The sequence below is a fragment of the Patagioenas fasciata genome, chromosome 4, assembly GCF_037038585.1.
Source record: "Patagioenas fasciata isolate bPatFas1 chromosome 4, bPatFas1.hap1, whole genome shotgun sequence".
Taxonomy (NCBI): domain Eukaryota; kingdom Metazoa; phylum Chordata; class Aves; order Columbiformes; family Columbidae; genus Patagioenas; species Patagioenas fasciata.
The window spans coordinates 3,088,052-3,200,557 of record NC_092523.1 but is presented as its reverse complement, the minus strand read 5'-3'; the positions used below and the strand labels follow the sequence as shown (position 1 = coordinate 3,200,557).

Here is a 112,506-nt window from a genome sequence, read left to right as displayed (position 1 = left end):
GAAAACCCAGCCTGCTCCGCATGGGAGAGGCTGGAGGGATATGGAGAGTGACATTTCTGGGCTACGTTAAGTGGCTCTCAGCAGGATCTGCTATTTGCCTTGCACAAACAGTCATTTCATGATTAAAAACAACAACAGCAAATAGAAGCTAAACCGAGATAAAACTAGTGAGCGCGGTGCAGACATTGAGGGCGTGCAAAAGTTGGGTCTACCCACCGCTTTGACCCTCAAAGCCTCATCAATCCTGGATTAGCACCTTTCCTTCCACTTTTTCATGTATTTTCTTCTGAGGTTCTCTCACTCAACAGACCTACATTGCAAGTGTAAAGCAAGGATAGAAAAAAAATGTCATTTTTTTTCAACAGAACCTGAGTGGTAGAAGTGAATTTGAGCAAAAAAACCCACACACTAGGTATAAGGTGGGAGTCCTCCTAAAGGAAATGTTTTCTGGCAGATGTACCTCTCTGGAGCAAAAAAACATTAAATATACTAAGACTGGATACTTTTAATATTCAGCTGGACAGGGTGCTGGGCCAAGAAAGGGTAGAAGAGATGATTCTTGTAGTTATTTCCAACATTCTATTCTATTCTATTCTATTCTATTCTATTCTATTCTATTCTATTCTATTCTATTCTATTCTATTCTATTCTATTCTATTCTCCTTGATACCTAGCTCTCAGGACGAGGAGAAATGCTAGGTGGTTAGCCCTAGTTTCATGCAGGGAAACTGAGGTGGCCACTCATTCCCTGTGCCCACTTGCAGACCCTTCCAACACACACAAATGTTTCTTTGCAAAAGGAATAAGCCTGAGTTTTCCATTCCCTTCCAGTGCAGAGATGGAACTGCTGATAACCCACCACTGAATCTCCAACACACCAGAAAAAGCCCACCAACCTGTATTTGCACTTGGAAACAGGCCAAAGGCTTCTCTCTGGCATTGGCATCCCTCCTTACTTCTGGAATTAGGATAAGAAACAGTACTTTTGGCTAAACACACCTGAACAAATCCTGATTTGCTGTAATTAACCATACAGATAAGAAGGCTCTGAAGTAATCAGTGCAGAGTACATTTTTCTTTTGAAAAAAAATAATCTATCTTTCCATCTGTGGTTTCTTCACCCCCTTGTCCACTGCACGAATGAAGACCACCTATGACAGAGACAAGTCCTCCAAATCTCAGACTATCAAAGCAAATGAGACAATTCCCTCCCATCGCCCCAAGAATGCCAACCACCATGAAAAACAAACCACTCAAAGCGTATCAAAAGCTCACCCCAGGAACCACAGAGAAAACGCAATGCAGTCCCGAGCAGAAAATGTCTTGCCTGGCTGCAGGGGAGCCCAGATGTCAGATGTTTGTAATGGCAACTTTCCCCTGGGACATGTTTCTGAAGAAACTGGCTACAAGACCTCAGAGAAACTCTCTCACCAGGTCATCAACGTGAACAGGAACAAGGAGGGGGGGCTAAAGAAAGTCCCAACTACACAAAAAGTCAGGGATGAGCCCAAGGATTCCCCCTCCAAGGCTGTTTTCACATTTTGGGCCAACAAAGTTAACAACAGCAGCAAAACGACTACCTTCCAAAAGCCAGTGCAGAAGTCATCCACGACAGCGAGAAGCTCATTTCCAACCCTCCTTCCCAATGAAGAGTTAAGCAGCTTGAAAGAAGAGAAGCAGGTTGAAAAATCCCAGAGAAAGACCAGGAGACATCTCTTCTCTGACTCGAAGGTTTTCAGCCACGTAGATGCCCACGTCCTACACGTGAGCCAGCAGGTAGGTCCTAGTGCCCTTCAGTAGGAACAGATGGTGCTGTCAGCAGATGGTACCAACAGCAGATCCACATCCCAACATTCAACTTCTCACCATATGCTCTGCTGACAGCAGTGACAAGGTATTGCCTTGCGGCAAAATCAGAGGATTTGCTTGTGAATTTGTCCTAACCATGGCCAAAGATCACTGTGCAACCTCTGAGGATCTGCTGCCCACCCAGGACCCACTGCTGCCCGCTTCCATCCATCACGGGTGTGTAGCTGCAATATCCAGCATTTGCTGCAGCTCACCGTGCAAAACTGGTAAGAAGGGTTGGTTTCATCATGGGACAGGATGTTTTCGGGGTCTCAAACAAGATCACAGTGGGGTAGAGGGATCCTGGAAACCCTTCTAGGAAGGGTGCAAGGGGGAGAAAAAGGGACTCAGATCACAGGATGCCCCAAGGCAGCACGGTCTGTGTTTAGTTATCCTGCGTACATGCTACCTGCATAAAAAACACACGGAGGCAAATAACCACACTGTCTGGCCATATTATACATTCAGTACTTAAAAGGGGGCGATAAGAAAGATGAGGACAGACTTTTCAGCAGGGCCTGTTGTGATAGGACAAGGGGTGATGGTTTTAAACCAAAGCAGGGAGATTCAGGCTGGACATGAGGAAGAAATTGTTGCCCTGAGGGTGGTGAGAGCCTGGCCCAGGTTGGGCAGAGAGGTGGTGGATGAACCATCCCTGGAGACATCCCAGGCCAGGCTGGACGGGGCTCTGAGCAACCTGAGCTGGTGAAGATGTCCCTGCTCATGGCAGGGGGGGCACTGGGGGAGCTGGGAAGGTCCCTTCCAACACAAAATATTAAATTATTCTATATCCATCAACATCTTTATATCCATGCCAGCCCAAGTCCTGCTTTTTCTCAAGCAGGAGGCATCGGTTTTATCCTCTTTTCAGGCTGTCTGACATTATACAATGCTCAGAAGCCCAGAAGAGAAGCACTGAATTTTGTAAATCCTTCCCGTTACCTGAACCACACGCTGTCGGTTCAGTTTCTCCCCCAGGCTCAGCACAATTTGCCTAAGCAGCGAACACTGGACCAATGCAGCGCTTCCAGCTTACACGTCAACTTGTTAGTGAGAGTGAAGAGGCAGAAGGAATAATTGTGCTCTCCATTATTGTGGAAACCTGTAATTTGTACCTAGCCTGAGGCTAGTCTCCCTTGGGAAGAAGGGTGCTTGAGGATGTCAGAGTCTACCTAGTCTATTAAAAAGAGATGAGAGAGGGAGAAAGCTGGAAGATAGGAAAAATAAGGTAATAAACAACCAAAAATACCTCCGAGGCAATGGAGGAACATGAAAACAACTTGTTTCCATGCTTATTCAAAGTGTTACCTGCACTAAAACCAGGTGCACTTCATCTTTTCCTCCTACCCATGAATTATTGGTGCCAAGAGCAGCAGTGGAGCAGTTTACTGACCCCCTGTGAGTAGGGTATTGCACCTCCGGTGATGGATTCTGCTTGGCCAGTGGTGCTGTGGGGACACAGACAGGATTGTCCCCTCTCCCCATGCACCAAGCCCTGGTGACAGTCCCCGGGACAAGGTGGTCGATGGGAGAGCCCCAGGTAGTGCAGGGACAAACCCAAACCTGTTTACTGGCCATTTAGGAGCAGCCTTGACAGGACAGTTTCCTGGGTGTTTTTGGAGAAAACAACTCCATCCATCACCCCCAAACACTCCAGCAGAACCAACAGCTGCCACAACACAAGATGGTCCAACCCATTTCTCCAGGGTCCTTAGGAGGACCAGGATTACTTCAGAACATCGCAACTATCAATCCAAGACCAACTTTTTACCATCCCTGACTTGAACAAAGAATAGCACCGACTTAGGCTGAATTTGCACCAAGATGTGCCAGCAGGGAAGCAGGCAGCTAGATATTTAATGGCTATTATCTTTTTTCCATGGGAGTAATTCACACTACTTTTTTGTCTCGTGGCTGCACGCTCGTAACAACTTCATGACAGAAAAGCAAGAGGCCAGCGGGAGCACCATCATTTTGAAATAGGTGCTTTCCTGGCTGCATTGTCATTTTTAAACCCGCATCCCAAGGAAAATCTTCAGCCGTTGCAAATGTAACATTTTCCACAAGCAAAAAGAAAGAAATCTCCATCTGTGTGAAAATATCTTACAGATGGTTGGGGCAGGAAAGTCATTGAAGAATGAAAGAGTAAGGATGGGAGTTTGGAGAAATGAGCTGGGCTGAATTTAACTCGGTGAAAGAAAAGCCTGCTCCTAAAAATGCTTGTGCTGTCACAAAGGAGGGAAGAGCCCAGAAATGTGACTGCGTGAATGGGAGGAAAGGGGCAGAAAGGCTTTCTTTGGGGTCAGGGACAGATTAAAAAGTTAGTGAAGCTTTAGTGGTGGGTCAAAAAACTTATTTCTACCTATTTTTGGGGCATGGGTTTTGAGTGTTCTGGAACCTCATGAAAAAAGTCTGAGCCACAAGTCTGGTCCTCTTCTGCATAAACACATGGAGATGTTAATCAACCCACTGTCTCTAGTGAAGTGTTGCAGAGTAACACCACTGGAGACACCCACCTCTAGGACAAGACCTTCTGGGCCAGAGGACACGTTGAACTGGACAGAGAGGACACCAGAGCAATGACACTGTGTGTCCCAACCAGCTGCTCCAAAGGAATGGGAAACGTCACCTTCATTTCCTCCAGCTTGCAACTCCAGCCCTCAGGCTTTTACAAAACCACGCCTAGGAAAATGGGGAAAACACCCTGTTCTACCACAAACAGCATTTTTGCATTTTAAATTCTGTGGGGGGGAAAACAAAAATGCAGCTTTGGGGTTTTTGTGGTGTACATTTCCTCTCCAGCAAGCCCGCCATGTGAAGCAGTCACACAGCGGTGACTCCCAGATTCCCTTTAACTCACCCATCCTCTCCATTGCAGCTGAAGCCTGGGCACGCCGGGTTGTCCATCCAGGCCATCGTCCCCCTGATCACGGCCAAATCCCAGAGCAAACTGGAGACAGTGAGGGCAATATGGTTCTGGCTCTGTCACAACATTGGTAAGTCTGGTCCCGCTGTTTTGCAGAGGCGTGAAAAGCCCTTTCTTTATATGCCATCTCCTGGGTGTTGACTCTCCATGCTCTGCAGATTAAAGACTCCATACTACTCGTATTGCAGTCATAAAATCATAGAATAGAATCATTCTGGTTGAAAAAGACCCTCAAGATCTTCAAGTCCAACCTTCAACCCACCCCTGGCACTGCCCTATGTCCTGAGAACCTCATGTCCGTCTGTCCAACCCTCCAGGGATGGTGACTCCAGCACTGCCCTGGGCAGCCTGTTCCAATGCCCCACAGCCCTTTGGGGAAGAAATTGTTCCTAATATCGGATCTAAACCTTGAAATGTATCCTTTGACTTCATGAAAGTGCCTGCAGTAGGAACTGGTTGCCAAAATGGGGCCCTCCATCCTGGAGATGACACCTGCTTCAGGCCAAACCTACACCAGCACCCAGGTGGCCAGACCCCAAGGGACACTGGTGCAGCCCACCCACCTCCAGTACATCAGTTTCAACACATCTGAGGCTATTTCCTTGATAATGCAAATTTGATGAGGCTGAGCCATGCCTGGCAGGAGTCATCTGGGGACACAGGAATCTCAGCACAATGCAGCTGCTTTACCCTACTGCATCCATGTGTGTGAGACAATATGATTGTCCCTGTACCTCGCTTGGATGGCACAAGGGCTGTTTACATGCACTGGGAACCCAACACCCCCAAGGCTTTGGCAATTCTTTGCCCATACGCAGAGCTGTCAGACTCTACAATAATGATGGGTAGAAGAGCTGTCATGGCTTCCAGGGTGGGTAGACAGAGAAAGAGGGTTGGGCAGGAGAAGGAATGGGATCAGTTTGGAAATAATAAGCCCTTACATTGGCCTGAAATTGTGTAGTATTCTCCCTTTCCTAGAATATGATGTGGATGGCTTCTTGGGGCTGTCTCAGAAGATCCACATGCCGGAGCAGGTCCTGCAAACGGGGAGGGCTGTGTGTTCCGGTTATGCCCATCTATGCCAGGAAATGTGCAGGTAAAACTCACCTTGGGCTTTCTCCTCCTGATCTGTCAAAGATCTGAGGTGGGGACATCCATCTGGCACGGGGCTTGCTACACAATCAGCATCATTTACCCACCATGTCCCCAGGCACAACAGCTGTATCCCTTCTCTTCTACTTGGATGGAGGAGTAGATATGGCTTTGACAGATCAACCAGAACCAGTGAGGGATGAGGGTTGGGAGTAGCTGTGGGGGGGAGCAGGGGTGCAGATAAAAGCCAAATTTGGCCAGCAGCTTGCATGAGAAGCTTTAAGGAGAAGGAAGTTCTACATACCACGCAGGTTGGGTTGCTCCCAAGCACAAAGGCTGGTCTGCGGTTATCTATCTCCTCTGTTGGCTGTCCCTGGACAGGGAGGCGGGTTTGAGCTGCGTGGAGGTCCCGGGGTTTGGCCGGAGCCCAGGCTCCCGGGGAGGCCGGTGGTGCCAGCAGCAGAAGAGCAGCCACATGTGGAATGCGGTGGAGCTGGAAGGGCAGTGGTGCCTCCTGGATGCTTGCTGGGGTGCAGGGACCGTGGATGCAGAGAGCAGGTTGTTCATGCCCAGGTGAGACACAACTTCCCCTGCCACCACTGGAAACATGGTTCCCAACACAAATGGACAATACACACTGGAACAGTCATCCCAACCATTCCCATATACTCCTTGAAGTCTGTTTTCACCAGACCTTGAGCCACTATTTTCAGGTGCACCCCCAGAAGCTGCTTGCAGAAGGTCCAGAGAACTCTTCTGCTCATCCTCAACTATGATGGGTGCTCGGGGACCTCATCCAAACGTGGGCCACCTACGTGCAAACATTTGCATTAAGTGCCTTATTCCCTGAGCTGGGGCAGTAACTTTTCAGATAACTTCCCCTTGCAGCTTATTTTTAATGTGCAATGAGTGTCACTTATGAAGTAACAACTCCTCATTTTCAGAGCAACTTTGCTCTTATGTGGTTCCATATGTAATCACTTGAGATTCCTCAGCCCATGCTAAGCAAAAAATGACTCTCATGAAAGTTATTTGTACAATTTAATTTCCATTAACTGCATTATGGGATGGCATTTTTATTTTTTTTTCTCTAATAATGCATAATGAAATAATTGTGGAATTTCTAATAGGTAATTATCTTGCTGAGAACAGTTTAAAACATCAGTGAGTGTGGGTTGTTTTTAGCTGAGCGTGGGGAAGAGAGGCGAACGAGACCGAAAGCAACAGGCAGAGATAATAGCTGCTCAGTGTCCTCAAAACCTTCAGGTCAACAGATGAAACAGGGCTTCACAGGGTGACCCCAACACAAGGTTGAGTGTGTACCTGTAGGTTGACTCACACAGTAAACACCTAACCAGGGGTGACGTTTAGAAAGTCAGGTTAGGCACATTCGGATCGGAACCAAGATACATTTTGTTTCTTAAACCATCCATAAATTCTTGGAAGAGCTTTAAACCAAGATCAGATGGCATACTGAAATAAATCCTCAAGTAATACAGGCCTCGGTAGAGGAACCACTCAGTAAAATTATCTTCTCTACAGCCTATAAGGTCATCTCAGGTGGTTGCTGGAAGAGGTCTGTAACAGGGCTGGGAGCTGCAGATACAGCTTTGGGCATCTCCACAGGAAAAAATAGAGAGAAAATGAGGCCAGCAGAAAATGAATTTCAAATGAGAGCTCAGTCCTCCCTTACTGAAGCTCGGATGGTGTGGAGGAAGGTCCCTTCTCTTACAGCGGTGCATCACGACCACTCGGGATGCTGAGGGGTCTCTTGCTCCTTCCATGGTGTCTTCTCCTCTTACCTTGCAGGCATGATGACTTTTTCTTCCTTACCGACCCTGAGCACTTCATCGAGACCCACTGGCCAGAGGACCCCCAATGGCAGCTCCTGCAGGCCCCCGTCTCACGGGAAGACTTCGAGCAGAGAGTTTTTAAAACGTCAGAGTTTTTCAGGCTTCAGCTCTCCCTCCTTTCTCCAAACACTTCCCTCCTCAAAACAGGTAAATGCGAAGTGAAGGCTAAATTCTAGTCATATAAAAGCTCACATTCTTTTGAGAAACAAGATTGGGTTGAGGAAAATATTTCTCCTCCACAAACGGTCCATCTGTCTAATTTTATGTACACGGTTAGCGTCTAATAGAGCAGAGTCACATATTTAAGCAATTTCTGAAATGACAGCCATTGTGTGATAATGTGATTGGTAAACTGGGAATTAGGATTCATAACTTATGGTTAATGGAGCCAAATCACTTAAGCTCTTTTGTGCCTGACTTCTCCCATCCAAATCCACCAACAGTAGCAAAATAGCTTTGACGTACCTGAGACACAATCCTCATTGTGTTCTTAAGCTTGGGAGGGAGACTCCCAGATAAAACATGGCTTGAAATGTTCATTTTCAAAAAATGGAACATGAAGGGAGGGGGGTGGAGTTGATTTTCCTTGATTGTAGTTTTATAATGATTTTTCGGGTTGGATACAATACGATCCTCTTTTTACCTGGATACACTTTGTACATCTGTTCCCCTGGGTGGTCCCAAGAGTATATAGATATATTATTATATATTATTTTATCAAGACAGCAAGCTAGGAAATAAAGCAATCTCAGATTGAGGGGTGTTGTCAGGCTTACAGAAAATGAATGTATGGCAGATGTCACCCAGTAAAGCTTTTGATCAAGAGCGGTTGTTACTTACTCAGAAATCAAACTCCTCCAGTATTCCAGGATGCTGGGGCTTTGCCGAGGTGGGTTCTCATGCACCTTTTGAGCAGCAAGTAGCCTGTGCAAATCAAATTAAATTGGGAACAGCTGAGAGGCTGGTGCTGCATTTTATTCTGCCTTTGTGCATCTCCATCACAGCACCTCAGAGCATTTGCCACCCAAGGTCACACAGCACCTACGTGGCAAATGAAGGAATGGAGACTTGGAGAAACCCCTTTCAGGTCCAGGCCACCAGGGAGGCTCCAAGTCATAAAGCCAAAAAGCGCAATGTTTGCGGTCTGAGCAGAAAAAGAGGAGATCAATGGTCCAACCAGTCCCTTCATCTGTGTGCCAAAGCGATAAATTGCAAAACATTGACTCCTACCCAATATCATTAGTGGTGGTACAAAAGCCCAAAGGGAAAAATGAGGAAAAAAATCAGTAGTTCATTATTCTCACCCCTCCTTCCCCCATTTTTTTGATAGCCAAGAGACACAGAGATAGAGCCCAGAAGCAGCTCATGCTATTAGATCCTCACTGGCCATTAGCTGCCGTGAGCCAAAACAGACCTGGGGAGATGTTGGGGAACCAATTGGTCCTTTGCACCCCCTGGGCTGGAGGAACACCCGTCCCTCAACCACAAAACTCACTGTGTGACCTGGGCTATAGGCACAGTTCTCTTTTTTCCTCCAAAGCTGAGATGGAAGGAGATTTTTTCATTAGAAAATGAAAGAAAAAAAAGCTAACTTCCCACCCTTGAGAATTTGTCATCTTGTGGAGGGAAAGAACTGTTTTCTTGGACCCAATCTGAAGAGTTGAACCACTTCAATTAGCCTCCACAGCCAGCCCCATATCAGAAGTGTGCTTAAAACACCAAATTGCAAACCCAGATTGTGAACCAAACCAGATGTCTGGTTTTGTTGATGCAAAATTATGGTTATGTTGATCTAGGTTGATGGAAGTAAGCCATTGTTTTACAGGGTACACTTAAGCATCTAAGGCAAACTCAGTGCAAAAATACTCAAGATATATGGTGCAAAATCTGCCTGTTTTCCTGCTTTGGTTACTGTGGATCTGTTCGTGCTCTATTATATTTAAGCAGCTCCCATCTGCTTAGAAGCTTTCAGCCAAGATTCCTCCTACAAATCACTCTCTGATGGGAGCTGAAGGTGGGATACCTTGAAAAGGGATCTGATTTTTAGGAAATACGTGGTGCTCACCCTCTAAAAACGCAGCCCTTTTAATTGCTAACTTGGCCCAGGCATTAGGGTTGGTAACCACAGTGATGAAGGGCATTCAGTCCTATGGAAATAGGACTTTATATGATTATTTTTTGTTGTTTTATAGAATAGCAGTCATTGGTGGCCTGTTGTAGACACAATAGCAAGGGTGGGAGAGGGAAAGGGAAGCATTTTAAACAAGGCTTTGGGAAATTGGAAACATACTTGAGCGGTGGGTTTTTTCCCCCAAACAATTAACACAACATACATTGACCTCCTGTAGCACTGAGCGTGCTGACATGGGAACACATCCCCAGCCTCACCTGGCATCCCCAAAAACCAGCAATCTCTAATGCATGGCTTGAATTATCGCAATAAAACTAACAAATGTTTGTTTTAAACGTAGCCGTTAATTATCTCCTTGGGTCTCCCTTCCCGAAGCCAAATGCATCGCTGGCTTCCCTATCTCATCATCGCTGGCTCCGCTGCATACAATGTTCTGTTCTTTTCTTTCTTCCTAAAGATCTTAATACGACGCAGCCAGCCAGGCCAGCAGCTTCGGAAACTAGCATAGAGCGAATTTAATAACAAGCAAACCTGCAGTTAATAAAGTCTGTCATCAGTAATGTCTCCACTGAACGCTTGCCAGGAGAGAATTGTTTGCACTTACTGTGTGAGCCAAGTCACAGCTTTAACAGGCAAGGCACAAATAAAACCCAGCCTTCCCATTCTTTTCACATCTCTGTTTCGACCTACCAACAAAAACTGTGGGGCAAACAATGAAAAAATCCTAATTCAAACAGGGGGGGAAGAAAAGAAACTAATTCCCCCCATTATTCATTAGATTATGAAATGGATTTCATAATCTAATAATTAGCAAGGGACAATTTTTTCAGCATGAATCTGGAGTCTTTTGTTGTTTCGCGTTAGCACCCGAAACAAATGGACATTGTGCACAGCGCGGGTGCCGATACCAGCCGTGGGCTCCCATGGTGCCATTGCCTCCCCTCTTTCCAGCAAAAACGTGGTGAGGATGGGACGATGCAGAGCAGCCGCGCTCTGGACGTGGGACGAGCCACCCTTGGATACTCGGGGACCCTGGGTAATGAAGAGCAGGCTTAATTTGCACAGACCTTGAGGGTGGTTGGTTTAAGCACACATCTCATGACATCTATCTGCCAGCGTCAGGCTCTGTGAAGCACCCTGAGATCCTTCAAGGGCACCCTGAGATCCTTCAAGATCCTCAAAGTCTTGCTCCCTGTGGCCATTTTTCTCATGCTTTCATCTTTGCCTGGAGAAAAACAGGTATATTACTAAAATACCATTGAACCAGGGTTTTCTGATCAGGCTGCCCCAGTACCTGTGGCCTCATGTGGGACGATGCAGCTCACCATGTGTTGAGAGCAGCCTGCTGTCTGCTGGTTAGATGGTCTTGTCTTCTTCAGGGCCAAGACGTGAGGGATTGCGAAACCTTGCCCTGTCTCCATTGCAAAATCAACCAACCATCCCCTTCTGCCCAGGAGCAGATGGAAACCCTTTGGGACGGCTTGCTGCGCCGAGACGTGCTCTGTCTTATCGCTACATGGGTTTGCAAGCAGCAAGATGTGGCACATGGAGGGTGGGGGTGAAAGCAAGGCCACCGTGACTCTTCTCCTCCATGGTGACCACCCCAGGAGGTGCTTTGTTCACCTAGAGGTGTGAAGGTGGGTTCAGCTTGGCTTTAAAGCCACCTGCTGCAGCCTGCTTGGGGGAACAAGTTGGTTTGCTGCTGGGGAGATGCTGAGTGGTGTATGGTAGCCCTGAGAAGGCCCACCAAGGAGTAAAAGTCATTGGGAAAGAGCCTCAGCACTTATCCACCAACCATGGTACCATCACGAGATACCCATATCAATGTACCTTTGGACCTCCTGCTCTCCCCAACTCCCCAGTCAGTGCACAGTCCAAGCCAGAAACTTGTGGATTTTTCACGATTTGGTGAAGCCAAAATTTAGAAAAGAGATTTTAATAAAAATAATGGGAAGAACTCAATTAGTTCCTAAAACGTGGCAGTGATGTGGGATCTCCTAACAGCCAGGCTGGGATATTTTGATCCTCCCAGCTGCTTTGCTGGTTTGACACACCTGCAGCTCAGAGAAACGACTCCAGCTCTAGGAGCCATGTAACAATTACCCCCATGTGTGACCATTAGCTTAGTCTTGTGTGTCTCATGGCCCAAAGGATAACTATTTGTACCTGTCCCCTTCAACTCTAGATCTAGTGGTATCCTTTCTCTTCCAGCAAGGGAAGAAGAATGGTAGAAGGTGAAGAAGGGTCTTGCTAAGCTCCTTCAGCAGGTAGAGGCAAAAAGAGAAGGAGAATCACGATGATCTGGGTCAACACTGCAAAAATGCATGTGTGACACTGATGATGAAAGGGTTCTAAAAGGTGTTTTGTTCACCCTTCTGCAGCCCATGGGGAGGTATCAGTGATGCTGGGGACCACCCATCCAACAGAGTTCACCTACCAGCTTTCCAGACTCCAGGGTACCACAACTGGAGAGGATGTAGGAGCACTTCATGGGATGATGATTGTGTCTGAGAACAACGTGACCATCAAGGTGACTCCACCAACCGAGGGCTTGTTCGACCTCATGATCTTCGCACGCCATGCCGACTCTCAGGACCCTTACAACTGGGTGTGCTCCTACCAGATCCAATGTCTGGAACCACACAATGGAGAGAAACTGCCTGAAAACCCATTTCATTTCTGGGGCCTTCACCAAAAGGTGAGAGATTTTGGTATCAAGGAGAGCAGCCACAAAGAGGAGATGCTTGTTGCTCCACAGGGAACTTTGCTCTTGACTTTCCAGACATCCCAACCCTTGCTTGCCACGTATGAGTTGGTTAATAAAGATTTAGATGCTGTTCTGAGCAAGAAATGCCTGGCTGCTCAAGCTGAGGAGGAGAAGCTGAGTTGCCACGTGCTCTGTCCTTTCCAAGGTTACTACCGGCTGTCTGTGTTTGTGAAGGATTTAGGAGCCAACACCTTCAGGAATGTGGCCAATTTCCTCATTCGTTGTTTGAAGCCCGTCAACCAGAACGAACTCTTCCCCTCGGGGCTGAGCATCCACTGCGGGAGCGGGATCAGCTCCAGCAGCCATGGCCTCTCCAACCCCAGCCACGCTTCCCCCATCATCACCACCAAGGTGGGAAAGTGCAACATCACCTTCCACACACCCACTGATGTTGAGGTGATGGCCAACCTGAGTAAGGACAAAGTCATCAACGCCAAGTTCCCCTTGGAGAGGTACATCCTGGTCACCCACCTGAGGACCAAAGTCAGCGTGTGCGTTGTGCTCCCTGAGTCAGGCGTCTACAAAGTGGCGCTTTTTGGGAGATGCAAAGACCAGCAGGACTTTGTCCATATTTGCGACTATGTTATACGCTGCTTCTCCAACCCCAGCTGGCCTCCCTTCCCCAGGGTGTACAGCCTGTGGGGAAGAGGCTGCGTGTTGCTAGAGCCACGCACAGGGGTGCTCCAAGAGCAGAGCTGGGTCCGGTTCAGGGTCAAGGTGCCCAAAGCCTGCCAGGTTGTTGTCCTCGGGCAGGAGAAGACAGTGCTGCAGCAAACCCCGAACACGGTCTGGGAAGGGGATGTGTTCACCGGGGCTGAAGGGATGCAAGTCAAGCTGGCGGCCAAGTTCAGCCAGCTCTGCTCCTCCTTGGAGGTCATCCTGGCGTTTGAGGTGGAGGGTGGTTCGCCTGCCACCATGGGGTGTTCAGGTTAAACCACAGAGAAGTGCAGGGAAGGACTAAAAAAAGCCAGGGAAGGAAGCAAATGCTCTAAAACTGAAGGATATTGAGGAGACACGGAGAAAACTCCCATAACTTTACGGTATGTCTGGGTGTTACCCACAGAGCTTTTCTTCCCGCAGGATATCCAGATACTTGCTGGGGCCTCCTATCCACTTGGAGATGTTGCCACCGTTTAAATCAGCACCAACATATGGAAGGCTCCTAATACTTTGCTTCTGTCGGAGGAAACCATTGTTCAGCTTCTCTACAGGAAGGATGTCTCCCTGCTTATTACCAGCTTGAATAATTGTTTGGAATGTTTTGTTTGACATTTATTCAAGAACTTGGAAACCCACATAGTTTCTTTCTCTTGAGAGGATAACAACAACAACAAAATCCACAACCAAACTGGAGCCAACAGCTTCAGATCGTAGCAAGATATTTAAAATGTAAATGTATAGTACAGCAAGACAGACCTCCTTATAGAGGCCATGCTTGGGCAGAGGAAAGAGGAAAGGAAATAAAGATATGCTGTATTTTATCATCTATGTCTTTAAAATATCTTCCGGGACTTCATTATCAAGGATGACATGCAGTTATATACTTATGAGTATTGAGATCTTGAAATGTAGAGAGGGAACTGCCAAGGAAGCATCTCTGTAGCCAAAGCATCTCACTGCTGAGCAAAAAGCACAGGCAGTTCTGCTCTTAAAACTCTGACACATGCTGCAAGGAACCACAAACATCAAATTACTGAAAGCAAAGTCGATGTTCGTACTTAGGTGGGCTCAAAGGCACACAGTGGAAACACTTCCCCATGCCTGCACGTGACCGGTGCTTGAAAGGGGGATTCTGTTCACAACAATGAAAAGAACAAGAACGGTGGATTATTTTTTGATGCTCTGCAAAAGATAGTAGGGAAATATGGCCTGCTTTCTTTCAAGCTGCCAATTTAAATTTGACTCGCAGCAAAAATTCAAGTAGATTTGAACTCTTTTTGGGATTGGAAATCAGTTAATGCAGCTAACATATAAAAGTCCACATTTCACACCAGACTTGCCGGAACCATGCTGATGTGCTGGAAGATTCCCCTGAAGAACAAAGTACCAGGGGTACCTTGCACTAAGGGAAGCACTTGCAGTGGCAAACGTCAGCTTGACTCTTGTGTGTGGTGCTAGAAACAATTTAAGAAGTACAGATCCCCAGATCTTTCTCTTCCAACCCATGTGCTGGCAACTCCATAGTGGGCCATACACTTGGATGGATGAAGGAAAGAGAAGTACAAGGTGACTCAGCTCCCTTGTGTGTCTTTCAGAAGAACCATAGACAAATAAATCTGTTCCCTGTGAGGTTGAGCAGATACTGAAGTCCAGCCTGAAAAGTCAGAGCCCATAACGGTGTTGTCCTCCAGACTGTCCCCATCATCCGAGCACCTTCCATGACCAAGGGTCTTCTGACCACACTGTGCTCCCTGAGCAATGAGGATGTTGCTGTGCAGCTCTCCAGACCTCCTCGGTGCTTCCCAACCCGTGCGTTGTCCACAGACAGCACCCGCAAAGAAATTTCATCTGCAGACCCAGCAGGCTCCCAGAGACTATTTTTGTAAGTTTTTTTCATGGAAGGATTTCAGCTTTCTGAACAAAAATGACTGACAAGTGAAACGACTCTCAGTTCCCACTGCCATATTCCTCTTCACATTTTTTTCCCTTCCAGTCAGTTTTGCTGTTAACTTTTCTCAGCTGTGCCCCTCTGACCCTCTTGAGCCACTCTACATACTTGTGTCTACACACACTTTGTTAGCTGAAACTGTTCCACCTTTACCCAAATTTAAGCAGGCATTCATGATCACATACCTCCAGGGAAAATCCAGCTTCCAGCTCAGTGATTAATTCTTCTTTATCCACCAGAATGAGGTCCAGATTAATGTTATCTTGAGTTGGGGTCCAAAGAACTTATGTCAGAGTATAATTACCTGGAGGTGCTGAGAACTTTCATGATACTCCCACGGGGGATTTTTTACTTCAAGGACCTGAAGTCAATCTGCTCATATTTCCTCTCTGTGCACACTCGGCTATAGCATGTACCTTATTTTAAATGTCATTCTTATTTACATTTACATATCTCAAAGCCTGTGCCCAGAGCTCTAGGAGCCTTCGCAATAAACACGAGCACCAGTGCTCCAAAAATAACAGCCCTGGGGCAAGCATCACTCATGGAAATACAACGATAAACAGAAGAGCAAACCTGTATGTCTCTCCTCCTCTCACCCCCTCTGCCCAGTAGGATTAAATTAAGCAAAGATATGTTACAACACATACCTGCAGCTATAAAACACACCTAGTTCTGAGTAAACTTAGTTCACAAAGTCATTAGGAGGGCTCCAGACATGCATTAAGCTGTGGATGGCCGAAAACCGAACAGGAGGCTGTACACAACTCTACAAGACATCTTGGTTGAAAGGCTCCTTTACAACCAAAGTCGAAACAGGTAAGACCAGGAAGGGCCGAACCAGAAACCCGCGCACTAAAAATGCGTGCCTTTCCTAAGGTAAGACAGCAGTCCTCAGCTGCACTGAGCTTGTACCTTCCTTCATGGACCCACACACAACATCCACCAAATGTGGTGTCCAGACTCCTTGGCATTATACATTTCCTGTGCTATGTCTGTATTTCTCCTGTAATTAGCGTAAATTATGTTAATATTTGTTTGGGCTGAGTTTATCCAATGAGTCTTTATCATTGAGATGTCCACATAATCTATGTTTTCTTTGGCTTCTTGTTGCACTTCAGTGCAATTAAAACCTGAGATGACCATCCAGTCCAACCTATGCTTGGACTTCATTGAGTTTGTTGGATGGGGAGCAAGGGTGTTGGAGTTTGCAGAAACAAATGAAGATGTGTAGTTAGCTGTCACACCACAGCAAATGAACAGTAAGACAGGAGTTAAAGTTCTCCTGTTTTCACATCACAGGATGAATACTCAGAGCACAGCCCTGCCCGTGTATGTCCATGAGTTTTCTACACAAGGAGATCATGCCAAGGCAGCATGGCAATATTGTTCTTGCACCCCGTGCTGTTCTTACTGCTCAGGATTCACCACCTTTAAATCATAGAATCATTTTGGTCGGAAAACACCTTTAAAAACATCGAGTCCAACCGCTGACCCGTCACTAAACCACGTCCCTAAGAACACCATCTACGCCTATGAAAGACCAGACCAGTCCAGCCCAAACCTTCCAATCCCGAACATGCTGTGATTCTGTGAAATGCCTGCACGTGGTCAAATAAGTCCCACAATGGGTATGAGAAGAGCACAAAAACTGGTATACTTTGGTCAATCAGATCAGAGAATACGCCAGGAAAAACAGTTCTTACATTACCCAACTGTTTTCAAAATGCAGAAAGACGAAAAAAAAAAAAAAATCCACTTAAAGTAGGAAATTAAGAAGATTTCAAACTTTTCTCCTTTGGTCTGACAACTGGGATTTCATGGCAAAGTTGTGAGAAAAAAATGAGTATAGACAAGAGGAATATCTTTAAGAAGTGTGTATCTGAAAGCAGAGCTAAGCTCTTTGGTGCAATCAGAAGTGATGTGTAAGTGAGAGCAACCTTGTGCAGTGAGTCCCTGGGGATCTGACAGGGAAGACGAGTGGGAGGGAGGAAGAGTTAAAAGTATTCTTCAGAGAAAGCTTGGCTGTGGGTCGTGTCTCCACAAGAGGGACTGGAGATAAACTGACACGTGCTGGAGGTCGTGTCATCCGCTCCAGACCAGAGATGTAATGTTGATAATGCAGAAAAGATGAATAAAAAACAGTCCTTGAAGAGGAATATTAATGAAATAGAACAAGGGCAAGTGTAGAGTCTTGAATCTGGGCAGGAACAACCCCAGGTTCCAGTGTAAGTTGGGAAATGACCTATTAGAGAGCAGTGTAGGGGAAAGGGACCTGGGGGTCCTGGGGACAGCAGGGTGACCATGAGCCAGCACTGGGCCCTTGTGGCCAGGAAGGCCAATGGTACCTGGGGTGGGTTAGAAGGGGGTGGTCAGTAGGTCAGAGAGGTTCTCCTGCCCCTCTGCTCTGCCCTGGGGAGACCACACCTGGAATATTGTGTCCAGTTGTGGCCCCTCAGTTCCAGAAGGACAGGGAACTGCTGGAGAGAGTCCAGCGCAGCCACCAAGATGCTGAAGGGAGTGGAGCATCTCCCGTGTGAGGAAAGGCTGAGGGAGCTGGGGCTCTGGAGCTGCAGAAGAGGAGACTGAGGGGGGACTCATTCATGTTTACAGATATAGAAAGGGGGAGTGTCAGGAGGATGGAGCCAGGCTCTTCTCGGTGACAACCAACGATAGGACAAGAGGTAATGGGTACAAACTGGAACACAGGAGGTTCCACTTAAATTTGAGAAGAAACTTGTTCCTGGTGAGGGTGTCAGAGCCTGGCCCAGGCTGCCCAGGGAGGTTGTGGAGTCTCCTTCTCTGCAGACATTCAAACCCGCCTGGACACCTTCCTGTGGAACCTCAGCTGGGTGTTCCTGCTCCATCGGGGGATTGCACTGGATGAGCTTTCCAGGGCCCTTCAACCCCTGACATTCTGGGATTCTGTGATTTTTCAGAGAAAGCTTGGCTGTGGCTCAGGTCTCCACAGGCTGGTGTACAAGAAGGACTGGAGATAAACAGACACATGCTGGAGGTAGCGTTATCCGCTCCAGAACAGACATGTAATATTGATAATTCAGAAAAGATGAATAAAAAAAATCCTTGATGAGGAATATGAGGATATAGCACAAGTTTGGTCGTGGAAGTCCTAATTTTCACAGAAAAAGGGAGAAAATGATGAGTAGGCATTTCTGCACATGACAGGAGAGAGACCTTCCAGAGCCAAAGGCTGGTGGGAAAGCCTCAAAGGGCATTTCTAATAACAACAGAACTCGGAGATTATCTCCTGGGTAGGCTAAGCACCGGGCAAACACATCTCCCAAATCCCACATTATTAAAGGTTTAAGCCACAAACCCATTTTACAAAGCTACCCGACCATGGACACCTCGTTAGCATTTTCGTGACTGGAGCCAAAGATGTTTCATCTCCAGGGGCTGCAAAAACAAATCTCCACAGGATGTAAGTTGGGCAAGAATAAAAGAGAGAAGGAAAAACTTCCTGTCATATTAAAGAACCAACCTTAGGAGAGACTTGCCAAGAGCAGTGGAGTGGGGAGAAGACCGTGACATCACATTTACAATATTTTCCTTGTTTTACCAAAGCCTTCGCTGTTTTCCATCCGTGGGTACACTGCGTCCTCAGTACCTACATATGAAAAGGACTCGTGCTATCAGCCCTTCTGTTTACCGCGAATAAAAGCGTGGTAACCAAGGTTACTTGGGTTTTGCTCCTGTGATTTTCTGTTCCCAGAGAAAGCGATGTTCCCCCTCCCTCTGTCGGTGGGTCACTGACAGCAGCTCCTCAGATGGAACAGGGCTCCATTGTACGAAACCCTGAGTGCAGAAAGACGGGACCTGCCCAGCAGACCTTGGGGTCCTTGGACAGCAGGGTGAGCGTGAGCCAGCACTGGGCCCTTGTGGCCAGGAAGGCCAATGGTACCTGGGGTGGGTTAGAAGGGGGTGGTCAGTAGGTCAGAGAGGTTCTCCTGCCCCTCTGCTCTGCCCTGGGGAGACCACACCTGGAATATTGTGTCCAGTTGTGGCCCCTCAGTTCCAGAAGGACAGGGAACTGCTGGAGAGAGTCCAGCGCAGCCACCAAGATGCTGAAGGGAGTGGAGCATCTCCCGTGGGAGGAAAGGCTGAGGGAGCTGGGGCTCTGGAGCTGGAGAAGAGGACACTGAGGGGTGACCTCATTCATGGGGATCAATATGGAAAGGGGCAGTGTCAGGAGGATGGAGCCAGGCTCTTCTCAGTGACAACCAATGGTAGGACAAGGGGTAATGGGTTCAAACTGGAACACAGGAGGTTCCACTTAAATTTGAGAACAAACTTGTTCCTGGTGAGGGTGTCAGAGCCTGGCCCAGGCTGCCCAGGGAGGTTGTGGAGTCTCCTTCTCTGCAGACATTCAAACCCGCCTGGACACCTTCCTGTGGAACCTCAGCTGGGTGTTCCTGCTCCATGGGGGGATTGCACTGGATGAGCTTTACAGGGCCCTTCCGACCCCTGACATTCTGGGATTCTGTGAAGAAACAAGCAGGTACCCTGGGGTGAGATGATCCAGGGACTGGCAGCTTTCACATGGTGGCTGTGGGCGCCAGTGTCTCCTGGGTAGAGTTACGTACAGGAGAAGCTAAGCTGTCCCAGCTGTCCCCAGACCCTGCTGTGACATCTCCAGGAATCATGTCACAGCTCTGGGAAAGTCCTCTCAATTCCTCCCAGGACCTGCATTTGCAGAAGGACACTTTGGCCGTTACGGCCGTATCACTAATTAGCTTTTTGTCTTAAGGGGTTTTTGATGCTGCCTTGGATCAGATCAAAGGTCCATCAAAGCCAAGGCAGGAGCCAGAACCAGTGCCAGGGGAAAGCGATGGTCACCTTGCCTTACCCTTCCAGTTTCCAGCAATTTGCAGTCACCATCCTGGCAGACACCAAATGGGAGGAAACAGCCTCACGTTGCACCAGGGAAGGTTCAGATTGGAAATTAGGAAAAATTTCTTCCAGGAAAGGGTTGTCGAGCATTGGAACAGGTTGCCCAGGGCAGTGACTGGAGAGGTTTAAAAGGCATATAGAAGAGGTTCTCATGGACATGGGTTAATGCCAGTGTTACATTGTGGTTGGACTCGATGACCTTGAGGGTCTCTTCCAACTGAAATAATTCTATTTTTCTCCAAAATTTGTCTCTACGCTGTTGTGCTTAATGGCTCTTGACGGAACGCGTTTTCTGCAAAACAGGCTTTCTGGACATAGTTACACTTTTGTAACGTAGTGAGTTGCTCCTGAGCTGAACTGCAGATTGCACAGAGGAGATCTCAAAGAGGATCCTGGTATCTAAACCCAGCCTTGCTTGGAAACATTGCAGTGCATGTACAGGCCAACCACAGCGAGGTCTTCTGCTCTCAAAGCACTCCTTGTGGCAAGGAACAGCAAGAGGTGGCTCAGTCCTTCCATATAATGATGGATTAATGGCAATGCTGACCATCTGGCTGGAGAAGGATATGTTGCATTCTCTTTGCTTGGCATAGCTTGGTTAGTGATGGCATTTGGCTCTGCCCAGCCAAGTGTGATCGAGCAGTAAGGACCAAGCAGCTGTGAACCTCATGGGAAGAAGCTGGTAGACCTCAAGCAGCAATGAGGGAGCCAGTGTTGAACAAACCTCCTCATTGGGTTCTTTGACCCTGATGGATCCTTTCTAAGCTCAGACTCCAAGGACATGCAAGCATACATCAGGTTTCCCCTTTCCAAGAGCTGAGAGAGGGCTTGAGGGAACATCCAGCCTCTGCACATCGACCTTTTCTCCACCTGTGCTTTACAGACACAGAAGAAAGGATGTTTACTTTTTTTTTAATCATAGTTCTTCAGGTTTTCCTTCTTCAGAAATAATTCTTTCCTTGGATAACTTGGTCCCCTATGGTTAAGGTGGCATCACAAGATGGGACAGCCAGGCTTGGGGGTCCATTTTCAGGTCATGTTATTGTCACAGTCCCAGCTCCGGTTCAGGTTTTATTTCACTATCTCTTTGCTAGAAATGTGCTTAATCTCTTCTTTTCTTCATTTTCCCCCTGAGCCTTCCCCAAGGACAATCTGAATTGAAAATTTCTGGTATCTCAAAATGGGAATAAAACATCACTCTGACCCCAAAAATAGCTGCAAAGAAGGAGCACAGAAGCAAGGAAACAGCTGTGTGCTTTGTTCTGTTTCTCCTATCGTTTTTTTATCATCACTCAGGAGGAGAACAGAAGTAACCTCTGCTCTTGGCCTTGCAGCACTCTGCTAATTCGGGGGAAGGGCTCCACGCAGGGGTCTGCAGCCCCACATGGACTTCAGGGTCTCCCAGGTGCTTTGACCTGGTTTTATTGCACTGGATCAAGGCCTCCCCCTCCTTACATCATCTGTAGAGCTCCCTAGAAAGCAGGAATGCAAAAGCGCTCCAAGTCTTCCAAGCCAGCAAAGAGATTGGCTCAACACCTTTTTGTCATTATTTTACTTTCTTTCCTGCATCCCTCCTACGAAGGCAGCTCTACAACAGCATTCGAGCTAAGGGGGTGTCATTTCTAACACAGGAGAAGCGATCAAAGCCACCCCTGTGATGTCAGAGCTGTCTGAACACGCCCATGGAAAGAAGGATGAATCTTCGCATGCACCACAGATAGAATCACAGAACCATTTTGGTTGGAGGAGACCCCCAAGAGCATCGAGTCCAACCATTAACCCAAACCACGTCCCTAAGAACCTCATCTACAAGTCTTTCAAACACCTCCCGGGATGGTGACTCCACCACTGCCCTCAGCAATGGGGACAGCAGAGGGAAGGATGAAGCCCGCAGGTATCGAAGCCAGGTGAGCTAAGGGCAGCCTCCAGCAACCCTGGTGCTACCAGGCCAGGTGTGTGAACCGGGCACGATACAGCAGCAAAAAGGTGGCGATGAGGCAAAGCTGCAAATAACTCAGCACCAGGGTTGTACTCTGAATCAGCAACCATCCCTTCACCCAAAGCCCAGCAGCTTTTCTTTCTGAACAGGGTTCAGCAGCTCCTTTTTCTTCCACTGGAAATGAAAGAGGAAATCTGGGTGCGTATGATATGTAATTAATTGAAAGGCTCTGACTTAGAGAGATAAAAGAAAAAAAAATAAGGAAAAAAAAGCTGATTCAATTGAGTTATAAAAATTAATCTGTGATGTCCTGGTTAACAGGTTGAGATCAGCTTTATGAGAGGTGAAGTATCAGTTAACTCTTTACAGGCTGACTCTAGACTTGCTGCAATGCATTAATAAATGCCTTCCCTGGGTAAACCTATAAGCATCCTTCACATTTACTGAGCTTCCCTTTCGCCCTGAAGCTCGGCCACCTCCAGCAACCCACGTTCTTCACGGCATGGGACTTTGGGAGCAGCAGTTAGGAAGGAGAACATGGTTAGAGACAGCATTGCACGGACAGCTGCACATCCAGAAGAGAAAAACAGGGAATTACACAACTAAGAAACCTCTCAAACATCCCGGTCACAAAGAAAATACAGATTTTCTCCTCACCACCCTGTAAGTACGATACAAGTGCAGATTGTGAGCCTGGACAGCAATAGGAAAGCTGAAGACAGTGAGCCCCACAAACAGAGGCTTCACAAGACCTTTAGAAGATGCATAGATGAGGTTCTTAGGGTTAATGGTTGGACTCAATGATCTTGAGGGTCTCTCCCAACCAAAATGATTCTATTTATGGCTGAGCCTTTGAAGGTTGCGTGCACCAGTGCACAAATTGTGCTTGAAATGCCAGATGGGCAGGACTACCAAAGGCAGAACAGAGATGAAAACACGTCCATGGCAAGCAAGGGATGCTCGGCCCCAGCAGACTTGATGCAGACAACCAGAAATGTTCACATAGAGCAAAGAGGTCAAAGAGGTTCTCAGGACATGGGGCAGTGCCAGGGGTGGGTTACGGTTGGATTCAATGATCTTGAGGTTCTTTTCCAACCAAATTGGTTCTATGGATCTACATGAGTTTCATTCCTAAGAGAGATGCATTGCGTATTCCTAGATAAATCCAAACATACCCCTTGAGTCAGGGGCTTTTATTCCTGTTCCTGATTCTCTATTATCTCTCGATGATCTTGAGGTTCTTTTCTAACCAAATGATTCTGTGGTTCTAAGGCCCCTGTCCTCCTCCTGGGGTCCTCATCCAGCTCTACCATTCAAGAGAGGAGAGTCAGACACCAAGAAAATCCTTTTACAGGAGGAATAAGCCAATACTCTGTTTAGGTGGAGAAAACTCCGCAGTTGAATGCCCCAAGGAGCAGCAGTGACCTTGTCTTGTGGCAATGGGAATAAACAAAATGACTTCTCATGCGTCTTCCCATCCTTCTCTTCATCCCTTCTCCTCTCCCTCTACACAGCTTTAAACATTTTAATCACAGAATCACAGAATCGACTGGGTTGGAAAAGCCCTCAGAGATCATCCAGTCCAACCCTTGGTCCAACTCCAGTCCATTGACCACATCATGACCCTAAGTGCCATGGCCAATCTCAGTTTACAAACCTCCAGGGCCGGTGAGTCCAGCACCTCCCTGGGCAGCCATTCCAATGCTGACCACTCTCTCTGCACAGAATTGCTTTCTCATCTCCAGCCTCAATTTCCCCTGGCAGAGTTGAAGCCCATGCCCCCTTGTCCTATTGCTGACTGCCTGGGAGAAGAGCCCAATCCCCCCTGGCTAGAACTGCCCTTCAGGTCGTTCTAGAGAGTGCTGAGCTCACCTCTAAGCCTCCTCTTCTCCAGGCTGAACAAGTCCAGCTCCCTCAGCCTCTCCCCATAGGGCTTGTGCCATAATGACCACTGAGCTTGGCAGAAGAGACCAAAAGGACTCAAAGCAATGCCCATCCCTGCCTGCACGCTGGGTAAGATGACAGACAAGGCACAGGGATGATGGGAAGGAGCACACCACGTTTCTTTCCGCATCCACCCTGTCCTCTCACATTCCTCCCAGTGTCTCATCCATTACTGCTGGCTTGTTCCTTCGCTCTGATCTCTCTGTGAGCCAGGAAATTTTATATTATTAGAGCGTGCACCCACCTCACCAAACAAACAGCCACCAGCGGAAAGGACACCCTTCCCCAACCAAGCCAAACCTAAAGTGTTTGTGTTTCATTTGCTTTACAGCAGCGATTTTAATCTGCAGAACGGACCAAGCGAGCGCAGCCACCCTTTCCCGCTTCCCTCTCTCATTTTCATGGGATTTACTTATTTCTCCAGTCTGGCAGCCGGAGAGAGAAGAAACCCACAGGTCTTTGCTTTGAGAAATCTCTGATCAGCCCTACTCTATTGTGACCATGTCCTATTGCCAGGGAACAGGTCCCTGGGCAGGCGGACAACATGGCCTTCCAGCAGATGTATTTTAGGGGAAAAAACATAAAAAGATGGCATAATTCAAAGAGATTTTAAACCCCATCTCTTGAAGAAACAAAGCTGCAGTGACCATCAGGAGCGGTCTGTGGTTTGGTCACCCTCCTGAGCTTTTGGCTGACCCGAACTGGGTCTGAAGAGCTCAGGGCTCTTCCAGCTAAGCCATTTCTGCAGAGGGAAGAGAACCAAACCATGCTCACCACTGGGGACACACCACTAAACACCAGAAAACCAGCTTTGCATCCCTGCCCCAGGCTGGACCAGCAGCCGCGATGCACATGAAGATGCTCCTCTGCGAGCAGAACGGCTCCTGCCTCCTCTTTCTGCTGTATCAGGACCAGCCAAGCCCAGGAACAGCAAGCAATGTCTTCATTTTCTTCCTAAAATTAAAGCACAGGTCTTCTGTTTTCCAAAGCAGCTTCTATGAGTATCTGTAGTCACTAGTGCACATGAAGATGTGTGTTAGGTAGATGCACGCCATCCTGGTGGGCCATTCAGGATGGAATACTCTGAATAGACATCACCTCTGGCAGCACAAGGCATGTAAGAGGCACCGTAATTTCTAATTCTGCTTTTCTAATTTCTAGTTCTCCTTCTTGCCAACAAAGGGATGTGTCTGCTGGTCCAGGATGAACTTCAGCTCTTAACTCAAGAGGTTCCACAGGGAAATACAACAGAATTCTCTATTGTTGCACAGGAAACACATCTTTCAACAGGCTTCGGCATCAAACCTGCCTCTGGGACCGTCCCCGTCTGCTGGTGACATCCCTTCTGACCTCTAGAAAAATGCTTCCTCCCCGTTTTCCCGCCATGTGGAGAAACCTGCAAATAGCCTCGGAATATCAGGAGGGCAAAATTCTGGTTTGATGCCCACAAGCCACCTTAGATATTCTGCATCTCTCTCCAGAAGACCCTGCAGCCCATCCTTACCTTACGTCCCCTAGAGCCTCCGCTCTTTGCCAGCTCCTTGGTTATTTATTATTGGAGAAGTTGAGAGGGGATCTCATCAATGCTGATCAGTATCTCCAGGGTGGGTGTCAGAGGATGGACCAGACTCTGTTCAGTGGTGCCCAATGACAGGATGAGAGGTAACAGGCACAGACTGAAACACAGGAGGTTCCATCTGAATATGAGGAGAAACTTCTTTCCTGTGAGGTGCCAGAGCCTGCCCCAGGCTGCCCAGAGAGGCTGTGGAGTCTCCTTCTCTGAGACATTCAAACCCACCTGGACACGACCCTGTGTGATCTGCTCTGGTGACCCTGCGTGAGCAGCTGGGTTGGACTGGGTGATCTCCAGAGGTCCCTTCAACCCCAACCAGGCTGGGATTCTGTGATTCTTTCTCCGGGGTTTCCAAAAGCAAGCAGAGGCACGAGGAAAGACCTTGGACACCACCAGCTCTTGGACTGACAAGATAAAGAGTTAAAGCCGGCAAAGCAAAGGATTTGGAAGAAAAAAAAGGGTTATGTAATAAATCAGATATTAGAAGGCAGGAAGGTGCGCTGTATAGAGGAATCAAAGTCCGGAACAGGATGTATATAAAGCAAATATTGAACTAACTTTGATAACACAGAAAAATAGAAGATTCTTGGTGGGGTTCACCGAAGGCTCAATTTTAACTATTATAAATTTCCTGTTTCACTCGTGTCGGGCGGTGTTGCAGCGATCTATACAATGCATTGTGTGCCTAATGATTTCCTAGCCATGAATGGGTCACTCCGATTTTACTTTCCATGCTTTTTTTTGGTCTGTCCTGGAGCAACAAAGCTATTGAAATCCTCCAGGCCTTGCCCATTGGGTGTTTTCTTTCCTACCAAGACATCAAACTACCCTGAAGGTTTATTTTAAGCGAATTCAATAGGAGGGATCACAGAAGCACCTTGTCCAAAGCGTACAATGGGAGCCGAACCCAGGGCTATTCAATTAATAAGTGTTCCATTTCCATGAAATTCCTGTTGTGAATTCATTACCTTAATTAGGGTAGCGATTTATGAAGCTAACAAGGCGCCATTTGTTTGTGGGACACGTAGGCAGAGAAATTCCAGATTAATTCACACTGGAAGGAAGAGGAGCTCATGAGAAGCGAAGCAGAATTGGAAACCTTGGCAGATACCACCAGACTCACCAAAATGAAAGAGATAACTGAGAGTAAGGAACAGGAATAGAAGCCCCTGACTCAAGGGATATGTTTGGATTTATCTAGGAAAACGCAATGCGTCTCTCTTAGGAATGAAACTCATGTAGATCCATAGAACCATTTTGGTTGGAAAAGAACTTCAAGATCATGGAGTCCAACCATAACCCACCCCTGTCCCTGCCCCATGTCCCTGAGAACCTCATGTCCGCCTGTCCAACGCTCCAGGGATGGTGACTCCAGCACTGCCCTGGGCAGCCTGTTCCAATGCCCCACAGCCCTTTGGGGAAGAAATTGTTCCCCACATCCAACCTCAACCTCCCCCAGCGCAACTTGAGGCCGTTTCCTCTGCTCCTGGCGCTTGTTACTCAGGAAAAGACAGTAGTGATCTCCACCATCTACTCCCTTTCAAAGCATTTTAAGCTTTACATTAGTTGAGGGCTTTGCTCTTTACGTACTCCTATTAGTAAAGGAGCACGATGTTCCCACCACTCAAGACCTTCCTCCCAGTGTCAAACTTGCATTTTCCCTTGGCCACCGGGTGCCCTAAGTGTTGTCAGGTCAAAGCAAGGCTCGTTTTCAGTGTCCCTGGATGAGATGGGAATCTCCATCCGCCCTGGTCCCTGTTGCTGATGTATTTTTAGAGTATTTATCTTGCAAGCACAAGTGAATAGAAAAGCACAAGTTATCCCAGTGACCTGTGAGGTCATCTCCCACCACACTGGAAACATCAGTCCCTTTCACATCACAGAGCCTACTTGCATTTCCAGATGTTTTTCCACCAGCCTCACATTTAGCTTTTCTTCCCTGGTTCTTCAAGTGATACGAGCTCAAATCCCTCCATAATATCTTCATTATTTGATTTTCAGTGCTACCTCTAGGTCCTCCACATCACTCTCCACCATTTCTTGACCCTCCTCTGTACACAACACAGCTCTGCTTTAGATCCTTAGTGAATTCTCTGTATAAAAACTCTTGTAACTAAGATGATTTACATAAAACGTCCACTGTGCACGTTCCTCGTGAGATCCACCAAATAACCTCCTCTCAGCCCAATTCTCCTTGCAACACCGACTGCTCCCATCAAACCTTCAGCCAATTCCTGACTGACCTTGTGACTCTTCCATCAACCCCCTTGGTCTCCAAATTAACCGCTTCCCATCTTGAAAACACACCAGATATACCGCCCAAGTCCAGGTAGATGAGACCTTTCATGTCTCCTTTATCAAGGTTATTGAAGGAGAAACTCAGGTTCATAAAGAAGAGTCTGAATGATAAGGGGGACAAACCAGTCAACCCCATGTGGTCCTTGCCAACCGAGACTTTGCAGCTCCCAAGACACCCACCTGTGCATCCCTTCCATCCCTGTGGGCTGCAATACGTTATTTTGGACCAGAAGAAAACAACCAACCAACCAAAATTATAAACCTCAACCAAACAAAACACAAAAACAAACAGAAAAGAACCCAAACAAACACCTAAATCTTAAGATTTTTAAGGCAGAAAAGATCTTGAGAGTCCCTTTCATGGGAAGGGAAGGGAAGGGAAGGGAAGGGAAGGGAAGGGAAGGGAAGGGAAGGGAAGGGAAGGGAAGGGAAGGGAAGGGAAGGGAAGGGAAGGGAAGGGAAGGGAAGGGAAGGGAAGGGAAGGGAAGGGAAGGGAAGGGAAGGGAAGGGAAGGGAAGGGAAGGGAAGGGAAGGGAAGTCCTCAAGGTTAATGGGACTAGAACCAGGATTTGGGGAGGAATGGGACCCACACCTTGGAAAATAAAAGGCAGTGAGAGAAGATTAAATATACATTAGCTGGAAAGTTTGATTCTGCTCCACAGTAAGAAGAGTTTGAGGAAGGGGAGCAGAATAAGCCACTTAGAACAAGTGAAAAATAACGCACCTTCCCAGCTGCTTACAAGAGCTGGATCACAGAAACCTTTTGTCACCTTTGTATTTTATTTCTAAAAAAAGGAGACCACAACAATGACAAGATTCTAAGAGTGCTCACAATATATTAAACACGTCGCGTACTCTCCTCCTCAAGTTTTGGCTGCTAAAAATAAATCGACATTTCAACAGCCTCAGCCTCAAGAAGAGAGCTGGAGATCAGGGACCAGCGTGAGGGCAACAGGGTTGGGCAGGGAGAGGAAAGCACAGCTGGTGAGATGAAACACCGAGTTTTGGGCAGCACCAGTTTACCCAGAGCCTGGGCAAGGGGTTTAAAAATGGGAATAGATAAACCAATCACACCTCTGAGCAACCTGAGCTGGTGAAGATGTCCCTGCTCATGGCAGGGGTGGCACTGGATGAGCTGGGAAGGTCCCTTCCAACCCAAATTGTTCTGTGATTCCATGATCTGGAAGAGTCAGAGGATGCACAAAATTGGGGCAATCAGTAGCCAGCAGAGCACGTACAGAAGAAATACAACATTTGCTTTAAAACTTCCCCACAAAAGTCTTATGGTACGTTACAATAAAACTGTAAAGACAAAATAGGTATTTGCAAAGAAAAACAAAGCCAAAACAACTTGCCTTGTATTTGTAGGTGATGTTTTCTGCATTTCCCCCCCCCTTTTTGCAACGTGCCTTTGTTAGCCAGGGCTGAGTCTGCAACGTGGACTTGGACAGAGGCAAAAAAAAGCAATGGATTTGGGCTCTTTACTTTGTGAAGGGCCCAGCACAGGTGACCGCACCTCCAGGGTGACACCGAAAGTGTGTCCGACGTCACATGGACACACAAGGAAACTGTCATTCGTGTTTTTCTGGAGGAGAGCAGCCTGAATTCAGCCCAAAATGATTGCTTGATACTATGTTGTGTTCATGGAGGGGATGATCACACAGAATCACAGAGTGGACTGGGTTGGAAAAGCCCTCAGAGATCATCCAGTCCAACCCTTGGTCCAACTCCAGTCCACTGACCAGATCATGGCACTAAGTGCCATGGCCAATCTCAGTTTCAAAACCTCCAGGGCCGGTGAGTCCAGCACCTCCCTGGGCAGCCATTCCAATGCTGACCACTCTCTCTGCACAGAATTGCTTTCTCATCTCCAGCCTCAATTTCCCCTGGCAGAGTTGAAGCCCATGCCCCCTTGTCCTATTGCTGACTGCCTGGGAGAAGAGCCCAATCCCCCCTGACCAGAACTGCCCTTCAGGTCGTTCTAGAGAGTGCTGAGCTCACCTCTAAGCCTCCTCTGCTCCAGACTGAACAAGCCCAGCTCCCTCAGCCTCTCCCCATAGGGCTTGTGCTCAAGTCCCTTCCCCAGTCTTGTTGCTCTTCTCTGGACCCGCTCCAGCACTTCAATCTCTTTCCTGAGCTGAGGGGCTCAGAACTGAAGACAATGATGGTTGAACCAGTAGTCTCCACTACCAGATGTTCCAGCAGGTCTGGTAAAGGACAGGTCTCTTTTCTAGAAAAGAATACCCAACGCTTTAGTATTGGAGTAGTTTCTAGAAATTCTCAAATGACAAACAGCTCATCACGGCTCAGAATTCTTCTGTTTGCACTCAAGCTGAAGGGCTGCTATGAACAGAGCTCTAGAGATGTTCTCCTGGCCAGAGCTCCAAGGAACTCCATGCACTGAGCTGACACACTCCAAATTCTGTAGCCGTTCTGTAATAACTATTTATTTGCAAAAAAAATCTTAAAATCCTAAGAATACAACGGCTTTTACATTTTAATAAGCTATCGCATACTGATCTTAGGTTAAATCTTTGTCCAAAGTGAATGGAAGGTGCAGAAATCGGGGCACAAAGGCGGCAAAGAGCAAAATTCTCACTTGGAAGATAATCCAGGTGGGCTTAATGGAAAGTAATAAAGAAGTTGCTTTCATTGACCTTCAGGAACTCAGCTGCATTCAAAGAGTGTTTTAAGAATAACCGTATGGTGAGACGTGTTACTCAATGGTTCAACAGTAGGCCAAGTGGAAGAATCCGTGCTTTCCAAAACCAGTGGCATAGTGAGGGAAAAACCCTGGATTTTGGTCAAAAGTCCATGTGTCCAAAGCCAATATATCCTGTGGGCTTACCTGGTGAACTCAAACCAGGTTGAATTTAACATGCTTGTTTGCACATAAGCAGTTCATAAAAATCAATCGAGTGCAAAACTCCCTACAAAAAAAAAGGAAAAGCATCAAACTGAGGTGGAAATAATCTGCACGTTCGGTTTAATCTGACCCATGAAACACAAATATCAACTTACTGTTAAGTACAGTGATCGTAGAAGTGAAGCTGATTAAGATCCTCCACGTTACAACTGGTTTTAAACCTTACCAAATTGGAAGCCCACGTGAAAAGGTCTAAAAATAAAAGAGCAGCTTAAAAAAACTCACCCAATTTCCTTAAATCTTTACATTTAAGTTTGGCTATAAACCAACCACCTTTTCGCTAGGTTAGAAAACTAATAGATTTTAAAAGAAAACTGCTCAATGCTTAAAAATTCCAGTTTAGGGAATAGGGAGCTTATTAAAGACGCCAAGGACAGAGAGCAGATGGATACGGTTTATTGGTTCTCTCCATCACATCTGAGTTACAAGTGTAAAAGTCACACAAACTGCAGGTATAAACATGTAAAACAATACAAAAATAAATGGAAAGGTAATTTTCTATTTACTGAATCAAGTTGTGTAATAAATACAGTAGGCAAAAAGCTTCAATCACACCATTCAGCTTTAACTGAAGTTACAGTAGTGTTCGAAAAGACAAGGTTTTCACTTCAAGTTGCAAATATTAAAGCGTTGAGAACTAGTATACAAGTGAATTTTGGCACATTGTAAAGTGAGAAGTGTTACATCAGCATCTGACCGTTGTGTAAAACGAAGCCGTTTCTCACTAGCTGAGGTACATTTTAAACAATCTAAAATTAGATCGACGATGCGGTTCTAACAACTCACAGTGGACAATTCACTATACTAGTTACAATTTTTCCCTTTTAAGAATACCAAGGTATTCCAGAGCTTAAATCTGTGCAAATTCAGACAAGTTTCAATTAAAAAATAACAATAAGAACAAAAACTTATTAGGGAACTTTTGCATGCAACTTCAATCCTCCCCGCGATCCCTTGTGTTAATTGCAAAGTGTAAAATCGGACTAATTGCACGGCTTAATATAAAATACTCGGAGATCGCGGCGCGGTTCAAGTTGCAAATTGTTCCTCTATGTTTGTCCCATTTTTCTCCCTATAACTTCAGTAACTTCTGATCACACTCATTCTCGGTGAGGAAAATACAAGAATGAAACCACCACCACAAGGTCAGCAAAGCACATAAACCCCTTGAGGACTCTCAGCACTTCGCAATATCACAAATGCCTGGACACAAAGCGACTCTTTTCCATTTTCAAAAGACAGTAAAAGATAAAGCAACAGTGTAATGGCACTTTTTTATTTCTGTATCCAAACATTTGTGGTTTAGAAACGGTGCTTTTTTTTTTCCAATAGGTTTTACAGCAGGTACAAAAGCTTTCAAAACTAGAAGTATCTTAATCCTCGTCTTAACAGCGAGAAACCAGATTCCCCCCCAGATGGGGTTTAATTCAGTATAAACATCTCTGACCAGAGTACAAAAGTTACCTTCTTCTCCTAAAAAAACCCCACAAAAGTGCTGCTGATCGTTAGAATTAACTCCAAAATAACCAGCAACTGCTATTAAACTATCAGCAGCATCGGGCATTTACACATTTCAGTCCTCAAAGAGTTTTCTTTTAAACGGTTTAACCATTTGTGCTAATATTCTTCACTAAGTTAAGTTTAAGTCCTTTCACCAAAACTGGTTTTCCTTTAAAACGCGACGCCCATTTATTTAATACTCGGTGAATAAATGGTGTCATTTGCAAGGCACTACTATGTTTAAAGGATTCCATCGTCACAGTTTCACTATTTCGGTATTTTTTCTTCTGTTTTAAAGTCACAGTTAAAAATTACCAAAATATATTAAAAAAAAAAAAATTGAGGTAATCAAATTCTTTCAATACCAAAATATATTAATTGGAATAGTACCAGTATGGTGAAAGGGCTTGATAATACACAGCTATTTACCATATAGCATGCAGTACAGTATATAATTATATACTAGGCCTTTGTTCTTTGTTCTGCTTCAGTTTTTAAGGAACAGCTCCATTTGCACAGTTTCATGCCCATTTTGAGTATTTATTTCCTTCTTGTTCGCAGGGCACCTCGCTCATAATTACAACTCCATACACACCACCCCAAAATGAATTTGCCCCGTCGGACACTTGTTCTCGAGCGCTGCACAAATCGGAGTTCTTAAAAAGAGTTCAGCAGAGCAAAATAAGCTACAGTATCTTTATCTATCGTTCCATCAATTGCACTTCAATCTACTTTTGCTGTTGCCTCACAGCATCAACCAAGTTGATGTTGACAAAGCATCAACCAAGTGTCTGTTGTCTCAGCCACCGGGATTTATTCTGATATTACACCATCAGAACCACTAATCTAGAAATATGGCTTATGCAGATCAGGGAATTTGTAGTGACAAGGAGCACACTGGGTTTACACTAAGTTTATTGGCCGAGAACTAGAATCGGTTACCAATTTTCTAATGCCCCTTTTTATTTATTGCAGCGTTAATGACCAGAATTTTGTACTCTATTAAATTCTGGCTTGATAAATAAGTTTCATGCAACCAACTATACTTAGTTTGTAAACCCCCGCTAGCCCCCAAAATCCACCGCTAGCTACGTTTAGTCTACCAGGCACTACAGTATATTAAGACTAAAGTATAGCCATGCATAGATAAACTCACGAGCCTTATCACGATGCTCTATACCTGTAAATACGGGTTACTTACCCCCAAAAGCCTAGAAACACAAACTAAACGCTGGCTTTTATTGTACTTTAACAGGATACAAGTAGTTTATAAAGTCTCGTGGTGTGCAAAAAGAAAAGAATATTAAATTTAGACAGCTTTTTTTAAATCTAATAACGAAACCTTATCAACGTCTATATCCCAACCTGCAGCACCTGGAATTTCCGAGTCCAAAGGTAAAAAATATGTCTCTTAAGTAAGGCATGAACTGTCTACAGCCTTAGGATTGATGGCAGGGGTTAAACCTCCTTTTCCTGCCACAGAAAGAGACCCCGTGCTCACGTCTGAATTATTGTAAGTGTACTGTAAGATTTTATTGATGTGATTTCTTACTGCATCTGATGGAAAAGAAAAGGTGCAGTTGTATTCAAAACTGAGCTGTTCCTAAGGCAAAAGAACGTGACAATAAAGAATTCCTCCTGGGCTGTTTTCACTGGACTAAAGTCTGCATGCTACAATAATCTGCTTATATAAATAAGCTTCAATAAGCATCATTTAAGGAGCTGCTGGGGTACCTTATAATCCTTCAGTCAGTGACCTATGGAGTCTCACTTAAAATTGTACTAAATTCAAGAACGACTTGCCAGAGCTCCTATTGTGATATCGTTTAGGAAATGTAAAGGTTTGGATGCAAGTACTTAAAACTGGCGTTATCGGTTCAGTGAAACGTTACAGCATGCAAATTCTTCCGAAAGCTTCATAAATAGTTCAAGTATATATTTTGATATTTTTTACCTTTGGAAATCAGTCATTTTGAGGAAAAGGAATTCTTCGGCTAAAGAATCTCCCTCTTCTCTTGCTTTTATAGTACTGAAATAAGAATCCTTCAGAGATCATCGCTATTCATGTCATATATTTCCTAGAATACCACTAACAAGGCTGGGAAGAAAGCAAGATATCTCTGATTATCTCGTTTCACCCTGAAATGTATCAACACCTTTTCCCCCATTTCTCACTTTGGGAACACCCTAAAAGCAGTAGGATTAGCTACCTATCCGAGTTTCTATATTGTTCCCCCATTTCTCGCTTTGGGAACACCCCTAACAGCTGTGGGATTAGTTACTCTTCCCAGGTTTTTATATGTCCCCCCATTTCTCGCTTTGGGAACACCCCCAACAGATAGAGGATTAGGTACTCAGATGCGTTTTTGAAGCGTCCCCCCATTTCTCGCTTTAGGAACACTCTAAAAGTAGTAGGATTAATTACTCATCTGAGTTTCCCAATTGTTCCCCCATTTCTCGCTTTGGGAACATCCTAATATCTGTGGGATTAGGCACTCATCCGAGTTTTTGAAGAGTTCCCCCATTTCTCACTTTGGGAACACCCCAAAAGCAGTAGAATTAGCTACCTATCCGAGTTTCTATATTGTTCCCCCATTTCTCGCTTTGGGAACACCCTAACAGCTGTAGGATTAGGTGCTTTTCGGAGTTTTTACACTGTTGCCCCATTTCTCACTTTGGGAACACACCAATAGATATAGGATTAGGTTCTCATCCAAGTTTTTTCCAGTGTCCCCCCATTTCTCGCTTTGGGAACACCCTAAGAGCAGTAGGATTAGGTACTCTTGTAATTTTCTTAATTGTTCCCCCATTTCTCGCTTTGGGAACATCCTAAAAGCAATAGGATTAGCTACCTATCCGAGTTTCTGTATTGTTCCCCTGTTTCTCGCTTTGGGAACACCCCTAACAGCCGTGGGATTAGTTACTCAACATAGATTTTTAAACGTTCCCCCATTTCTCGCTTTGGGAACACAACAACAGATACAGGGTTAGACACTCATCCAAGTTTTTGAACAGTTCCCCCATTTCTCGCTTTGGGAACACCCTAAAAGCAGTAGGATTGGATACCTATCCAAGTTTCGTTATTGTTCCCCCATTTCTCGCTTTGGGAACACCCCTAACAGATACAGGATTAGGTATTCATCCGAGTTTTTGAAGCGTCCCCCCATTTCTTGCTTTAGGAACACCCTAAGAGCAGTAGGATTAGGTACTCTTCTAATTTTCTTAATTGTTCCCCCATTTCTCGCTTTGGGAACGCCCTAACATTAGTGGGATTAGGCACTCTTGTGAGTTTATAAATGTTCCCCCATTTCTCGCTTTGGGAACATCCCCCAATCCCACACAGTGACGTGCACCACTGCTCATCGGTTGCTCCTGTGCAAGAAATTCCAAGGGACACCCAGGGATTAAAGTGGTTTGATTATCTGCACGACGGACCAATTTCACCATCACATTCCAACCTGCCAGGAAACAAGAGTTTTGCTTCTTTTCTTCTTTTAAATCAGTTTCCAGGTGACGTTTTTTACAGTCTGGAACGAAGGTGAAGTGGAAGCAAACCCAACAGTACAAACAGCTAAGCAGTTACCATATTAAAATGCCAACCTTACAGGAATGATCTTAGTTTTAAAAGGAGTGCTGAAAACTTGAGTTAATTTTCTAGTTAACCAGCAAGGACAAGAGCATTTTTGGTTACTGACAGTAAGTGGTTTGGAAATGCAAAGAACGCACGTGCTTATGTCTTCTGCTCAAAGAGATCGTGATACTCTTGTTCTTCTAGTTCTCTGTTGTATTTCTCTATTTCCCTGTTGGCTTCTTCCAAGTAATCGTTCATGAATTGGTCCATTACTGAGATTGAAAAGCTGAGGAAAACACATTTGTGTTTCATTAGGAAAGAACACAGGGGTGTGAAGGATTGAAACGGAGAAATGAACTTAACAGCAGAGTCAATTACACTGTTAAGCGGCATCCTTTTATTTGATCAGCACTGGGGATCATCCTCCATAAGTGCTCCAATGTCTGGTTGCTCCCACGTTGCTTATATTCACATAATTATTACATATTCATTACAATTTTGGGAAATTTTGACATACAATACACCTATACTAAGAAATAACTGATGATACTTATTATTGTTTAGTTTCTTACTTACAATACATCTATTAATTATTAGTTAAATATAAACTAAGCACTCTGCTTCCAACCAATGTATTAATTAATCTTTCGTCTCCCGTTTGTCATGCAGAAGGATCTAAAACTTGAAAAATATCCCCTCGTTTTGCAGGTGGTTAGAAAGCATTTATCTCATGTCAATTGGTTAATGATGGGTATGTCTTTTATAACTTAATTATGGGATAAATTAATTTGGCAGCTTCTCTTCAGGATGTGCCAGATCAGAGACACTTAGAGAAAGCAGAAAGTCCATATATAATCTTCTGTGGATCCCAAAGTCAGCACTAATCACAACTACTCTGTTACTGAGGAATAAGGAGTTGCAAAATAGCCATTTCCCAGTCAAGAGGAAGAACATAAGATCATAAATATAAAAGAAGAAGAAGAATATAGAATATAAAAATAAGAATATCCTATAAAATATAAAAAGAAGAATATAAAATCAGTGCTTTACCAGTGCTTGTATCTTTTATTGTCAAACACCGAGATGCTGGTAAAGGTCCAGGGAATAGTCAAGTCCAAGTCTGTCATTAGGTTATTTTCTGCCAGTACAACTTAATGAGGAGCTGACCCTGCAGACACAAGTCCTGGTTTCAAACTGTCCCACAGGGGACAGAAAATAACTGTCTGTTCTTATTCCAAAAGAGAATCACAGAACCCACGTGGATTTTTGTCAAGATTGTTGAAGTTAAAGTGAAAAGTAAACTCGAAAAAATCAAACCAAATTTGAAATTTTGGTAATAAAACAAGAAATGCAGAGGCCCCTACATGAGCTGCAGTTTGTGTTCTGTAAAGTGACACCAAACAAGACGAGTGAGGACGGTGCATTTATCAACGCGTCCGTGTCACAATTTGATAGGCAAGTTGCACTGCTTGCGAAGCTGAAGGAGTTTTAAAATTAGGTTTTACTTGCTTAACTGAGTTTAAAAAGTGATCACAAAATATGCACCTAATTCTGCACGCCCTGTTCACATCACTGCGTTGCATTCAATGAGGTTTTTCAAGTTAAGAAATGAGAGCAATCACTTAACATCAGCTTCACGGCAAAATATGTCAAAGAAAAAGAGACTATGATGTAGTAAAACCTAAACCAACCTCTGGTTGTTTTTCCTTGAGTGTGTGCACGCACATGCACACACACAAAATTATATCCCTTTGGAAGTTTTATCAGTCATGACCAGGCATTAAGTAATAATATAGCACTCTTTGGTTTGAAAAACATTCCTTTGACAAGCTGTGGTCCATAAATTATTCTCTCCGTGAGCTCACGAGCACTTTTGGAATTGTTTTGTTGGTTCTATTCTGCTCCTTAGATCATATCTCTGAAAAAGGGTTTAAATAGTACGTTTTAAATGGCAAACAGCCATGCGCAGATTTAAAGAACAACACTTTTCCCTTCATATTAATACCTGCAAATCAAACTGGCGCTTCACTACTTCATCTGCTTTGACAGTCGGCATTTCAGATTCGCATGGCCTGTTGTCTACCTAAAACCTTCACCAAAACCACGTATATTGTAAAGGATACATGGATGGTAATCCATTTTGTCACCAAAAAAGTTCACAAATTGTGTCCCATTGTAAAAATAACCAGCTGGAAGTGGATCCAAGTGGCGTTTCACCTGCATTAAGAAAGAATATACTAACATTAAATATTTTAAACTCAAAACTGCTTGGACACGATCCTAACCAGCTTAAAAAGATCCAAGAAAAATCCCTTGTGCTGAATTTAGCAGTTAGGGAGCAAGGTACAGCTTCTGGCTAAAAAGGGGTGATCCAAAAAGCCAGTATGACAAAGGACATTCATATAAACTAAGGGAGTTAGGAACAGTAACACTAATTATAACCACATCAAATTTTTAGGAACGCAACTCAACAGACAGCACTTAAAACCTAAGGGTAGTTGATGAGGGTAGGATCAGGCATTTAGGACGCTAAATGGTACCTGGGGTGGGTTAGAAGGGGGTGGTCAGTAGGTCAGAGAGGTTCTCCTGCCCCTCTGCTCTGCCCTGGGGAGACCACACCTGGAATATTGTGTCCAGTTGTGGCCCCTCAGCTCCAGAAGGACAGGGAACTGCTGGAGAGAGTCCAGCGCAGCCACCAAGATGCTGAAGGGAGTGGAGCATCTCCCGTGTGAGGAAAGGCTGAGGGAGTTGGGGCTCTGGAGCTGGAGAAGAGGACACTGAGGGGGGACTCATTCATGGGGATCAATATGGAAAGGGGGAGTGTCAGGAGGATGGAGCCAGGCTCTTCTCGGTGACAACCAGTGACAGGACAAGGGGTAATGGGTTCAAACTGGAACACAGGAGGTTCCACTTAAATTTGAGAAGAAACTACTTCTCAGTGAGGGTGTCAGAGCGTGGCCCAGGCTGCCCAGGGAGGTTGTGGAGTCTCCTCCTCTGCAGACATTCAAACCCGCCTGGACACCTTCCTGTGGAACCTCAGCTGGGTGTTCCTGCTCCATGGGGGGATTGCACTGGATGAGCTTTCCAGGTCCCTTCCAACCCCTGACATTCTTGATTCTGTAATTTGCAAGTAACAACCTGCACCGGACAGAGCAGGGAGAAAAAATGGGGAAAGGCCCTTACGGTACCCAAAATCTCGTCCAATATCTTACACTTCCTCCTGCTTTTTAGGGCTGACTTGATAACACCAAGATGTATATCTCAAATTCCACCGGCCAACCTCAGTTGCGTTTCGAGTATAGAAAAAGACACGAAGCGCTTCAATAATTGAGCACTCAGCATACTTGTTATGGCAGGTATGGGAGATGCGCTATCAAACTTATGGATATTGAATAAAATCAGGCAGAAGAAAGGCTTGTTATTAATTAATTATTAAATTAACTTACATGAATATTCTTTATCTCCTGAAGGGTCAGCATGCCTCGGGTTTTCAGGGCTTTCCTCTGAGGTTTCTGTATGAAGAATGAGACCTCAGTTATAAACCGAGTGACAATGTGATTATCACAGTTTAGTGACATTAAAAAAACCCCAAACCATATAAAATAAATTCTTTCTTGAAAATGTAGGTAAAGGCTGTGAAATCTCTGGTCACTTGCTATCATGCTCAAGCCCAGCACAGCACGTACTTTAAAAATTAAATTCTGGATAGAATTATTCAATTATATTAAAGCACTCACAACTATGTTCTGAAAACAAAAGTAAAAATAAAGTGATTGCAACTAAGGCACCATTAGAGATGACAAATCTAAAAGGGTTTTTAAAAATACAACTTTAATACAGCTCTGCTGAAAGAAAAAAAAGGAATAACAGTCTAGTTTATAGTCTGAAAAGTCTTATAATTCATTTATTTCATGCAGCACCTCTCAGGATTCTCCCTTATGAGGAAAGGCTGAGGGAGCTGGGGCTCTTTAGCTTGGAGAAGAGGAGACTGAGGGGTGACCTCATTAATGTTTACAGATATATAAAGGGTGAGTGTCAGGAGGATGGAGCCAGGCTCTTCTCAGTGACAACCAATGATAGGACAAGGGGTAATGGGTGCAAACTGGAACACAAAAGGTTCCACTTAAATTTGAGGAGAAACTTGTTCCTGGTGAGGGTGTCAGAGCCTGGCCCAGGCTGCCCAGGGAGGTTGTGGAGTCTCCTTCTCTGCAGACATTCAAACCCGCCTGGACACCTTCCTGTGGAACCTCAGCTGGGTGTTCCTGCTCCATGGGGGGATTGCACTGGATGAGCTTTCCAGGTCCCTGACATTCTGGGATTCTGTGATTAGCCAAAATTCTGAATTCACCACAAGTAGTGAGATTATACAAAGACTATTTGTAGTTTTGAGCTTCTCAAAGAGGAAGCGCTTCACACGTGCGGTACGTATGTGATTTTAAGTTCCAAGTTTTCAAAAATGTAAAATAATATTCTATGGAGTTCTATCCCCCAGGTGATATACACAGTGCATAAGACATCACCACAGAAGTTGCCCTGAAGTAACAACCTGCCAGGATAACAGAGGTGAGAACCTGAACATCCTTGGAAATATGAATAGCTCCAAGAACGGACTGCAAGAAACATTCCTACACAACTTTTTAGAGATAATATGCAAATCTTAAGCCACAAAGCAGCAACCGTGAGTATTTTCAACTAACAAATGTTCTAAAATGGGCATCACTAAAGAGCACAGTTGGAACCACAGGCTCATGTTCCAAACGGAGTGTTAAAATATCTAATTGGTATGGTTGAGCAGTTTCTGTTGTAGTATATTCCCAAATCAAACCTCAAGACTCACTTTCTAAGACAATATGTAGCACGGCAAAAATAACATGTGCTGGTACTACTTGGTTGTGTAGCATTGAACCATCATTCCTAGTCAGGTTGTGCCAGTCCCTGTGTCAAATTAGCAAGACACCACAACTAAAAAAATGTGCCTTCTGGGCTTCTTAAGATGCACATATTCCCTGTTCCCTACTCCAGCTTCTATTGCATCGGAACATTAGCCATGGAGAAGTACATGAAGTCTTACATAGCTGAGCACTTAAATAAGCAAGACAAAAGAACTGTACCCTCCATTTCAGTGGATTACATCCAAGGAGGTTTAATTTAGTGAATCAAAACAAGTTTTCAGCTTTGCAGCGTTCAGGTACTTGAAGAAGATTTATTTAATACTACAGTTTAGCTTTTGGCAATCAGGTCTCAGCTAAATCATCTTGTGTTTATTCTGGACAAACTCCATTTGCTCAAGCGTTCAAGAGCGGATCAATCCACGAACAAGCTGTAGCAGATATTAAAACAATACACAAATTACAATAAGCATTTGCAAACGGTTTGTCTGAAATACATTTACACCCTGCAGTGCTAATACCTTGGTAGAAGAGAAAAGAGATTAACAAAAAAGAGCCACGTTGAGAAATTCAGATTCCTCCTTTGGTTGTTAAATGCCAAACAGGTCACACTGAACAACAATAAACATGCCCACGGACCTGTTTTGCAGTTTCTCGGAGCCAATCTTTGATATCCTCTTCCTTAAGAGAGCAGCCCACGAAGACGAGGAAGCATTCCTGCTGATTGCTGCAGTCTCTGTGCTCGCTTCTGGCGTCAGGAGGAGTCGGCCCCTCCGGAACGGGCATGAGGCTCAGGGAATTTGATGATGTGTTGTGACAGACTTCAATCACTTTATCAGAATCTAACAAGGAGAAGAAGGGGGAGAGGGAGAGGGAGGGGAGGAAGGGGGAGAGGGAGAGGGAGGGGAGGAAGGGGGAGAGGGAGGGGAGGAAGGGGGAGAGGGAGAGGGAGGGGAGGAAGGGGGAGAGGGAGAGGGAGGGGAGGAAGGGGGAGAGGGAGAGGGAGGGGAGGAAGGGGGAGAGGGAGAGGGAGGGGAGGAAGGGGGAGAGGGAGAGGGAGGGGAGGAAGGGGGAGAGGGAGAGGGAGGGGAGGAAGGGGGAGAGGGAGGGGAGGAAGGGGGAGAGGGAGAGGGAGGGGAGGAAGGGGGAGAGGGAGAGGGAGGGGAGGAAGGGGGAGAGGGAGAGGGAGGGGAGGAAGGGGGAGAGGGAGAGGGAGGGGAGGAAGGGGGAGAGGGAGAGGGAGGGGAGGAAGGGGGAGAGGGAGAGGGAGGGGAGGAAGGGGGAGAGGGAGAGGGAGGGGAGGAAGGGGGAGAGGGAGGGGAGGAAGGGGGAGAGGGAGAGGAGGGGAGGAAGGGGGAGAGGGAGAGGAGGGGAGGAAGGGGGAGAGGGAGAGGAGGGGAAGAGATATCCGAATAATTGTTAAGCTAATTTAACATTGACGCATTGGCGTCCTAAGAATACAGTACGAAAATAAGTTTTCAAATACAATAATAAGTAGTAATTTGTCCTTACCTGAAAACTTAACTTTGCCCATGATGTGATAAATATTTCCAGAAAAAGGACTTGGCTTGAGCAATGACTTAATCGCTGTTTGAAATAGAAGGCAAACACATTATCTCACTTATTGTTCTCATGCTTGGTGAAGCTTCTGGTCAGACCTACGCTACAGGTCTCTAATCCACATCCTAGTGCTTGGGGGAAGAAGCCGCAGGGTCCCCCGCAGCCCCGCTATGGAACATTTCTAGATGTTCTCATTTCTTTGCTATGGGGTAGGTGGGAAATAACACACGTTTGGCATAATGAAGGCTTACAGTGTGTGTGGAAAGTAAAATGGTGCTCCTTAACACTGCTTTGCTACGGAAAGAAGGAGAGGCACGATTATGTATCTACTCTAGAAGCCTAACGTGGAGCTGAGCCTATTTTCTGGTAGCTACAAAGAATTATTTGGCATAAAAGCAGAAGTTGACCGTCACTTATAAGCTGTGTTTCGACACTACTAAATAAAATTAAACAGAAAATAAAAAGCAAACATATGAAGATAAGTGCCTCAGTCTCTAGAAACCAAATATTAAATTGGATTTTCATCTGAACAGAATTATGGGTCAATTTTCCAGAGCAGACACTAAAGAAGACAATTTACTGTACTTTAAGGAAGGAAAGCTGAGTTTTCAATTCAAAGTTTACTTCAGCAGTAATTAAATAATGTTGCTTACATCAGAGCCTTCCTTCCCCTCTGTTCCTCAGTATTTCAAACTGGGATTTAAATCAAGTCAGTCAAAGTTCACTCGTACCTTTACACTTGGTCACAAATCGTGTTTTTTCTAGAGGACGATTAAACCACACACAGATCTGAACCATTGGAGGGAAGACGGGCCCAGCTCTGTATTTACCTTCATACCTTCAAACAAAAAACACACAGGTTCAACACAGAGAAAGCACACGTGCTTGTGCTTTTCATCTAACAGCTGAAACATCTATTATTTCACCCCAGCTAAGTCTTGCTCATAGGAAGAAAAACACGATGCTTTCTTCTCTAAGACACCCATGAAAACGTGATATTAACAGTAGGAGGTTGTTCAAAGAGCTCAGGGCTCCTTTTGAGGCTCTTCCTGCTGCATTTCTTTATTTTCTTATACACTACCTACAAATTATCCTTTCGTGCTATCAACAGCTGTCCAAAGGTTTTCAATACTTTCTTTTCCTGCTTTCTCTCCCTTTGGTTCCACGGGCAGCTCCGACAGCCCAAGCTTTGCGCCAGTTGACTTCAGGAGCTTTACTTGCGTCCAATTTAGAGCGAGAATTATGAATAAAAAGCTATACATGCAGAACCGGCAAGGTATGGTAAATACATCCTGCTTCTAACACCATAAACGTGAGCAGAAAACAGTCAGCATTTAGAAGGGCTGACAGGTTTAGATCTTCTGCCAAGTAGGTGCAGCACAGATAAGTGCAACAAGATGCTGCAAAGAGCCCTGAACCATGAAAAATATCCCTCGCTATTGAACGCAAAGTTTGGTACCGTGTGTTATTGTGCCCTTCGCCTCTGCCAACACTGTCAATAAAGTTGCTGGGTTTTATGAATAATTGTTCTGCTAATAGCTAGACTGACATAGTAAGTTAATTCCAGTAAGGCTGAGTAGCTGTCAGAAAGAAATTACTCCGCTCATTATTGACCTCACCCATCCCAATCCTTCCCAGTTCATTCCCAGAGGGCTCTTTTCTATTCTTCTGAAAAGCAACAGTAATCTCGCCATTGATTTAAGTGGTGTCCAGAAAGGATCTCTTTCCCCATAAAAGGATGGCAATCGTCTATCTACTAAGAATACTCATCAGCTCTCTCTTAAAAATGATTTACAAAGCTATGGCCTGTTCCAAATGAGTAGTCTTGAAAAAAAAAATATATATATAAATGAAGTTAGTGAGACTTTTTAATCTTCAAGTTAATTAGAAAAATAGTTTTAATATTTCTCAGTCTAGATACTTGCCAGCCAGGATACATCAAATATCGAGCTCTCATCATCCGAGGATTTGAAAAGCTGCTTTCTGAGAGAATTAATTCAATATCCTCATTCCTATAAAGAGATAAAGATGAAGATTTTTAATTTTATAAGTTTAATAAAATAGCTACTATCTGTATGCTACTTACATCAACCAGAATGCATTAGTCACAGTAAAATTAAAAGAATTTTAGTGTGACAGCTACAGTAACGTAAGTCATACTCGACAAACAAAAATATATATTTCCTAATTCCTGTATTTATATGACCATAAACATCAAGGGAAGATGCCTTTTGCATGAGAAGCATCTGCATCTCCTTTGTGTAAGTTACCAGAGTAAAACAAGAGAATACAAGTTCCTAAGTGCCCGTGTCCCATCTGCCCAAAGTGACCGGTACTGGCCATGACAAACGTCACCTCGTCACAATCCCGTTCTCCGCCAGGATGAAGGAAACAGCCGGATTTGCCGCTCGGATGAGGCTCTGCAGCTGCACAAGCAGCGGATGCTTCTGATCTGTAGCGTGACTCGTGAAAACCACGTTACTCACCAGCCCTGGGTAAGGAAATCAGAGGATAATTTACACGTCAGGTACGCACCAGGGGCTAATACACGGTTAAGTGACATAATAGCCATTCTTCTCTCATTTTCCTTCCATTTTACTACATTAAAGTTATCAGAGAAAAAAAAAAAAAAAACGGTGAACAAAAAGAATCACAGAATCGATTGGGTTGGAAAAGCCCTCAGAGATCATCCAGTCCAACCCTTGGTCCAACTCCAGTCCATTGACCAGATCATGGCACTAAGTGCCATGGCCAATCTCAGTTTACAAACCTCCAGGGCCGGTGAGTCCAGCACCTCCCTGGGCAGCCATTCCAATGCTGACCACTCTCTCTGCACAGAATTGCTTTCTCATCTCCAGCCTCAATTGCCCCTGGCAGAGTTGAAGCCCCTGCCCCCTTGTCCTATTGCTGACTGCCTGGGAGAAGAGCCCAATCCCCCCTGGCTAGAACTGCCCTTCAGGTCGTTCTAGAGAGTGCTGAGCTCACCTCTAAGCCTCCTCTGCTCCAGACTGAACAAGCCCAGCTCCCTCAGCCTCTCCCCATAGGGTTTGTGTTCCAGTCCCTTCCCCAGTCTTGTTGCTCTTCTCTGGACCCGCTCCAGCACTTCAATCTCTTTCCTGACCTGAGGGGCCCAGAACTGAACACAACACTCCAGGTGTGGCCTCCCCAGTGCAGAGTACAGGGAAGGATCACTGCCCTTGTCCTGCTGACCACGCTGGTTTGGATACAGGACAGGACACCATTGGCCTTCTTGGCCACCTGGACACAAGAAAAACCCAAGCAAAGAACCTTTCCTCTTTTGCCTACCCAGAAGACCACCTAACTTCACACTGTGGAATAACCAAAGGCAGAATTATCATTAACTAATTACTTCGCATCTAGAGGGCAGCCAGCTCAGATACCCGTTATTTGTCACAACCCATAGATGTGCCTGAATGACACATCCTAAAAGAGACAAACCTTACAAGTCACTGGAATGATTCAAAGGGAAATAGGCAGGATCTTGTAATCTGGGGGTTCTAATGAATGAGTGAAAATATTATTAAAAATTAAAAATATGAGCCTACCGGTACAGCACCAGTCGCTGAGGATGAGTGGACTACTGGGGAAGGGATGCTATGGCAAAACAAGCTACACCAATTTCTTTCAATTAGGTTGTGTAACAAAAGTCATTTAGACTCAGTTAATCAAAAGAATCAATTAATTAAAAGAACAAGTTGACACAAGAATCTATTTCAGAAGGTTTAACCAAATATACTGATGTTTAAAGCCTCTTGGCAAATGCAACATGTAGAAAGATAAAGAGGTAAAAATAGGTTTGGACTCTGTTGCTGCTTCCAAAAACAAGAGAAGTCTGAACCCACGAGGCATCAAAAAAGGTAACAAACAATGGGGTAACTGTTTGTCCCGAGTCCCAATTCCCAAAAAGACTCAGCTGTGTCACCAGAAAAGCAAATCCTTTCCCAGGCCTAACAGGATCCCTCCGCTTTGCGCCTGAAATGGTTCCGCTTGTCAAGCAAACCCTGTCCCAGATCTGCCGGTGACAACGCAGGCTCACGTTACACCCGCTGTCCTGCCAGCTACGAGACGAGTGCTGCGTTAAATCAGAACCAAGTGCTGCTACAGCAGGCGCCCCCGAAGCGAATCAGAAATAACACACTGACCATCGCAATGGGCACCGGGAGGATCCTCATCAAGGAAAAGAACATGAGACGACATAGCGCACTTATCACCGGACCCATTTCAGTGTTCCTGCTTTCCAATTATATCAAGATGTTACAGCAGAATGAATTGCAGCCCAGCTCCCCAGAGACTGACGCCCTGGGATGTCACTGGTGTCCCGAATGCCTTAGGAACATTAGTTCTTTGCTCAAGCTTTGCGGCTCACTTCAGACCCTTTCCAGGTACAGAAAAAGAAACTCTTGACTATCCTTAAATGATTGAACCAGGATGCATTTCCCTGCCACATGAAGCTCACACTGATCTGTTGCCTACAGGGATTCCTGATCTTTACAGAGCCTTTAAAGCACAAGAATCCTTGCAGAGGCATCTTTACACAAACATTTCTACTTCCACTTCAGAAAGATTTAAGTTTTCTTCAATACACAATTACTCTTGAGGGAGACTGGAGGGGAGTACACATGTAGAAATTTAAGTCACACGCGTGCTTGAAATTATTATGTAGATCATGCAATTAAGGTGAAAAGTACAAATAAGCTAATCAACAGCCACCATATTGTGGGTGCGCTATGCATAGTGTTGTTCTTTTCTTAATAATCCCAAACTTAATACTGATGTAAAAGCCAAGTCTAATCAAAACACAGTTATAATTCCTGTGAAGTTGGCACAGAACAACAAAAAGGTTGTATAATATAAGTGCTATAAAACATACATTAGTTATAAGCACTGTGCCTTGGAGAGAAGTGATTGTCAAAGACGAACCTGCCAAAGCTTATAGTTAAGAAAAAGATTGAAGAATAAAATCTCGCAAATCGGAACCCCGTGCATCTTGTCCCATGCTCCTCACCCATCCCCTTTCCATCAATCTCCGCTTCATTTGCGCCTGTCTAAGGGGAATAGCGTTGGGCACCAGCTGTCACTCCTGCTTGTGAACTCCCACGCAGCCTTGAAGAAGCGGAGCCTGCTCAGAGCCCCGGGAGGCCCTGTGAGCTCTGCCATAAATCTTGTAGGTGCCAGTATCATGTAAAAATTGGCCCTGGGTTAGGAGGCAACAGCCCGTGACACTGCACTGACCCACAGGTACTGGAATCCAGAGGAAAAGTAACTCTCTGAGCATGGAAGATGCCACACAGCTTTAGTAAGAAAGCATTTTGACCTTTTGAATTGTCACTGCCATCTCCCTTTCTATTGCATTTTGAAGACCACCCAGTTTTGTTTAATTTCTTATTAATACATCCATCTAAAGAAAAAAAAAAACGTTTGGCAGCCTGGGGCATACCATGTTTAATAGAAGCAATAAAGAATTATAGAATAGTTTGGTTGGAAGGGACCTTTCCAGCCCCCCCAGTGCCACCCCTGCCATGAGCAGGGACATCTTCACCAGCTCAGGTTGCTCAGAGCCCCGTCCAGCCTGGCCTGGGATGTCTCCAGGGATGGTTCATCCACCACCTCTCTGCCCAACCTGGGCCAGTGTTTTACCACCCCTGGTGTCAAAAATCTCTTCCTCATGTCTAAAGAACGAGGAAGAAACAGGAATAGATTAAAAGTCTGTATGCCTTATGAAAATAATGGATCCTCTTTGCTCCCGAACATACAATGGGCATATTTAACAATGGCAGCGTCCTAATCTGTAAAACAACTTCATACACAACACAAGAGATGCCAACGTGCGCTTAGACTGGTAAGGTGTCACCTTACAGCTTCTGTGCAAGAAATGAAAAGGTATATTTGGAAGGAGACAGAAGGAAATTACAGCACACAGATGGCAGCAAGATAAATAAATATATATATATATATATATATATATGTATATATACACACACATATATTTTTAAGTTCAAACAAGCACAGAAGGGAGAGACAAAACAGAGCTACTAACGATGGTCACTTCACTCAAGGCTTTATCTGTTCTCTCTGATCCTCATCCTTTTCTGGTAGTTTTGTTGTTTTCCAAGCAGAAAGGGTCACCCATGTAAAATGATGTCGTATCGCTAATGTGCACAGTACCCTCAGATCACAGAGAAAGCCACACAACAAACCTGGAGAGCAGTTAACCCCACTCACTCCCAAAATCTGCAAGGTGATTATGTGGACAAGGTGAGTATCCAAAAGTCGAATGTGGATATAGGGAAGTAGGAATTCATTAATCTTTTCTTACATCCGGTACTGCAAGTTGTTGTTTTCATATCTGTACAATCCCCAGTCTTGGCCCATTGATGCTACAACAACACAAATAATAATAACGGGCTGCACGACAGAAAAAATAGGATTAATATCTCTCGGCAAAGAGAATGTCTCATTAAATATTGCTATTGTTAAGCCAAAACCAAAGTTTCAGTTATGTAGAAGCTAATTATCATACAATTCTGCATTTGGTTGGGAAGTGTGAGACTGCACCGCATCTCAGTTCCAAGCACACTTTTCCTTCTAAAACCTTTTACACAAAAAACTGCCCCTATTCCTGTGAAACAATTTGCTTCACACAAACAGACCTCTAGGCTATCTAACGTCATGCTTTGTATCTCAAAACTAGACGACTAAACATTGCAACATGCAGAAACATTCGCTGCCAGAATATTCGTCTAACCTCTGGTATTTCTCCTCCTTTCAGTGTTTGGGCCATAGGAAAATCAGCTGTGTTTGTCTTCAGCATTTTCTAGTTCCTCCTCAAACAACAAACTCTCACCCAACCAGGTCTGTACATACGTACTTAAATAACAGGTTTGAGCTTTGGTTTTAATTTTGTCATGAAATAAAAAAGGTATGCTTGCACTCTACTTCTCAACAGTTATTAATATTTCGTTATAGTCTTCATTTTTACATTCTCCCGCTCTCTTAAATTTCACAGAATCCCAGAGTCAGGGGTTGAAGGGACCTGGAAAGCTCATCCAGTGCAATCCCCCCATGGAGCAGGAACACCCAGCTGAGGTTCCACAGGAAGGTGTCCAGGCGGGTTTGAATGTCTGCAGAGAAGGAGACTCCACAACCTCCCTGGGCAGCCTGGGCCAGGCTCTGCCACCCTCACCAGGAACAAGTTTCTTCTCAAATTTAAGCGGAACCTCCTGTGTTCCAGTTTGCACCCATTGCCCCTTGTCCTGTCACTGGTTGTCACCAAGAAGAGCCTGGCTCCATCCTCCTGACACTGCCCCTTTCCATATCGATCCCCATTAATGAGGTCACCCCTCAGTCTCCTCTTCTCCAGCTCCAGAGCCCCAGCTCCCTCAGCCTTTCCTCGCACGGGAGATGCTCCACTCCCTTCAGCATCTTCATTGCCCATGGTTCTAATCTATTGGTCAGTTCTCCGATTTGTGGCACCAACATTTTTTTCCAAATCAAAATAAAATACTGACTTCTTATAATAGCACCCACATGCTTTCCCATTTGTTCACAACTTCATTCTTTTGGATTTCATTCTTTTGGGCTCCCTTCACACGCGAGTATGAGGTGGCATAATTCTGGCAGCAAACAGAGCACTACAGCCTAAATTGCCACGAGAAAAGTGCAGCATCCTACTTTGGCAACTATTTTACTAACTCTAAGCAAAATTAGAGTCCTGCAGTTCACTCAGGAAGACATCAGCGTAAGATCAGAAAGTCACAATGCAGTAACTGTGGTCTGACAGTGACTTAAAGAAAACTCTCAACTGTCTTTGGCTTATCCAATTTAAGGCCAAGCTTATAGTCTGCCTAAAATAAAATTATCTGACAGTAGAGAATGGTTCTCATATATACGCACACCACATGTACTGGTCTTAATGTTGTAAATCAGTTGTACATCCGTTCAAAACAACTGTAAAGGTGCTATAGCCAAATTTACTAGGTCAGGATGGATGGTAACGCTTTTACGTCGACAGCTGCTCTAAGTTCTGAGCCTGACACGGAGACCGACGCATTTCAGAGTCAGGATATCCAATTAAATATATAGGTAAGAAACAGTTATGCAAGTGAGCGTTTTCATCTGCTGCAACGTCAAACAAACCCTGCAAGGATCCCTCACGTGGCAGAAGAGGATATGAAAAACACGGCGACAAGTTCATTTTTCCCTGTCTAGAATAGAGGAAAGGAAAGCTCCATTTCCTCACGCAGCCCCAAAAGGGGATGGAACTCAAATCTAATTTTGCTCCTAAATTAACATGAGTGACTACAGTTCAAGATAAGCAGTTTAACTCCTGGTCTTAGGAAAGCCAACCTCCAGATGAGGAAAACCAAAACGCCTCATGATCCACATTATTATATCATCTCTAGGTGCCTATGATGTTTAACAACATAGGCAGAGATTGTTCTGCACAGATGGTTCTTACCTCCAAGAATTTATCACAAACCTTTGACTACATGCATTTACAGTGTATTTCTTAGGCCATATGGATCAGCTACTGTTCTGTACAGCTCAAAGTCAAGAAAAGTGACACATACCTTGTGAGCACTGGTCCAAAAACTTGGGAAAAAGCAGTCTAAAAAAAAGAAAATCATAAGTTAATATATCAAGAATAGACATTATTACTATTTAAGTAAAGCATTTACATTCATTTGGACAATGACAGCTAGCGTTTTATTATCCAAACCATTTTCATGTTTCCTTTCTTCAGCCCACATCACTGGAACATCCCCACAGGTTGTGTCTTTCAGGAGTTCTTCCCCACAAATAAGTTTTGGAGATGGTTTTAATTCTTTAATGGATTTAAGAGCTAATTCCCACCACGTGATTCCTTCTGTATTCTCGGAAGTCTGAAAGGCTTCAACATTGCTTTAATTCCTATAGAAACGATAGGAATTTTAAGCTTGGCCTAAAGAATTGTGCCTTCCAAACATGGTGGGGACTCTTCATGGAAGGATTGTATGTCCATAATGCTTTCTGTATATATCGCACCAATTTCTGGTAATGTGTCAGATAAGCAACAATTATTTTTATGAGCTTCATCGTGCACACAAAAGCTCCAGAGATAGTTCTTTATCCATCCCACTTCAACATGGAGAAAAGCTTCATTCTCAGCTCATGGAAGAGCCAGATCTCTGTAGTAACAAACTTTGAGACATGGAACCATTTGGATTTTCTTGACTGCAAAAGTTTCATGTTGGACATTAAAAGCGAAATCGCCAAAGCTTCCCAAGCGAAAGCCTCGTCACTGGCAGCATGTGGCTACTCGGTAAGTTCTTATCAGGAGAAACTTCAAAGTGAGAAACCAATAGTCTACGGCACAGGCTAAACCTCTTCCTTCAATTGCTGCTGCACTTGAGGAGACAAACAATGTTAGTCAAAGGATGGCAGGCTCCTGCTGCTATAAATACTGCTCAACGCCACGATCAGGAGCACGTAAGTTTAAAAAAACCCTAGAAATGGAATTGTCTTTCCTATAATTATGGAAAGAACAAGTTTAAACGGCATTCCGGCATCAATTCACTGATAGTCTTGATTATTAATTTACAGTCTTTGTCATGGAGACAAAAAGAAGCAGTAAGATAATGTCTATTTATTGACTAGTGCAAAGCACAAGAAGTATATTGGTTTGTGTTTTACAAACAGTGAGGAAGTGGAAGGACTGCAATTTATAGAATGATTGGGCATCCACCTCTAAGCTGTGATGCAGTTTCATCACCAATAGCAGCAATGCTAAGAACTCTGAAAACTGTACCTGCTTTAACTTTTATCGAATCATCTGTACGGCATAATTGCGAAATTTAAGTATTACGATTTTACAGATAAGTCTACGAAACTAGTTCCGTGTTCATTAAAGTGTGGAACACACACAAATACTATGAAACAGCAACCAAACCACAGGATTTAAAAATGTCAGTGACTTGGCTTTGCTACCGTTTCCTCCCCACCCTGTGTTTGCAGTAACCCAGGATATCAGATTTTAATACTTGCAATGGTTTTGCTTCCGTGCTTTGTCATTCTCTTCCACTATACCTGGGGCTGTTTCCCGTAAGCTCTGTATTTTAGATCTGTAAAGTCTTCATTTCATATCCAAAAGCAGTGGCATAATCAATAACTCAAACTGGGATGCAAGTCTCAATTTTTAGACAGACTTATAAAAAGATCGTAAGAAAAGGAATGACTTAAAAAGCACACGAGAGGACGGTTGACTGTCCGTTTTTACAAAGTCCTTAGCCAGAGCACACATATTTAAGCAGCATGCTAATGACAATCTCTGTTTATTCTTCCACAAGCTAAATTTTATTAATATTGCATATAATGATATACCCAGTGGAAACCAAGTGTCATCCTTATAAACCAAACACCACTTCAAAGTTCATCCAAGCTGGATTACCTAGGAGTTTTACGAGATTGAAGACAGTTCAGTGGCATTTAGCCATCACGTATCTCTAATTTAAAAGTGATCTCATAAACTCACATATCTACTCTCAAACCTGTAAAAATATTTTAAATTATACCTATGTTCCATATAGCAACTCAGTGGCTCTACACAAGTATTAACTGCTCCAATGGTGAAAGACGACTTCACATCTGGGTCAGGATGAGTTTGCAGAGCCTGCACGACATCAATAACATCAGTATATCTGCAAGAAAACACAGTGAAATACGGTTTCAGAGAAACAGAACGATGCATTTCAACACCTAGTGACAAGGCAGTTGCTTGCAGAATGTTAGATTTCTAATAAAGTGGTTCAAGACTTGGCAAACTCAGGCAAGTTAAGCTGAGTGTAACATCAGAAATAAATGATTGAAAACTGCAGAGAAAAGCAGTATAAACTTTGCAAGGAGCAACTGTAAAGTCCGGTTTTTAGGATGCACAAAAAGCCTAACGTAATAAAAACATGTTACGCCTACTCCCAAGGCATATTAAGCACTAAGTAAAGAAAAATAACTTATCAGCATTCCAATTTAAACATGCTTCTATAATTAACACTTGGATTATTTATCGGTACTCCAGACACTGCTCGATTATACTTCTGTATGGTAGCAAAGTTTGGGTGAACCTGAGTTTTTATTGCACATCTTTACTTCTCAGCGAGTTCCAACCTTCTCTCCAAACTGTACGGTCAGTTATCACATTAATGGATTAACTGGAGAACTCCAGCTACTTTAATGCTGTCTATATCAACACTCAACCCCCCAGAAAGAATGGAAAAGCTGTAATTGGTCATTCCAAAGACAGTGTTGCTACCAGAACATCATTTTGCACATCACTTGATTTGAACCACTCTTGCTAACTTTAAGAACAATAAATCATCTCACTAACATTGAAAGAAATTGTGCTTTTTAGCACTATCAAAATGGGTCATAATGAAAATGCAAACCTCCATATACATGCCCTTAGTGATTATAGTCTTTATGTCACACCATAATCACACTTTCTACAATTAATTTATATTCTGAGCCAACTCTAATTAAAATTTACCAAAAGGTGCCCAGTCATCTAATGCCTTAAAGACAATAGATCTTCCCCTGAAAGAAACAGGGAGCTGCTCCACCCACAGTCTTCATCAAAACAATTTCAACCTTTTAGCAAACTTTCAAAGAAAATAATACATGAAAGGTAGGGCGAGAACTCGGCTAACGTGCTTTTCCACGTTCTCTACAAGGTGGTGCATTTATTCCATGGGGTTTTTTTGGTTTGTTAGCAGCAAGACACAGGTCTGTTGGGATAAAGGTGGAATAATTCATTTGTGTGCTAACAGACTAAAACATGCTACACTCTATATATTATGATAATAATAATCATCATCATCTGTCACGGAGGCACCCCGAGGCTAATTTAAGGGACAACAGGGTCCAAAACAACTTTTATTAAACCGGTGAGAAACAGGGTTTTAGCACTCCAAAAGTGACTTAAATATAGGTTCAGGTATCAGTTGAGGAAAATTATTAAGGGGCAGCAACTCGTACAACAGGCGGTCCACAGAGTGCATGCACGTGGCTTCACCCAAAACAATGCCGGAACCATCCCCAAGTCCCAGAGGAGTACACACTTGCCTGAACACGGTGCGGGATTGTTCTTAAAGAGATACAGGTAAAGCGTACACTCGCGATTCTGCGAGAGTAAATTTATAATACACTCGCAATTCTGCGAGGGTTAATTTACTTACACGTGCGAATGTGCACGGAATACTACACGTGCTTATGTGGAAGCACGGGAGGAAAATACACTCGCGATTGTGCGAGGATAATACACTCGCAATTCTGCGAGGAAATAAATATACTCGCAATCCTGCGAGGGGTTTTACTCACACCCGTGGCGGCAAGGCAAGCGGGGTCTCCATCCCGGGGAGGGGGGTTCTCAGCAGCAGCATCTTCCTCGTGCTCCGAGAGACTGGCGACAATGGGCGGGGTCTCGACGAGAGTCCCGTTTTTATACTGGCTGATCAGACCTGACTGTAGGCATTCTAGAAGCTTCTCTGCACCCCCACACCGTGTGTGGGGTGCCCCTGAAGCCTCCAAACATCCCCCACACTGGTCACAGGTGCCCAGCGGCTCACTGGCGCCTCGGCAATCCCTTCTCCTAATGGCCCTGGCCAGGGTGCTCTGGGCCAAACAAAAGAAGCTGTCAGCTTCAAGTAGCAGAGAGAGGGAGATGTGCCTACTCCCTCCATACTGAAGGAGGTGGGGGGGAGAGAGGGGGGTTTGCATTCTGCCACATCATCATAATGCTATATCAGGGAATATTCTATAGCATCAATCTGCAGCTCCAGAGCACAACTCGCAACACCATCTCAAGCTGCCTCTGCCCTGTTGCCCCCATCTAAATCTACATCTTTGAAGACAACCAGTACAACAGTGGTCTTTAAAGACAGAAAACCAGCATGAAGATGCCTCTCCAGCCTCTGAGGGACAAATAACTCTATCTAGGACCTACCCAGAGGGGGAATAAAACAAACCACACACAGCTGCACCAATAAATGAAGTGCCATTTAACAGGAGTTTAAAACGCAGCTGGAAAGGGCAAGAAAACTGCTTTTGAGAAGCCAAAAATCACCATCAGGCTCCTAAATGGGGAAGATGAACCAAATGTAGTTTCCTTTCATTGAAGGATGATTTCGGACACCATTGTTTCAATGGAACGGTAAGCAATAAAATTAACAGGTTGCAGATCACACAGGATCCCAGAATGGACTGGGTTGGAAAAGACCTCAGAGATCATCCAGTCCAACCCTTGGTCCAACTCCAGTCCATTGACCAGATCACGGCACTAAGTGCCATGGCCAAGCTCAGTTTACAAACCTCCAGGGCCGGTGAGTCCAGCACCTCCCTGGGCAGCCATTCCAATGCTGACCACTCTCTCTGCACAGAATTGCTTTCTCATCTCCAGCCTCAATTGCCCCTGGCAGAGTTGAAGCCCATGCCCCCTTGTCCTATTGCTGACTGCCTGGGAGAAGAGCCCAATCCCCCCTGGCTAGAACTGTCCTTCAGGTCGTTCTAGAGAGTGCTGAGCTCACCTCTAAGCCTCCTCTTCTCCAGACTGAACAAGCCCAGCTCCCTCAGCCTCTCCCCATAGGGCTTGTGTTCAAGTCCCTTCCCCAGTCTTGTTGCTCTTCTCTGGACCCGCTCCAGCACTTCAATCTCTCCTGTTGAGCTTCCTGTCCATTAGCACCCCCAGGTCCCTTTCTCCCTGACTGCTCTCCAGCCACTCTGTGCCAGCCTGGAGCGCTGCAGGGGGTTCTTGTGGCCAAAGTGCAGGACCCAGCACTTGGCCTTGTCGAACTTCATCCCATTGCAATCAGCCCAGTTTTCCAGATACATATGTAAAATAGAATTCACAGAGCATCACACTTCATGACTGCTATGGAGTGACAGGAAAGTTTAAAAACGCCCTGGAAATGGGAAGGGAATAGAAAATTCCTTATTTTATGTGACAGTTCGAACTGTTTCAAACACTCACCCTTGCAAGACCACCAAGAGCCGCTTGTTCTTTTTAGCGTAGCTGGACTGCCGGACGCTGAGGTTGTGCTGAGCCTCCAGGACACTGGAGAGGTAACGCTGGAAATGGGCTGCGCTGAAACACTCTGGACTGTCCAGGGTTTGCCGATAAACTATCCACCTAAGCAACAGAAAAGAACAAGTTAGTGTTCTATGACATCACTTTCCTGTTTTCTTTCTATTTTGAACCAATGACCAAAAAAAAAATCAATAGGGCAACCCCTGAGATTCCACGGCTCTCACAGCACATGGGGAAGAGGGATGTGCTTGGGTTTCTATTATCTCCAACACAAGCACATTCTTCACGTGGCTGCCAAAAGGCTTTGTGGGTTTTTCAATAAAACAATGTTCAACAGCTTCTTCAAAGCAGCACATCGTTAGAGTCATTCTGATCTTAGCAATGAAGTACAACAAAAAAAAACATATGAATCAAATTCAAAAGACTTGGGGCATGAAAATATTTCACTCCAAAAATAAAATAACAATGACATTGGCAGGAAAACATGATTAAATGTATTATTACAGAACATTCAGAAGTCACCTTACATCTTTGCCCTAAAAACAGAACCACAAAACTGTTCTGCATTCACTTGCTAATATCAAGACACCGAGTCAAAAGTAATACACAAAACCCATTGCAGAACATAGCGAAGATTAAATGCGAAGGTGTTTGGCTGTAAGATTTAAAAGGACCAGAATTTATTTTTTGATTGTCCAGACACTAAATCAACACCGAGAACGACAAATTCCTACAGCAGATTTATCTTACTGCCATGCAATAGAAGTCCTGAATATACCTCCTGCCATTGCAGAATAGAAACCAGGTCGGATTAAAAACAATCTTGTAGGAAGGACTGTCAGTACAGTCTTTTCTGCAAGAAAAATACGTTTTAGACTCCCTATCACAAGGCAACAAATGGAATCTCCTCCCTGTTTCTGATGACTTCCATACTTGCTTAAGGCAGGATTCATTTGGCCCTTTTAAGATGATTTTTAAGAGTTTGTAGCATCAGCAATCGTTCCAGACACACAGCAGAGATCTGCAGCAATACCCATGATATTCTTAATATGGAATAACGACAAAGAAATCTCCTGGGCTATTTTTCTTGTCTAAATGTCTAAAATCTATGGGCAAACCTACCGGGCGTAACACAGTTAAATGAGATACCTGAAGTAATGGAACTGGAATAATATACTCTAGTCTGCTGTGGAGAACTACTTAAGGTTGCTCGTAATATTTCACAGAATCGCTGAATCACAGAATAGAATTTCTGATGTTATTGTTATAAATAGATATAAATATACCTTCCATGCTCCTTGTTAAAAGTGACAAGAAAGCCACACAGATCGCTGCAGCGGCATCCGGGAAGACCAGTTATAATGGTGATAACCACCTAAAAACCAGGGAACAGATAAGAACAGGGGTGACTTGAGGACTAGAAATGAGCTACAACAATTGCACACGCATCACGTTCTCTGTCTTGATAAAATCGTAAGTCTAAACACAAAATTAAATGACACTTACGCACAGTATGGAACTGTAATTGTGTTTATGCAATGACACAGATACGCATCATTTTGGAAAGATGAGTTTTCCCTTAGTTTTCATACTTTAAATACAGCGGAAGGATAATTAACAAATATAGCAAACAGTATCATCAAAACCTTGACATGGAAGTGGAAGTATTAACACAAACGTCAGGAAAAACACTGGAAGAGACACCAAATAGGTTACGTTTCCCATGACAAGTGTATATTCAAATACACAGAGAAGTATTTGAGCAAATTGGTTCAAAAGTGACGATGTACGTCACACACAAAGAGCAACTCACTGTTTCTATAATGAAACAAGCACGTTATACACAAAATCTATCGGAAAGTTGCATTTTGAGTAGGACTGGTACGAGACTGCGCAAGAAAAGCTGTAACATATCACCAGCTTTTCTGCACCAAGCGCCTCTGTTTCTATTACATTTGAAGGCAAACACCTGCAGACTGTTTGCATCCTATCCTCAAAATCACTTTAGGATGCTCACAGAAAATGAATATTCACAATAAGAGAAGTAAAAAACACAGAGACACCAAGTTCACATGAAATTATAGAATTTGGTATGAATGTTATTGACGGATTTTTTTTAACATACACAAAGACGCACTGGCCTTACAATGTGATTTTAAGACATGAATAGGGTATTATTAATTAATATTTAATTTAAGCATCAGCATGGTCTCTGAACCAGAGCCCAGGAGATAAGGCCATCGCCGTATTGCATTATTCAAAGAAAAGGACCATACTCCCGCTGCTTTGACTTTGCTGCTTACAGCAAATTTCAAATGCTGGAAAGCTACAAAGCGATATCTTTTTGAAAAAGCTATTTAAAGCACTCCTTCGGTTTGACAATTGTTATTGCCCCTATAGAGAACTGAGTGTTCTACAGATAATATCAGCAAATGTTAAATATCATGTGCTGCCGCTATGCTATTTAAAGGACTTGTATGTTCCAGAGAACAATTCAGTTAAATTATTCAGCAATTCATAAAAACAAGCTCCTGTTTTAGGGCTCACTCTCTCTGGACATTAGAGAAAACCGTTCGCTTGATGATCTACGCCTCATTTTTTGCCTCTGTTTTATCAGTCTGAAAGGCCATTAGCACTTCTAAAAGATTGTTTAAATGAAAAACAAATAAGGTAATATAATCAGAAGAATTTAATCTAGAAAACAGACTTGTAGCAGTTCAGTGTGAACTGGTGGTACTGGAGAAGGAGGCAGAGAACACAGTTAAACACTCACCAGTACTTACTGCATTACCTGCAACAGAACTAATGACAGGCGGAATATTTGCTAAATATCCTATATTAGGGATAGGAAGTATCGTGGAGTGGCTTCCTTACCTTCTCGCTTTGTGCTTTGCTCTCGGGAATGATTTCTGCCTGTTGCAATAAAGCTGGAAGATGTGCTCTCATCACCGGCTCGTGACTGACGCTGCTGACAGCAAAATGCCGCACAAACCTGCCCAAAAAGACAAGTTTTATTTGCTCATAATCAAGACCAAAAGACTCCACAGTTGGGAAATTACTAAAATGAAATGATTAAAAGGCCAAACAGAAGCTGCCTGGAGAGGAAATAATCTCAGAATAAAAATACCGAGTGTGAACAGTTACTAAATAAGCAATTTTTAAGACAAGTATTACATATACCAAAATCTTTTTGCATTGTTGCTGACAAAAAAGAATCCCTTGCAAACAAAAAGGATTTCTCACCTCTCTAATTCTGGAAGGGCAGCAGATAGTTGCAGTTCCCTATATCTTTCCCCAGAAGGAGAGGACGAGGCATTAAACAGCTTCTGAACAACGGAATGCCTGAAACAAGCAGATTAATGAATTGATTAGTTAAAAAGAGACCTAGACATATATTTTCTCTAAAGCAGATGGCTATGTAGTAACTAGTATAAGAAACAAATAAAGTGAATGTTGCACTAAGAATGCATTGATTCGTTTTTGCATCATTACTGAACTCTTCAATGAGTGACCGTAGTTTTCTGCTTGTAGCACACGATTAATGGATAATTACACTGGAGTAAGCAGCACAAACTTACAGTCTCTTTTGTTCCACAGACAGGAATTCTTCCTGGACAACCTTTAAAGATAATCCTGAGTTTGTCTGGTTTTGCCACGAAGAGAAAACCTGCAACAAACCAGACCTATGCATAAATGTCGTTATTTTGCAAAACTCATTTTCAATTTATTTAGGAATTTTGTTCATCAAAAAAAATAATAAAAGGCATTTTAACTAGCCATTAAATATTGCACAATCACAGAATCCCAGAATGGACTGGGTTGGAAAAGCCCTCAGAGCTCATCCAGTCCAACCCTTGGTCCAACTCCAGTCCATTCACCAGATCATGGCACTAAGTGCCATGGCCAAGCTCAGTTTAAAAACCTCCAGGGCCGGTGAGTCCAGCACCTCCCTGGGCAGCCATTCCAATGCTGACCACTCTCTCTGCACAGAATTGCTTTATCATCTCCAGCCTCAATTGCCCCTGGCAGAGTTGAAGCCCATGCCCCCTTGTCCTATTGCTGACTGCCTGGGAGAAGAGCCCAATCCCCCCTAGCTAGAACTGCCCTTCAGGTCGTTCTAGAGAGTGCTGAGCTCACCTCTAAGCCTCCTCTGCTCCAGACTGAACAAGCCCAGCTCCCTCAGCCTCTCCCCATAGGGCTTGTGTTCAAGTCCCTTCCCCAGTCTTGTTGCTCTTCTCTGGACCCGCTCCAGCACTTCAATCTCTTTCCTGACCTGAGGGGCCCAGAACTGAACACAACACTCCAGGTGTGGCCTCCCCAATGCAGAGTACAGGGGAAGGATCACTGCCCTTGTCCTGCTGACCACGCTGGTTTGGATACAGGACAGGACACCATTGGCCTTCTTGGTCACCTGGGCACACTGTTGGCTCCTGTTGAGCTTCCTGTCCATTAGCACCCCCAGGTCCCTTTCTGCCTGACTGCTCTCCAGCCACTCTGTGCCAGCCTGGAGCGCTGCAGGGGGTTCTTGTGGCCAAAGTGCTGTGGCCAATACTGGGTTTGTTGCAAGAACTCAAAATATGGAAGAAGACTCCACAGATCAGATTTTCTAAGCTTGTCTTTGGCTTGTCTGGAACTGGTCTAAGAAATATCTTGACTGAAACGGTCTCGTTTTCCTCCATCCTCACAACTGGGAAAAAATCCTAGGAAAAATACTTCCCCGCCAAAACAAGCGTAACGTTCATATCTAGCATACGCTGTAAATAAAAGATAGACAATTATAATCTATCTATGCTACAGCAGGAACTGAATTAATCTAAGTCTCCTTTAAGTTGTATTGTGGTTTTCATGAGGTAAGATTGCAGCAATCGTTTCCAGAAATTTAAGAAAACCCTGTTTCTTTGCAACAGAGAAGGGAGCCCTCGGCTCCTCCAGGGAACGGCGTTTGGCTCAAATCCTGCTGCTCCAGCCAAGTCCCATTAATATGAATGGCGCTCTGAACCTAGAAATCAGATTCAGCTGAATCACACAGTCACTGGAGTGTTCGGTATTTCCCTTCTTTTAATAAGGAAAAGCAACAGCCATTGTCGTTTTTCACAATAACTCGCTGCAAGACAAAACAACTGGGGGGGAAAGACTGCTTTCCATTAACGAGTGGGCAACCCAAACGCAAGGGTATCGAGATAAAAAACACCAAATAAAATAAACTTTGGATATTAACGAAGACAATATTGCCGGTGTAGAAGGATCCACGCGACTAAACAAAGAACCACTTCAAAACATGTATAAGAGACTAAGGGAAATGCCTACAAGGGATGGAAAGGACTGGTCAAGAGAAAATGGTATTTTAATAAGTCAAAGGGTTGGGGATAAAGCGAAAACACAGGTCAGACAGAGAGAACTCAATGGAAATTATCAGTCCTTTTTGTATAACTGAATGAATGTTTTAACATAAAGAGCTGCTGAAGAAAACCAGGTAAATCAACACACTCCGAAGCCAAAGCACATTTTTCTGCACTACCAATTAAACTGAGGATGCGAACAGCACTGCCCTGTCTTGGCAGGATCTGCAAACCAGACTCCAGTTCTGTGCGCTCAAAGTCTTGCAGAAATCTCAGTTCTGCGGAATTTAACAGACTGGGATGTGGAGGAACAGCCAATTGCCATTCCCTATTTCAAGTTGAAATAATTAAAGCTTAGGTCCAGTGACCGAGGTATCACGTCGTATGATTGTAGAAGGGTAAAACCAGTACTGATAATTTGTGAATCTTCGCAATTATAGGTCTGTAGAATGATTGCTACGCCTGTGAGACTTAATAGCATTCAGAATTTCAGAAAATAGAGGAAATCAATAAACTCGATGGTAAATGCTAACAAAATGCAATAATACGTTTCCATGGCTCACACAATCAGGTGCACACGATCTTAAGAATCTTTTTTGTTCGTGAGATAACATCTTCAAGACAAAAGACACGTCGCATCTACTTGAAGTTGGTTAAAGTACCTGGTGTGGTGCCAGAGGAGCAACTGTCAAAGTGCAGGAACTGCAGCTCAGTACAAAGCTGGTTGGTGAAAAGGAGGAAAGGTCTAAAGAGCACCAAAAAAAAGCAGCAGAAGGTTGGGGACATCAACCAGAGAAGCTCAGGGAACGTCCCTGTGACACCTTTTGCAATGAATTTGGCATAGACTGAAGTGAATCGGCAGCATTTTGGGGAATTAAGTTGGGAGACGCTCTACACAGCATTGAGATGCTTCATAGAAAGAGAGATCCAACTGTAAGAATGGAAGAAACGGAAAGAAAAATCGGAGGAAGGTAGAGATGGAAGCAAGAATGAGCACACGAACACTTCTAGAGAGAGCCAGAGCATCAGTGGGAAGCAGAGAAAGGACTTGAAGGGGTTTCTTAAAATATGAGTGTGATCTATTAAGTCAAGGCAGCAGTGAAAAGTAAAGGCAAACCAAGGGTAGCACTGAACATTTTCAAAAGAGAGAACTGTTATTGCCTCTGTCCAAGAAACAAGGACCCTCGCCTCAGGTACTACACACAGCCTGGATATCTGCAGCCAAAAATTATATCAAAAGAAAATTATTACGATGATGAGAGGAAAAGTGAGCTTTTTATAAGTAGGGATTCAAAAGGATCTGGTTGTAGTTGATCAGGCCAAATAAGGTAGAAAGAATAAAAGTAGACCTAATAAAACAGGCTGAAAACTCAAACCCAACCAACCAAAACATTCCCAACCATTCAAATAGTGGAACAGCGGGAGGAATCTAAACTCTTAAGATAAAAGGAGAAATGTTATGGTAACGTTAATACTACAGTGAGGATTGTACTCACTGAGCTAGGTGGCCTTTTCCAGGCCAGTGTCGTGATCGATTACTAAAACCCTTGTCAAGTCCTAAAACCTCCAAGCTCATTTCCTCAAAAGTGCTATTGTTATAAAGTCTGGTTTATTAAAAGCCTCTGCATTGTAAAATGCATGAAGCCAATCTACTTAGAGAATATACAAGGCCATATGGGATACTTAAAGATTTTAACAAAACTTCCCTAAGGATCATAATCCGAATGTGTCTAACCACAAAAAACACAATAGAACCTCTGCCACGACATACAGTTGCTGTAGCCAATTAGACACCAGTGCTACATTTAAAATGCAACGACGAGAAAACAAGATTTTAGAGCACCCACTGGCTTCAGAAGACAAAGTAAGAGCACATGGTGAACATTAAACTTAACAAACAATAGGTAGTAACGCATACATAAGTTAAAGTTTCTCACACATGCAAGTTTCTAAGATTGGGAGCAGTCAGGCTGGACATGAGGAAGAAATTGTTGGCCCTGAGGGTGGTGAGAGCCTGGCCCAGGTTGGGCAGAGAGGTGGTGGCTGAACCATCCCTGGAGACATCCCAGGCCAGGCTGGACGGGGCTCTGAGCAACCTGAGCTGGTGAAGATGTCCCTGTCATGGCAGGGGGGGCACTGGGGGAGCTGGGAAGGTCCCTTCCAACCCAAACCATTCTGTGATTCTATGTTCCTAGGAAGGTCTGCGCAGCAGGGCAGTTTGTGACAATCTCAAATCTGCAAGATCGATGTCATTGGTTACAGAGAGAATCAGTTCCTGGTTGGAAAAGAGCCTCTGGAGGGCTCCAGGCCCACCTCCTGCTCCAAGTAGGGCTATTGCTGGCAGTACAGATCAGCTCAGCCATCACATCATCCAGCCAGGTTTTCAACATCTTCAAAGGTGGGGACTCACTGCTTGGGTGAGTTGTTCCTGTCACTGCACCAACCTCCTGCTGACATTCAGACTGAGTCTTCAATGCTGCGATCACAGAATCCCAGAATGGACTGGGTTGGAAAAGACCTCAGAGTTCATCCAAGTCCAACCCTTGGTCCAACTCCAATCCATTGACCAGATCATGGCACTAAGTGCCATGGCCAATCTGCAGTCACTGACCCTTATTACGTTAACTGCCACCACCAAAAACGTTGTCGGTAACCATCCTTCCCACTGCAACACCCTGCTTTTATATAAATGATAAGCAGCCTCAAAATCACATCCGCCATTTCTCTCAGTGCCCATCCCATGCAGCTTCATGGAGGAGTTTTTCAATGTATTTCTGAACTTGTTGCTCCCTCAGTACTAACTGCCCCTTCTCCTTTCTAAATTATGTTTATTCACTAAGATATAGGAAAAGGTTTCTCTTGTGAAAACCGATGCAAGACCAACCTCAAACTTTAACCTTTCCTATATTTATAAGGTGTCAGGCTTTAGTGGCTCAACTAACATAAGAAATAAACCCCTTCATCTTTCTGAATTTAAATAGTTAAGACAGACATGAACAAACTGACCCTTGCCTCTCATCTGAAACACAAAGATTAATTGCACGGTTTTCCCTCCACCCAACTCAATATTTTTTAACTTTACCTGTGAATAAAAAGCTTTATAAATCTTTGTTTTGGGGAAAAGTGCAATCATGAAAAGGTTGTCTTGGGTATGGAACTCAATTGGTAGATGAGCAAGGAAGGAACTTTTGAAGTCTATGAAGAGAGCAGCAACAACGCTGTTTGAATCCTAGAAAAAGAAGAAACAGGACAAATTATAACTAAAAGTTATTGAAAGTGAAAAAAAGGTTCAATGTATTAAACAGCAGAGAGCAGAAGAGGATTACTCAGAGCTAGGCATGTGTAAAGACCTGAACATTCATTATCTTGCATAGCGCAGCTATGGAACAGAAGCATCAACTGCAGCCACTTACAGTATTTCTCATTTTCTACTTCGCAGCTATTAGTGATATAAGCTTTAAAAAAAGCATTTGAGGTTGTTCTAAGCACCTCAGCTTTGTCTTGCCTAGAAAAGAAAAGCTTGTGTTTTAATATCTGCTCTTTTCCCTCCACCAAAAACCGGACATTAAGCACTTTCCTCTGCTACGGCTTCACAACAAAGCCACTTTCATCCATCCCCACACATCACCTCTGACACGGATATTCTGAAAGAATGAGTTAAACAGAAGCTAAAGAGACGAGAAGGATGGCATCACGCTATTACAAACATTTTTTACCATGTTTCTGACCTGAAAGGAATAATGCTGCAACTATCAGGCCTGGAATTTCAAGCGTAGGTTACTTGTACATTGGAAGCATCTGTTTTTCTCTCTGATTCTTTAATGAGCATAAAGTTCTACTAAATCCAGTGTTGCTTCACCTGAATTACATCTTCAGCAAATCAAAGCTGAAGCCCTCGGATCAGTCTCCATCAAAAACACCCAAGTCAGGTTGTTCAATTTTTCTTCTCATAAAACAACACTGACCCTTGGTTTTCTGGATTTCAAGAACAGATGTTTATGTACAACTTCGCAGGATGCTGAAGCATTTTATGCTCAAGCTTTGATTTGCAACTCTTTTCACACCAACGTATCAGAAATACAGTAAAATTCAGCAGTGTGAAATATCCCTGGAAAATAGGGATTCCATTGTTTAGGGCTCGAGTCAGAAATGGAGCAACATCCGTCACCCTTTCAACAGGAAAAGTGGGCAGAGAACCTCTACTTACTGATTTTCAAGAAGAAAAAGCTCTATTTGGGAAACATGTAAGAATGGGTATAGAGACATTTGCAAACAGAATTGCCACTCTTTGTTGCCCGAAGGATTTATGATAAAAGCAATGCTCTCGAAGTCACTGAGGCTACTGAAGAACATACAAAACCGCTCTCCTGAAAGAGAACAATTTCTCTGAAGAGAAAATGGCTCTTGGAACATGGTCCACAGACCCTGGATTCTGCAGGACAGAAGAACAATTAAAAGGCCAAGTCACACATGCTGCAACCTACATGTGAAGTGACCACCAGAACGTGCTTCTCCTTCTGGAAAACGTTTAGGGTTCCGCAAACTGAAAAAAGCTGAAAAGAAGCTGCAATAATCCCCACAGACTTAAGGTTAAAAAACAAAAAGGCCATTTTAAAGTTTTACAGGGTGTTAATGTTGTGAAAACATTTTACTTAATATTCGTTCGTTTGATTAATGGCCAAAATCAATGCTGGGCTTGGTTACTTACAAGCTGAAATACTTGGTCTTAAATAAGAGCTTAAACGCAAGCACATAGTGTCTTAAAAGCTGCCTTGATACGGTTTGAGACACTGAATGGCTACAAATGAAAAATACATAAACCTGGGAGTTTGGAGAGTGGGTGTCAGCTTTCGTTTAGTGCCAGGATGGCTGATACTAAGAAAGAATAGAGATGTCTTAGGAAATAGATGCCTGACTCTGCTAAGATTGGGACTGTTTGGGCTTTAGACGTTGACGACACAGTTTGTGAGTAACCTACCCTGCCCTCCATGCTAAGGAACTGTGCTTTTCATCACTTAAAGCCTTCGCTGCTTTTATTTTAATCCTAGTGTTAAATCATCCTTTCTTTTCCGTCAATATTGTTGTTGCAAATACTTTTGGAAAAAGCCTCCTAACAATTACCCTTCTTCTCCTGTCACTTCTGAACATTTAATGCTCTCCACCCTTGCATTATGCCAAGCCAGTCGAACAATAAAATGCTCCCTGTCAAGGTTTAGCTTTACACAAAAAACCTGGCACCAGCTCAAGAATGATCGCCAGGTCCCATAAATAGCCACTTTCATGAAAGTGAGTGTCTTGAATCAAACAATAGAAGGAAGGTCAGTGTTAAAATAGCTTCTTAAACTACCAAGGGGCAATCCATACGATATACAAGGCAGCTAAGGTAAGATTCTCTTCACTGTTGTGTTTTCACCTTAATTGTATCACATACTTTTATTGTATTTTACTGGTTTCCTCCATTCTATGATGAAATCATAGCAACACAATGCTTTCTGGAGGTCACTAAACAAATGGGGAATACTGTACCTGAAGAAAATAGAAACCAAAGGAAACAATAACCAACCAAAATAACCTTTTTCCATTCCAAAAAAGTGATAGTTAACGCAGAGTGTCTGCCTTGAAGAGGAAAAACAAAGCTGAGTTGCCATTGTTAACCTAAATCTTAATTCCCACTAAAGCAGAAGACCAAACCATTAGCAAGTTGGCCAAGTGAAATGATTCAAGCTGATCACAGCAATGGCAAAACTCTACGCCTGATATTGTGTCTTTTACTGCAATTAGTCCGAAATGTGTGTAATTACAGTCAACACGCCTTTCCTTCTCACTTCTCAGCTTGGGAAACACGAACCCGTTGCTCCCTTCACCCTGACAGGAGACAGACACGGCTCGTGACCTCTGCGGAGATAAGTACGACACTGCCACCAACGTCTGGCTCAAGGTTAAATCTATTTTGAATAGAAGGCGGCATTTCAGCCCCCAATACACCACAGGACATCACAATGCCTTGAACTTCTCTCTGTCCGGCACTTAAGGTTGCTGGATGTTTTATGAATGCGATGTTCTGCAATTCTCCACGCTATTAAGACGTATTGATAACTTGGTCTAATACAAAATCCTCTCCTCCTTGCAATTTAGCTAACCAGCAATTTGTTAAGCCAACCAATACCAAAAATGCAGAGATTTGCATCAGTTATTACAGTTTTACACACACGCTTGCAAAACTGCAACTGAAATCGAAACTTCACACTCATATCCTACAGAAGTATTGTTAAAAATGGATTAAAAGCTTATGACAGTAGGAACGAACCAAATACTCACCCCATCATAGAAAGCAATAGAAGTCATATGGTTCTTTGGGATGGAAATGCTGCCGTGATGGGGATCAGAAAAGAGAAGGCCGTCTGAAAAGAAGTGCACTTTGCCTAGAGTTTGAAAGACAAAATTTCTATTAGGTCTAGATCAATATTTCAGTATCATGTGATGAATGATGCTTCTTTTTGATGAATTTCATGCTCTTGCAGAATTCTCTTCTATTTAAGCTGCAGTACATTTGAGTGAAGGTTTGGGATAGTACGTAGACAGCATTCAAAGCACAACCATTCCATCTTTCCTGGATCTCCCTATCTAGGGCAGGAATCACGACCCTGATTGCATTTGACTTAAATCTTATCCTCTGGAGTCAATACACTAACACATGCAATGCAGAGAGTAAAAGAAAAGAAAGAGGAAAAATAAGATGACAATTTTCCTTTCACTTCCTGACCAAGACAATGTTTAAAACAGAAAAACCCTTTATCTGCAGGCTTGGATTTTCTTTTGTGTATAGAGACAACTGTTACCGGGCTCACAAATTCCCTGGAGGCCAACAACACAGTGACAGCCAAGAGAGACGCGGCATTCATTCCACCTCTGCTTTTCTTGCCATCTTACAGACATTTTGGTTCATTACAAACCTGCACGACCAGGGAAAGCAGCTGGAAAATGAGAAACAGCAAAGCTAGAGGGCGTCATGGATAAAAACCAAAGCAACATCAGCAAAAAGCTGATTTTTGACAGGCATAAATCCATGAACGAATGACTAAGGGGCTGCCAGCTGGATCTGTGCTACCAGCGCTGGGCCAGGTATTAAAAGCAGGAGCAGATCTCACACAGGGAAGCACATAAGTCAGCAAAAGGGAAAGGTTAAATACTTTATTTGAAGAAAAAAGAAAGGAAAAAGTGGCATTACTCAGAGCTACGTCTCCCAAAAAAAGCCAAGCAGCAAGGTAACTAAAACACAGAGCTAAACACGGTCGCATATCTAACACAACCTGCCAAACAATGCTTGGGAGAAGTAATAAGGAAAGATGTTTTCATCTTGAAATGGCAACTTAGAAGATTTTCAAAACTGTTCAGTATTAAGGCTTTGTTTTCATAAAGAGCTTGATATGAAATCCAAGCACCACACCTAGATATGATTTCAGGCTGGTATCTAGTGCAGTGCCTCAGGGATCAGATCTGGGGTCTACAATATTCAATACATTCATCAATGATTCGGACGAGGGAATAGAGTGACTGTCAGCAAGTTTGCTGATGACTCCAAGCTGGGAGCAGTGGTGACACTGGAAGCTGTGCTGCCATCAGAGACCTGGACAGGCTGGAGAGCTGGGCAGGGAGAAATTTAATGAAATAGAACAAGGGAAAGTGTAGAGTCTTGAATCTGGGCAGGAACAACCCCAGGTTCCAGTGTAAGTTGGGGAATGACCTATTAGGGAGCAGTGTAGGGGAAAGGGAGCTGGGGGTCCTGGGGACAGCAGGGTGAGCATGAGCCAGCACTGGGCCCTTGTGGCCAGGAAGGCCAATGGTACCTGGGGTGGGTTAGAAGGGGGTGGTCAGTAGGTCAGAGAGGTTCTCCTGCCCCTCTGCTCTGCCCTGGGGAGACCACACCTGGAATATTGTGTCCAGTTGTGGCCCCTCAGCTCCAGAAGGACAGGGAACTGCTGGAGAGAGTCCAGCGCAGCCACCAAGATGCTGAAGGGAGTGGAGCATCTCCCGTGTGAAGAAAGGCTGAGGGAGCTGGGGCTCTGGAGCTGGAGGAGACTGAGGGGGGACCTCATTCATGGTTACAGATATATAAAGGGTGAGTGTCAGGAGGATGGAGCCAGGCTCTTCTCAGTGACAACCAATGGTAGGACAAGGGGCAATGGGTTCAAACTGGAACACAGGAGGTTCCACCTAAATTTGAGAAGAAACTTGTTCCTGGTGAGGGTGTCAGAGCCTGGCCCAGGCTGCCCAGGGAGGTTGTGGAGTCTCCTTCTCTGCAGACATTCAAACCCGCCTGGACACCTTCCTGTGGAACCTCAGCTGGGTGTTCCTGTTCCAGGGGGGATTGCACTGGATGAGCTTTCCAGGTCCCTTCCAACCCCTGACATTCTGGGATTCTGTTACAGAAATGGCCAGTCCGTGCACACTTTCAAATTTTATCTATGGAAAAAACCACCTCCCAGGTCTGCAAAGCCTTGTTGTCCATCACGTAAGAGTCCCACGTGCCTCAAAAACAAGTTTAGAGCTCTGACAGCAATCCTGCTGCTAGGACTCGGAGCTTCAAGGTTGGGGACAAAAAAGAAAGACGAGAGAATTGTAAAGGCAAATGGAAAGAAAGCTTAAGACAATGGCATAGGTACACTCACCAGACGCATAAACCCCAAAAAATATGCATCTCTCACATGTTTTTTTAAAAAAGAAGTGGATCTACTCCTTAAGTAATTGAAAAACCACATCTCACCTTCTGCAGGTGTGGCCTGGGGGTGGCTGGAACAAATATACACCCCATCGCCTCCAGTGAGTAAAGTGCCCAGGAAAGATTTGTCTTCCTAAACAGGAAAAGCAAACAGTAATATCACAGACTGCACCACGGACTGTAACCCAGGCAAGAACAGTTGCTCATGGTTTTGCTTCAAAAGTAAAGGTTTTTAAATAGCATCTGTCAGAACTTCTTTTTTACAAAGAGTTTTAAAGTGCATCGATACAGCAGAACCAGTGAAAGATACAGCATGGCGAGGATCATGTTTAAAAGCACTTCCCCCCGTTTTGGTTTTGCCGGTGGCTATAAAGTTCCAAGTTATTGTCACAACCACAGGGCATGGCTTTTGTTTTCAGATTGTCAGTCTACTCAACTAAAAGTATATGACAGGCAAATAAATCTATTCGTAATGAAGATTTCTGGTAACCACAAATTAAACCACAAATGTGAAACTCATGTGGTTTAATATGTTCCCAGATCCCAATTTTATTCTACTTTTTTTTTCACAGTGCTTAAAGTGTTTGTCCTTTAGACATTTAGCACACTAATTAAGTTTAAAGCAAGTTGCACGTAGAGTGGCATTGAGTTTTGGGGTTGGTTTTTAACCATATGGGTAATACTTAGTGAGACTTCCATGAATTCGTAGCTTGATTAGGACTCTTTTTGCTCTTGGGTTTTGTCATTCTTTGAAATAAAGAAAATCTCAAACTTTTACACACAATGTTTTGGGTTTTGCAGGTCAACGTTTGAAAAAGACAGGGTAAAAAGGCAAATGTTTCATAGAAGAGGAGCAACAAAAGCCAGTTTTGCCAGCAGCTCAGATTATTTTGGAATACTGGTTCTTGAGAGTTGAAGAAAAACGTCTGATTTTACCTTCAATATGTGCTGTGCCTTTTCAGAGAGTTTCACATCACTATCTTCAACCTGTAGCCAGAAATAGTTCCCATTTGCATTGTTAGCAGACAAAGCAAGTCTAACATGAAATAAAAAAGCATTAAAGAAAATTCAAGGCAAGCACAGATAATAAAGTCCTGAGACCAGAGTGATTCAAAGACGGATTTGTGCTCTTCAATTCTGTTACTGAAGTAATTCCTTGAAACACATCCAGGGATACCCCCCATTAAATTGTTTTATAGCCTAAAATGATTTTGTATAGTCACAAAGCAGTGTATCCTATTCAATCTGATATTTTATTAACAGTTTCGTGTCCAAAGTTAAACATTAGAATAATACAAATATATTAATATACTGGTCCAATTCACAAATTCCATGTTTTCCCCTCACACATCCACACCCTGGCAATAAGTTTTTGATTGTGAATCTGTATTTATAGCAAAAATAAAAGTAGGTTTGTGTACTAACCAGCCAAGAGGCAAATCTTGGGACGGCTGCAGTCAGGATTACGTGGCTGGTTTCTGAACTAATGCTGCCATCTGCAGGGAAGTAAATGGAAAGCAAAGTGGTGTAATAAAATCCATATAATTCAGACTGTTCAATGAGATACTTTAATGACTTGAAATGTCTTTAGAAAATATGAACATTTACTCATTATTTTAAAGCATGATTTGTGTTTAAGTGAAGCTTTCACAACAGATTAGTTCTCGGTCTTCTCATGCTCTAACATACACACAATTGTTAAATAACACCAAAATAAATCCCTGCTTTTATTCTAGCCTTCGGATGTGCCTCTTACGCTTCCTTATCTAATATCTTTGCTAAAGCTACAGATTTCCCTTTCATCCAACTCTTGTCTGTGACCTACCCCAAATTAGCGGCCCATGCTCCTGCTTTTGAGGTTGGACTGCTAAATTTAAGCTAAAATCCCTAATATTAGTGTTTGTGTGATTAGCTTCTTCCTTCAAGTGTTCTGACTCCCATGGTTAAAAACCCACAGCCTGTTTGGATACAAGAATTGATAAATATTGTTCAGACAGCCTCAGTATCTACATTTCTTTGTCACATGGAACAATGGGGAAAACATGCACTTGTCTAAAGTTCTGGAAATTCCTCGGTCTCCTGCATTTTAAATGTCAGACTCTTCCAAAAACCAGCTTTCTATGTATCATACCCTTTCCCAATTTTCTTTCATCTCTTCCAAAGAGCAACAGAAATTACAAGGTATCGTATAAAATCAGTGTTACAAAAGGGATGAGAGCTGTTCCAATTTCTTCATACAACAGAAAACATTCACTAAGACTTACAAAGTTTTAGGAAGGGTACTATTGCACTTGAATTTTTACACCTCATCCCTGTTGTATCACAAAGTTGCCATAAACCCCCAAGTCCTTTCCATGAGATTAGAGAAATTGTCTTGATACTTAAGATATTCATCACTAGAAAAGCTAAAATCTTCCGGTCTTGTAATTAACCCAAAGGCTTCTACTGGAAATAGTAGCAGCTCTTTTGCTCTTCCGTCACAGCAAAGTTAACAGAACCACAACGTCAGTAGTAAAATTGAAAATAGTTCTTACCTTTCTCTTTGACTTGTATCTGTGATGTTAGAAATGACTCCGAAAAGACAACAGATCCCAAGCATCCTCTTCCCGTGAGCAAGTCTGGAATGTCAAATACCATCATAGACGCCTACGGCAAAGAACACGAAGCGAAAGCAGAACTTGAAATATTTCACTTGAAGCAGCAAACTCTGCAACTTTTAAACCTCCTCAAACACAACAGCTCGACATCGCGGCAAAAGTCTGAGATCACGATTCTATGTTAGCATTTCATTCCAATATCCACTGTCTGGCTTCACGTTCAGACTCAGTCTTACCTCGGTTTCAGCAGCTGAAATCTGTCTCATCCCTCCCCTCCCATTTGTATTCGCGAAGATAAAACTCTCAGCATGCCCCATAAAAAGCCACTCAAGCTCTATTTTCTAATAAAATGTATAATCAGAGGACTGAACAGCTTACTCACCGTTTTAATCAAACACAGGCTATCCTCATTATCTAATGGAGTGATTCTAGAACAACAAAGATAATTAAATATTTAAAGGTTAGATCATTTTGAGCGACTTCCTAACAGCCAAAACAAGCTATTTCATTTGAAAATCAACTCTTATTTTCTGTAGTCCATTTCAGTCAATTAGACAGCGTGGGGATTAAAAAAGCACAAGCTCGTGAGATCAACTCAATTAAAACCACAGTTTTAAAGGAACCTCCTAATGGGCTCACGCTGCTTCTGCTCATTAACAGTCCACAAAATTTGTCTGCCCCGTTGTTTTAGGGTTTTTATAAATCTTTTTAAGATTCCACAGAATTACAGATACGAAACCATTAAATGCAAAAGCACTTAGTACGTCTTGTATGAAATAATCAAACGTAATGTTTTCTCACAAGTTCTGACACAGGAAGAATACGCTTATTACCGTATTAAACCCACTAATTAATAATGAGAAGTGTAAGACAGCGATACGAACCTTCCATGATTATTCACGGCCTGAATTTGAAAAACGATTTTGGAGCTGTGGAACAGAAATTGTGCCGGTGAAAAAAGTGTTTCATACTTGTACTGCATGTCAAAAAATAAGCAATTGTAGACTTACAGCTAAATAACTGCTGAAGTGATTCAAAATGAAGGAAAAGACAAATGAAATAATGATTTTAAAAGTGTATTATGAAGTCTTAGAATTCGGCAGCCATTCGAGTTCACTTGAAAATTAACATGTTGTGTATTTTTTCCCCAAAGAAAGTAATACATCAACACAATCCATCCCTATTTGAAAATACATACCGTAATGCAGATTTAAGTTGAGTTAAATGAAGAGTATCTAACGCGGACACCAGCACCTGCTCTGCTGCCTCCTTGGCCTGAAAGAAGGAAATGGAGAATAAAATGTCTTTTCCCATAGTCCGAAACCCCAGCAACTACAGGAGATAAACACGAGAGCAAACACGAAACACTAAACACCACCACACTGATGCACCAGGCTAAAATTTGTTTCATGCCATGTCTCATTTTCCTTCCTATATGGCCAGGAAAATTCATGAATGATGGAAAAACAACTCTAAATGGATTAAGATTAGATATTCTCCGGATTTTTTTTAACATAATTCAGAAAGACTGATGGAAGCCACAGTATTAACTTCATTAACCTTATGTAGTTGACCCAATGTTTTTAATTTTGGTTTGTAAACTTATGTGTCAAGAAATCCAAACCGACAATGACAAGGTACAGAATAGGTGCTTCATTTACCTTGGATTCAGTGGAAGTTTTAGCATAGCACTCAATGCCAGCAAGCACAGCCTCTACAACAGCAGCATAGATTTGCGACAACAGCGTACTGAAGAGAAATACAAACACAATATTTACTCGACAGACAGAATTTGTTCCTCCTCTGTTTAAAGGAGCTTTTTCCTCTCATAACACAACTGCCTTATACAGAATGGATGCTTGTTCAAAAAAGCATAGAAATAGGTTTATACTTAACCTCTCAGTTTCAAAAAATAAATGAGAGTGAGTAAATTGCTCGGATTTATCCTGGTTTTGTTAAAAACAAGACAGGTTCTCTTTTAGTGACTTTTCTTCCAGCTCAGTTCTTCTAGGTGGCTGCACTTCTCTGAGTTTTAGCTGCATATTTCTCCTCGGATGCTGATCAGAGACCAACGGGATGCTGAAGAAGCTCGTGTTTAGATTGATTACTATGGTAGCTAAGAAAGACCAATAAGTTTTCCCACATTCCGTTGTGAGGGGGCGCGTTTGAGGAGGGGTGGATGGAACAGGTGACTGGAGCTGACCAACTGAGTATTCCATCCCATAATCGTCATACCCCTATATAAGAGGGCGATCACGAGGGTCACGCTCTCTTCGACCATCTGGAGAGGCCCCTGTCTGTCTGTCTGTCTGTGACCCACAGGCCTCAGGCCCTGCATCCTGCACCCAGGTTCCGGTTGCTGTGCAGTCCCGCCCGTGACTCCCGGGCCCTGAGCTGCAGCTGCTGGAGCCGCCGGCTCCGCACACCCAGCTCTGCTGCTGAGTGACGCCAGCTCCACAGCCAGCACTTGACATTGGTTTGTGTATTTTGTATAGATATTCTCTATTTATCAGTAGCATTAGTAAAACCCTTTAAAACTCTCCACCTTGAAGTCTAAGTCTCTCTTCCTTTCCCCTTATCTCTCCAATCATCTTTCCGATCTAAAGGAAGGGGTGGTGGGAGGTAAAGGGGATAACAGGGAGGGTCTGCCACAGTTTATTGCCGCCTTGCCTTAAACCCTAACAGGATTACAGAATATTTTGGGGAAAAATAAAACATCCCAGCTTGGTCCAAGTCCCTTCTTCAAAGGGAATTGAAAAAATTATACGGAAATAAGCAAATATTAGAAGTGACTTGTAGCTCCGGAACTGTTGAAAACACACTCAATTGCGCCCGACTAAGAAACACCAGCTAAATTGGAACAAAGAAATAAATACATCACCAAAGCAGCCCCGTATCCCCAAACTTTAACTCCTCTGCGACTGCGAGATGCGGAGGGAGGACAGAGAAGGACGTGGCGTGTGAGCAAAACGCAAAGCACTCCCCGAGGATGGGAATAAAAGCACCTGAAGCTCTCAAACACAACCCAATGTGGGGGAAACAACATGCACCAGACACCAAGCAGCTTAACCAAGCCCTATCAATACTCTGTTCTTTGAACTTCATCCCAAATAACAGGAAGAGATTTTAAAACCAAACCTTCGTACTACTTGTTGAGGTTTCTTCTCTGTTATTTCATGTACTAACGCATGCATTTAACTTATGTTTTCCGTACACACTTGTTACAGACAATGTATAATTCCTCCTGAGTCTGTAACCATTCCTGTCTTCACTTAAATTGTGCCCAAAAAGCTCATTTTGCCATTGTTGAAACAATACAGAGACCCTTCTAAGAAATGGATATTCTTATCAAAACTGCTTTATCAATAGACTCGTGCTTTACTTAGAAACCCTCTAAAAATCTCAATTAAAACTGTATTTAGTAAAAAGTCTTGGAAGTAGGACAAGAAATATTCTATATGTTTGAGGAGAACATAGATCTACGTAAAAAATTACCTGTTGAAGGCAACTTTACAATAAAAAGATGAAAAATCTGCTGCTCAGTCTGGTAGCTTCATATCATAATTATCAAAAGTCAAGAGCGCTTATAATGAAAGGTGATCACCCCAACATCTTTAATATCTTGCTAACACATCATGCACATTTGCAATATGCTGCCGAAGCAAAACCAAGCTACTAAAATTAAAGATCCCAATTAGCAAGGAGGACAAAACCTCTATGGAAAAGTCTGGTTGATCAAGCTGGAGAGCGCTACCCAAGCAGATCCTCTGCCGTGTTCTTCAAGCTCGACAGGTACGTACAACACACAGAGAAGCGGACGTCAAATGGTTAAACAGCGTTATTTTGCCAAGCTCAAAATGTGCCAAAGCTTTGCAGACGATTAATATCAAATTTCAGAAGTTAACTTGTATCTATCCTTTAATATAGGGAAATTTCTTCGCAAGTTCAAGTGTCCCCATTGGCATTTTCACTACGTTTCACTAATCTCACATGTTGCTCAGCTTAATGAAACTAAGTTAATTTAACTTCTATATGGAACACGCTCTCATTCCGTTATAGATACTTTCCCTCTCTGTTTAGGTATATAAAGTACATTCTAATTTGAGTAAGTGTTAAGATAAAGCTTTAGTAAAATAATTTGTACAGGAAAAGGGATGTCACACTAACAACCCCTAGTTTGGGCATCATGTGAAACCCTTTCATATTCACTTTATTCTAAATTAAACTGTAGCTTTGCAAATGCCAACAGCCACTAAAAGCGCTTGTGACCTACTAGCGAAAGGTAGAAAGAGCGAAGAAATGAGAAAAAGTCGGCAGCTTACACTTGTTGAGCTTGCTTGTGCATCTCATTGTCATCTCCTGTATTAAAAACAAGAAAACAAGTTTGTTTAAAGCACTTTTGGAAGCGTTTACACACAACTTCTTGGGTATAACATTTCTGCTGTGTATCTTACACAAGTGTTTTATATAACTGCAGCTTGTTTGTTCATTTTAGAAAAGAGCAAAGCAAAGGTCAACTGAGTGCATACATAAGCCAAAACTAAAAGCTGAGTCCCCTAAAACCAGCTGCGCTGGGTCAGAATAAACATCTCTCGTGCTGTATCTTGTCTCCTAAATTGGCCATTCCTGGATGCCCAGGAAAAAGCACAACTAGAACAAGCACATGCTGTGATCCCTTCTGCTTTGCAAGCTCCAACCGTCCTCTCTTCAGGTACTTTCTGAGCTGGATGTGGTTTCAAGATATACAGTAACCCTAAGGACAGAGACTTGGTCCATAGACTCATGCAGCTGTTTCAAATGGGTAGGAAAATCACGATAAAGGATAAAAGTCGAATAATTTTATCAATAATTTTTAAAATCCTCAGTTATTTTGTAAAAAACAAACAAAAAAAGGCAGGCTTATGTGACAACTACCACTTACTTGAATTACTATATTTTTGGAGACCATTTTTCTATAAAGCTGTATGGAACAAGGGACTCTCTCCCTTCACACTGAATTTTGATGCAAACACAAACCCTTCTTGGCCTTTGAATCATTCCTTGCCATTATCTGACAGATTTTTGCACCTGAACACATGCAGGATGTGCAAGAGAACAATTCTGCTACCATTTCATGCTACAGAATTACAGAGTATCCCCCTCTCTGTGGTTGAATATTTATAAGGGAATCAAAGCTGTGTTTAATTGCTACAAATTTTAAATGACCAAAGAGAATTGTTTGAAATCACTGCTTGGCACTCTGGATTTTTAAATAAACTTACCCAGGAAAGGAATGTGAGTGGTTCCAAAAAAATAGGTCCTTGAGCAAGCCAGAGGTCCCTTTGGAGACACACACTGCACTACCTGGTTGTCGGTATTAACGAGATATAAAAAGGCCTTAGTAAAAACACTTGGTGCAATAATTAACAATAAGTTCCCCTCAAGCCTTCTAACCACTGCCATACTACAGAAGGGCACGACACAGACTGAAACGGCTTCGAAAAAAGCGACTTACGTTTTCAAAGGTACATTTCACTTTTGACTTGACCTGAACGGTTGGAAGGCTTTGGAAAGGAGATGAGCTCTGACTTCCATTAGCGTTAAGCATGTTTTCAATTTCCTACGTCAACTGCTCTTTTCATGAAGAGGAAAGTGTGTCAGGTTCCCATAACTATGCTCGCACTCGGTCTTATTTACTATTTTCAGGATACCCTATTAAAACAGTGTCACCTTTACCTGTAAATAAACCACCTTTTTAAGAACAACGTCAGCATCTAACAGGTGGAGCAAGTACCACCATCAGGAAAATAAAAGTTGTATTATGAACAATATTGAATGGTCTTAAAACAGCAAGAAAAGAACACAAAATTGAATGTGTTTTTACAGCAAGCGGGTTATGGAGAATGAGCCTTTCTCAGGATTTTAACCCACGTCCAGAATACTCACATCCAACCATTCCTACAGCAACTACGCATGAAATGTTGTCACAAGACCATAGAAACTCATTCCCTCACTCATACGCTCACTCCACGATGACCTGGACTCCACCACATCCACCTCCTCAACAGCACAACCAACTCGGCGCCCGCGGAAAGGGGCGAACGCCACCAGGCGATCCGCACGCTACCTCTGCTCCTTGGCCGCGGCTCCCTCCTCGGAGCACCCGGAGGATCCCAAGTCCCCCGTTACGTCCCCTGCGCGGCAGCCCAACAAGCCAGCGACCTCATCATATGTTTTAAAACTTAAAGGTTTTTTTTACTTGAAAACGGAAACAAGTTAATCTTACAACTTGAGCGGAACATTCTCGGAAAACACCCGAAAGACTTGGTTTTTTCAGTTTAATTTGCTAAAATGCGGATACAACTAAATATCCTTTGTCTATTCAAAACTATCCATTTCTTTTTAAGAAACAGCTAAACAATTCTGATTAAAATAAAACCTATGTGCCAGAGTTAAGTACATCATATACAACCATCAGGAAGATTTGCACTTTATGGAGAGGACAAATGCCCTCGGAAACGACGTTTCCGCTCCCCACCCCACACATAGCATGAGCATTACAAAAGTTGTCTTTTTAAAGGGGAAAAATATTATAACTCATTCAGCAATCCCTGATTAAACATCCAGTATAGTCTGACTTGGAAAGAGAGAGAAAAGGGAAATCCGTTCCTTAAACTCATGCTTAAGATATGTTTTCTTATGTTAAAAATCAGGTATTTAGCTCATGGAAGGTGAGCGTTTGCTTAAAGATGTCAGATGATGACTTCAAAGCCTTACCATGTGTTTCGCGGTGCTCCCACCAAGGCCGGTGTTGCGAACCAGATGTCCTTCTGACGGGAAGTTAAAGTTCCCAGAGTTCAAGTTGTCCTTGGTTGAGTGGCTACCAAAGAGAACGAAGGGCTGGCGGTTGGGGCTGCGGAGAGAAGAGGGGATCACCCCCAAAATACCTGAAGAAAACTGGCAAGTAACGAATGAAATTCAAGCTTTCAAGTCTGATGGACCAATTATTCAGCTTCTGACTAAAAGAGTAGGACAAAACTAACTCACTACGGCTTCCCATTGAAAAGACTGAGTTCCAAAGGAAAACACTTCTTGAATTAACAAGACTATCATTTCTTTTATATACAAGAATGTGTCTCCAGGTTGTCTTCCAAATGATATTAGAGATTTTTTCTCTTTTTTCAAGTAAATTGCCTTGAAAAGCTGACTAGTTTAAACCCTGATATTACTATACTGGAATTAAACTTATTTTGGTTTTAGTTCTGGCTTTAGGCCCAAGACTCAGCCAAAGAGGTCAAGGCTTTTCTTTTCGTTATTTAAATGCAAACAACATAGGATGTTGGAAACAATAAAGGACATTGAACTCCACTGTTTAATTCCAAATAAAGAAGCATCTGCAGAGACATTCAAGTAGCTCAGCAACCTTTATTTAGCTCAAAACAGCAGAAGGTTTGGGTTTGCAACATATGCCAACCAACCTTCCTCTCTCGGAACTCTACGCTAAATAAAATCAAGCCGATCTATATAATCCAGCTTATATTGGCAAAGATTTGGGTTTTAAACCACTCTGCTTTAAGTGTTGGTCTTGTGCATGTCGTGACTCACAAAAGTATAACAAGATCTTTAACCTTCATATTTTAATTGGTTTGAAGCAGCACATAAAAAAGACGAGCATTTTCAAACATAGGTGTCCTGCATAATAAGTTAATGAGTTCGTTTAGATATCTGGCTATGAAGACATTGATTATATTAGAATGCACAAGGTGGATGGTTTCAAACATATTGACATTGTATATGCACTAACTACAGCATTAAATCCCATGAAAATTCAGCTTATCCTTCCCAGAAGCACCTTCACTTTTTCTTTTAAGATGAGACGTGATACACTGGGATGGTCCCAAAAGGAACTGTAAGCATTACAGTAGAGAAATATGGAAATAATACACCGAAATATGGAAATAACATATTGAAATATGGAAATAATACACTGAGGTACTAGTGACACCACACTTTCACAGGGAATAACAAGTAATACCTGTTATCTGTTATATGGCTTGAGATCATCCCATGACTGAAGTAACTTCTGAAAGGCTGTCAAGAATTAAAAACAAAACCTAATTAACAAATGAACAGAAAGTGATTTATCGTCACCAAACCTGAATAATCCTTCTCAGAGAAAACTCCTATTCAAAAACTACTTCCACCCTCCATAAAGAAACCCAAAAACCATCACGTCTTGCATACGCTTACAAAGCAACAGCTACTACCAAAAGCACTGTGGTATTAGTCGTGCTGTGTGTTACCATCAATTATGTTTGAGATATGATGTGTACATACCGAAGCTTCCACCAACATGAAAAGTCAACCCACCTACAAATCGGGACTTGTTGTACAGACGTAAATTAACTAAGTTTGCTGATTAGTGAAGAAACACTCAATGAATTACACCAGGCAGTGCCAAGGATCATGCTATGGATAGGAAAGGTGGATGGTGAGCTTAAAAGAATAGGTTTGTACTCCTCAAACATAAAAGGTGAGATGGGGTAGCGAGGAAAAACAATAAAAGACATATAAAAATCACCAATGCTGAACACTTATTAGTTCTGCATGGATGGCAATAGCAGTTCAAAGGGTTAGTGAAGCAGACATACCTCCCCGGCCTGAGATTCCGACAGCTCCAGAATGAAGGGAACTTCAGTATCGAAATTAGCAAAAAACTTGGTCCACTGGTGTTCAAAAATCGCTAAATCCTATTAAAAAAATCCACATTATTAGTAAGGTGTTACACAAGAGAAAGGAAGTCACAGATGGTACTGAATGACCCAATATAATTTACATTTTAGTATGCAGTATAGAATCCAGCCTGCCCAATGAAACAATAAACGCAAGAAAATAAACATCTTTTAAAAGGTAATGACTGTTGGATTTTAGGGGGTCTTTTGGGGATGTATTTTTTTCCTTTGTTAGACATTTGGGGTTTTTTGGAGGCAGGAGAAGGAAAAGGACCAGAGCCCTTTATCTGCCTTTAACCTTAGGAAACACAGTTTAGAGATCGCTCATCATTCAAACCTCATCTTTCCCATCAGGTTTCCGAAATCAACACTTGGACAGGTTTAATTGTCAAGTTTTAAATCTATAAGTGGTTCTCCAGTAATTGGTGTCTGACATTAAGAAAGATTACGGACAGAAAATGAGGAGCGGGGTGGGGAATCTGGATTGATGTGCAAGGGGCAGATGATCCCTCCTTTATCTCTATTTGTATAAGTGGAAAAGGAAACATCAGTAACACCTCATTAAAGCAGAATAAAAAAGGAAGGTGACTACGAGTAAGTGTTGCATTAAAATGAATTGAAAATAATCAGGGAATCAATAAAAAGAGTGTGTCATGGAGATAATGCAGGAACCTTAGAGAACCAAGCAATTTTAAAATGCTCTCCAGATTGCTTTCAGTTACCTGTCACATACAAACTCGGAAAATAAGAGATTTAAGAGAGTGTGGATCTTCAGAGATACGGAACAGGCAGAACCTGAACTATGATTTTCGCAGAGGTATGATACAGTATTTTACTGCAGTCACTTCACTAATGCAGCAATGAATGAAATTCAGAGAGTAAAAGTGGATGAAATCTTACAAGCTTTCCAAAATCCTAATAAAGCCTAGAGGTTTAAAATGAAGGGTTTACATTTAGAGGGAAAAAATGCTTGTTGGGGAATATTTCAGGCTCAAATAATCTCTTCATAGAAGCTACAAAGTGCTTTTGTCAGTGACACTATTGTACAGAACATCCTTCTAAATCCCAAGTAGAGTTCAAGTCAGGACGTTCTAAAATCAAAGCTGTGTTAACAAAAAGGTATCAACATATACCAGCTTCAAATGCTCTTTAAGATCACCCAACTTCAGCCTCACTGAGAACACCATTTATAACATCATCAATTTCATGATAGAGTTGGATGACAACCCCGTTCTTTTATTCTTTTCAGGAAATCTAAAGCCAATTTAATAACTTCCAGGTTTCAAACTTCGAAATCTGATAAATAAGTCAGTTACCAGGTTAAGAAAAATCAAGACTACATCTCTCACTTCTGCAGGCAGAGGGAAGTGAAGTATCAGTCACTATTTAGACTGACAGCCCGTATGACATTTTAATTTTCATTACAGCAGTTGATTAAACAACTAAATTTTAATAATAACGGATACTTACTGCTGAACTTGCTACAAATTAGGAGCCTATTTCGCTGCCAAGCTGGAAACTGATGAAAAAACGAGCAACAAAATAATATCTACTGATGTGTTGTTTTCTTCTCCAGCACCGAGATCAGAATGCATTAAATTGAGAAATCACTTTATATTGTGTTTGTATTTCACAAAGGGCCAGAGCAGCCACTGTGTGTCACTGTTTCCCAACCTAAAGTAGTTCCAGGGCAATCCCAAAAAGTGCTTTTTTATATTCCTGGAATTACAGCTGTAAATTAGAGCGAATTCTTTTTCCCTGCCTTGTTGCAAAAGGAGGATTTCGTGGACTTTGTGGTCGATTTGAGGAAGGGAAAGAGGCTCTGAGAACAACAGTGAACAGTCAGCAGATTAATTCTGTAAATGCTGTTACAAACAAACCCAAAACATCACAACAATTTTGCTCTGTGGCTACACTAACAGACCAGTCCTTGAGGATATTTCGCCCACATTACCTCAAACAACAAGTCCTCCAGGGAAACTGGATCCATTTTGCTGTACGTCTTCCACAAATCAACGCTGACATCCATTAACTGAAAAAGATTTTAAATGTGAAAAACATCATGAAAAATGCCACAGATTCAGGTTTAAGCCACACTGGAACAGACTTGCAGCACATCGCCCAACGTGACAGCCCTTAACTACGAATTCAGAATATTTTTACACTAATGGTTACAAAGGAACGGACCAGATTCAAGTGTTGTGGATGCTTCAGAGCCTCATTTCCTCAAGTGAGGCTTCAAAGCATGTGCAAAGTTCTACTTGCATCTTTCAAACAAATGTGGTGAGACCACACCTGGAATCTTGTGTCCAGTTGTGGCCCCTCAGCTCCAGAAGGACAGGGAACTGCTGGAGAGAGTCCAGCGCAGCCACCAAGATGCTGAAGGGAGTGGAGCATCTCCCGTGGGAGGAAAGGCTGAGGGAGCTGGGGCTCTGGAGCTGGAGAAGAGGACACTGAGGGGGGACCTCATTCATGGGGATCAATATGGAAAGGGGGAGTGTCAGGAGGATGGAGCCAGGCTCTTCTCGGTGACAACCAGTGGTAGGACAAGGGGCAATGGGTACAAACGGGAACACGGGAGGTTCCACTTGAATTTGAGAAGAAACTTGTTCATGGTGAGGGTGTCAGAGCCTGGCCCAGGCTGCCCAGGGAGGTTGTGGAGTCTCCTTCTGTGCAGACATTCAAACCCGCCTGGACACCTTCCTGTGGAACCTCAGCTGGGTGTTCCTGCTCCATGGGGGGATTGCACTGGATGAGCTTTCCAGGGCCCTTCAACCCCTGACATTCTGGGATTCTGTGAAATAGTTTCACAAAGTTTTTCAAAATGGAGTTAATAAGCAAGAACAGTATCGGCTGGTGCGGCCAAAAGGGAAAGAGGAATTTTCTGAGACAAGACAGACAAGAAGCAGATTCCAAGGTTACTCATCCTACGCACCAGCCAGTTCTTGCTGTGAGCGTAATGTAAATTCAGGCAAAACTTGTTTAACTTAATATCTTCTTCCAAGTAATAAGATGATGAACACTATTAAAAAATATATTCTTAAGGGACACTTGTGTCTGAACAATTTCTGCATTGACAGGGCTCCCCGCCACTCAATTAAAAACACAACGCTGAATTTTCTTCAAACGGCTGCTTTATAGTTATTCCAGTTATTCATATCATTAGATACGGCAATAATTATTTCCCAGACATCACGTGCATTCACCCATCAGTAAATTCTCTGCATTACAGCATCCTGAGCACCTGTGAATTCTGTGCTAAGAGCAAATGCCCTTAAAACACCAAAACAAATATATTAATAGGTTATCACTATTAGATTATCTTCAGATCTAACAGCACAGAATGCACAGCAGCAATAAAGTCAGTTTGAGGAGATAAAAATGTACAAGAACACCCCCTTTTACTATAATAACAGCAGAAGTATTCATTGATAGATCATTTCCAGTGATTCTATATGTACTTCCTCCCATAGATCTGTTTTTTCCCTCCCCATTAGTGACACACAGCAGCTGCCTGACAGAATTATGCATAAACAGTAACGTCAAAAGTTAAGAATGTCCCTTTGCACTTCAAATCCCCTTAAGACTTGAAGGAGGAAGAAATCAAGAACTCGGGTTGGAACTGGCTGAGCTGCCAGAGCTTAACACACTTCAAAACAGACACTGAGAATTGCCAGTGCTCTCTTTTAAGGCTGCAAAAGCACCATAAAACCGGTATTAACTCCCACAATGAAAGAGGAAATCACAGAATGGACTGGGTTGGAAAAGACCTCAGAGCTCATCCAGTCCAACCCTTGGTCCAACTCCACTCCATTGACCAGATCATGGCACTAAGTGCCATGGTCAATCTCAGATTACAAACCTCCAGGGCCGGTGAGTCCAGCACCTCCCTGGGCAGCCATTCCAATGCTGACCACTCTCTCTGCACAGAATTGCTTTCTCATCTCCAGCCTCAATTGCCCCTGGCAGAGTCGAAGCCCATGCCCCCTTGTCCTATTGCTGACTGCCTGGGAGAAGAGCCCAATCCCCCCTGGCTAGAACTGCCCTTCAGGTCGTTCTAGAGAGTGCTGAGCTCACCTCTAAGCCTCCTCTGCTCCAGACTGAACAAGCCCAGCTCCCTCAGCCTCTCCCCATAGGGCTTGGCTCTGTCTTTACAAAGTCGTTGCCATGTTTTGTCAAAGCCCCTCCGGATCCATGAAATTAATTGGCATGGGTAATTAAATACCCAAATAAATCTTAAATTCACAGTCGTTGACTAATTTCAGCCGTGAGTGGGGGCTGCTGATACCTCCACAAGGATGCTCATCTATTTGCACTTGTATTTAACGTTCTTGACAAGTTCACACAACAAGATGATTAGAGGACTAGTGATGGAATGAACAAAAAAATGCATGAGGAAAGGTGTCAGTGAAAGCAGAGAAGCGCACTTGAACTCATATAATAAGTTTTTGAGCAAGATGCACAGTACTACATGTGATGAGACTTTAATAATGGTACAATGAATTCCTTGGGTTTTTTCCAGGTGTCAGAAGTCAGACAAAGAACGTTCTGGCTGTAAAAATGGAGAAGCGAGAAGAAAAATAGGACATCTGCATTTCTGTGGCACAGGTCCAGGAAAATGAAATACAAAGCAGCTTCAAACGAGTACATAAATACAAAGCTGCGCTCTGAAGATGCTGCTAGAGTATATTTAATAAATAAGCAAATCAAATTACACAAGTTGCTCAGAGTGGAACAGCAAACCATTGAAACTAGGAGCATCATCCAGAAGCTTGAATGTTGCCCTATTGATGACTCAAGAATATATAATGTCGGTGGGGAAAGTAGATGACCCACCAGTGACCCAAGAAATACAGTCACTCCTGATTTTCTCAGTTCAGTTCAAGGCGTTTGTCACTAACCAGCTTCTCTTGCACTACTCTTGAAAGTCTATATCCATCTGGAGGAGTTTAAAATAAGTGTTTTCTGCTCTTGGTAGATGAGGGTCTAGAAGATAAAGTTCTAAAACACAACAGGGGACCAAACAATCATGGTTTATCGAGACCAGAGTGCTGTGTGCTCCAAAGAGTCTGTGGTGTCTCCATCCTCACACATTCAGTTTCATAAGATCCGGAAAAACTTGATCCAACTTAGCAGCTCATTTGAGCAGTGAGTCAGCACTGCATGATCTCAAAAGGTACTTTCCAACTCAAACCACTCCATGATTCAATTTCTGCTTCAGAACGGAAACAGAGGGAAATGAGAAATGTAACTACTCACTTCATATTTCATCGTAAAGAAGCCATCGCCTCCAATTCCTTCCAGAGCAAAAGCCTGCACGATTGGCCACTTTTCAACAATGAACATATCAAATATCTGCAGATGACCTGCAAAAGAAACGTTTCACAGAAACATTCTCACAATGTTCCTTTTTTTCCAGCTATTGCTTTAATAAAGGATATTATGTCTCCTTCCAAATTTAATTCCAAGGCTATCAGCAAAACTATGCCCGTTAAAATTCAAGATAATAAAGAGGGAGCTTTGCTTACTCCAATTTCTTCAAATATTTGCCCTTAAGTAAAATCCTGTCACCATTATCCCCACATTAATCAGATTTTCAATCGGGGGGGGGGAGGACTGTTCAGACTGGCACTCATAGGTGAAGCCATAAGCCATCTCAAGTGTGATTATTATCCTCAAGCTACACACCTTCCTTAGATAATTCCTAACAAAGACCCGCCATCCTTCCCCCATTAATGATTTTCTGGGCAATCAGAGCATAGAAAGCAACTTTTTAGGGTTTTTTTTGCCTTTTACCTACTGTACTATGGATCCAAAACCCCATGTGCTTATGCACAGCTTGGCTTTCATCACTATTTTGGATACTGCAAAACATACTTTGGTGAACAATGTGAGATGACACTGTCCAGGCTGCTGGGTTGGCTGCAGATCATAACAGGAAACCATGCAGCCCCGTTCCTGCAGCGCTAAAAAAGGAAACTTGCATAACGAAATGTTTGTTCTTTCCTTACAGAAGGGAGCATTTATCCGGAGCTCCCATGGGAATAGAGAGCGTCTGTCGTGGCAGGACACACTCCTCTGAATGCAAATTACTTCTCACACTTGAGCATTCACTCTTCAGATCGAGTCTTAGGGCTTCCATTTTTCAGTAAGAAACCCAACTCTTAAGGAAAAAGAGGCTGAAAGGAAACTATTGACATATTAATCCTTATTTCTTACCAAAGAAACTTCATTCCCTGAAGTGCGTTGACTTGCATGCTGCAAAACTATTTGCATAAGGCAAGCAAACCCACCTTGGCAGCTGTATGGAATACCAATGCGGCTGCAATCTCGAACCATGTCTACAAAGCTGGAAATCTTGAATTCCTCTGCAGCTTCTTCATCTTCATACTGCAAGAAACCATTTAAAACAAAATCTGGTCAGGGCAGGCCTGACTCCATCGTTAGTTTTGCACAAAAGAGAATATGTATTGTACTGGTTTAATTCTACAGCAAATGTCATGTAATCCACTACAATATTACCTATGGTTTAGTAAACTATATCATGGCAGAGATACATCCAGCCAATGGAAATTGTCCTTTAAAACTCAAACTTCCGAGCAAGGTTTTTAATAAGGTTATATGAAGGCATAACTATACACTTTATTTTCAGCTTTAAGTGATATCTTTGAACATCGCCTACTACATTCTGGACAGTTTTAAAGGAATAGAAGACGTTTTGAGAATGCCAACGGATGTGCCACAAAATAAAACTTGTCACTGAGGGAAAAATAACATCAAAAAACAACATTAAACTGGAAAAGCCAACTGACAATATACACCCTGGGTCACAGAATGAGAACAAGAGGTGTATGCAGGGAAAGGAGGAGGGAAGGAGGAGACACCACCGTGCAAACACTGTTTTGCTGTTGCACGCTCGCAATGGGTTGAAGTCGCCTGAAGAACAAACGTCACCCTTCCAGCTCAGAAAAGCATAAAAACTGAACTGGTGAGACAAATGACACAAAAATCACTTTAAAGCAGAACAAAAATCTAAAAATGCTCTCTGATTTTTACCTGAAAAGTCCCAGTTTAGTACCAAGCCTGAAATCAACAGGCTGGGTAATTCAAGAATCGCTTTCTGGAGAAAGATCAGTAAGCGGTGGTGGTTTATTTAATCCTACTTTTTTTAATATACACCGCTCTGAACTTGGTATCAAGGTAAATTACATAATCATTAACCTTTTGTATATCCCTCTTGTAAGCTCCAGTTCTTTATTTTAAGAACAAGTCCTTTGAAGACAAGCCTGAATTTAAGACGTAGCCCAAGTGCTTCCATGTTCTTCCATCCCGGGAAGCCAGATCAAAGCCTGGGTTCAAAGCCAAGCCTCAAACAACCGCTGGTTTCTCAAGACTTAAAACGCCATTAGAATAAGAACATGGGTTTTGGCAGGGTGCTAAAGGCTTGCTCACTATGTGCTATTGCAGGTATCCGAGACTGTTCCATAAATGGTACAGTCTTGACACCCAGAAAGCTTATAAAGTACGCACCAAATTTCAATATTTTATCATATTTGGCCATTTTGGAAATAGGCTTTCTTTAATAATATGGTTTTTTACTTTTGATAACGAGGGTATTCACTTCAGTTCCTATGGTCTAGTTAAAGGTGAGTAGGAAGGAAGAACGGAGAGGCTTTGGGTTTGGCCAGATTTATCAAGAGTTGTGCAGAACGGGCATGACGTGGCTTTTATTATTCATAAAGCTCTGGAGCTTTTTTGATTTCCTCTTCCTAAAAGCAAGCAAAAGTTATTTCTATCACTGCAAAATATATATGTATGCTTAAAAGCCACTCCAGGCAACCCTCCTGTAAACAGGATGCACTTAAAGCCTGACACGGCAATGTTATTTTGATTTCTCTTTCAGAGGTTATCTTGGAAACGGGCAGTTCTTACAGATCTCCCATGAAACAGCAACCAAGTCAACCTTGTCTTTTCAACTTCAGAAATCAAAGTTTTCCAGTCATTTCCACAAACAGCAAAAGCACGTGGTTTACCTTCCTGCTTCAACATCGTTTCAAGCCAGCACTGTGCGATTAAGTTTACTCCTTACCACCAGAAATCATACAAAAGCCCATTAAGCAGATGCAGCTCAAAATCTGAACAGCTGAGACTGCGGTTTAGCCAGTAAATGTGTGTTAAAACTCCTCCAGTCTTTGTCGCAAAACGCGTGTGTTTTACCACCATCAGGTACGCGTCAAGATTTGCCCTTTCAATAGGGATTTGGCAACAGAAAAACCTTGCAAAGCCAAGCTCTAGGTTTTGCTAAGACTTGTTTTAACCTATAGCTCAGCTGTTTACATCTCAACAAGGATTATCCCCTCTGTGCAGCATTCACAGGACTCTATCTAGACCATCGCATCCAGTTTTGGGACCCATGGACAGGACAAACTGGAGCCACCACAATGATCAGTGGGTTGGGGCACTTGTCGGACAAGAAGAGACCCATGGTTGGACCTCATAGTTGCCTTTCAACACCCCCAAAAATGTTCTTGAGATGCTGAAGCCTGTCTCTCCCATATGCAGTGGTGGGATGCATGACAAAGAACGTGATTTCAAACAAGAGAGGCTCAGACTGGGTAAAGGAAACACTTTTCACCATTAGGACAGTCAGGTAATGGAGCAGAGAGCCAAGAGAAGTTCTGCAGTCATCACCCTTGGAGGTTTTTCAACATCCAGCTGCAAAAAAAACTCGAGTAACCTGATCTGATCCCATCGCTAACGCTGCCTGAAACAGCAGGCTGGACGAGATCATCTCCGGAGGTCACTTCTAACCTAAGTTATTTCATAACTCTGTGATTTAAACTACCAAACAGCCACACAAAACCACAATCAATCATAGTTCTCATCACTTTCCTGCTGCAAACTCAAGGGAACAAGAGGTTTCTCTCCCTGACCTGCCCCATTCATTCTCCCACCAGCTTCACCCATTGGCATCGCAGGTTAATTCACTCCCTTCAAATTTTAGTATAACTAATTTAGAAAAGGAATTACACAGAACTGAGCAGAGGGGGAAGCATCCCATGATGGCATTTAGGAAGAAGCATTTATCAAAAATAGCATGGTCAGCAGGACAAGGGCAGTGATCCTTCCCTGTACTCTGCACTGGGGAGGCCACACCTGGAGTGTTGTGTTCAGTTCTGGGCCCCTCAGGTCAGGAAAGAGATTGAAGTGCTGGAGCGGGTCCAGAGAAGAGCAACAAGACTGGGGAAGGGACTTGAACACAAGCCCTATGGGGAGAGGCTGAGGGAGCTGGGCTTGTTCAGTCTGGAGAAGAGGAGGCTCAGAGGTGAGCTCAGCACTCTCTAGAACGACCTGAAGGGCAGTTCTAGCCAGGGGGGATTGGGCTCTTCTCCCAGGCAGTCAGCAATAGGACAAGGGGGCAGGGGCTTCAACTCTGCCAGGGGAAATTGAGGCTGGAGATGAGAAAGCAATTCTGTGCAGAGAGAGTGGTCAGCATTGGAATGGCTGCCCAGGGAGGTGCTGGACTCACCGGCCCTGGAGGTTTGTAAACTGAGCTTGGCCATGGCACTTAGTGCCGTGATCTGGTCAATGGACTGGAGTTGGACCAAGGGTTGGACTGGATGATCTCTGAGGGCTTTTCCAACCCAGTCCATTCTGTGATTTCCAGTCTCAACTGGAATAAAAAGGTTCTCATTCTGCACCTAGACAAGCAATATTTTCATGTTTTAACTCCTCTAACAGTACTTTGCTATGATAAACACAGCTTTTCTAAGAATATCTTAAGTTTTAAATGCAAGATCAAACTCAGATCTAGTGACCACAGTCCAACGAAAGTGAGCAACAAAATTCAGCTTTTCTCCATACTGAGGATAACAGCTCTTGCAAGGAAGAGCTCAAAGTTAAAATACATAAGGAAATTCATTGAGATTAAATGGCTTACTAAGGAAGTATTTTCTAATAGTCTAAAACTATTGGCAAACAATGCATTAAAACACTGCTTTGGTAGCAAATAAGGCTATCACTGGAAATGCTGACTGTAGTACTTGATTCAGACTCGGCATTTCTCACATTTAAGGTTCTCCTCATTAAAGGTTCATTGACTTATGTCCAAGCAATAGTCGTTAGTGGGAGAAGGGAACAATTTGTCTTCGTGATCCAAAAAACACAAAGTATTTAAAACATTTTTCGTCTTGCAAACGTAAGAAAAAAATATTAATACCCATATGTATACACACAGATCACCCCTCTCCTGAACATGAAACAGAAAAAAAGCTTCTGGAAGGAATGTAAAAAACAAATTTCACTTTGAATATCAGTTCATTAACAAGTCCATTAGCAATGCTCATCTGCATTCATTTCACACTTACCTCATTTTCAGTCAGACAGTGAAAATGGAGGTTCCTCCAGTGCGCCACATAGGGCAAAAGATGATTATAATTCACGGGGTTACAGTACAGATGGACGCTGTCAGGTTTTATTAATATGATTATATCTGCAACAAGCAGAACAGATATTATTCCAGCATCAAGACTCCATACACAGAATTATATGGGCACAAAATAAAAGCGAAATGGAACAGAAAACATTCTTCCTGTATTGTAACTCAATAGAAGAAAATGTTTCAACTATTTGAATACACACTCATTCCCCACTGCTTTAAAAAAGAAACATTTGGCAGCCATACCCATTCCAAGTAGAACAGTACTGGATGGTGTTCAGAACAATTGTGGGTTTATTTGGAATTCTTGCATAGAACTTACATCAGCGCCTCCTTTGAGAAGCCAAGAGGGTCAGTGCCCAGTCCTTACACAACTCTAAACTCGAGCTTTTCTTGCCTGATATTACATCAGAACTTCAGGCCAGCTAAAAACCAGCACTACGGTCTGTGGGGTAGATATTCAAAGTTTCATGCAAATAAAGGAATAATAATTGATGATCACAGTGAGCGGCCACCTTTCAAACATTACAGAAGTGAGTTAGTACGTTAAAGAGCAGCTCTGGTATTTTAGAACTCCAGAAGTTTGATCGCACAGTAATTTGGAACACATGTACACAGATAACATGACTGAACTAGGGTAAACTGCATCAAATACTTCAGACTAAACTAGGAAGATATGTAAGAAAATGTGCACACTTGTCCAGGCTGTTGCGGCAGAAGAGGAGGGAGCGCAAGGTCCACGGGTACTTAAACCACCTCCTTTTAATTTTCTGTGATTATGAACAGCTTGTGTTGAATGGGCTACAACCAACTCCGACTTTGCTCATCCTGTGATGCACAAAACTTATCTTACCTTCTCAGGGAATGTTAATATTAATGCTTTTTGCTCTGAACACGTAGCCAACGAGCCCATAGTCTATTTGGCACATTAAAAAGGTTTTTGTGGTGGTTTTGTTTGAACTAGAAGCAGGGGGTACTCGGGTAGCAGAGTATGTTGGACTAGAAGAAACACTGGAATTGCAGTCATGTTTTGACCACAAGGCAAATGAAGACCTTGTGCAGTAATGTAGAAGGCCATCAAATCTGGAAAATATCTCTGTGATTCTGTCTGCAGGTACATCAGCTGGAACAAGCTGAGATTTGAGGTCGTGAATTGGGAAATTAAGTCTTTTCCAGGACAGTTAGTTTGTAAAAACGGGCTGTATTTTACTCCTGAAAAAGCTAAATTATTAAAAAGAAAACCTACAAGCAAATAAACCCAAACAAAATCGTGTTTACCCTTTTAATCAAAGCATCTAACAAGGTGATTGCTGTTTCTCTGATCCGGAACTGAGATATTTTTGTTTTCTGAGCACAGTATCCAATGAGAGACGGAAAGGGCTGTGGGGCACTGGAACAGGTTGCCCAGGGCACTGGTGGAGTCACCATCCTTGGAGGGGTTTAAAAGGTGTTTAGATGAGGTTCTTAGGGACATGGGGTAGTACTAGAGTCAGGTTATGGTTGGACTCGATGATCCTGAATGCTTCTTCCAACTGAAATGATTCTATGATAATGGGCTGCATTTGTCCAGGTTTAGAACACTAGAGGAACATTTTGGAGGTCTGCCCCTTTTTTTTGCTCACCCTCCCTCCAAAGAGACCAAAGAAACAGCTAAAAATGTTGAGTATGTCACTCACCATCAAGAACTTCTTCAGGAAAGCCAGTTCTTTCAAAGTCATTGTTACTCTGGTTGTACAAGCCAAAGAGCAGATAGTTTGCCAGCTCCCTGCAACCTTCATTGTATCGACTGTCTATTCCTGCAAAAGCAAAACCACGTGTGAAATGTTGTGTGTCCTAACATTGTGCACCTAAAAAGTCTGTTTTCTTCCCTAATAAGAAAACTTTAACACAGGAGTATTAACTTAACTCCTATAGTTGGTGGGCACTTACATCTGTTGAACATATAGTGGAAACAGGGAAGTATTTTTCAAGTTCATTGCCACATGCTGACATTCCACTCTTGACCTAAATCCACAGGCCTCGCTTAAAAAGCATTAAATAAGCCTAGCTTTCCGCAGTGCTCTGTACCACCCAAGTTCAATTTCATCTAGTAATTCAAACTGAAACATCTGTCTGTATGCAGCATGCGTTCTAATTAATATGTTCTTGATTGAAGCTTCCTAACAAACTAATCCTGTGACCTAAATCTCCTGCTTTAGGATACATGATTAAACATTATCTTATCGGTATTACAGTGTGGTCCCTGAGTCACCAGAAAGCCAGTGTGGATTTCTAATGAATTATTAAAAGATACTCTGATAAAACATACGGTATACGAGCAGTTTCCAATCAAAGCCTTTTCTGGTCATTAGGAAAATAAAATTAAAACTACTGAGGATGTGAAGAGATGCAAGATTAATACAAGAAAAAAGGAAACGAGTCACAGAAAGTCATAGAAAGTGTTTTCATCTCACAGTCACAACTCCTAATTCTGCTGGAATAGATCAAGCTTTTTCCGCAAATAAAACTACGCACAAAACAACATCCTCAACATCTACACTTGACAGAGGTCAGAGTCTCAACCACTACAAACCTTCTCATAAACACTAACGTCAGGTTTTCCTACCATGTTATATTAGGATACAGTTAGACGGCTGCCAGCAAATGAAGGTTTGTTACCACTGGCCAAAGGAAAGATCGGTACACTGATAATGTCAGAACTCGGCCTGGGTGTCTGGGTTTCAGGACTTGCATTGGAAATCAGAACACGCAGGAGTCACCTGGATGCACCAGAAATTTGCACAAACCCTATATTTTCCTAGTTATATTCCTTTTTTAAAGCTATATTTCAGCTTTAAAGTTCAAACCAGATGCCACATGTGCATCCAGCTACGGAATCCAACATCTTAATTAACTCTTTTGTTTAGTAACTGGCCTTTGGATACGTCAGGTATATTCCAAGGCATCAGATATTTGGGGTGAGGCTACAGAAGAGACAAATTAAATCACTTCACATTGTCCTGAAGCTATGAATCTCTAATATTGCTCCTTGCTGATGGCTTCATGGTTATTATTACCGATAAAACACAACAGCGTTGCATCCCTTGAACTGTGTTGGGAAAGGGGAAAGCTCCATCACACTTGGCCCGGCTTTCTCAGCCCTCCAAAATCCTTCCAGTCACGGTCTTGGAATCCTCATTTCTCCGCTATTGAGCTTCTGGCACCGATCTGTTCATACACACATCCTTGGAGCGTGGTCTTTTTAAACGAGTCACAATTCTGTGTGTTAGGAGACACCCCTTGACAAAGGGAGTCTCGAGAGCCTTAGCAGTCAAGCTGTAACTTGCGTCACGGCATTGATAACACTCAGCTAAAGGCGGCTCAAGGCAAATCACTCATTTTTTCCCCTCTGCTGCAATGCTCCATCTTTGCTGTGCCAATAATCTCCTGCACAGATTGCCCTGGATCTGGGAACTCAGAGAGAAAGCCCAAAACAGAGGAGAGAGAACACACTGTATCTTCTTATTTTATTCACATTCCCAGCCCCATGAAAGCAGGTATACCAATGCAATCCAGAATTCAGTAGCACTGAACACACTAATATTGGTGCCAAATCCCCTGTCTCTAGGTGGGATTTTAGTTAAAATCAAGTACGGAGACTCCCTTCTTCCAGGAAGGAACCATCCCATTGTTCCAGGGACCTCTATTTAAACTTAATCCGTCTCCTTGAAACCAGCTCTAGCATTGGAAAGCCAGCACACACAATGTCCTGAAGATAAACTCTTTTACTGATTACTTGCCTAGCTGAAGCAAGTTTTGAAGGCCACCAGATGAGCACTAATCAGGAGTTGGGACAGCCCCTTTCAGTGGCAGCAAGCTGGTGGATTAACAGCATTACTTGTGTTTCACCAGCAAACATCACCTATCAGATCAAAAGTTCATCTAACAGAACACCCTCAACTATAAGCCAAACAGTCCCCAAAGCCTAAAAAGGTGGTGTGCTCAAAAACAGGCTAACAGAAGAGTGAAGCAGAAAAGGGAACAGAGGATTAAAAAGTCGGGAAGATCAGAAGGAAAATGAGAAACTGTCCTTATCTATTATCCAGGTGTACCAGCTCTTCTTCAGGCTTGACGCAGATCTATCTTCAAAGCTAAATATCAAAAAAAATGCTTTTACAGTTAATGACAAAAGGGAGGGAAGACAAAGATGTTAACAAGGGAGACAACTCCTGAGTTTAACTCTTGTAAAGAGAGGACATGGCTGAGTTTATTGCCTGCAGAGCACTGACAGACTAGCGGGGAAGGAATTAGAGTGTCATAAAAACACCGACTCCACATAATATCTGCTTTTGTGGAAGTGGGGTCTGTTTTAGTATCCAGATTCTTTAATATTATTCTACAGAAACATATGGAGTTAAATGAACAGATAAAGTCAGCGGAAGATAAACAGGAAATGAAGCAATGACGAAGATAAGATACCTCCAGAAAGCATATCAGGAGTCTTCAATAGAACAATGGGGAAGGCCATTAATTAGGAAACCCCCACGCCTGTCTCCAGCTGAGCTGAGTTTAGTAACTCCCAGCCTGTTCCCAACCCATCACAAGGGTGTAGTTTGACAATGACTCAGTCTAAGAGCCCATGGGGCCAACCCTTCTCCTTCTTCTCCTGCACTCAGAGCTTATCTGGCCTCTCAACAAGCTAAATTGGTTAAATTGGTAGAAAAGTCTGGACAAATACAGGGGAAAAAATCATATATATATATATATATGTATATATATATGTCTGCTTGGTAGGATGAACCAGGTGCAAGATATGAACCAACCACCAGAACTGATGCAAAAAGCAAGTAGGAAATAGAAGAAAGGGAAGAAGAGAGGTCTATGGACAGGCTGAGACTTCTGTTTTGCTCAGCAAAAAGTATTCAGCTCCGCCACCTCGTATCTGTGATTTCACGGTTGCTAAGCTGACACAAACACAGCCTACAGGTAACAAAAGTCCTGGGTTTTGTCCCAGCCATGCACTCCTGGCACGTCCTTTGGTATCCAAACAAAGAAGAGTTGTTCCATAGCACATTAAACAGCCACGGGAGCTCCGGGGACACCAGGGAGGGCGCAGGAAGGTGAAGCTGGAGAGGGTGGACATGGCACCTTTGGACAGCTGCCCAAAACCAACACGCGGTTGTGGAACGGCCCTCTAAAAGTAGCATGATAACCATTAAAATCATCTCCATTGGGAAAGGGAATGGGATGAATAATCAACGCTGGTGAGGTTTCTCCCACATCCTACGAGCAAGAGCTCTCTGCAGGTTAGATATGAAAACCAAAGTAAAATACACTAAAAGATTTACTCTAAAGGGTTCCTGTTCTCTTCAGAGAGGATAGAAAATCAATATCGAGGTCTGTAAAAGTTTTCCTTAGCAGTGCAAAACTACAAACCAGTTTGATCTACAGTTAGAACAGCTACAACTACAGTCGGATGTACAGACATACCCCACCAAAACGAAACACGTATGCTCAGAAATCAGATCAGCTTCACCGTGACCTTCACATCTCTGTTGGAAGCTCAAATGCGAGAAAACACCGACGTTAAGAAAAAATACAGTATAATGTAAGTCGTTTGAGATACTGTTTTCTGAGCAGCTTTAACAGCAACACGCTCCAGCTTTTTGAAGATATCTGACGTGCCAACCTCCAAATTCCTTTTCCCTGACACTTGTGGTGTCTTCTCTCCCCAGCAAAAAATGTCAGAATGTCACCATTCAACCACTTTAAAACTAGGTAACAATATCCTTTTTAAAAAATCAGCTGTAACTGTATTTAAATAATTTTATCAATAATTAGCCAGTTCTCATCTCCCTTTGGAATCCTACAATGCTGGTTTTAATTTCAGTATAAATATTAACCCACTTGAAGCAAAGCTGTGAAAGTTTATATTGTTTTTATCTCACCACCCAGTATGTAAAATTGGAGTTGGAGTGAGTGAAATGCATTAACTCCGGTTCATTAAAGGCAGCCAAGTGAAATACAACACTGTGAAAAACACAAAGTTATAACAGTATCTATTTTCCATACAAGCCAACAGGACTCGAACTGTAAGACTACACATTTTTTGCCATCTGAAGCTTGTATTTGAAGACAGATTTAATGCATTTACAACAGAGTGACATGCCTGCTTAATCAGAAGTTATGCGAGAAATTCAGCAGGCTACATTAGACAGGTCAGATTAGACAACAACGGTCCCATTGTGGGCGCTGAAAGAGATTAGGGCAAAGCATGAGTCTAATAACAAAATACTATTCCTATATTTCCATAACAGAAATGCTTATTTATTAAGAGGTATGGGCTTACGCGTGGACTTTAATACCTCACGTTACACTGCGGATTACACAAAGCAATTCCCTTTGCCTGTAGAGTTTTCCCTAAAGCCGTACAATGTTATAAGTGACTATTCTTTGCTCAGGACTTACTGCAGCATCAAAATTAAAAGTAGGTAAGAAATACCACAGCGTCGATGGTGAGGAATACGAGATGGCACAACTTGCTGTATTTTATGAAATTATATTAACATCAAGGGAAAAAAAACCAAGGACTTTATCCTGTATGATTAAGTTTCACTGGAAGGTTGACACAGTGACCTTATTAATGTTACTACCTAGCTAAATACTTCTTAAACTCTTACCCTGAAGAATGTGGGATAGGAAGAGTCACGTTATACAGTCAGCACGGACTAAAACAGAATTAGGTGACACACATTTACAACTTTTTGTCATTCAGCAAATGAGCTTCTCCAAGTTGTCTTTTCACATCATTAAAAAACCAAGCTGTTGTATTATTTCCTAATGCAAGCCCGTTACTACACAGAGTTTCTTTACGGATACATTAGACATCTCCATCTTTAATGTAATACATCAGTTAAACCATCACTCCTTAGTCCTATTGGCTAAGGAATTTCAACCATCATCCCTGAATTTTTCCTTTAATATCTTGATGCTGATTATTTAAGAAAGAAGAGCCAATGTTACATACAGAAATGAAATTAAAGCGGTACCAAAAACCTGTTCCTTTCCTACACCACACTCGCACACGTGGCTTTATTACATATTATCCTTTTCCCCCAACCCCAGAAGAAATAAAGCACATGCTGGTTTATGCCACTATTTAACTCGTAACTACTTCCCAGATTTCTCATGCGACTCTTTAAATGCATTTCATATTACTCCTCCTGAGACAAGACCTCCCTCCCTGTAAATTCAGGTTTTTATTAACTCTGTCAGTTTTCGGATTATTCCCCCGCTCCCCACCAAACCCGTTTCTCAACCCCCACGCTCCACAGCTCCGTGTATCATGATCCCTTAACCTCGGTGCTCCCCTGCTCTTCTCCAGCCCCTTAATCTCAGCACCTTCTAATCCTTCCTTGCCAGCTGCAACCCATGTGCCTTCAGCCTTGAGCTCTTCTGCCAAGAAAGCAAACACAGCCCACACAGCTGAATATTTACTCCAAATAGATACAGATTAAATTATTCCCATCGTTCCTTCAATTTGGACATTAACAAAGATTCTCCCTTCTCTCCTCATACTGAATTTTCACAAGGCTTGCAAGAATGCTGATGGTATTGTTAATTATTGTAGCAAGTTGGCCTGAAATTAGTAAATAGGCTTAAGAATTTACTTAGGGAGAAAAGAGTGTAACGGTCAGACAGCTGTCCATTCACTGCAAAACAGGGCTGGGGCTTGGGCCGGGAAGATCATAGAATCACAGAATGGTTTGGGTTGGAAGGGAGCTCTAAAAGTCCCCCAGTGCCACCCCTGCCATGAGCAGGGACATCTTCACCAGCTCAGGTTGCTCAGAGCCCCGTCCAGCCTGGCCTGGGATGTCTCCAGGGATGGTTCAGCCACCACCTCTCTGCCCAACCTGGGCCAGGCTCTCACCACCCTCATCATAAATCAAATTCTTCCTCCTGTCGAGCCTGAATCTCTCTCCTTTAATTTAAAACCATCACCCCTTGTCCTATCCCAACAGGCCTTGCTGAAAAATCTGTCCCCATCATTCTTATAAACCCCCTTTAAGTATTGAAAGGCTGCATTAAAGTCCTCCCAGAGCCTTCTCTTCTTCAGGATGATTGATCATCTTTCTGAAACTCATATTATCAGTGCAGTGAGAACAAGGTGGGGGGAGGAGAAGAAAAAAAAGAAGTAAAACTAACCTAAAATGCAAAGGATTCCATCAGGCTGAGATTTGCTGCTCTGCGTCAGGATGCTCTGAATGTTTCGAAGGCGGCTGCAGCTGCAAAAGAAAGAGAATTCATCCTTAGGGTGAGCGGTTTTCAAGTGCTCCAATTTAAAGCCCTCAAGAGTTGCCCTAGCTTTTGTTCTTTATTATATAAACTAAGTGGATGCAATTCAACTCGGGTATCTGTTGTTTGAAATACATTTGGATCTCATACTAAACAATCCCCAGATTATTTTTTTTGTCAAGTAAAAGATGAAGTACACAGCTGTGAGAGAAGACCAGAACCCCCAACTACCCCTTCTAACCAAGTGCCCTGTTAATCTCTAACCTCTAGCAAACATTTCTGCTCAAGTTTCCTCCCACCAAACCACTAATATGTTTATCTCCATCACAGGAATAGTGAGCGAAGCAACATGGGCAGCTGGTGGTAAAAAGTTGCCAAGGCAAGGGGCTGCGGTGGGTCCTGCACCCCAAGAGGAGTTTGCAAATGATGATTTTCAACACCCCCAGCACCATTAGACACTTACACCCTGTGTAGCTACACAACACAGACACATCCCAGCTTCTTATTTAAGCTTCAGGTGCTACAGTTCTTCCTTGCATCTGGCACAACTCTCTAGAATTGTATTTAGTCCATAATGGGAAAATATAGAGCCAGTACTCTCATGAGACAAAAGAACAGCTCAACACCAAAAGGGTGGCACTTGTTAAACAGGGATTTTATTTCTCTGCAAGACAAATTAACAAAGTGAACTTAAACTCGTGTGTTCCCACTCAAGAAGCAAACCACAGCTCAAAGCAACTCTAAATGAGGAATACTTCATGCAAATCATAAAAGCAGTAATGTTTTTCCCCCTCTATATCTCAAGAAGTATTTGGATCCTTTTCATGAGATGCATGTTACCTTTCTCACGACTTCTGTACTAAAACAATTAGATTTTTCTAAAATGAACAGTTAGGGAAAATTATAAGGCTAAAGTATAATTTTTTATAAGCCACATTAAGAAGAAACGAAATAGTACCAAGTCTTGCCAAGATTTTAATAAACTTTATAGAAGAATTCATTTTGTTTCATTTAGTTGTCCAACAAACATCCTAAAGCCAGGCAAAAAATTCAGCTACAAGAGCCACACAGAGAATTTGTGCTTGCAGGCAACATTTTGTGAGCTTGTTTTAATACAGAGAGATGGCAAGAAATGTCACCATGTTACCGAATGTGTGTCCTTGTTTATGTAACTATGAGCTGTTCAGCTCTAGGAAACAAACGCCTCTTCCAGCAGCACTGCAACGCAGCTACATTTATGATGGCAAATAAACAAGAATTCCTGTTTCCGTAGCTTCTTAAGCCAAGTAAAAACCAGATAGATCTACAATACTACAATTACCACGCTCTACTTTCTCTGAATGACAGAATGAACACGAAAAGTTCACATTATAGCTAATGTAAGTCCAATTCGAGCATCTACAATAGAAGACAGAAAACATTTGAAGATGCTTTCACAGGAAGCACAAAATCAGTGCAAAACACTCATTTTATTTTTTCCCAATATTAGGTTCCCTAATTGAATCTCAATCCCTCAACTATTTTTTTCCAGAAACTTTCCAATCCATTTTACATGTTGCACAGCATCACAGATCACCGTGTGAATAAATAGATGCTTTGATCCATCCTGAAATACCAAACCAGAAATTAAAGCCACCCATGAGAGCAAAGACACCTAAACCAGGTACAAGCAGATGTTGTTGCCCATGCAGGTGATGCTATGAAGTCCGTGATAGGAACACTCAACTTCATGCTGCACTTTTTTCCAACTTGTAATTATTTGTTCTCTAAAACGCAACCTAAAACTGAATTACATGGGTACCTGATCTTAAGATTCTGTATTCTATTCTGGAAGATTTTCACGTCGTCATTAAACAGGACCCCAGACCAGCTAGGCGAGATATTATCTCCTATGGTAAGATAAGCAATACTCATATTTTTATACTTCAAGTCACAAAATGAAGAGAAGAAAAAAGATTCTAGATGCTTCTCTGTGGGCACAAACAAATTCGACTTATTTCATGTGTCAGTATGCAAACAAGCCCACTGTTATTTAAGGAGCAGCTGCAGGCACGAAGAATTGCGAGAGCCTCTGTAAAACGCTAGGGAATGGAAGCGCTTTATGCATAGACAAAGCCCGAATGATAACAAAACGGCTTCTTAAACTATTAATTTAAGAGAAATTCATGTTTCCCAAGATTATCCGAAGGACGGACAGAAAGCAAGGGCTTGTGCAGTGACACAACAGCAGCTTCCAGATTGACTTGTATTAAAACATCCACCATATCAGAGGAGGCATCTTCCCGCTGCTGCTCAAAGTGGGAAAAGAAACTGTCATTAAAAATAAATCTCTTAGGAATGCTTCCAATCCAAAGGCACGAGAGGTAGAGCTTTTTTAATCCACTCCTCTCATAAACAAGATGCAAAAATCCCTCTACTGCTTCTCTTCAGCTTTTACTCTCAAGGCAAACTTAAGCAATTCTCCAGCCAAAGACAGGTTTGTCTGCATTGTAAAATATTTGTTAAACCTCTTAGGCATTACAAACACAGCATGAAAACATACCTTGAGTTTGCTATGATTTTTCCCCTTCACCGATCAGTTTTGAAGGAATGGTTAGAACTGAATTTGACAAAGTGCCAAACTCATGAGGGAAGATACTCCCATTCATTAACACATTCTTATGACACCATTCCCAAAATCTTTACATTTAAATTTCACACTAACAGCTCTGATGAAAGGGAAACACGATCAAATACATTTATAATTAACAAGAGCAGAGCACAGCAAAATACACAAGGTTTTTGTCTTCTTGAGCTCCATGAGAGTTATTTTCTGATCTTTAACAGTAAATTGAGGTGGTGAGAAAATTCCTCAAATGAAGCTGCTAAGGAATTTCTGCCAAGCAAAGCTGCTTGTCAGTGTTACATTATCTGCAAGACACAGTCCTGGCATAAAAGGAAAAAGCACAGGGCAAATTATATGTTCATTATTTCATAATGAGATGTTTGACCATAAAGATGTGTATTTACATCTCAATATTAAACAGCCTCGAGCAGAATATTTTTCCTCGCCTCATGTAAAGAAGTGGTTGCTATGAAAGAAATCTTTGAAGAAACTTCTTCATCGAAATATTTTCCATGTCTTTCCAAGTGTGTATAAATCATCACATTCAAAGGCTGACATTAAAAAGAGAAGACTTCTGTGTCAGAAGAGAGACGTTATTCAGAAATTGTGAAGAGAATAATTAGAATTCTTACTATGTACTTCTAAACAATGCAAGTAAACTGCGTATAAAGTCAGGATCTTTTAAAAAACGGCATTTCCTTGTATATCGAATTAAAGAGTCATCTGACAAAAACAAAGAAACCACCCTGGGAACGAAATTCCATGACTCTTCCCGCCTCCAAAGCCAGTGCTCTAGCACAGGGACTGAGTTCTGCTCCTTTTCATTTGACCACAGGAACACAATTTCAACCAGAAGCAACAAAGAACGCCAGTATAACCCTCTGGGCTTCAATACTCTCTCCTGGAAGATCACAGGATGCCAGAATGTCAGGGGTTGAAAGGACCTGGAAAGCTCATCCAGTGCAATCCCCCCATGGAGCAGGAACACCCAGTTGAGGTTCCACAGGAAGGTGTCCAGGCGGGTTTGAATGTCTGCAGAGAAGGAGACTCCACAACCTCCCTGGGCAGCCTGGGCCAGGCTCTGACACCCTCACCAGGAACAAGTTTCTTCTCAAATTTAAGTGGAACCTTTTGGGTTCCAGTTTGAACCCATTACCCCTTGTCCTGTCACTGGTTGTCACTGAGAAGAGCCTGGCTCCATCCTCCTGACACTCACCCTTTATATATCTGTAACCATGAATGAGGTCCCCCCTCAGTGTCCTCTTCTCCAGCTCCAGAGCCCCAGCTCCCTCAGCCTTTCCTCACACGGGAGATGCTCCACTCCCTTCAGCATCTTGGTGGCTGCGCTGGACTCTCTCCAGCAGTTCCCTGTCCTTCTGGAGCTGAGGGGCCACAACTGGACACAATATTCCAGGTGTGGTCTCCCCAGGGCAGAGCAGAGGGGCAGGAGAACCTCTCTGACCTACTGACCACCCCCTTCTAACCCACCCCAGGTACCATTGGCTTCCTGGCCACAAGGGCCCAGTGCTGGCTCATGGTCACCCTGCTGTCCCCAGGACCCCCAGAAAGATGTGGCTCTGGATGCACCCACATATGTAACTACAACTGAATTTTAGTAGTTTGAGCCTGAAAAAAATCAGCATGAGGTGTGTTGAAAAAAACACAAAGCCTTTTTCTAAAGAAACCCCACATTTCTGAACTTCAGTGAGACTTGAAGATATGAGATACTGAAACAAGGTTTATTCCAACCATATCCAACAAGGCAACCACAGCCAGGCTGCTTGAGAAGTGGATAAGGAGTTAAAGTGTGAATTTTTTTAACTGTTGAACAGAAGATGCGATTTCTACATCAGCTTCAGCCACTATAGGAGCCCACGGTGCTACAAGGGACTTCTCGCTGCCTTTGTACCTACATTAACAGTCTCAAAGCCACGTGTCAAGTCACATCAGCTTATGGATCCAAACGAACGCAGGCCCAGGAATTAAAGAAGAGAATAATAATTAATAATAATAATAATAATAATAATAATAATGCTTTCAAACATCAGCAAGCTGATGTGACTGCTAACGAAGGCAGGTCAGAAGGCAAAGCCGCATTTTGGGCTGGCATCTGGCAATAAAGCGTGTTCAGGCCAATTAAGAAACCATACATTGAGGTACTTGATAGTCTGCTAATGTTGGACTAGATCCAAAAAAAAAGGAGAGGGGAAGATAATTGACAATCATTAACTTCTAAGAATTAGTGCTCGTCTGTTCACGTCTTCATACTAATTATGCAAAGCACCTCGCTTTACAACAGCCTGGGCTGTCACACTTTGGTAGCAGACACGGCGCTGCAAGCCATGTGTGTTGGCAAATAAAGAGAATATTAACAACTCTGCCTTTCTCAATTGCAAAGAATAAAGATTTTTAAATAGCACCATGCAGTATTTTAATTTTCATTTTCCACGTTTCCGCAACGCGCTGGTTTTTCCTGCATCCCTTGCTGCTCGCTGAATTTATTCCGCGTGCAAGCTTGTTGTAATCCAGTAGTACTAACACGGAGACAATATTAGCATTGATCGCTGATTGATTCCCGATGGATTCCCGCAGGCTGGGTCACCATATGTCTGGGATGGCCGTAGCTGTGGTTTAACGTCCAATTCAGCTGACAAAGGACGGGATCTCACTGCGTTGAGGAGGTTTTGCTTCATATTGGCAGATGTTACGCTCCTCCCCCACAAAGGCTGGGCAGCCTTAAAAACCCACATGGGGTAAAGCTTTGGTAGCAGGGAAATAAGGGGGAAAAATCTGAGAGACCCGTGGCAAAGCTTGTGCAAATCCTCATATGAATGGGGTTCGTCTTCAGGGAATGGTTGGAGGAGATTCATGCTGTCTACTTAAGACACTGGTATTTAACATTAAGCAGTTCATTTTTTAACAATAAATAAAGAGACTGGAAAGATAAACCAGTTTATACTTCTCTCTAAATCTCATTTCTTCTTAACTTGCTGCTACCACCATCTGTTTCCACTCTAACCCCCCCAAAAAAATCAAGCTTATTTTTCATGGGCCTTTTGTTGACCTGACAATTTCTAGCAGCAACATTATTATGGTCTGCTTATATTAGAGAATGGGGTTTCCCTGGATTTCCCACAGTCTGACATTATCACCGTCTTAACATATTTGTGAAAAGAGAAACCAGAAGTCAGACTAAGTTAAAGAGTTTCAAGATTTCAATAATTTCAAAAGCAGTTTATTTGAAATTTAGTATCTAGATTAAGAGTAATATGCTTTCTCCATTTTATTTTTTCTTAGCTCATTCAAATAAGTCTGATTTGCTGCTTGGCGCTCACAAAAGACAATGGTCCTCACCCACCTTGAAATACATAACAATTTTCCAGCTATTTTGGAAATTATTCTAGAAGGAACAGAGGGAAGAGATCGAACACCTTTAAAATCACTTTGCATGTTTAGGAACAGCGAGTAGCAAACATTAAAACCGGACATAAATTAAGAAATTTCAACTCTGTGTGCATTTTACAAGTCCAAAGTCCTTACTGTGTGACTTCAAATGGACAGTAATTTTCAATTCTGCAATTCAGAGAGCTCGTCACACACAGGAACGGGCACAAATCTCTCCTTACCAAACATTTGGAACTACCTGATGCTGTTTGCAAACCACGAGCTTGTTCAGGATCTTCAGCACATCCCAGCAGCAGCACTATTTATTAAAAATTCGCTGTTCACGTTGGTATTTCCTACAACCATAGCCCTTGGGCATAGTCATTTACTGTAAGTAACTCACAGACTGAACCTCAACATCAGCGCACGGGCTGGAAACGAAGTCCTTCCATGGATGCAATTAAATTATAGGTTGCCCATCACCTACACACACATGTCCATTAGACGCGCAGCCTCAACGCAGTCTCTGTTTAACAGGCTGATTTACCAATGCTTTATTAAACGGTAGCATGTTATAGAGTACGCCAACGATTCCCCCTCAAAAAACATTATCGCCTGAGAAAATGGTAACATTTTAAGAACTAGGAAAAAGTAGCAGCTTGAGTGTAATTATTCTGCTGTCAGTTCCTGATTAGAAAGACAAGACAAGTGTCTGGCACTTGAGCAGAAAACAGAAGTTGAGCTATGGTGCCTAAATCTACTTTCAGAATCCATTACTGGACCACAGCCCCCACAGCCAACAAGCCAGACGATTTACCAATGAACATAATAGCTCTGCTCCTCTCCTTGGCAACTTTTCCTTCCCAAGCACTTATTCTACCTTTTACACAGAATCCCAGAGTGTCAGGGGTTGGAAGAGACCTGGAAAGCTTATCCAGTGCAATCCCCCCATGGAGCAGGAACACCCAGCTGAGGTTCCACAGGAAGGGGTCCAGGCGGGTTTGAATGTCTGCAGAGAAGGAGACTCCACAACCTCCCTGGGCAGCCTGGGCCAGGCTGAGAAGAAGTTTCTTCTCATGTTTAAGTGGAACCTCTTACATTCCAGTTTGAACCCATTGCCCCTTGTCCTATCGCTGGTTGTCACTGAGAAGAGCCTGGCTCCATCCTCCTGACACTCACCCTTTATATATCTGTAAACATGAATGAGGTCCCCCCTCAGTCTCCTCTTCTCCAGCTCCAGAGCCCCAGCTCCCTCAGCCTTTCCTCCCACGGGAGATGCTCCACTCCCTTCAGCATCTTGGTGGCTGCGCTGGACTCTCTCCAGCAGTTCCCTGTCCTTCTGGAACTGAGGGGCCACAACTGGACACAATATTCCAGGTGTGGTCTCCCCAGGGCAGAGCAGAGGGGCAGGAGAACCTCTCTGACCTACTGACCACCCCCTTCTAACCCACCCCAGGTACCATTGGCTTCCTGGCCACAAGGGCCCAGTGCTGGCTCATGCTCACCCTGCTGTCCCCAGGACCCCCAGGTCCCTTTCCCCTACACTGCTCTCTAATAGCTCATTCCCCAACTTACACTGGAACCTGGGGTTGTTCCTGCCCAGATTCAAGACTCTACACTTGCCTTTGTTCTATTTCATTAAATCTTTCCCTGGCCAACTCTCCAGCCTGTCCAGGTCTCTGATGGCAGCACAGCTTCCAGTGTCACCACTCCTTCCAGCTTGGTGCCATCAGCAAACTTGCTGACAGTCACTCTATTCCCTCATCCATATCATTGATGAATATATTGAATAGTACTTGTTTCTATTCCTACTATCACTGTAGTCCCACATCCCTCTTAAGTTCGGCCACAGCATAACACCCAGTAGACCCTAAGCCATTTTACTTCCCTAACATGGTAGAAAACCATCCACCTTTGCGGAATGGGCTTTGTTTCTTTTCTTTCCCCTCCTGTACTGCAGCAAGTTCAATTAGCTCCCTCTTTGCACAGTTAAAATACAGTGCATTCCTTAAAAAAAATAAAATAAAATCAGTGAAACTGTGCTATTACAAAAGCCTGAACCTCAGCATAATTACACAAGGAACACATGGCCTCAAACTGTTAATCTTCCAACACAGATATGTCCCCTGTTAAAACTGGTTGGGAAACCACAACAACTCTTTTGCCCCTGCACCACCATGTTCTCAAACTCCCCACCGACTGCTCCTCTGAAGCCAGAGGAAAAAAGCCACATACTTAACCACTACGTGATTAAAAACAGAATGGTTTAGAGGACGAGAATATTAGGCATGTAGGCAGAGACAACATAAAAATGAACCCAAGTACTCATTTTGCACTTCCCCACATAGACACACAGCGAGAATATCTGTATTATGTTATCAACACGGGTAATTAACAATGAGGATTTGCCTACTCTGTTTTACATAAAGGTAATGCAAAATTGGGTGAGTCCAGGGCCCTACTGAACAGCACAAATTTGCATCGATTTTAGATGGTGATATTTAACAAAAGCGTTTTGTATTCTTAAGGAAAGCACTCGTTCGCCACTAAACACAGACACATGAAACATGACATCACCTTCTAAAACGGCACATCCTTTTCTGGGCTATACTCATCTCTTACTTAGAGGATTTTCTCTTTTTATTTACAGAACCCTTCTTTCCTTTGGTTGCTACAACGCGGAGGGTCGCCGTGGTAAATTCCAGTTCCCAACACACCACAGGCCAGAGCGAAACTCTGAAGCATGTGGAAGAACTCCAAGAATTATCTCAGGCCGTTTCTCTCTTCTTTATATAGTCTTAAGAATTTTTCCATTCCTGTTTGGGACTTGGGGGTGGGGGAGGAGGGTAATGGATTGTTTTGTTTTAAGTTATTTTTATTAACTGCCCGGTATCTGCTGACTGCTTGGGAAATTTATTGCAAACACTGGCCTCCCTGCCTCCATCTGGCCTGAAAAAAACATGAAACTGCACAAGAACGAATGTTAAGGAGGAATAAAATTAACGGGTGACATGGCCCCTGCAAACACGCCAAATTACAGATGCTGTCTGGATCTCCCAGTGGAGCTCAAAAGCTTGCAGATGTTCAGAGAGCTTGAATGTTCTCATGACAACTCTAAAGCGGGATCTCAGATTACAAAAATCACTCATACAGAGGCTTGAGTGGAAACCATTTTCTCTTTCAGCTCTTTTTCTTTTTACCATCTCGGTACTTTGTTCCTATTCACGAATATTTAGATGCTTTCCAGCTATAAATAAATACTAAGTTCTTCCTAAACAAGTAAGATTATTTACTCAGTGAAACAAATATTTGTAAAGGTCACTTTTCCTTTCCCCTTCTGATTAATTTCATTTCCCACTGCAGGCAGAGAGGGAACACAAGCATCACCGAACAGCCATGTTCCCGTATTTCAAGCAAACACAACGACCTCCATTTCTCTCTCACAGAGCAGAATTTCTCATTTCACACACATGCTGCCTGGAAAGCAAAAATCCTTTTATTCCCTCCTTGAACAAAATATCAATTTATTTTGGGTTTTTTTAATATAAAAGCTATGGCAAACATAACCATACCCAGGCAGCTCAGCCAACTGTTTGCAATTTACATGCAATTCTGCAATTTACATGCAATGTCCCGGTTACTCTATTATCCAACCACACTGGTGAATACTTCCACGTATTGTGCTATGGCTACTGAAAGCATCAGGCACTTCAGTTCCTGCTTGTTCTTTGTGATATTCAGACACTCCAGCTAATACACCGTAGCCTGATACACACACACGGGTGCACCTTAAGTCTTTAAAAGGAACTAGAGCTCTAGCAACCTGACGATACCTGAGCTGACACCCGAGCTCCCACAGAGCCCACGCTATCATCTCACATGTCCCCACACCCCGTTTCTTGTCAAGTTCCATCCTCCATATTTTCAAAGCTCTAAGAATGTTATTGCCTTTATGTCCTCAAGCAGGACGAGCCACCCAGCAGGTCCCCACACAAATACACAATGTCCTTTCTTTCCACAGTCCCTCAGCTCCTCCCAAATCTCTGCTGTCCCCATCCTAACTCAGGTTTCTCACTTTTCTCAAGCCCTTTTTCCCTGACTTCCAAGGTAACCCCACATCCATCCCTTTCCAAACCAGACCCAGGCTCAGTTCCCTGCAGCGACACTGCCCCAAACCCACCCCTTCCAGACCAGCCTCTCTCCAATGTCCCCAAATCTCTCTTTTTGCCCCCCAGTCCATCACAGCCTCCCACCTACCCTCCTCCAGCAGGACCCAGGATTCACCAAGCCCTCCACCCAGAAGATCAAGTCAGACCCTGCCTGTCATCCCATCAAGGCCATCAACGCTTCTCACCCACAAAATCAGCCACCCCAACGATGCTCCATCCCTTCCACCCCTAGCCCCTCAAATTCCGCCCCTAACGCTCCAGCCCCCAAAAACCACCCCAGTGGCTCCAAATCCCCCTGCACACCATAAAACCTCCCCTTAATGTCCTCAACCTATTCCAGCTTGCCTCAGCACCTTCAAAGCCATTAGAATCATCTTGGTTCGTAAAGCCCCTCAAGATCATTAAGTCCAACCACAACCCAGCCCTGGCACCGCCCCATGTCCCTGAGAACCTCATCTTTGTGTATTTTGAACCCCTCCAGGGATGGTGACTCCAGCACTGCCCTGGGCAGCCTGTTCCAATGCCCCACAGCCCTTTGGGGAAGAAATTGTTCCCCACATCCAACCTCAACCTCCCCTGGCGCAACTTGAGGACATTTCCTCTCGTTCTGCTGCTCAAACATCATCACTCTGTCCATGTGCTCATCCTCCACCGTTCATTAATTTGTTATTTTTTATGTCTTAACCCCCCCCCCCCACACACACACACACCCCTTCCCAATGCCCTTAACATCTTATTTTCTTCCCAATCGCCACCTCCAGTGTCCACAGCTCCTCCCCATCAATTCTTTGGGAAGGGGTTGCAATGCTGAAGGGGTGATGGGGGGGATGTCTAGGGCGTTTGGGGGGACAATGCTTTGGGGAGGCCAGGGGACAACAGCCCCGTGGGGTTTCACGGTGGGGGGGGGCCGGGGTACATCGGCTCCACGGGGCTCCGGGATGGGGATTTCAAGGGCACATCACCCCGTGGGGCTCCGAGATGGGGGGGTCCTTGTCACAACACCCCGTGGGGCTTCGGGGGATCCCTGTCACACCCCACCCCGCGGAGCTCCGAGGTGAGGGGTCCTTGTCACAGCCCCCCGTGGGGCTCCGAGGTGGGGGGGTCCTTGTCACAGCCCCCCGTGGGGCTCCGAGGTGGGGGGGTCCTTGTCACAGCCCCCCGTGGGGCTCCGAGGTGGGGGGTCTTTGTCACAGCCCCCCGTGGGGCTCCGAGGTGGGGGGTCCTTGTCACAGCCCTCCGTGGAGCTCCGAGGTGGGGGGGTCCTTGTCACAGCCCCCCGTGGGGCTCCGAGGTGGGGGGGTCCTTGTCACAGCCCCCCGTGGGGCTTCGCGGGGTCCTCCCACAACCTCTGCATCACCCTCAGTGCCTCGCCTCCCTTAACGCCCCAGCCGCTCAGTGTTCCCCAGTCCACCCCTGTCAGCTCCTCAGCGCCCACCCCGCAGCCCCTTCCACACCCGCCGCCTCCTGCCCGCTCCCCGTTACCTGACGAAGGCCTGGGCGGCCCGGGGGCGGCGCGGCTCGGGGCGCTGCGGCGGCAGGAGGAGCGGGGAGCGGCCGCACAGCGCCATGGCGACGGCGAAGCGAGCGCGGCAGGAGGGAGCCGGCAGCTCTGCGGCCGCTGCGCCCCGCCCCGCGCAGAACGCACCACTGCTCTGGGGGGGAGCGCGCACCACCCACCCGCGCTCTCCGCCTTCCCGGCCGGGCAAAACTCCACCTGGCGTTCTCAACACTTCACACGGGGCGAGGCTGGGAAGGCTTCTACCCTCGGCAACAGCTGTGCGCAAACACTACGGGGGGTGCAAATGGTTTCCCTCTGCAGAATGAGTGGGCTCGTCCAACTCCTGCCCCCGCGCACACACC

The 112,506-nt window shown here is 43.5% G+C and overlaps 2 protein-coding genes and 1 long non-coding RNA gene across 3 annotated transcripts; 1 reads left to right on the top strand and 2 right to left on the bottom strand.

Moving 5' to 3' along the window:
• Positions 1-1,111: 1,111 nt before the first annotated feature.
• Positions 1,112-17,518, top strand: LOC136100738 (kyphoscoliosis peptidase-like). The gene is made up of 6 exons (XM_065836056.2): positions 1,112-1,776; positions 4,727-4,844; positions 5,753-5,870; positions 6,248-6,439; positions 7,676-7,866; positions 12,232-17,518. Exons 1-6 carry the CDS (start codon positions 1,141-1,143, stop codon positions 13,548-13,550), a joined length of 2,574 nt encoding a protein of 857 aa, XP_065692128.1. The 5' UTR covers positions 1,112-1,140; the 3' UTR covers positions 13,551-17,518.
• Positions 17,519-35,315: 17,797 nt separating this feature from the next.
• On the bottom strand, positions 35,316-112,285 carry DNAAF9 (dynein axonemal assembly factor 9). The gene is made up of 37 exons (XM_065836845.2): positions 112,129-112,285; positions 100,399-100,478; positions 93,891-94,010; positions 92,144-92,268; positions 88,070-88,166; positions 87,036-87,142; positions 83,731-83,808; positions 81,696-81,794; positions 81,080-81,135; positions 79,822-79,957; positions 78,327-78,408; positions 77,388-77,424; positions 74,727-74,814; positions 74,264-74,340; positions 73,950-73,994; positions 73,448-73,493; positions 73,003-73,114; positions 71,894-71,964; positions 71,405-71,455; positions 70,514-70,601; positions 68,068-68,171; positions 64,832-64,978; positions 59,989-60,077; positions 59,654-59,752; positions 59,285-59,402; positions 57,697-57,785; positions 56,354-56,512; positions 52,908-53,033; positions 50,928-50,965; positions 44,692-44,827; positions 44,262-44,348; positions 43,068-43,174; positions 42,289-42,363; positions 41,416-41,618; positions 39,334-39,399; positions 38,011-38,104; positions 35,316-36,159 (listed from the first exon to the last, which is right to left on the bottom strand). The coding sequence occupies exons 1-37, from the start codon at positions 112,212-112,214 to the stop codon at positions 36,047-36,049; spliced, it is 3,531 nt and encodes a 1,176-aa protein (XP_065692917.1). The 5' UTR covers positions 112,215-112,285; the 3' UTR covers positions 35,316-36,046.
• LOC139827962 (uncharacterized) lies at positions 36,933-38,004 on the bottom strand. The gene is made up of 2 exons (XR_011739106.1): positions 37,893-38,004; positions 36,933-37,805 (listed from the first exon to the last, which is right to left on the bottom strand). It is a non-coding gene; the product is annotated as an uncharacterized lncRNA (long non-coding RNA).
• Positions 112,286-112,506: the final 221 nt, after the last annotated feature.

Coding starts and splice junctions, on each gene's coding strand:
- LOC136100738 (XM_065836056.2), top strand. CDS start 1,141: ATGAAGACCACCTATGACAGAGACAAGTCCTCCAAATCTCAGACTATC. Junction 1,777..4,726: donor TCCTACACGTGAGCCAGCAG/GTAGGTCCTAGT, acceptor TCTCCATTGCAG/CTGAAGCCTGGGCACGCCGG. Junction 6,440..7,675: donor AGCAGGTTGTTCATGCCCAG/GTGAGACACAAC, acceptor CTTACCTTGCAG/GCATGATGACTTTTTCTTCC.
- DNAAF9 (XM_065836845.2), bottom strand. CDS start 112,214: ATGGCGCTGTGCGGCCGCTCCCCGCTCCTCCTGCCGCCGCAGCGCCCC. Junction 71,456..71,893: donor CAAGATTTGCCTCTTGGCTG/GTTAGTACACAA, acceptor TTCTGGCTACAG/GTTGAAGATAGTGATGTGAA. Junction 42,364..43,067: donor ATTTGTGACCAAGTGTAAAG/GTACGAGTGAAC, acceptor TATTTCAAACAG/CGATTAAGTCATTGCTCAAG.